We start from the raw sequence: 144,179 nt of genomic DNA, 5'->3' as shown, positions 1-144,179 counted from the left end.
GTCATAACAAGCCAAATGTGATAATTATCTTTTTAAAAACTACTTGGGAAGTATAAGATGTCTTTTGGTGTGTTTAGCTTTAGTATTATGTGACCAAAGAATATTCTTAAGGACAATGCTTACCTGCAACTTAATTATATTCTAGCTAGAGATACAGAAGATGAACAATATACGTTAGTCAAATATGTGCTATTTTGGAATATGATTAATGCTATGAAGAGACACAAAACAGGGAAAATAGAAATGGCAATGTATGTATATGTTCGGAGGATCATAACTTTTAGTAGTGCATTAGTTTCTTGTGATTGCTGTAGCAAATTATCACAGATTTGGTGGCATAAAACAACAGAAATGTCTTCTCCCACAGTTCTGGAGGCCAGAAGTCTGAAATTATAGTATTGGAAAGAGCATGCTTTTCCCAGAGGCTACTGGGGGAGTTGCATTCCTTGCATCTTCCCAGTTACTATCCATATTCAGATGGCTGCATCATTCCAGACTTGCCTCTGTTTTCACTTTGCCTTATCTTCTGTGTCTTCTCTTCTTCTGTATGTCTTAAATCTCAGCCTTTTTCTTATCAATACATTAGTCATTGGATTATGGGCCCACATGGATAGTCAAGGACTACCTCCTTTCAAAATTATTGACTTAATCACATCTGCCAAGAACCTGCTTTCTATTAAGGTAAGAGTCACAGATTCCAGGGATTTGATGTGGATAACTCCTGGGGCCCAATTTTTCAGATTACCACAATGATAAAACCCAAGTGGATTATATAGATTTTGAAATGTAGAAAGTCAATGCTTTAACTGAGGGAAAGAATCAAACTTGAGATACACTATTGTGTGGGATTCTGCAGAAATTATAGTTTGTTCTTTTACTTTTTAGTTAACTGAGAGGTTAGAAATAATTATGGAAAATGTGCATGCCAATGTATATAATACTAACAGTCAAGTTTTTTGGTCACCATTATTAATTATATTTTCCTAGGGGAGCATCTAGCCAGGATCATTAAAACTGCAGAATAGCAGACAGCTTTCAGCCCATACTTTACAACACCATTACATATATTAGGCTAAACCTACTAGAAAGTCTTCAAATATCGATGAAGGTGCAAGGAATTTGAAAAACACTAATATGACAAGGATTTTTTGTTTTATGTTGTAGTTGAGGGTAAAGCACAACACAGAAGGGAGGTGATAGATTACAAATAATTATGTTTAATGAAATTACAATCTGGTTAGTGCTATACTTAAGATAACTATACAATGTGGTTAAGCCTCAAGGACTAGAAGACAATACAAAAGTCAAGTTTTGACAAAGAACACCACATTTAGTGGTGGTGAGGATTGTGGTATGTAATAGAATAACTATAGTAGAGATGGATGAAGAAAAAAAGATGGTAGGATTTGAAAGATTTTGAATCTTCTTCCAGAGATTAGTTGCTGTGCCAAGGCTTTGACCATGCAGGAAAACCTCCTTAAATAAATATAAGTGACAAAACTTTTTAATATGCAAATACAGTTTCAAAAGAGGAATGACTGTAAGCTCCCTGCTGTGCATGAAAATCCTTGTTTCTGATCATCTTTCATATAAATTCCAGACAGTTCCATATTGTTAAATCAGGCCACAGAATTGTGAAGTTTCAGGTAATGTCCACCCCCAAAATTTTGACCATGACAAAGCTGTAATAGGACAAATTAGACATAAAAGCTCTTAAACATCATTTCTAAAACTAACCAATATCTATCAATAACACAATCTGTGACGAGAAAAAGTATCCATATGCAGATTCTCTAGGTCTGACTATCTATCCCTCACCTAAAGCCAGACATCTACAAGGGTAGAGTTTTCAAAAATACCTATGTTTTGATGATCATAGAAAAAGTAAAAAAACAGGAAAATAATAAGTCTAAATTATCTACACAAAAATGTGATAGAATGATCCCAAGGAAGTTTTGTTTAAAGTAGAGGAAGAGCGAGTAAAGCTAGGCAGAAGCAAGCCTCTGAGAATAAGATCTGTAACTTTAGGAAAGAGGAGTTTTGAGAAAAATTTTTATGCTATATGCAATCTATTTCCAGATCAGTGTCCCTCACAGAAAAACACATCATCCCCCATTACACAGACACATTTCATCAACAAGAAATTTCAATAGAGGCCTACAGTGCTTTTGGTAATTATGGAGTCAGATGTATCCTTTTAATATGCAAACATGTAAAATTCATCCTTTTTCTTCCCCTTCTTTTCCTTTCCCCTTTCTTTCTTCTTTCCTTCCTCTCTTCTTTCCTTCCTACTTTTATCACTTCCTTCTTTCTCTCTCCTTCCTCCTTTCCTCTCCTTCCTCCATCTCTCCTTTTCTCTTTTCCCTCCTTCCTTTCTTTTATTTTTTTAATTTTATGTCTTTCTCTCTTTATATAGACCTAAGAATGTTTATTTTTTTTCTTTCATGAATATTCTATAATATATTCTGAGACCTTGTTATTCATACATCTAGATTTACAATTTCTTTTCTAAAATGATGTCAATAGATAATGAAAGTTTCTCATTTTACTTTCTACCTGAGAAAATGATATATTAAAATGATATAAATCTTTTCTCAGTTAATCTGTGTGTTTATATGTAATGTAATATTAGAAGTTGGGTCATGAACTACAAATATTGGCTCAGATGATTAAAAATGAGTGAGAAAATAAAAAAATAATAAGATTTGATCAGATTTATTTTGTATAGAGAGAACTTTGCAAAGGGGACAATGCATAAAAAGAAGCAGAAGAGGCGATGAGAAAAATATTGTGGATCAGCAATGCATTGAGAGTTTATAATTATAGTTTGGAAGAACAATGTTATGAACTAAACTATAAGGGAAAAATAGTGGAAATGTTACAAAGCAAACAAGGCCTCCACCACCTGGCACTTTTACATATGCCCCAACAATTAGTGTTGAAGGAAACAGGCTTTTATTAAAGGGGTTCCAACATCGGAGGGGCTGCGAGCACTCCTGTTAAAAACCCTCCTCTCCCACTAGAACCAGAACTTCCCTTGCTCATCAGAAGGCTACAAGCCAAAACCATACTCAGAAGTTCTCCATATCCTTATCTGTCCTTAGGCCATAGCATAAACCCATCTCCATCTTCTCTGCAATTTGCACTTATGGGTCCCAGAGTTGACATCCTCTTGCAGCAGCTCTCTCCTTCAGATCTGGGGTGTACTGTTTTCAGTCTCCATGTAGTGTTTCAGGAAAATGTGCTATGTTACACTGGATCATATCGATGATATGATCCAGTGTAGGGAGTCTGGGGAGGCATGTCCACAATTTAGCATTCTGGGTCACAGTTCAGTTTCAAGCACCCCTCACCCCTAGTCTGGTTGGCTAGGCAGGTCCCTGCAGCTCCATCAGCTCTGCCGACTCACTGAACTTCTGACTTTTAGACCTCCTCTCTCACTCCAGATGTGCTGGTACCCTCTTCTTTTTTCAGACCTCCTGGCTTAATTTAAATGCTCTGCCTAGAACTACCTGCATTATGTCATATCCATCTCTCCTTATGGCATGTTAGTGTCTGCTATTTTTTTTTTCCATTTCCCAGTGTCTTTTACCTTCTTTTGGCTTCCATCTTTAGTCAGGGCCAAAATTCCCAGTGATGCATGGGCATCAGGGGTAAGCATCTGCCCCTGCCTCTTGTGCAGGTGCTATATGAGCCCCCCCAACCCAAATATATCACAAGCCACTGAATGTTTTCACAGTCATGTGCACTATTCTCCCTAGGCAGTAGCCCTCTTCCCTTAAGGAAGGCACAGCTATTAACTTGCCATTTTTGTGTACCATATCTTAAATGCTATACTGTACACTCATCCCTTCCTCCAGTCAAGGGTTGTGGGGGTTATACTCTGCATCCCATTACAGAAAGAAACGTGTGTATTTGAGGTTGATGTTGCTGTTGACATTTTTAGAAAAATAAACAATGTTTGCTGATAAATTAGATAGGACTTATAAAAAGAGACAAGAGTTTGAGATGCTCTATCATTCAGCTTATATGCATGAATAGATAGAATTGCCATAATCTAAAATAAGAACAAAATAGAAATCATGCATTTAGGAAAGTAATGATTATTTTGAAAATTATAGGAGGTCTGTAAAACCACTCAGAAAACTTATAAAGATTGGGCAAAAGCTCTCAGTTACATAAAATGCTAAAAAAAAACCCCTGCAAAGTTAATTAAAAAGCCCCTTTTCTAATTTGGATTCAAAATATTGTTGACACAGCTTACATATATATTTCTGCTATGTTAAAAGTGGAGTTTTATAACTGATTATAGGCCTATGTTTTTCAACTGATGTGGTTCATTTGTGTATATGTATGTGTGTTCATGTACATGCTACATACTAATGTTTTAGTTTTACTGTTAAACAACATAATGATCTTTTAATATATGCTTATCTTTTAAATACACAAGCCAATTCAAATTTTATTTACTTTTTAAATTAATTTTTCTTCTAAATAGAGTGCACTTTCAAATACAAGTTGTATTAGTTTCCTTTGACTGCTGTAACAAAAATAGCACAAATTTTGTGGGTTAAAACAGCATAGATTTAGTTTCTTGTAGTCCTGCTGGTTAAAAGTCCAACAAAGGTTTCACTGAGCTAAAATCAAAGTGCTGGCAGGGCTGCATTCTCCTCTGGAGGAAAATTCTATGGGAGAACCCATTTCCTTGCCTTTCCCAATCTAGAGAGGTTATGTAAATTCTTTGTCAAGTAACCCCTCATTTGCTCTGTAACAGCATTTCTCTGGCCCTGATTCCACTGTCACTTTTTCTCAGACTCTTCTCTTCTACCTCTTCTGTTTTTCAGATCCTAATCTTGTAATTACATTGGATCTGTCCAGGTAATCCAGAATAGTCTCTTTATCTTAAGGTTGATTGATTGGCAAACATAATTTTATCTGCAACTCTAATTCCCTTTTGCCATGTAAGGTAATATATTTGCGAGTTCTGTGGATTAAGATGTGAACATTTTTAAGAGGTCATTATTATTTCTACCACACATCTCTACTGGGATTTTAATTATTTGTCTGCCTTCTATTATTTTCTAGAAAATAGTGTTAAAACTCATGTTTTTAAAATAGTTTTTAAAATGTTAAACTTCATATTATGTATATTTATAATAAAAAATACACACACAAGAAAATAGGGTTAAACCAACTCACAATTTTCTGTTGTAGGCTGCTTCTAAAATGGTCTCTAAATTATCATATTTAGTTATCCACACTGTTTAGAGACCAAAAATGGTCTCTAAATTATCATATTTAGTTATCATATTTAATTATCAAGGGTATAATACCCTTGAGTATGAGACTCATACCTTGACTATGAGACAAAATCACTGAATTCCTTTTTTTAAATAACATATTTTTTAAATTAATTAATTTATTTTTAGAGAGGGAAGAGGGATAGAGAGAGAGAGAGAGACATCAATGTGTGGTTGCTAGGGGCCATGGCCTGCAACCTAGGCATGTGCCCTGACTGGGAATCAAACCTGCGACACTTTGGTTCACAGCCTGTGCTCAATCCACTGAGCTACGCCAGCCAGGGTCTGAATTGCTTTTAATAGCAGATATGGTGAGATGTCATTTCTGAGACTGCATTATATAGGCTGTGGCTTCTACCTTGGGTGTCCTTGTGTGATATGTTGTTCTTTCTTCACTTGCTTTGAGATCCATCAGGGGTCATGTTGCCACTTTCACTGTGGAGAAGATCATGTGGCAAGAAACTAAAGTTTCTGGCCAAACAGCACAAATACCTGAAGCCTACCACCAGCTACATCAGTTAGCTTGGGAGTGGAACATTCTCCAACTGGTACATCAGATCAGTCTAATAATACTTGATTTTAGTTTTGTGAGAAACTATTTTAATTTCATGAAAGAGTCACTCAAGTAGGTTATGTCTGGATTTCTCACCCATGAAAACTGTGAGATTAAAGAACAAATTTGTTGTTTTAAGCCATTAGGTTTCAATGTTCTTGTTATACAGCAAAAGAGAAATATATTTTTGTGTGTGCATCTGAAAGTAATATGCTGCCTTAACAAGTACCTAAAAACACAGGCATGCTTTAGATCTAGGCAGTGAATAAAAGCTGTAAGAATTTTGAGAAGGGTGTTAGAGAAATCTTAAATTGTATTGTACTAGTAATTGGCAAAAATGCGGATTTCAAGCATACTGCTGTTGAAAGCTCAAAAGGAAATGAATAACATGGTATTAGAAATGAGAAGGAAGATCCTAGTTTTGTAGTGCAGAGAGCTTAACACCACCATTGACTTCAGTGGTGTGAAAAGTAGTAAATTAATTTGTTGCTATAAGAATATTTATAAACAAGGTGTTGAAGGTACAGCCTGATTTACTGAGGAAAATAGGAATTGAGGATAACTTACATTTTTAGACTGTACAACTGAAGGATGAAATTTTATTATTGAAGTGAAAGGTTTAGGGGGCCCAGGTGGAGAGAAAATGTGATGATTATGTGTTTTTCATTAAGCATGAAATATCTATTAGTTACTTAGGTTAAGACAAGAAGTGGCCAGTTTCAAATATTAGTCCAGAGTTTTGAGGTAAGTTTTAGACTGAAAGTTGAGGTTTTATAAAGCAGCAGATAGGTGGCATATGAGATTGGATGAGGTCACTAAGAAAGTGAGTACAGATAAAAAGAAGTCACAACACTTAAATGCAGGGCACTTCAAGTTTTTGAAGTGAGAAAAATAAGCACCAGCTAACAAAGGAGATTGAGAAGGGGCAGTGATTTGAGAAAAGGAAGAAATTAACTCAGTGTAGTGCCCTTGAAACCAAATGAAGTGTTTTAAGAAGGAAGAAGTGACTGGAAATATCAAGCAGTGCTGATAGGTGAAGTAAGATGCTAACTGAGAAGTGGACCTTCAATTTAACAAAGTGAAGGTAATTTGTAAAAATTTGAAAGAACTAGGTTTAAGAGAGAATGATATTGAAGGAATAGAAGAAAAAACATCTGAAGAATTAACTTTTAAAATAGATATAATGGAGGGGAATGGGGTTCACCCTATTTATGTTAATGAAAATACCCAGTGACAAAATATCCAGATGGAGACAGTTAATGATGGGAGGAGAGGGGATAGAGGCTAATGCACAAATTACTTATATAATATGAGGCAAGATTATCTGTTGAGGTGGACAAGGAGATAGGAAAATGTAAACATGTAAATTAATTTGTTGCTATAAGGATATTTATAAACAAGGTTATCTGGTTACAGATAATGGGATAAAATATAATATTTCAGGAGAAATGTGATAAAAACTGGATAATATTGAAATCCTAGATGAAGTTTGAGATCATGAATTATAATGATACCAATATTGAATATTCTCTAATGATGTATATTTTTGGAGGTATAGCCATGAATGTGTCAGGTTGTTGCATTAAGTGCAGGTTATTTATTTATTTATTTATTTATTTATTTATTTATTTTTGTAATGAGAAGGAAAGAGGGCCCAGAGAGCTGAAAAACTTTTTTAGGTAACAATTGTAATGATTTTCTATGATATCTTAACTAAACATTAAAAGAAGTAAAGATAGTAATGAGATGATAGGCAGGTGAATATAGAAGGATCATTAGATTATATGGAATGATTAAGATACAGAATTATTGCAATATAACTTGATAAAATGAGAAGAAAGGCCAGAAGATTTTACCAAAGTCTAGGATTATTGAATTAATGGCTGTAGAGGTGGAGTAAGTGATGACGACTGAGTTCAAGAGGGTGACCATGAGACCAAGTGGAGAAAAAGGTGACTGGAGATGAAAAACTCAAGGAATTCAGAAACCAAGATATTCCAGCATTTTTAATTCTTTGGCAGGATCAAGAATAGAGATGAAGGCTATTATCTGGTTGATAAACTATGTAGGACATGAGGGGGAACTATGATTTAACAGTATAAGAACAGTGAAGGAGAAGAGGTGATTTAAGAGGATAAGTTGAATTTTTAAAGACAAGGACAGCGATTGTTGGCCAAACAGGACTAACGGGAGGGATGCCCAAGTATGTTTAGACCTGCAGTTACTCCATTTCATGGCCCATTGGTATTTCTCAGTATTCATTGCATATTAGGATACATTGGCAAGTTTTAAAATGATACTTAAGTCACACATAATCACCAATGAGTCTGATTTTATTCATTTGAGGTGGAATTCAAGGCAGATAATTCTAATGTACAGTTAGCGGGAGTCCCTTTGTACCTCATGCTGCCATACTTAGATACATTTTCTCCTCAGATACTTTGGGTCACAGAAATATTAGCACAAGGCCATATATTTATTGGATTAAAAGCCAGGTAGGATTAATTCAGCCTATTTCTTCCTCCTAGTTGCCTTTTCCGTAATTCAGGGGTATCCAAACTTTTGACGTCTCTGGGCTACATCGGAAAAAGAGTTGTCTTGGGCCATACATTAAATACATTGTGACACGTAATCAGAAAAGAATCTCATGTTTTAAGTAAATTTACGATTTTGTGTTGGCCGCATTCATAGTCATCTTGGGACACATGCAGCTTGTGGGCTGCAGGTTGGATACCCCTAACATAATTCTTCATGTCCTATCACTAAACCTACTTCCTGTATGTTCCCTCTCTTTCCAATGGAAATCTCTCCAATGGATTTTCAAAGTACTTTATTGACAGTGTCAGACAATGACATGTTTATTGTTTTCTATTTCAAATGCATTTTAAATGCACATACATGTGAATTTAATGAAAATTCATACTGATGATATTACATTCATCTTTGAATTTTCTAAAACCCTTAAGAAGTGCTTAATAAATATTTTCTGAATGAGTAAATACATATGAGTCTAAGTTGCATTTGCCTATGTTACAAGTAATTGACTTTTGAATGTCATTTTATGTATTACTTAATTGTATCAAAATCTAACTTATAGTATCTATTTAGTTTATTTTCAGCTATTATAAAAATGGTAGTTAATAAACTTTTGAATTACATATTATACACTTTATACATTTCAGAGATTTTTAATATATGGGTTTAGATTACAAACAAAATATCTTTTAAATTAATAAGCTACATATAGGTGTTAAGGTCTATAAAAACCTAATAGACCTAAAAACAGTCTTACTGTGAAATTATTTAACTTTTATACTTTGGTTCAATGGTCAAAAGCTAGTTTGTTTCCAGTTTTCTGAGTTAAGTATTTCAAGATAAAGTGAAATATTGAATGTCAGAACTTTGGTCTTTGATGTGCTAAGCTACCAGTGGTGCAGGAAATTTAGGCAATATCAGCAACAAAAAATGAATATTCTGCTTATTTTGTCAATTTCTAATGAAATTTAAAGAAATTTAAAATGTCTTACTTCTGAAACAATTTTTTTGTATTTAGTTTTACTTTGAGCCCAGATATCACTGCAGTTTTTGTATATATAGTTAAGAATGGCACTGTCAGGAAAATATTAAAGATGAAACTAAATTTATTAAATTTTTCTTTTTAACCCTGTTTTCAAAACTGCTTAGAGGCCCTTTGGAAACACTGCTGTTTACAAGATTACCAAATTGGTGGAAAACATTAAAACATTAAAATGTCGAACTGCTATAATGCCTCATAAACACATTCATGAAGAAAGGCAGAGCCAATTAAAAATATAAATTCCTCATGTACTGTAAGTTAAGTTGTTTCAAGTCAACCAGTAAAAATAATAGAGCTGTCAAAACAATATAATTTCTGTGTACAAACCAAAGCTTATAAAATATAATAATACAATGGAGATTTACTGAATAAATACCTAGTCAGGAATGAACTGTTGGGGAAAATACATTTACTTATAGCTCAGTTAGCTCATGGAAATAAGTATGTCTACTTATAAGTTGTAATATTGATAAGTAGAAGAATATAGCTCAGCCATGGCCTTCTATAATTTAAAATATTAGAGGCTTTAGACCTTGCTCAATTAAACGAGTTACCCAAATGTTCACCTTCCACAGATTGATAATCTGGCTATGGACTGGGACTCTTCACTATCTGCAAGCTGATTAATGATCAAGGCATTTAACTTGATAGATCAGGGTCTTTTGCTAAATAAATTAAAGCAAATAGGAGTAACTGAGCAAGCTGTTGGCTGATTTAATAGGCATTTGTCAAATTAATCTCAGTCAGTGGTTGTGAAGAGATGTGTTTCCAATTCCATCTTGTTCATTAGGGGAAAAAGTTTGTTCTTGAGTCCTGAATGGTCACATAACATTCTCTTAGATGATTAAAATATGTAAGATTACACAAAAGTAGAATGTAGGGCTACCTTTTACTCATGTAGAGACCTGTAAACATAAACTCAAATGATATGTACCAATATCTATAATAAGAAATTAGTTGTAGAGTCAAAATAACAAAACCATCCATGCTGATCCTCTGATATATGAGGCAAAGAGGCTCAGGTGCATCTGATTGAGGTAGACACCAACTAAGGATTTTTGGAATGCTTTTTTCTTGAAGCTAAGATTACAGGGACTGCTGAGTGGAAGTAACACCCTTAAGGTGCTCATATCAGCAGAAATATGTAGGAATATTATAATTATTTAGAATAGAGATTATGATAATCAATTATATCAAGAGGATTGTTTCTGGAACAGAGGAAACTTAAGATGGACCCAATGTGACTTGGCAATGAGAAAAGAATATTCATGGATAGAAACAATAAGGTTTATTCTTGAAGCCCAAACATAAATAAGACAATGCCATGAGTAAAAATCTTTATTTGGGCAATTTAGAATGCATAAAGTGATCCAAGGTAGCTACCTTACCAGAATTTTCTACAATTATTAAAATGTGCCAAGATGTGTTTTCATTGCAGCTAAACCTGAATTGTCTTCTATACAGGACATTAATTCATTGATAATATCTCACTTTCCCTTGACCTCATAAAATCAAATAACTCTATTATTCCTACCTCCAGCAAGATGGTGGGGGCCAAGAAACTGGAGTGTTGGAGCTGGAAACTGAGCCACTGCTGGGGAGAGCTACAGATGAAAGCCCAGGAACAGAAGGCTGAGGTTGGCACTATGCTGTTTCTGGGAAGTGTTGCTGGATGCTGGTGAGGAAGGTAAAGGCCCCTGGTGTCCATGTATGCCTCTCTGGGCTTGGACCTGGAGGCTGCTTGTCTGCTTCAGGACCACTCTATTCTCCTGTGTTCTGGGCTCTGGCAGTGGCAAGGCTATGTCCTGCAGAAGAGGAAATGTCTGAGTGGCATTCAGGCTTCTGTCCATGAGGCAAACATCTGGGAGGAATAGTGATGATGACTTTTAACCAAGATGGAGGCATAGGTAAACCTGGCTTGCCTTCCCACACAACCACAGCAAAAATTACAACTAAACTAAAAACAACTATTACCCAGGATTGTCAGAAAATCGAGCTATATGAAAGTCTGACAACCAAGGGATTAAAGAAGTCACATCCATCCAGATGGATAGGAGGGATGGAGATGCAGAAATGTGTGGTGACTCATGGAGACATGGAGATGTGGAATGGGTGGTCCACACCCAAATGCAGCTGCTAAAAATTCAGAGGATTATTGGGAGCAAGGGATCCTAACCCCACACCAGACCAGTCAGCCCAGGGTTCCTTGGGCAGGAAGATAAGTCCACATAACTACTCAATGAAAAATAAATAATGGAGTTTGGGGCAGCAGAAAAAAACTGCAGGATTATCAGATGTCTCCTCTTAAAGGTCCTGTAAAGGACTTAACATTTACATAAACTCACTCTCTATGAGCTCTAGCACTGGGGCAGCAGCTGGAAGGGTACCAGAGGCATAGGGGAAGAAGTCAAAGTATCTGGCTTCAGGGCGAGTGCGAAGGGACAGCCTCCTCCTGTAAAAAACTCCAGAGGCCAGGCAGTAGCATTGACCCTTTTCTGAGCCCTTTCCCACACAGAGCCACAGAGTAAGGACACAATATCTGAGACTCCATCAACCTGGTTTACATGGGTTGCTCTGCTCAGATGATTACCTAAGGCTTTGCCCCAACCAACTTGCCAGTGTGCTTTTTTTCAGCAGGTCATGCTACCAAGACAGGGAGTCGTAGCAGCTCTAACTGATACATTTAAACAAGCACATGGAGGCTGTGAAAATGAGGAGACAAAGAAATATGGCCCAAATGAAAGAACAGAACTAAACTCCAGAAAAAGAACTGAACAAAATGGAGGAAAGCAATGTATCAGATGCAGAGTTCAAAATGCTGGTTATTAGGATGCTCAAGGAACTCATTGGATACTTCAACAGCATTAAAAAGACCCAGGCAGAAATGTAGTTTACAGTAAGTGAAATAAAGAAAAATTTACAGGGAACCAACAGTTGAGTGGATGAAGCCAAAAAAATTGATTCATTTGGAACACAAGGAAGAAAAAAACACTCAATCAGAATAGAAAGGAAAAAAAAATCCAAAAAACCCCAAAGATAAGCTAAGGAGCCTCTGGGACAACTTCAAACATACCAACATTCGAATCATAGGGGTGCTGGAAGGACAAGAAGAAGAGCAAGATATTGAAAACTTATTTGAAAAAATAATGAGAAGATGGAGGCATAGGTGGACGTGCCGTACCTCCATGCACAACCAAGATTAGAACAACAACAACTTAGAGCTAGAATAACACCCAGAACTGATAGAGAATGTGTCTGAATGGAAGTCAGACAGACAAGAAGTTGAAATAGACCCATTCATCCAGACTGGTAGGAGGCTGAGAGGAGGAGCGGGTGCAGGTTGTGGCGCGGAGATCGGGGAGAACTGGGCACGCAAAGAAACTGGGAGCAAGCACATAAGCCTTCCGGGATGCAGCGGTGGACCCTGAGTACACAAGTGGCGGCTGGCAGACCCAGTGAGGTGGCATTGTGGACCAGGGCAGAGTGCGCAACCCAGGATCCCAGAGAAGGGACCAAGATCCCAGGAGAACAGAGCTACCACCATTATTCTCCCCCGCCCCTGCTCCCGCGCCCACCCCTGCCCCCACATACAACGTCACAATCTAGCGACTGGGGTGCCCAGCCCAGGGGAACAGCTAAGGCTCCGCCCCTCACCCCAATAAGAGTGACCAGACCCGAAAAAAAAAAGGAGAGAGAGAGACCTGTGTCCAACAGAAGAACAGATCAGTCCCCCAGGACTCACCTTTTGAGCGACTAAGAAATAGCCAATCTATCAGATGCACAGTTCAAAACACTGGTGATCAGGAAGCTCACAGAATTGGTTGATTTTGGGTACAAATTACATGAAAAAATGCAGGTTACTATAAAAGATGAAGGAAGATGCATGGAGAACCAAAAATGAAGGGAAGGAAACTGGGACTCAAAACAATAGAGTGGACCAGAAGGAAGAAAAAAAAACAAGCAGGAAAGAATGAAGAAATAAGAATTCAAAAAAATGAGAAGCTTAGGAAGCTCCAGGACATCTTTAAACGTTCCAACATCCAAATTATAGGGGTACCAGAAGGGGAAGGGGAAAAGCAACAGATTGAGCATGTATTTGAACAAATAATAAAGGAGAATGTCCCCATTCTGGCAAAGGAAATAGACTTCCAAGAAGTCCAGGAAGCTCAGAGAGCCCGAAAGAATGTGGACCCAAGAAGAAACACACCAAGGCACATCATCATTACATTAGCCAAGGTAAAAATGAAGGAGAGAATCCTAGAAGCAGCAAGAGATAAGGGGACAGTAACCTACAAAGGAGTTTCCATCAGACTGTCAGCTGATTTCTCAAAAGAGACCTTACAGGCAAGAAGGGGCTGGAAAGAAATATTCCAAGTCATGAAAGACAAGGATCTGCATCCCAGATTGCTCTATCCAGCAAAGCTCTCATTTAGAATGGAAAGGCAGATAAAGTGCTTCTCAGAAAAGGTCAAGTTAAAGGAGTTCATCATCACCAAGTCCTTATTTTATGAAATGTTAAAGGGACTTATCTAAGAAAAGAAGATAAAGAAAAAACATGTATAGTAAAAGGACAGCAAACCCACAGTTATTAACAACCACGCCTAAAGCAAAACCAAAAGAAACTAAGCAAACAACTAGAACAGGAACAGAACCACAGAAATGGAGATCACATGGAGGGTTAGCAACAGGGGAGTGGGAGGAGGAGAGATGGGGAAAAGGTACAGAGAATAAGTAGCATAGAATGTAGGTTGAAAATAGATAGGGGGAGGGTAAGAATAGTATGGGTAATGTAGAAGCTAAAGAACTTATAAGTATGACATATGGACATGACTAAAGGGGGGGATATGGGTGGGAGAGGGTGTACAGGGTGGAGGGGAGTGAAGGGGGAAAATGGGACAACTGTAATAGCATAATCAATAAAATAGATTTAAAAAAGACAAAAAAAGGAAAAATAATGAAAGAACACTTCCCTAATTTGGTGAAGAGAATAGACATGCAAGTCCAGGAAGCAAAGAAAGTCCCAAATAAGACCCAAAGAGGACCACACAAAGACATATCACAGCTAAAATGCCAAGTTTAAAGATAGAGAATTTTAAAAGCAACAAGATAAAAGCAGATAGTTACCTACAAAAGAGTTCCCATAAGATTGTCAGCTGGTTTTTCAAAAGAAACTTTTCAGGGTAGAAGGGACTGGCAAGAAATACTCAACGTGATAAAAGGTAGGGATCTACAACCTAGATTACTCTATCCAGCAAAGCTATAATTTAGATTTGAAAGGCAGATAAAGTGCTTCCCAGACAAGGTAAAGCTAAAGGAGTTCATCATTACCAAGCTTTTATTATATGAACTGTTAATGGGATATATTTAAGAAAAAGATCAAAATGTTAAAATGGTAATAAATTCACATCTGTCAACAATTTAATCTAAAAAACAAATTAAGCAAACATGCAGAATGAATCATAGATATGGAAATGATTCGTTCATTTCCATAACTGGAAGGTTATCAGTTGGGAAGGGGAAGGGGGGAACAAGATAAAAGGTACAGGGTTTAAGAAGTACAAATTGGTAGGTCCAGAATAGACAGGGGTGTTAGGAAAAGTATAGGAAATGAGAAGCCAAAGGACTTATATGCATGACCCATGGATGTGAACTAAGGGGAAGATTGCTGGAGGGAGTGGGCAGGGTACCTTGCGGAGGAGGGCAAATTGGGAAAACTTGGGATAACTGTAATACCATAATCAATAAAATATATTTAAAAAATCAACTTTGATTTTAGTCTGAAATATTTTCACCATTTGCCTACAGCCAAAACTCTAACATCATTCTCCTAAAACACATGTAATCCTAAATGTCATGGATCTTCTTTTTTTCACAGGCCACAAATAGCCTTTATTAGTGTTAAAAGAAGAACTGAGGCATATTAAAATTTTTGAGACCAGAATTCAAAATATTTGAATCAGAATCAATTTGAGTCAGGCAGTATTCAATCTAGAAGATGCAAAGGATCTCTGAGGAACAGTACAAAATGAAAGACTTATAGGTAGAAAGACATGGGAATAAAGAAGTTACATCAGGTAAAAAAGTGGGTAGGTTAATACAAGGTTACTTTCTTTTAGGGGATTGCAGGGGTATGTCAGGTAGATTACCAATTGTGCTGAAGAGGCAATTCCTGATTGGTTGGTTTAAGACTCCATTTATGGGAGAACTGAAATTTTAAGTTTCAGTTTGGTGATGTAAGGCTTAGCAGAAGTGACTCCATTTTGAGCCTGTTATTTTTTGTTTCTTTTCTTTTTTTTTAACAATATACCTTTTTGATCAGACTCTCAGACTGAGAGACTCAATCAAAAATTGAAGCAGTAACTGAAAGTTACTGCTTTGGATTTCTCACCATTTTTGTTAAATTTCCATGTGGTACACATAAGTCACTACTTTGGGTTCACATTCTTTAAATTGCCCATTCTCATTTTTCCTTTTCTGATGTTCTGTTCATAGGGAGATCATTTTTTGGTGGTTAGTGGCTACAAGCATTCATTTAAAGCTTTTGTAAGAATGTAGTGCACCAGAGAGACTTATGATTATTATAAGAAGTATAATTCAGAATGTCTGAGTGCACTTTGTGGCCATGGTTCCCAAGACCTAAACCAATCAGAATCAAATAAGTCAAAGAAAGACCCCATTGAATGAGTCACTTTCTTAATCTAACTGGTTTGTTCAGTAATGTGTAGTTGAATCTCAACTTCTCCATAAGTGATAACCCAAGTGCAGCAAGTGGTGTTGGAATAGCACAAAACCTCTTTGTTCAGCTAAAATATACTTCAAGGGCTATTATATTGTCAAATACAAACTTTGGCCAGAGGGTCTGGAGATTTTTGTTAAGCAGTAGATTCTCTAATATCTTCAAGAGTTAAGGAGAGATTTCTGGTGTTAGCCTCATTTACACTTATTCCTAGTCAGGAGAGTAGGGATCTGACAGAGGAAGCAAATTTTGAATCACAAATGCCTCCTGGTAATTCTTGTTGGCTCTATGGCTTGTGACTGAAAACATGACAGCTATGGAAGCCAGTAAATTTAAGGCTCTATAGACTGCACAGGTAATTTTATTCTGGTTACCTTTGTCTTGTGTCTCTTCTTTATGCAGTCTGGATAAAAGATTCCCCAGATTTGAGGTTGTTAACCAGAGATGGGAATGAACTCCCTGGGTTACAGAATCTGAGATGATAGAGAGTACACGGAGTTGGTTTCAGAAAAAATGAGGCATTGGAAATCAGGGAGAAGTTTGTGATGGGTAGAGCTACAGGATCACCAGTATTATGGTAAATCCAGTAGTTGTTTGGAGGTTTGATTACTCGCCTTTTTAATGGCCTGTGATCTGTGAAGGCCAGAGCAAGGCAAAAGGTGAACAGAAGAGTCTTAAAGACCTATGTAATATTTAGGAGTAGCGTGTTCAGAGAGGGAAGAAGGGATAGAAAAAAAATATTCTTAGTCTGAGGTCTTGGGAGGAAGTAGTTTACCTGAATATCAGCTGCATCTTTTCCTCGTCAATTGAATGTTCAGGTCTCTTACATTTACATAGGACCAGATGTCAGGTGTGGCCTTCTTCATTTGTGAAATATTCACCCATGTCTCAACTCATAATTTGACAGCACTGTCAGTGGTCAAGAGTGCTTGGTAGGGTTCTTCTTTTTTTTAGTCTTCACACAAGGATATATTTTTATTGATTTGAGAGAGAGAGAGAGAATGACATCCATGTGAGAAAGAAACATTGTTTAGTTGCCTCCTGTAAGCACCCCAACTAGGGATCAAACCCATAACCTTGGTATGTGCCCTGACCAGGTATCGAACCCTTAACCTTTTGGTAAAGAGTACAGATATTCAATTAACTGAGCTACTGATCAGGGCTTGCTAGGGTTCTTTCCATGAATCTCACTTTTGTAAAAGCATTAGAGCAAAATGATAGCTATCCGTAAATAACAAAAGACTTTAAGATATCGATAGTTAAATATCTCATTTGAGTTTATTTTGATGGAATTGATAAGATAATTTGGTTATTTATGTGATATACAATATTTTAAGATAACTGGAATTGTGACTGATTACATTACACCAGGATATATCAGATGTTAGAAATTTTATACAATATCTAGAACACTTACATTAATAACATACATTCATACAAATATAATCTAAATGGTTTATCATCAATTCTTTGATAATTTTTCCCATACAATTTAACATACCCAATACACTTAATTAGTTTAATATCTCTTTTTCACAAGCTGACAGACAAATCATCTGGGATAATCCAGGGGCCCCCTGGCAAACTGAAAGTTACTGTGAGGTATAAAAAAACAGAACAAAACAAAACAAAACTCCTTTTAGAATTTGAGTTTGGGAAGTTGTTGAATCATCAATAGAGCTGAAAGTTTGACTCAATAAGATCATAGGTCATTATGAAATAATACTTAATTATCTAACTAACCCAAGTGATAATAGAAGATTTTAAAGGCAAATACAGAAGGTTACATAGTTGTAACTAACACATAGCTTTTAAATATTGAGAAGATTCGGCAATCATATTAAGTAATCAAAGACCTGATAAAGACAATATAAGGCCCAATAAATTATTTTGGTAAGATACAAAAGTTTTACTTTCCAGGTATATTATCTAAAGGGTAAAAAAATTAAAAAAAAAAACTAGAAACAAACAAAAATCTTCCACAATAGTCCTAGAAAACTTTGTCCTTTGTCCTTTTAACAGAAAAAAAACTATGGCTCTTCCAGCGAAGAGGGTGAAACATGTAAACACTGTGCTGGCTTCCTTTGACAGCCACATCAGAATTAAACTAAATTATAGGACAACCACCCTTGTGATACCTGGAAACTAGCTGAATAGAAGTCCCGTAACTAAGGTTATAGAAGAGAAGCAACATGGAGACTGGCAGGAGGGCCAGAGATGCATAAGGAGCTGATCCCACACTCACAGATAGCAGCTGAGAACCTGGAAGAATATCTCCACTGTGGTGGTCCACATTGAAGAGTGAGGGGTCCCTGCCCCACAGCAGGCTCCCCAGTCTGGAGCACCAGTGTGGCGGATAGGCATTCCCTCAACAGCTGGCTGTGAACATTAGCAGGGACTCAGACCAAGTGAAAGAGAGGTCTTCTGTAGACCCAGGCATCTCCTGAAAGGCCTCTAGCAAAGACCTACTTGCTCAAAACAAACACTTGCCTTTAGCTCTAGAGAAGGGACAGCAGCTCAGAAAGTGACAAGGATACACAAGGAAGAACTGACTTTTCTGACTTCAGGGCGAGGACTGAAAAAACTAAGGTGCAGGCAAGCACCATTGCTCCCTTGTTGAGCCCTCCCCCCACATACATGGCAGGCTGGACAGACGCAAAATCTGAGTCTCCACAATCTGCCTGGTACCTCTCTTGCCCCAGCCTGGTGATCGTCTGAGGCCCCGCAACACCCAACTCACATACCTAAACTAAACCTCTTTCAAAGGTTAATACACAAAAGCATCCAGCCTGAACTCACATTTCAGACTTACCTAAAATCTCTTAATGGTCCACAAACACCAAACAAAAAGCAGCTGGATTTGGCATTCCTCATATTTCTTGCTAAGTGACCCCAAGGTCAGCAGCACTAGTGGCAGTCAACCTTGTTTCAGTGGACATCTGGGTCATTTCCAAATAAGATACAATACCTAAGCAGTGTACTCAATAATATTGTAACAATTATACATGTGCTTGACAACAAATATATGGTGTCAAGTGGGTGAAAGACTTACTGGGGAGAATCACATTGAAAGTTATATAAATGTCTAAGCACCCTTCTGCACACCTAAAACTAATATAATATTGAATGTCAACTGTAATTAAAAATTTTTTAAATAAAAAACAGAAAAAATTAAATCGTGTACCACTATACTTTTTATATTGAAATGAATACTTTAAAAACTTAATTTTATTCCAATTTTAGTCAGCTTGATCACACATAAAATTTCTTTTTTCATTTTCTTTTTTTTTAAAGAAAGAATCTTTTTTTTAAAGATTTTACTTATTTATTTTTAGAGAGGGAAGGGAGGAAGATAGAGAGAGAGAGAGACATCAATGTGTGGTCGCTGGGGGTCATGGCCTACAACCCAGGCATGTACCCTGACTGGGAATCGAACCTGCAACACCTTGGTTCGCAGCCTGCGCTCAATCCACTGAGCTACACCTCCAGGAAAATTTCTTTTTTGAGACTCATTTTCCACAAGCCTTCTATAACTTTGAAAATATTTATTCAGATTTTTACTTGTTTTTTTTTTCTTTTTTCTCATTCTGGAACAACTGTCATCTTACTTTTCTAACCTACTTTTCTTACAGAGTTTTTTTTTGTTCACTGCTATTATTGCAAGTAGATTTAATTTATATTGATTAAAATTTTTTACACTTAGAAATATTGCTAGAGAAAACTAATATGTAATTTATTGTGGATTGTCTCTTACATGAGAATTCTGTGGACTGGCAGATTTCTAAAAGCATTTTATAATTTCTAGAAGTATAGTCTATTTGTAGTAAGATTTTTAATGTGCCATAAGACATGTTTACTGATTGACCAAAATATCTGTACTCCCTGTGTAGTAAGAACCTAAAGGAGACAAGTTTGTATTCATTTTTTACTGGTGAAGTATCTCTTTTGAAAATGATTTAGATGTTCAGTGACTATCCATTATTTGACTTACCTCAGCATAACTTTATGGTTTCAAGTTACCAAAAAGGTTTGGGAAACTATTTTTAAATATGCATACTGTGAGACAGGGGTGTCAAACTTATTTTCACCAGGGACCACATCAGCCTCACAGTTGCCTTCAAAGGATTGAATGTAATTTTAACTGCCTAGCAGTTAAGGGGTAGTTACATTTATACGGTTCTAAAATTATTTTGGCCCTTTGAAGGCAACTATGAGGCTGACGTGGCCTCTGATGAAAATCAGTTTGACACCCTTGCTGTAAGGCATAAATTTGGTTAAAAAGTTCATAAGCATTTATCTTATTTGAATCTATATAGTTTACTTGTTTTTAATAATTATTTTTAGTCATGAAAGTTTTATAATATATTAATCAGCTAACTATCATCTTAATTTATCTTTCTTATTGACAAATTCTGTAACAGAGATAATATGAGCTATTTGACTCTTAGTAAACCTAGGTAGAATAAACATTATATTTAATGCTCACAATGCTAAAAGCATGCCTGTTTTAATTAAATCAACAAACTAGTTTTGACTTACTAAATATCCTAAATCATGTAAACTTGAAAACAATTTTGGATTAGTGTCTATATTTCTGAGAATATACTTCATTTGTATGATGCCTGTTTGTCCTTAACCAATTAAATGAAGCTCTTTAAAAAATAACTTTAGCAATACCATCTGGAGGTAGGAAAAAAGTCACACATCTATAACATACATACATAGGCATACAGATGTAACAGAAATTATATAGCTGTTTTAAAATTTCAGCAATTAGATAGGTATGATAATGCAAAACTTACTAGTTAAAAAAACTAAAACAAAACACAGAGCAAACAAATAAACCTTCAGTTGGATCCAAATTATGAAGTAAGTAAAAATTAGATATTTAGATGGTGAAGGCATTTTACTAATATTTGTGGAAGATACTTTAAAAATTTTGTGTCTAGATTTCAAAATAGACTCCCAACTTGCCTCCTTCTGAAAAAAAAATATTGTGGTTTTTAGAAAGACAAGGTAGGATACTTACATCTCAAAAGTCACAGAGAAGGAATGTAACCTCCAAGGAAGAATTTTATTCTGTAAATCCATATTTTTTACAGTATCTGCAAGCATTTTGAGATAAAAGGGGGATGGTTGGAGATTGGCAAAAAAGATAGGTGAACTTTGAATTGTTTTTAGACCCACATTTCTATTCTTATAAAAACTTGATTCATAAGACACATATGGTTGTTTTTAATTTTTTAAAGAATTGGGTTGCAACCTGATTGATATCGAGATATTAAGGTGGACACAAACATCCATCTATGTTATCTTCATTTTGCTTCTTTATATCAGTTAGAGTTTTTCAACTAAAATGGAAATCAAAAGATTCCTATTCTCGAGTTAGAGCTGGTTGTCTTTTGAATGTTTTAGTCAATCCTTCCCCAAAGGCTTTAGATGGTTTTTCATTCTCTCTGGGTACACTGTTGTATTTTAGTTTAAGGGAAAAGGCTGTTAAGAAAAGTTTCTATTATGTCCTGCATCTCAGTTTCCAATTTGGCTAACTTTTAACTGCAGAGATACTGTGTGTGTGTGTGTGTGTGTGTGTGTGTGTGTGTGCAGTCAAGTTTTAGCTGGGAAAACAGTAAATATTCCTCACAGTACTGAACAACCTCATGGATTCAAGAGGCATCCCTTAAAAGGGGTACAAAAGATACTATCCCAAAGGTAACCAAAAGAAAGAAAGACTTAAATTGCTCTGAGAACTGACAAGAGTTGGCATGACCCTTATTGTAAATGGGTGCAACCAACATTTCTATTCAGTCATATTTTGGGGTCCCCCAACATGGTGGTTGCCAAGCAAAGTTCTGAGGACACAAAAGAAGACAAAAAAAGGGCAACAGCTGTCCTTAGGAGAGATGGTATTGACTAGAGGTAGGTACCTGATAGCCAATTCATGACTTATAATTCTAAGATAATTATTACAATTGTTTTTGGCCTGGCAATCTGAACTTTAAAAGTAAGGGACAATGTGAAATTTTACTTTCCTCTCTTGACCAGGCACCACAAATAGAGGTCTGAGACAGCTGATTTTGGTAAAACTCCTCACCCTTTGCCAGCTTTTACCAGTTTCCCCAGAATCCTGCCTGCAGGCTGTGAAGCAAATGGGGTATCCCCATGGATGTCATCTGGGGTCACTAGAACCTGTAGAGGAGGAAAAATAACTTTTCCTCCACCCTTTATGGTGAATGCTTGCCTGACACCCCTTTTTTGCTATGACATTTTATAAACAAACGGGTAAGCATATTTTAGGTTAAAATTCTCCACATGGCCGTGGCAATTTAAGTATATCGTTCAGTCCTGAAACAGAATTTGTTTACCTGAGGCCTTACACTGTACCTGCTTCAGTTTCTTAGTTGGACCCAGGTGGACCCCAGACCTGGTTAAGTTTCTAAGTCAAACCCAGTCCAACCCTGGACCCTGTGCAGTTTCTAGTTCAACCCTAGACCCAATTCAGTTTTCTAGTCAGACCTAGTCTGACGCTAGCTGGTTTCCGGACCAAGTTTAGAAAAAAGAATGCTCATAGACTAAACATTCATAATGCAAAAGCTGCAGAGGTAGGATCTGAGAGGGAATTAACTCACACCTCCAGAGACAGCAAGCTCAAGAGATTCAACATGTACCCAGGCTTGGTTGCTCGTTGCTCTTGGAGGATGTTGAGGGTCTCCTTTGGTTTCTTCTTCCGACACTAGAACTGTTAAAAGGTAAACTGAGGCATATTAGAAATTTTAAGAGTTTATTTGAACAAAAATCCACTTGAGTGAGGCAATATCTGATCTAGCAAATGAAAGTTCCAAAGAGCTGTACGAAATGGAAGACTTCTATAAGCAGAAGAGAACAGGGACAACTAGTTTAAGCTAAGCAGAAAATGCGTTGGTTATACCAGAGTTACTTTCTTTTAGGGCGTCCCAGGGGTCTGTCAGACAGATTAGCTAGCTGGTGCTGAGCAGACAATTCTTGGTTGCTTTAAGATTCCTCTTCTGTGAGAGCTGAAACTAATTAAGTTTTATTTGGTGAAGGACAGTATTGATATAAGGGACTCTGTTTAGGTCTGTCATCTTGTTTTTTTGACATTTGGTTAACTAAGGTGAGAATTAAATACTTTTTTCACTCACCTAGACAACATTATTTTTAAAAGTGGTTTAAATGTTTTTATTTTGCAAACATCTTTAATCAATATCTAGAGATTTCAGATTCAGTGGTCATTTAACAAGAAAGATATTTGGAGTGAGAAAAAATCTTAGTGTTATATACATTTTACTTGCTATGAAGTGTCTACTTTGTGCTCTTTTAACATTAATCTGAACTGTATAATAAAGTCAGAGGTGGATATGTTGGCTCTAGAGAAAGTTAAAATGCTGCCTAATTTACCATTTTTCCTCTGCTCAACATCTCCTAATCAGCTTCAAGCTGGGGGTTGAGGGAGTTATTATCGTCTCTGAGACTGAGAAAAGATAGTCCCACTTTCTGTTGTCCATTTCCTGTTAATCTCCTTGTCCGTATTCAGAGTCTGTAGGGAAAAAACTGAATGTGCTGCAGGTGTCTGCAGAGCAAGCTGATCATTGCAGTGAAACGTCCTAAAGGCTGAACACATTTTATCAAGTGTTTCTAATTGGCACCAATATGCCTGCTACAGTCTTTTTGCCCATTTTTCTCCTCCTAAACTTTTGTGAGTTAATTGGGCTTCATGGTACTTACAAAGAAAAGATTACAGGCACCTCCCTTCAGGTCTAAAGATCACCAAACATACCAGAGCTCTGCTTCTTTGACATTCCCTAGAGGGCATCTGGAATAATACTTGTTTTCTGGTAAAATTGCTTGGCAATGTTGCCACTGTGAGATGATTGTTCTTTAATAATATTCTCTGGCTAATGACTGGATGCACATTTTAGCTCTGTGCTCTGGCCTTGTACTAATGGTTCTTTACACTTAATTGCTTTATTTTCTTTCACAGTTCACTGGAAACTTTGTTTCTTTTACTAGTAAGTATTGCTACCCCATTATGCATGCATTCAACAAAATATCTATAAATAAATATAAATAGAATATGAATATGTATATAAATAATATAAATATAAATTCCACTTTCTGCTGAGAACCATCCTAGATCCTGGGCTTACAATGATAAGCAAATGTAGGTCCTATTCTTTTACTCATGGAATTGTCATTAACTAATTACTTAACATTGAAAAATTATCACAATGATATATGGATATGGAAAAATTCACATTGACATGTATGTTTGCATGAACAGATTTTAGCATACTTGAAATACTTTAGAATACATACTTTAGAATACATGAAAGCATTTTTAAGAAAATAATTCTTGAGCTGAATTATTAATGCAGAGGAAAAAATAAGTAGAATGGATGAAGAAAGGGCATGCACAAATGCTCTGTTGAAGGAAGCATGTGTTATTGTTGAATTATTTATTGAAAGCAAGAAAAGAGCTTTGGAGAGTTTGGTAGAAATAAGACCATAAAAAATAAGCCATGGAGGGATTTGTAAGCCACATTGGGAGTTTCTAGGCTTTTTCTTCAATCAGAGTAAATCAGTGAAGAATCTTATGCTGAATTTGACAGACATAATCAGAAGATTGTTCTGCCTACAGCATTGAGAACAGGAGAAAGTAGCTACAGGGCATCAGTTAGAAAGTTATTGTGGTAGTGAAGATTAGAAATAAAGGTAGATTAGAATAGGTTAATGAATGGTTAATGAAAGGTTAATTGCAATAGGTTGACTTGTTGGAAAGAAAGAAACATTTTCAAGAAACGTAAAAAGTAAGATCAGTACACATGGGCTGAATTGGATGTGAGTGTAAAGATTGGGGTGAAGGAAAGGGTAGTGCCAATGATAATGCTTACATTTATGAGCTGTAACATCATTCTTTGGGATGGGGAAACCTGAGAGAACACAAAGTTTTTGAGAAGAAATATTCTCTGCTCTGAATATGTTGAGTATGAGAAACTTTTTAGAAATTTAAGATTAAAAAGAAAAAATTATTGAATATGTAGATTTCTAGTTTAGAGAGAATGTCCAGGACAGACACTGAAAAGCAAGTGTGAACCATCTGCTTACACACGGTAATTAAAGCTATGCTCGTTTGTAGTAGTGATTTACAAGGGTTCATTGAATCCTTGTGACAACCCTATAAGTACCATTATAATCTTCATTTTAAAATAAATGGGAAAATTGAAATGTAAAGCAGTTATGCTCTTTCCAAGACTGCAGCGGTAGGAGTGTCAGAGGTAAGATTTGAACTGAAACTGCTTAACAAAAGCATTCATATTCTTAATTACTTTGCTATGCCACTTGCCATGAATGAGATTGCTTAAGGAAAGAATTTACATTGATTAAGAATCCCATGACTGAGTTTTGAGAAACTCTAGCATTTAAAGGCCAGAAGATGAGTTCCAAAAAAAAAGAAACTTAGAAGGAAAAGCCAGAAAGGTAGGAAGAAAACCAAGAAGGTATGATTCTTGAAAATTAGAGTATTGGAAGAAGTAGAGGATATCAAATATTTCCAATAGATCAGATAAGATCAGATCTAGGGGAAAACCTCACACTTGGATTGAGACACCTATAGTTTATTGGTCACCTTGGTGAGAGCCTTCATCAAAGCACTCACTAGAGGCTGGACCCAATTTGGAAGGCCTTGAGGAGAGAGTGCAAAGGGTGGAAGAGAGAAGACACAATTCTTTCTAAAGAGACACTAGGTTTATAGCTAGAGTAGATGGGGGTGTTTGCCTCGTTTTATTTTAGTAGAAGAGATTGGAATATATTTCAAAGTCTAAGGATCCAGATGACAGTGAGAGGTTGAGCACCAGACACCAAAGAACATATTGTTAATCTGACTTCCAGGACTGTGGACTCTCCTGGGTTTTATCCCATCTCATTCACCACTCCATCTGAGTTTCTCTTCCCAAATTCTTCTTAGCTCTCTGGCTTTTTAAGGGGAAGGTGTCCCAGTGAACAGACCATGAACAGTTCTCTCTCTACATAAAATCCCATGGTGATCTCAACCAATTTTTCTAATATATCTAAAATTGAATTTCTGATTCTTTTCTTCATTATGTTCCACATATTTTTCCTTATATCAGTACATGATTATTTCACCCTTTAAAAATCCTCACCTGAGTATATATGTATATTGATTTTAGATAGAGGGGAAGGGAAAGAAAGAGAGAGAGAGAGAGGGAAACATAAATCAATGTGAGAGAGAAACATCAATGTAAGAAACATGGACCAGTTGCCTCCTGTACAAGCCCCGACAGGGGATCAAACCTGAAACCTTTTGGTGCACAGAACAGTGTTCCAACAAACTGAACCACCTGGTCAGGGCTCACCCTTTCATTTGTTCAGGTCAAAACACTTGGAGTCATTCTTAACTTCTTTCTTTGTTTCCCACCCCTTTTTCAATTAATCAGTAAATCAAATGGTACTAGATTCAAAATACATCCAGGACTGTAACAAGTACACTGATACCATGTTGGCCCAGGTCGAGCTATCTCTTTTTCAACTTGCTACAATAGGCTCAGATATCTCCTACCTGCCTCTGTGTGTTCTCACTTGATTCACTTGGAACAAAGCAGAACAGAGTGATCTTGTTAAAAGGTGAGGCAGGTCCTATTACTACTTTTTTTTGTAAAATTGACATATATTTTACAGAAAGTGCAATGCATCAATCTTAAGTACAGAATGAACTTTAACAAATACACCTAGTTATGTGCAATCCATAACCTCAGGAAAAATTAGATTTTTAAAAATCTTTCATCACCTTTTTCATATGTGGTTTAGTATTCTGATACTGATGTCACAGGAACTTTATGCCGATTTTTGGAGCCCCTCCTCTGAAAATTTCCCTTATCTGTCTTCTCAATGCAGTGAGAATTTTTTCTCTTTTTAGTCTTCTCTACCCCTGTACCACAGAGTGTTTCCAAACAGAAAAAAATGGGGTGAGGGGGCAGATGGTGGAACTCTCTTCACCAGTTTTCCTTCACTCAGTTCTGAACTGCCTATTGTCTGTTACCTGAATACATAATTTCAGACAATAGGCAGCCTATGTTACCTGAATATATAATTTCATATATTTTGTGCCGCTTTATGTTGTTTAGAGAGGGAGGGCTAGATTGGTGTCATTTATCCATTATGACCAGGGATGGAAGATGCTTTACATCATTGTTGACAAAGCCAGGTCACCTCACCACTTTGTAGGCCACATACAGACTCCATATACTTACATATATTTAATTAATTTTTTAAAAATTTCTTTACTTACATTCATACTAACTTTGGCACATGGGCTTCTGGTAAGTAGAATTTATTGCCTATACTTTGAAACATAGGGTATCATCCATGCTTGTCTCATGGCTCTTAGTCATTTGGATAATTGGTTATATGTGCTTGCTTTATCCTTCATACATGAGTATAAACTTTTCAACAACAGAAAGCAGCATACTATAAATATTTATAGGATCAAATTGAATATATCAGAGAACTAAGTAACTAAAAATGAATTTTGATGATTATGATTTTATGGTGAACTGTAAGCCCAGGAGATGAAGCAATCTTTTAATTTTTAATTACTTTTGGGATGCTGTGGTTATCTAATACATATTTATTTATTGACTGACATACAGAACAAGTTTCCATAACAAGGCACCCAAACAGGTGGGTTAAATAACCAGAAGTTTTGCATTTTTGCTGATAGTCTATTTCTGTATTTATAAGTAAATCTTAATCAAATACTCTTCTTCTATAGTGAATTGAGATGAACATGACTCCACTCTTTGAACCAGTGTGTGATGTAATGGGAAGAACAATTATAAAAAGAAACTCTTTGTAGTTCCAATTGTTGCTTTTCTTTTGTCTGGAAGCAAAATTCTGTTTGCCATGGAGAGGCTTGATTGGAAGTTGATAGTATGACCATTTCATAAGGCTTTCTTTAATGGGTTTGGCAATCTTACAAAACCAAATGAAACATGTAAGATAATGAGAAACAGAAGAGAAGGAAATTGATTTTTTGACTGTTGATCCTAACCAGCTACTCAAAAATTTAACAGAGGGGTTTATGGGCCCACCTTCACAATTGACTCTGTAACTCTATTAATAATACAGTATAGGAAAGAAATTAATCAATACTCTGATCTGAAGTACTACAAAATGAGGTATTCTAGAGGTCTGCTGTCATAAAGGTCATGTGGCCTTTACCTCATACTGAACTTTGTAGTATTGGTGTTTAAACTACTGGTCAATTTCTTTAAGGTTTATGCTACTTTATTTCAAAGAGTAACATGCTTGCTTATTTATTTATTTATTTATTTATTTTACAATATTGATCAGACAGTTGCATTGTCATATTAAATGCACTTGCCTCCCATGTTTAAAAGTTGCTAAGAAAATCTTAGATAATAAAACCTGCCAGATTTGCAAATGAAAGCTTTCTTTAAAATAGTATGATTCAGGACATCGTAGAAGAAATAATTATAGAAATATGTATGTTGCTATTGGCTATGCACAAAGTTTTTTTTTCGGTTCTGGTGTGGACATAAATGAATAATAATGAGTTTACACCACCCTAGAAATGCATTTCATTTATAATGCACACAACACCTCAGGTGATTGTCCTTTAAGGAATAGACTAACACACAATTCTCTTGTTTTTAAGGTTGTTCTAGGCTTTCGATCTTAGTAAACTACTCATAATTCTTAAAACACAAGCAGTAATCTGACCTCTAGAGCAATCTGACTCAGAAAGTATACTTTAGCAAAAATTTGTATCATTATGGCTTGATCCCCTGAGTTGCTGCTAAGAATATAGATATGAACTCTTTTTAAAGCTATTTTGATTGCATTTTAATTTCTATCAGTGCAGGATTCTAAAAGGCATTAACTATAGTTGTGTTGTTTTCTAGACAATTGCACAGAAATAGGGTGCTTAATAGGCACTTATATTATTAATGCTATCACAGAACTTATCTAATTATGCCTTTGAAAGGTCAGGAAGTTAATACATACTCACACAACCAAATGCTGGAGGGATCTCCCAAAGGGAAGGGAAAATAAAGAAGCAAATGTGCTTTTCTCAGCATAGGAACCTCATAAACATTGAGTAGCAATTTCTACAAATTGGGGGAAAAAACAAGGAACAGATGTGGAAGTTGAACAAAATGAAGCACCATAAATATGAATCTAGCCAGGTAATTCAGTGGTTTACAGTCCTACAGGTTAGGATGATTCAGGAAGATTTTACAAAATACCTGTGCAGAAATCCAATCTCCACCTTACCTGGTTCTGATTTAATGGGTCACAGTTCAGGTTTGGCATCACAAGGCCTTAAAATCATCCTAGCCTAGGTGATGCTAATGACCCAACAAGTCTGAAAAGCACTGATATAAGTCTCTTTGATGAAAATGCTATCATAATGACTAGAACTGAAAATTACAGAATCATTTTAACTTATTTTAAATGTGTGTGTGTGTGTGTGTGTGTGAGAGAGAGAGATTAGAGCAAGACAGAAAAAAACATGCAATCAGTTTTCCCTTTCCTAGTTACAATATTGGTACTAACTCTGGCATCCTCCTTTTTCCTCATTTTTCTCCTTAGGGAACAGCATGAAAATTTAGGATTTAAATAGCTGGCTCCTATCAATAGATTATAGGGCATCATGCCAAGCCAACCCCAAATTACACAAGATTAGGATTTACTGTGTTTATTATAGCTCCTTAGTTAATTCCTTCTACATGGCAAAGCATTGTAGAAAAAGTATTACTCATAATATTGAGATTTATTTTTTGGTGAGGTAGGTCTACTCTACAGTATGACAAATTAATGGGTAAATTTTTAAAAAAAATTTTATTTGTAGCTTGAGAAAAATTGTACACACAAGATAGGTTGAGATAATGCTGTAATAAAATTTTCCAACTAAAGTTCTTGAAAAATAACATCACCACTTAATTGGGCTGATGGCAGGGGAGAGATTCTGTACATTTATTTCTGTTATACTTAAAAATAAATAAAGAGACTTTTGACTAACATACAACACATCTATTGTTTTCTACAAGCTGGGCTTGCTTATTAATTGTGCTAAATAGTTGAAAATTGTTGCTTGCTGGTCTATGTTATTGACTGTAGCTGCCTTCCTTCCCTATTATACCTCTTAAATGAGCTAATCTTACCTCTAAATAGACAAGAAATGTTTGTTCTGCTTTGTTACCAAGTTTACCTTAAAGGCTCTTGGCAGAGGAGAAAGTGAATGTCATCCAACATTGTGCATTACTTGATCATTATTCGTTTGACATGTTTATATGTCTACCCAGGCATACCAATTAAGAGAGTTCACCTGCTTCTGCTAGCAATTGACTGAGAATGGGCTGCTAAAACCAACCGCAATGCCTAAGGTCATTGTCTAATAAAATAAATTGTCCAATTATAAAGTAAGTTGCAGAAACAATAAGGAAAACATAATAAAAATACTGTAATTAGTGCTGTCTCATTAATAGACTGGCTTTTTCCCACACTGTCTGGACAATAAGATTTAGCTAATCTTTTTGTTTCTTCAGGGTGAAGTCTAGGCAGGATCATTGCTGTGGGAGGGGCTAGCTCATCTCACACCTACACAGTGTGTACTATAACCAGGAGCTCTTCTAAACACTGGACAATTGTTAATGAGCTTAATTCTCACAACCTGAGAATATAGCAACCAGTATTTCCCCATTTGGTAGATGAGGAAACTAAGTTATTGAGACAGGACTTGGAAAACATGATAGTTCAATTATTTTAGAGCCTAAAATGATTTAAGATACACTGTTTTTTCCTTTATTAAACATTTGTTGTTGTAGTAGATTTAATTATGTCCCCCCAAAAGATATGTTCAAGTCCTACAACCTGGTACCTGTGAAGGTGACCTTATGTGGAACAGGATCTTTATGAATGTATTTAAGCTAAGATGAGGTTGTATTGGATCAGAGAGACCCAACATCCCATGACTGGTGTCTTTATATGACAAAAGAGAGGGCCATTTTGAGACAGAGACACAAACACATACGGAGAGAAGATTGCCATGCAAAGACAGAGGCAGAAAGTGGAGTGATGTAGCTATAAACCAAAGAATGCTAGGATTGTGGGCAGCCACCAGAAACGAGGAAGGGGCAAAGAATTCTTCCCTAGAGTCTTTAAAAAGATCATGGCTTCTGTTTACACCTTGATTTTGGTCTTCTAAACCTCCAAAAATTAGAGAAAATAAGTTTCTATTTTTTTAATACACCTGGTTTGTGGCAATGTGTTATAGTAGCTCTAAAAAACAACACAGTGTTGTCATTGTTGTGTGGTGGTGCTTTTTATTTAATTACATGTTTACCAAGATAAGAAATTGCATTGTACATCCATCCTCATTCTTTCCTTTACTCCTGTTTTCTTATCCTTCCCATCTTCCTTCCTCCCTTCTTGTTTTTGATTTTAGAAACATGTGAAATCTAAATTTGCATGCAATTTACTTATTGACTTCATTTCTTAATTTTCAAATGACTCCCTGAAAAAAGTGACTTAACGGATATTTTAGGGGTACTTAGAACATATATAAACCTATAAACTAGCAGAGTAAAGTTGGGTTACAGCTCTCTGAGTGACAATCAGAGCTCCAATAAGGTAAGTGCTATTAGACCAAAAAAATCTTAACATTTCTACTACCCTCATGTCTCTGCTGCTATGAAAAATGTCACTATAGTGCACATCTCTTGACACTGAAGCTCAAAACCTATATAAATAGTCCAACACCATGGCTCTGGGAGTGTTACTAATAGCAACATCACAACTTCATAGCCAAATGCTAGATGGAAAATTATTTCCCTTATTTACAATTTTAACCTATATCCTGAGTTGAGGCTTCACTTAAGAGAGAAAAGAAATTCTCTAAGTTTTGGTCTTCTTTCTGCAGTTCACCTTTACAATTATGAAAGCCAGTTTCTTATTCTCTCTCCTTCTCTTCTTTCTCTATCTCTCTCCCATCTATTCCACTGGTTCTGCTTTTCTGTTGAACTCTGATTGATCATTGTGTTTATTATTAAATAAACTAAACATCTCTATGTGAATGTTCCATGGATACCTCAAGTAAAGTAAGTCAGTATTTAGCATTGCTCCTGGAAAAGGAGCGTGTTTATAAGTATTTGTTGAGTTGGATGTATTAACAAGAACCCCAAACTAGATAATCTTTCTCCCCAGTCCAGTCTTCTCTAGTCTCTTGTCTCATTATTGCTACATTCACGATCAACCAGACTCATGCTTTATATTAGGAAACTTTTTTTCCCTTTCCAGCTGATGACTCAAGCTCCAATGGCTAAATGACTCTTTCTCCCTTTAATCTACTTTTCATCTTCCCTACCTTAGATCAGTTTAGACAATCACTTAAAAATTCAAGTGTTCTTTATTCAAATGCAAACCCAATGAGATTACACTTCACATTTTTTAAACATTAAAATAGTTCACTGTAACTTGTTTGAAGATACAACTTACAGGTAAACTGCATTCTTAGCACAAATTGTGCTTTGCAACTTGGCTCCAAAGAACTGGAGTACCTCTAAGCTGACTTACAAATTCCTCACTCCAGTGGTAAGCTCCAGTTATCTAAACAAATTCCAGTTTCTGAATTTATCTTGCAGTTTCTCATCTCTGCTTTTAGTCATGCTGTTTTCTCTATGGTGAACATTATTCCCAATACCTTAACTGCCTGCTTAATAACTACTCAGCCTTAAGACTCACCTTTAGCTTTGTTTCCTACAGGAAGAATTGCTTACATCTCTTTTCACATGCATTCTATTAGAGCTCCTTCCCTGTTAAGAAGTGTCTTTCCTACCTCTATTATAGTGCTTGTCACACAATTTCCTAATCATCGATTTTCTTATTTGTCTTTGTCTTCCCTATCAAAATGTAAGCACTTTGAAGTTAGGAAATGCATTGACTTCTATTTTGTTTCCAGTGTCAGTCTATCTTACTGTTCGGAATTTAGTTTCAAAGAATATTTTCTGAAGAAATAAAATCTGTACCTTGTAACTCACTCTCTTCTCGTGCTGGCTGTACATCACCTAGTTCATTATTCACTGAGAAACAGAGCCATCACTCCCGCATCTTCCCTTTCATCCTCTACTGAATGTCCCTGACTTCACTTTGTCTCAGTAAAAGTAGTATTTCAGTTCTTTTTCAAGCTAGTGAGTTTCACAATGTGTTTTCTCTATTGCAATGTAAATCTCTTTTCCATTGACTTCCTTCCTGTCAATTTTCAAACATATTGGGTATTCTCCCTCCTAAAATTTAAAATCTCTGACCAATTTTTTTATGTTACTTACACACTTATTTGTTTCTCCTTACTAAGAAAATTATTGAATGATTTGTCTGATGTTATAGTCTCTATTTCCTCTAATCTCCTTCATTTCTCAACCACTTGCAATCTAAACCTCCAGTTGCTTTGATCCTTATGTGAATTGGCATTGCCATAATGCTGAACAAATAAAATCTAATATTTAAAAAAGCACCTGATAATTTTGTTGATTGTTTCTTCATTCTAGTCACTCTCATTTTTTGATTTTGTATTATCACTGCTCTCCTCTAATGAGTTCCTCCTACTCACCCTTCAGAGTTCCTTTCTCTTTTTTTTCTGATTAGCTTTCATTCAGTAATTCACATTCATGTTCATTAATCTGAAGTGTTTATCTTTAACCATACTTTGTTCCTGTTTTCCAGACAATTTTTAACTATCAACAAGGCATTTGCAATGTCATTCATCTAGGAAACTCCAACTTATACACCTAAGACTTAAATTGCTTATGTTCTTGACAAAACCTGCTTTTTTTTTTGGCATGTGTTCTCAGCCTGAGTAATATATAATATATCTCCATCAGGTGATCAATACTGAAGATACCTATGATTTTTTTCTTTTTCACTTCCCCAACTTTCAATTATTAACTGAGTACTCTTATTTCACATCTAAAAGTTAGTTGTTAGTTTATTTTTTTTCCACAGCTCAAGTTAATTCCCCTATTTCTTGCCTGGGCTAGCACAGTAACCTTCTTACTTGATGTCTCATAATAAAGTCTGTATTTCACATTGATTACATGTACTCTCTGAATTTACCGCTATAATTGGACTCACTTGGAAAATATTGTCAGTGTTTAATGTTTGTCCCACCAAACTTTAATCTTCTTTACATTCTTAGGGCACCGTACAAAACCAATTCTTGTAGACATTCAATACCATTTATTAAGTTGTAGTTAATTAGATATGGAGTGTGAAGTTACAAGTTTTGTCTCTAGTTAGTATAACTCTAATGTTTACTTTCTTTCCATTATATCAAAAAAGGAAAGTTGTACCAAAGTGTTAAGACAGAAAATTTTCATGCTCTGTCTGGGAAAGAGTAAATATTTAACCAATTTACAATCTCTTTTATAATTTGAAGTCTTTATAATAATAAAATTTAGAATGGTGACACTGACATTAATAATAATAACAATTTTTAACCCCACATGATGAATACTGAATTTTATAATATGCCATTTAATGTGAAATGCACCTCTCTGTGTTAGGTAGCATTGCATTATCTTGTGGAAGAGACTTCTAGCTAGTCAATAAATCCATTTTCTCTTCTTTCTAGCCACAGAATTAAACAGCACCTCAGAATTCCTTACAGAATTCCATAAGAAATCTGTTCTGACCAATTGAAAGTGAGCAAAAGTGATAGGTGATTGACACATGTAACTTCCACACTTGATTCTACATGCACTTTTCTGCGGGGGAGCAGTATCCAAGTGACATTACTGTTATATATCAAAGATGGGAGAACATTTGTTCTCTCACTCATCAACTAACTTATGTCCCCTACTAGTCCCCGTCACATAATCCTGGGTGACCCAGAGCATTACTTTAAACTTTCACTGAGTAAGAAATAAAAGTATAGCATATAAGTTCAGACATTGAGTAAAGGTTGAAGCCTTAATTTGAACTAATTATTTCCAACTCCAGAGTTCACAACTCACTACTACTACTTTGAGACTGAAGGAAAAGATAAACTAACATAAAATGGAAATTGTTTTCAACATCATATTTAAAGCAAATGAATTCTCTTGTTAAGCTTTTGTAAACTATATAGTTACTCTGAATGAAACAAAGAAATTTTCAGTTTGTCAGAATTTTTCTAATATCTTTACATCCTACTAACTTATTATTCATATATTGGAGTTAATGACATGTCCTCTCTTTAACAGTTTTTTGTACTTGTTAGTTGTTATTGCTAAATGACTACATAAGTGTGTACTAAAATTCCTTTATAAGGAGAAGGTAAACCTAAATCCTTCTTTTTTTCTCTTAATAAATCAGGTTAACTTTATTTGGCACTTAAATTCATAATTTATCCTGCGATCTCTTTGACTATGTTTGTATTCTGACATAAATTTTGCACAAAAAATTTAGGTTCTTAATGGAGAAAAATATTAAAGAAAATGTTTTAAAAACATTATTAAGATTATTATCTTGATAACAGCTAGTAATTTTATTAGCTTCATTGGGACAAATTTCATTTTGATCAGGGTTAGAAACAAATACTCTAGTTAAAAGATACTAGTCATTGATATTAGAAAGATCTAAAACACAGACTAAAATATATTTCAGTTAAGGTAGGCTTTCCTTTCTATTTCACTCTTATTTGATACTCATTTCTTAAAAGGATTATACAGAGGTAAGGTACAATAGAATTACCAGTTTTATTAGTGAATAAAGGACTAAAATAGTTCTTTTGTCTTTTCTTTAATTTTTTTTCAATTACAGTTTACATTCAATATAATTTTATACTACTTCAGGTGTATAGCATAGTAGTTAAACAATCGTATACTTTATAAAGTGTTCCCCCCAGGATATCCAGTATCTACCTGACACCACAAATAGAATGTTACAGTACTATTAACCATATTTCCTATGCTGTACTTTATATCCTCATGACTGTTTTGTAACTATCTAACTGTGCTTCTCAATTCCTTCACCTTTTTCAACCAGTCTCTCACTCCAAATTTCTCTGGCAACCATACATCTGTTCTCTATATCTATGAGTCTGTTTCTGTTTTTTTGTTAATATTGTTCTTTAGGTTTCACATGTAAGTTAAATCATAAGGTATTTGTTTTGTTCTAGCTTATTTCACTTAGCATAATATCCTTTAGGTCCATCCATGCTGCTGCACAAATGGTAAGATTTGATTCTTTTTTTATGGCTGAGTAATATTCCATTTTATATATGTACCACTACATTTTATCAACTAATATAATTATGGGCACTTGACTCACTTCCATATCTTGGCTATTGTAAATAATACTGCAATGAACATAAGTGTGCATATATTTCAAATTAGTGTTTTGGATTTATTTGGATATATACCTAGAAGTAAAGTTTCTGGTTCTTAAGGCAGGTCCACTTTTAATTTTTTGAGATGACTCCATACTGCTTTCTACAATGGCCAAACCAATCTGCATTCCCACCATGAGTGCATAACATTTCCTTTTTCTTCACAAGCTTTCCAATATTAATTTTTGTTGACTTATTGATGATAGCTATTCTGACAAGTGTGAAGTAATATCTCATCGTGGTTTTTAAATTACCTCTCTCTGGTGGCTAGTGAAGTTGGGTATCTACTCATATGTCTATTGGAAATCTGAATGTCCTCTTTGAGGAAGTGTCTATTTAGGCCCTTAATTAGATTATTTACTTTTATGATGTTGAATTGTATAACTTATTTATAAATTTGGGATAGTAATCACTTATCAGATGCACTGTTGGCAAATATGTTTTCTTATTCAGTGAGTTGTCTTTTCAGTTTGTTAATGGTTTCCTTTGCTGTGCCAAAACATTTTAGTTTGATGTTGTCCTATTTGTTTATTGTTTTTTCCCCTTCACTTGAAGAGATATATCAAAAGGACAAATATTACTAAGAGACATGTTTAATATTTCACTGACTATATTGTCAGATTCTAAGTTTTATGGTTCTGATTGGACAATCTGAAAGAAGTGTATAGATTCCTAGAAACATAGTTTTCTAAACCTGAAACAAGAAGAAACAGAAAATCTGAAAAGCCTGATTACAGCTACTAAATCAAAACAGTAATAAAAAAAACAACTGCCAACAATCAAAAATCCTGGACCAGATGGCTTCACAGGTGAATTTTAACAAAAATTCAAAGAACTGACACCTATCTTTTTAAAAGTATTCCAAAAATTCAAGAGCAGTGAAGACACCTAAATTCATTTTATAAGGCCAACATTATCCTAATTTCTACAGATAAAGACACTACAAAGGAAGAAAATTATAGGTCAATATCCTTGGTGAACAAAGATTCTAAAAGTCCTCATCAAAATACTTGCAAACTGGATCCAGTATTACATTAGAAAGGTCTTATACTATGGTCAAGTGGGATTTAATCCAGATGTGCAGGGGTATAATATCTGCAAATCAATAAATATAAAATACCACATTAAAAAATTAAGGATAAAAACCATATGATCATATCAATAGATACAGAAAAAAAAACATTTCATAAAATTGAGCACCCACTTATGATAAAAACTCTCAGCAAAACAGGAATAGAGGAAACATACCTCAACTTAAAAAAATGCCATATATGACAAACCATAGCCACATCATACTCAGTTGACAAGAACCACAAGTGTTTCCCTTAAGATCAGGAATAAGACAGGGAGGGATGTTTGCTTTCACCACAGTGTGGGAACTCCTAGCCACAGAAAACAAACAAGAAGAAGAAATACAAGACTTCCAAATTGGAAAGGAAGATGTAAAGCTGTTCTTTTCAGATTACTTGATACTGTCATCTAAAGATTACACCAGAAAACTACTATAACAGATTAATAAGTAGCAGGATAAAAAATGAATATCCAGAAATCAGTTGCTTTTTTAGACACCAATAATAAACTATCATAAACTAAGAAAAAAATCCCATCCATAATTACATTGAAAAAATAAAAATATCTGGGAATAAACTTAACCAAGGTGGTAAAAAAAAACTTCTACTCAAAAAATTATAAGACACTGAAGAAAAAAATTGAAGAAGATATAAATAAGTGGAAACATATACCATGTTCATGGATAGGAAGAATTATCATCATTAAAATATCCATACTAACAGCAATCTATATATTTAATGCAATTCTTATCAAGATATCAATGACATATTTCACAGAACTAAAACAAATATTTCAAAAATTTATACAGAACTACAAAAGATGCCAAAGAGCCACAACAGTCTTGAGAAAGGAGAACAAAGTTGGAGGAACCACACTACCACATATTGAACTATACTATAAGGCCACAATAATCAAAACAGCATGATACTGATATAAAAACAGACATATAGATTAATGGAACAAAATACAGCACCCAGAAATACATCCACACTATGGTCAATTAATATTTGACAAAAAAAAAAAGACAAAAACATACAATTAGGTAAAGACAGTTTATTCAATAAATGGTGATGGGAAAATTGGACAGATACAAGCAAATAAGTGAAACTAGATCAGATTATTATATTGTACACAAGAATAAACTCAAAATAGATCAGAGACTTAAATGTTAGACTCAAAATTATAAATACCTTGGAAGAAAACACAGGCAGCAAAGTCTCAGACACTTCTCATAGCAATGTTTTATTGAATATAGTTTCTTGGGCTAGGAAAACAGAAAAAAAATGTATAATTTAAACTACATCAAACTAAAATAATTGCATAACAAAGGAAGCCATCAGCAAAATGAAAAGACAACCCACTGACTGAGAGAATATATTCAACTATGATACATCTGATAAGGGGTTAATTTCCAAAATTTATAAAGAACTTATAAAACAACACCAAGGAAACAAACAATATAATTAAAAACTGGGTAAATGATCTGAAGAGACATTTCCCCACAGAAGACATAGAGATGGCCAATAGACATATGAAAATATGTTCACTGTTACTAATCATCAGGAAAAATGTAAATTGAAACTACAATAAGATATCATCTCATACCAGTCAGAATGGCTGTCATAAATAAATCAACAAACAACAAATGTTGGCAAGGATGGGGAGGAAAGGTCACCCTTATCCACTGTTGGTGGGAGTGAAGACTGGTGCAGCCACCGTGGAAAGAAATATGGAATTACATCGAACAATTAAAAATGGAACTGCTTCATGACCCAGCAATCCACTTCTGGAATTTATCTGAAGAAACCCAACATACCAATTCTAAAGAATACATGCACCCTTATATTCACTGAAGCATTATTTACAGTAGCTAAGATTTGAAAACAACCAAATGTCCATCAGTAGATTTGTGGATTTAAAAAAGAAAGCTGTGATACATTTACACAATGGAATACTATTTGACTATAAACGAAGGAAAATCTTATCCTTTGTGACAGCATGAATGGATCTGGAGAGCCTTATGCTAAGTGAAATAAGCCAATCAGAGAAAGATAAGTACCATATGATTTCACTCATATGTAGAATTTAATGAACAAAATGAACTAACAAGCAAAATAAAGCAGATGGAGAGCAGGCTGACAGTTGTCAGAGGGGTGAGGTTGAGGAGTTAATTTCAGGAGGAGGAGTAAAAGATTGAGCAAAAAAGAGAAAAGAAACTCATGGACACAGACAACAGTGTGGTGATTTCGGGGAGCAGAGGGTGGAGGGGAGGTGGGGGAAGGTATGGGGGAATAAATGGTGTTGGGTAGACTTGACTTGGGGTGGTAAGCACACAATGCAGTGTACAGATGATGTGTAGTGGAATTGTGCACCTGAAACCTGTATAACTTTGTTAACCAGTGTTACCCCAATATATAAAAATAAAAATAAAATAACTTTTTAAAAAGTATATATGTAGAATTAATAATGCATTTTAATATTTTATATAACTTTGTGTGATATTTATTTATACAATCTATAGGCAATGCTTTATATGCTTATGGATTTGTAATTACTTTAAATAAATCAAACCCTCATTTTAGGTATTTGCTCCAAAGTTTACAGATATGGTTGAGTAAGGATACCATGTAAACAGAACTATAATTGGTTTATGGGGGGGATCATATTTTGTGCTTTCTTTTATGAATAATTTTGAGAACCTAGAGAGGAGAAACAAAAAGTCTCAAGTAGGTATAATAGTATGTTCAAAGACATGGTGTTCATCTTAAGTCTGGTATGACTGGAGAACCCTAAGATGATCATAATTGCAATGGTAAAGATTTTGAATCAAAAATAATTTGAAAGAGTAACAAGATTGGAGAGTTCACTTAAATCTTATTTGCCACATGGAATCATTTTGACCTTTATCACTGAACATTAATAAGGGGATTAATGGTATGTACTGGTTAGGGGCTGAGGGAAAGGAGTAAGCTGGAGTATGTTGAATTGTCACAGCAACTGAGGCCATACATAATGAGGAAATCAGTAAGATGGAGACTTTATGAAAAGAAAGGGAATTAATATGCAAAAGTGTTTAAAAATAAGTAGTTTACTTTGTGAGTGACAAAGAGGATGAACTGAAGAAAAGTGCTATAGACCTTACTGTTTCAAGTGATAACAAAACCCAGTTACTGATTGTTCATAATTTCTAATGATATGTCATTTGTGGGCATGTCATTCACTGCTTGAGATTTTACACACTTTAAATCAATGAAACTGGCATCAGGATCCCATACTACTGAAGCTCATTGACTATTTCTTCACTAGAATTTGTTTCTCTGTCCACTCATACTGACTGCCATGGTCACTGCCCCTTGATGCTTGACTACCTCCATTTCTCTGTTATTGAATTGTTTACTCTCTTATTCCTCTTCCCCCTCCAAACATCTTTATTTATGTATTCTAGTCCCATGCCTTACATAATAAACATATTAATACATAAATAAGTACCTAAAATGTTTATTCAAAACATTCAACATGCTTTACCATCACAGACACATTAAAAAGAGAGAGACCTTCCCACAAAACCTACATATTTTATACATTTAAAAAGATGAGGCTAAGCAGGGGAGGAAGGTGAGGATGGCTGGGATAGGGAGGAGTATGGGAAGTAAATGCAGACAACTATACTTTAACAGCAATAAAATAATTAAAAATAAAAAAGATGAGGCTATCAATAAGTAGAGTTTTGTTCTTTTTACTGAGATTACTCTGATAAACTAAATTATATGTGTTAAATTCACATGTTATATTGAGGGTATGTATGTAAGAGGCTCTAACTCCTTCCAGTACTTTGAACATGACAATGAGTTGATGGAATTAGTGCATCAATTTTAAGGGGTCTCAAAATTAAAGGGTGAGTTTTAAGCAAATTATTTTTCCTCCCCACCCAAAAATGTCAGAGTTTATACATTTGCTGTTTGATAGGCTAATTCCTAGAATTTTATGGAAGGGGTACTCCCTAAAATCTACTTGTATGTAGAGTGTTGATACAGAGTGTTGGCATACTTTATATAGAGTGTTGAGTCAGCAGTTTTGATCTAGGGGTGAAGAAATACTGAAGCAGATTGTAATTTCATTTGCCCATGGAAGTATTTATTTCATAATTGAACCTTTGTAATTCCTGCTCTATATTTCTCCTAGCAAAAAACCTTTGGTTAGAGGACTTTAATAATTCTTCATAAATTATCCCTGCATTTTAAACTCAGTGAGAAACTTGTATTAATTTTATCAATTGGTAGTGTAATTCTCAGTGTTTTAATATAAATGGCACTTCTTTATTGTTCAATTTAGGTTAGCTTTGGTTAAGTATCTTGCCACCTTCTGAAAAGGTATTACATCCAAACAGAACAGTTTTTCCCCTTTAAAAAGACATTATATTATTTCATTTTGAATCTAGAAGGTTTATAGAAAAAACTATGGAAACAAATTAACTTTTACTTAAAAATTTAAGATATGTAGGAAGTCTGATCTGATGCTGTTCCATAGAGTATTCTGCAATGATGGCGTCACTTTATATCTGTACTGTCCCGTACTGTACCATGCAGCTGTGTGTAACTGTTGATCACTTGAAACGTTGGTAGTGCAACCAAGAGAAGAAACTTTTAATTTTACTACATTTTAATTCTTTTTATTTTGATTGTAATAGTTTGGACAGTGACTGCCATGTCAGACAGTGCAAATATAGCACATTTGATCAACTTTTAAACCTAAATTTATACAGATATTTTTCTAATTAGTATATCTAACATAACTGTCACCACAGTAATTTCTAAAAGTTATTGGAGTTTGATCTATACTACGAAAACTTTCCAATACTTTTTCTTTAATATTTGATGAAGTACCAAAGTTCTATTTTCAAATAAGTGGCTCAAATAATGATGAGCATAGAAAGACACATATAATTATGTTACCAAAATAATTTTCTTCCATAATTGTTTCTTTTATATGATCACTACTTTCAACTTTCAATGATGTTCCTTTTTTAAATGAGTGATAAAGACAACCATTACACTTTCTAGGACCAATTGACTTCTTGCTGAATGCCTGCTTTTAAAAATACATTTTTCAAGTATTTATTTTAAGGCCTTTAATGATGAAGTCTTCACTTGATTAAAATACATGTTTCATTTTTTCATATTTTGAGGGTGACAGGCATAGTTTTATACAGTTAAAATAATTTATAAAGCCTGTCACAAAATCAAGACATTTGTTTTTGTGTAAGAAAATTCTTATAAGAATTATCCCACAGTGCCTTTGAATATACTATTATTTTAAGCATGTTACTAATATTAGTGATTGATGGTATATCTTGGATATAATAAAAATAATTTAAATTTCATTCTTAGAGCTTTTAGACTATGTTTTCTCTTTTTTGTGGTTTATTACAATTCTGTTATAATGCACTATTGCTACCCTAATTTATTCCACTGACAAATTCTAAGTTTTCTGTTTCTAAAAGATAGAAACACAAGGAAAATAAAATATATTTATTGACTCAAAGATAAAAAATATAAGGAATCACTACTTTTAGTCATGTTAAATATATTTATTGGATACAGAATTGCTATTTTTAGTCACATTATATACATACACACATATATATGATTTTGTCTAAAAGAAACATATAAAATTGAATTTGATATTGGAAGAGTTTATATTTGCTATTTTAAATGATACACATTTTCTATTAGAGTGATTTTGTCTCTTTTTAAAAATAAAGGTGGGGGTAAGTGCAGACAACTGTAATTTAACAACAATAAAATAATTAAAAAATAAAAAATAAAAGAAAGTCACAAAAAATTTATATATTTATATTGTACAATATGGTGATTTGACACACATAAACATAGTGAAATTATTACTATAGTAAAGTTGCATACTTTAAGGGAAAATACACAAATATATAAACAATATTATATATGCCTTATTTAGGACACAGATTGGCTGAGAAACATTGAGAAAGTTTGGAAGTAAACTTTGATATAACATGTATAAGCATCATTAGAAATACTGCATCCTGGACTGTGTTACATCATTCTATTTGAGTATTTTCAGGTGGGTTAGTAGGTTCTTTTTACCATTTAAGGCTAAACCTTCCATGTTTCATTCTACAATGACGAATAAAAGAATTGCTCACTACTATAAAATGTCATACTTTTACAAAATTCAATATATTAGCATTAATGAATACAAAGCAGTCATTGATCAAGAAAAGTAAATCATATTAAGTTGGACACATACTTATATTTTAAAATAATTATCTATATTCACAGGTTTATATTAACTTTTTTCCTAATTAAAAACACACAATATGCAATCATAGGGAAAGGTCAGTCTTACTTTTAATTATTTTCCCTATTTAATTAGACATTTATTCTCTGCAGATTGGAGTTTGCAAGATTAAAATGCGTATTATTTGAAAGGTCATGCATTACATCTAAGTGAAGGGCATTATGCACTAGATTATATTTCTAATATAGGTTATACATATATTTGTGTTGCATATGAAAGATGAGAATTGAGAATAAATACACTAAAACCACTGTAAAAATAAACACTTAATGCTTTTTTTGTATTTACTTCCATATGTATATATAAAAGAACTAAATTAAATCAGGAAAAGAGGAAATAGTCAAACTAACCTGAGGATTGATATGATAAAAGACATTTAGCAATACATGTAATAAATATTTAACATATAATATTTTAATTATATATGCTTTAATATATTTTTGTGTATGTGACTTTTAAGACTCCCATCTATGTTGGTTACCTAACTTCACATACTTATAAATTTACTTCCTATATCTGAAATATTTACCACGATGTAAAACATTTGTTCACATGGGCAGAATTTACAGTGTGAAGCGTTATATTTCTCAGTTCAGTTTGATGAACCCTCTCTGGAATCCAGGGTGTTGGATATAGTATACTGTGAAGAGTTTTGTTGGTGATGCATCTTGACTAAAGCATAACTTTTATCTTTTTTCTTAAATGTTAAAACCATCTTATAGACAATACCAATGGGAAGTAACGATTTGAAAACCATGGTTTTTAATGGGTCATGGGAAAAGTGAGTGAATGATAGAGATAAATACCAAAAAAGGCATCTAGAATCTAAAGGATACAGAAGAAAATTTAACTTATTAAAAGTACACATAAGAAGAATAAGGGGAAAGGGGAAAGGTCAACACCTTGGGAGAATAACATTGGATTCAGTTGACTTTGATAAATTGAAGAAGTTATGAAAAGCAAATGGAACTGACATTCAGTAAGGACAAGAGTAGCATAAGTAATTAGGACAAAGGAGTTGCATGAGAAGTAGGAGCAGTAGCATAGCTTGCGGTTTGTGACACTCATAGCATTCTCAAGTAGGAAGGCAAAGTGAAGGTCATTTTACAGAGGAGTATAGAGGAACAGGGAGCCTTCACAATTCATCAGTGAAAGAACTAGGAATCTTGTAACTGTAGACTATGAGCTCAGTAATTTCCCTCAGCATAGTATTGTCCCCAAAGAAATAGGAAATTGTCCAGGATTCATCATAATTGATGTACAGAAGTGACTCTCCACTTGCTAGTATCCAATCTACCAGCAAAACTTCAGTACCCCTACAAATGTATTTTGAATTTCTTTACTTTTCTCATTTCAATACATATTTCTGTACTAGCACAACACACTATTATCCCATATTGCCCTAATACCTTTTTTCCATGTGGCAAACCAAGAGTTTCCTTTACCAGATGAATCATACCATACTACTTAGTTTAGAAAATTTACAGTGGCTTAATGGCATTAGAATGGAGAAAAAAAACCCTCTGAACACTGGTGATGGCTCTAATATAATCTCATTCACTTCTGTCTCTCTTTATTTGTAACACATTTCCTTCTTTCTGTTTCTGGAAACAACTATACTCAGATCTGCCTTATGATAATATGTTTCTATTCCCTAATTTAAAACAATCTTTAAAGGGCATGAAAAATATCCAGTTTGTCTTAGTAGTCTAATAACACCTTTAGAGTTTTACATATTTTGATGAAATTTTTCCAGGTTTGATGTGAAAAAATAATGTACCCCAAAGTGTGTTAAATATTGAAAATCTAAAATATATTTATAAAAAAGCACATTCCCTGTGTAACTAAGCTAATATCTGAATGATTGAGAATAAAGGGCAGTTTCTTTTCCCAATATAAATATATTTGTATTCAAGGTCACATTTTGTTTGAGCTTTGCCACTTTTCACATGAAATTAATTTTTCTCTACTGACTATCATCATAATAATTGGATATACACTTCATGGAAAGCAATTCTCTGCTGTACCAGTCAGATCTCTGCACTTAAATAAAAACTTAACAGAGTAGAATACAGAAGGGAAATGTGTACACCGAAGAGGCGCTGTATGTTGCCCTGACTCTGGGTGAGCACGTTCTGCAGAGTAGTGTTGGGTGCCTTCCATCCCTTTCGTCTGGTGCCAAAGGCAGCAATTATTGGGAACCATTTATTTTTTCTGCTTCATACCATTTCTTTGCTTAAACTTTCAAAGCCCTGGGAGCTGCTCAAATAGTACAGGTCTGCAAAACTCAGCAGTATTCATTATATAACCAAAATAGTTCATTAAACATAAACTGAATGTAGAACAGTGCCTGCCAGCAGCTGTCTGGTCATGCTTTGCCACAGCCAGGTTATTTTAAAGTTGTTGTAAATTAAGTTCTTTTTATGGCAGTATCTTCTGGACTCAGGTGTATTTCAAGAGGGCAGGAAAATAATTAATTTTGGATTCTTATATATTCAGTATACCTGTAAGCATTACTTTCGAACCATTTATTGAAAAAATATTTTTATTATTTTCTACTGGATGGATGAGGAATATCACTATAGTTCTATAATTTACAGCAGTGGATTCAAACAATTTATATGCATTTAAAACATTAAATATATCACTAGTTAATATAATATGATAAATGTTTTTGGTAACTATATTAATATGTTCTACTAGAAGATGTGTTTATGTACAAAAAATAAATGTTAAGTAAAATTGGTGAGTAGGCGAATAAGAAAAAGTTTCAGGTAGAAAACTATTGTGTTTTCTTCTTTTTTTATGTTACAAGAGAGAAAGTACTCTTTTGCTTAGTCTATATTATGCCAGAACATTGCCTAATATTTAAAAAATATGTAGTTTATGATGAAAAATAACTAATATAACTTTTTTACTCAGAATGATTTATGTAATAAATCTTATACTTGTATGCCTGGAGGGGACATTAAATATCACTTAGCAGAATAAATTCCGTTCTATGAAGTCTCAGACTCTCAGTAAAAATAAATACAAAATTGCCTGAATTAAACAGTTTTGGGGTATTTGGAATTAAACCACTGACTTCAGGTTCATCAAATGCATGATTTCACACAATGTTTAATATCATAATGCTCACTGGATCGGTAGTATTTCCTAAATTGATTTGAGTTAGTGCTTGCATTAACATGCTGAGGGAACCAACTTTTTTTTTTTACCCAAATGCAGTTTTTAAAATATTGATAAATTACAAAGCCCTCATTATACAGTAAAGGAAACAGGGTATAAGAAAGCTAAATGGCTTAGCTAAAACCATTGAGGGGTTCCTGCCGGGTCTTTAGTTCTTAGAGCTCTACGCTTTCTACTAAACGACTTTACTTTTTACGAAATGAGATGACCAGCTCAGCATACACACAACCTCTTTCCCAATAAACTTAAATGCCATGCTACTAGGTAGCAAGAAACATCAATGTGAACCAATCACCTTGAGGTTTTGACTTGGACAGCAAAGTGGATATGTGTGCCAACTGCCCTAGGTGTCTGATCAGTTATTTCTCTAGTCACAAACTTTTTATATGTTTAGAAATAATTTTTAGTTGTCACATAAGATGCCTCTTCAAACACACAAAGAAAAAATGCTATTTATTTACAGAGAAGAATTTAACTTCTATGTCAATTTTAGAACTCCTTTTTCTATGTCCTCTATATTTACACAGGCACACCACCTGCATGCACATAAATCTTCTGCACGAAAGTGGGACACATGAGTCTTTCAACAAATGGCACAAGGACATTAAGAGGATTCTACAGGGATGTTCCAGAGGTGCTCTTTCATTCTTCTGAAATACTATTTATTGTTAGTAACCATATACAAGATTGAACTGTCTATATTTTATTGCAAATGCATATATCAGAGTCAAATCCACTAGCTTGAGAGTTTTGTTGGTATTTTATACTGTTCACTTGGAATTAGGAAGATTAAGCATTGTTTTTATATCAACAAAATTATATAGGCTGCTTCAATGAAGTTAAATGCATTTATTTTGTGGATTTATAAAATAATTTCTGGTTAAATGATGATTTCCTAACTACAAGGTAATATTTAAATTATCCTCTTCATTGGTGATATAATAAAATCATTTTAATTTTTCAGTATGATATTGTTCTTTGATAGAAATTAACCTGACACTATTATTATTATTATTATTATTATTATTATTATAGTAGCATTTAAGTTATTATAAAAACCAATGATTTTCTTTATGCAATCATTATAATTACTTTAGTCATAGGCAATTCTTGACTATTTAAATTTTTGTAGTTCTATCAAGATATTTCTGAAAGTGGTATATATGGGTCATGATATCTTATTGACTATAACCTTTTCATTATTGCAATAAATGTTAATTTACTTATCTTTTCATGGGGATTTTCATTTGTTGCTTTAAAATCACAAAAGCAATATATGAAATAAGGTAAAATGATATAAAAGTGTGTAAGGAGAAGGCAAATCTTATCTCTCTTGCTCTCTCCAATTCCAACAACTTTCTATGTTGTATAGATATGGTTCTGTTTTCACAATGCTGGCTGAAAAGGTTGCTGTTTACACACATAGACTTCTTTTCTCCCACTGTGTATTCACACACACATTATTATAGATGAATGGGATCATGTTATACATACCAAGGAGTTTTGAGCAAACTTTATTTTTTATTTTATTTTATTTTTTTATGAAGTATTTGCCCTTTCTCTTCTCTCTAATCAACATCTTTCTAATTGCTCAGGAATAATCCATGTTAATAGATCTTCCATTTTTTCTCTCTATGCTTTATATGTTTTCCTTTCTTTTTTCAAAAGGCTTTGCCTATCAATGAAAAATAATGTGCACATGTGTTTATACATGCACACACATATATACATATGTTTATATTAATTTTATTATTCATGCCCATTTTATATTCTTTTATTAATTTCTGTTAAAATCCACCTTGTTTGGTATTAATATTTTAACACTTGCTTTGTATTTATGTTTACCTAATATCACTTTGTCAATCCATTTATTTTCAAACTTTTAATAAAATCTCAGTATGGTGGCTTTTAACTTTTAATGAAGAATTTAGCATAATAATAACCTATATACTTGATATTACTTCTTCCACCTAAATTTATGTTTATAGTTGATTTTACTTTGATGTTGCCTTTTTCTTTTCCTTATTTTATATGATCTAATGTTGTATGAGCTATAATGCTGTAGCTCTTTTTTTCATTTCTCCATGCCAATTTGGAAATTTTACTCTTCTTTCTCTTTGTTAATGTCTGCTTATCAGTGTACATAATCAAACATGTAATTCTTTAAGCTTATATGAGAATAAAATTTTAATTTTCCTAGCAATAAAATTTTCACTTCATCTTCTTCCCTCTCACCACCCTATAAGACCTTTACAATATTAAAAAAAAATTAAACAGGTTTATTGGCCTACAATTTATATACCAAGAAATACACATATTGAAAGTGTACAGTTTAATAAGACCAGGCACATGAAACACTCATGATGCCATTACCACAATTAAGGTAACGGACATGTAATACCTTCCCAAGTTTGCTTGAGGACTTTTGTTTTTGATTTGTTGTTGTTTTTTTTTTCTGTGAGTGTGGTGATCATGTCTCAACTCTTTCAGTGTTTTACCTCTTTCCTACAAGATAAAAATGTTGGATTGCTTTTCTTCACCTTTCCTGAAATTTTGTTGTCCTACATTTGTACTCTGTCTGAAGCTAGAATTAGATGTTTTTTTTTCTTTTTACTGTCACATGTCTCTTCCATTGCAGAGATCTTTCAGTACTTATGTTAAATATACTCATATAACCTATTTTATACATTTAAAATTAACTCTGAAGTTATAAAAAGGGCCTATTTCTTTGTGGTTTTTAATATCTTCTTTATCTTTGACTACATTGAGATCTCTGTGGTTATTCACTTTGCTGGTTTTTTAAGGGTCACTTATGCTTTTATCAGATGGAATGTGTGGTTGGAATTTTTTCTTTCTGTTTGTAATACAATCTGCTTATGTTTTTAGTCTGGGAATTTTATCAGGAAGTATTTTTAAAATATAGTCAATTATAACTAGAACTCCATGAGCTCTTTCAGTGTATAGGAACAGATCTCCATATCTTTTCCTTCATATTTTTATTTTTAAACTTTAGGGTCTTTTATTTATTTCATATCTTATATCCTTTATCTGTCCTCTGAGCCACAGTTTATAAGTTTTATTTGGTTATTTTAGTATTATTCTTTAATATATTTCTTCTTTTAACATTCTTATTTCCAATTACAGTTGACATACATTATTATACTAGTTTCAGGTATACAGCCCAGTAATTAGATATTACATAACTTACTAAGTGAACATCCTGATAAATCACACACCCGTTTGACACCATATACAGTTATTAGAATATTATTGACTCTATCCCCTTTGCTATACATTTCCATTACCATGAGTATTATGTAACAATCAATTTATAATCTATTTCTTGAACTTAATGTTCTAAACCTTTAATTTGTATTTCAATCTCTGCAACTGATTTCATTTTCATTTAATAAACTTTTTGTTTTTGTAATGTTCATCATTTAATTTGAATGCTATTTAGACCCCTTAGGTGCTTTTAGTACTTTTTGTACAAGTTTTCTGTTGTTTAAAAAAAAAAAAAACTGTGGACGGTGCCTTTTACATATTGTATTTCTTGAAAATTCTGTGGTCTGGGGCCTAACTCCTCTGAGCTACATCACTTATAACACAAGTGGTAGAGTTCCCTTCTTTTTGGAGCTAGCAAATATTAGAAAGTCTGCTGGCAATATCTTATAGAGGTGTCCAAGGGACCTCCCCTGCCTCCCTGCTTTCACTCTTCCACTCCTGGCATTAAAGATATTTAGTTCTTCTTTTATGGTCTCTTCAGTAATGTGGAGCTAGACACAGTTTAATTTTCCTCCTGTGTTCCACAGATCTGTGATGTAAATTCTCCCTAAATTTATTCCCAGTGTCCTTCAGCTTCTCCTCCTGGTCAGAAGGGAGAAAGCAAGTAATATGAGGTCTGTCCTGAAAAAGTCCAACCATTGTTATATAATGAAAATGGTTTGTGCAACATCAATGTAACCTGGCAGCCAAGGGGAGTGGACTGGAACGTGTATGTGCAAACAATGATGATTTCACTGTACTAGTCAATGGGGGTGGTAGACACTGTTGAGTGAGCATTTGTACTGTGTGGTCATTGTATTCAAAATGACAGAGCTAGTACAGCAATAGTCTGCATCAAATTTTGCATTAAGCTTGAAATTCCTCCATGGAAACTATTCATATGATTCAGAACACTGTAGCTATGGGCAACAGGTGATTGGCAGCTTCATCATGACAATGTGCTTGCTCATGCATCATGTCTCTTATAGAGATTTTTAGTTAAACATCAAATCACCAATGTGACTCAGGTCCCTACAATTCAGATTTGGCACCCCATGACTTCTGAATTTTCTTAAAATTAAAGTCATCTTTCAATGGGAAAAGATTTCAGATTATCATTGACATTCAGGCAAATGTAATGGGGCAGCTGATGATGATTGGAAGAACTCTGTGAGTTTCCAAAGTGCCTACTTTGAAGGGGACTGAGGTCCTATGGTCCTGAGGTACATTGTCCTATGTACAATTTTTCTTGTATCTTGTATTTCCTTCAATAAATGTCTCTATATTTTCATATTACATGGCTGGATACTTTCTGGACAGACCTTAACTATTTCTGCATTAGGATTCAAAACAGGATTTGAAGCTTAACTCATATATTTTTGCATCACTTGCCATCCAGGCTCAGCCTTACCTTGGCTTGAAATAGACAAATTACCTGAAATTGGCAGTAGGAGGATGCTAATATTATTTCAAACTTCTTTTAAAGTATTCTATCACTTCAATAGATAGTACACACATATACATACACATTTATTATTTGATTATGAAGAAATTCTCATTAACTTTCCTTTATGTGAAATATCTAACATATTTTGCTTTCTATGCCATTACATTTTTTGTGTGATTCCTAAAGAACATTAGTTGTTTTTATTTTACTCATATTATTACTATAATGAAGATTTTTTTAAAAAGATTGTTTGCTTGGAGAAAATGTATATAACTGCTCTCATTTTCATTCATTCAAATCAATCTTCTTTTTTTATGATGCTATTGTTTTTCATGTGTGATAAAAATATACTTTTTAAAATTTTATTTTATTATTATTTTTTATGGTTGTTCAACTACAGATGTCTCCACTTTCCCCTACTGCTCTCCCCTATCCCACCCCCTCTCACAACTCACACTCAATTCTACTCCCCTTTTAGCTTTGTCCATGGACCTTTTATGCCTGTTCCTTGACCACCCTTCCCCTTCTTTCTCAGTTAGCTTCCTCCCCCCTTCCCTCTGGTTACTGTAAGTTTGCTCTTTATTTCAATGTCTCTGGTTATGTTTTGCATACTTGGTTTTGTTGGTTAGGTTACACTCATAGGTGAGACCATATGGTACTTGTCTTTCACTGCCTGGCTTATTTCACTTAGCATAATGCTCTCCAGATCCATCCAAGGTGTCTCGAAGGGTAGGAGTTCCTTCTTTCTATCTGATGTGTAGTATTCCATTGTGTAAATGTACTAGTTTTCTGATCCATTCGTTTACTGATGGGCACTTAGGTTGCTTCCAACACCTGGCTATTGTAAATTGTGCTGCTATAAACATTGAGGTGCATAGATTCTTTTGAATTGGTGATTCAGGATTCTTAGGGTATGACCCCATCAGTGTAGTTGTTGGGTCAATGGCATTTCCACTTTTAGTTTTTTGAGGAAATTCTATACTGTTTTCCCCAGTGACTGCACTGTCTTCATTCCCACCAACAGTGTACTAGGGTTTCCTTTTCTCCACAACCCCACCAGCATTTGTTTGTTGATTTGTTAATGATGGCCATTCTGACTGGTGTGAAGTAGTATCTCATTGTGGTTTTAATGTTCATCTCTCTGATGGCTAGTGATGCTGAGCATTCTTTCATATGTCTCTGGGCCCTCTGTATGTTCTCCTTGGAGAAGTGTCTGTTCAGGTCCTTTGCACATTTTTTTAATTCGATTATTTGTTTTCCTCGAATGGAGTCATGCTAGTTCTTTACATATTTTGGAGACCAAACCTTTGTCTGGGATATGGCAAATATATTTTCCCATACAGTTGGTTATCTTTTCATTTTGCAGGTGTTTTCTTTAACTGTGCAAAAGCTTTTTAATTTGATGATGTTCCATTTGTTTATTTTTTCCTTTATATCACTTGCTCTAGGGGAGGTATTGGTGAAAATATTGCTTCATTTATATCTGACTATCTGAGATTTTCCTGCCTATTTTCTCCTCTAGGTCTTTTATAGTGTTGCAACTTATATTTAAATCTTTTATCCATCCTGAGTTTATTTTTGTGTGCGGTGTAAATTGGTGGTTGTGTTTCATTTTTTTTTCATGTAGCTGACCAGATCACCCAACACCATTTATTGACAAGGCTATTTTTACTCCATTTTATATTTCTGTCACCTTTGTCAAATATTAACTGACCATAGAGAGTTGGGTTTATTTCTGGGCTTTCTATTCTGTTCCATTGATCAATGTGTCTGTTCTTATGCCAGTACCAGACTGTTTTGATTACAGTGGCTTTGTAATATAGTTTGATATCAGGTATTTTGATCCCTCCTACTTTGTCATTTCTCAAAATTGCTGAGGCTAATTGGGGTTATGGTTTCATATAAATTTTTGAAATGTTTGTCTTATATTTGTGAAACATGTCATAGCTATTTTAATAGGGATTGCATTGAATCTACAAATTGCTTTGATAGTATGGATATTTTGATGATGTTAATTCTTCCAGTCCATGAACATGGTATATGCTTCCATTCATTTGTGTCTTCCTTAATTTCTTTACTCAGTGATGTGTAGTTTTTGTAGTACATGTCCTTTACCTTCTTGGATAGGTTTATTCCTAGGTATTTTATTTTTCCTGTTGCTATATCAAATGGGATTTTTTCCTGATTTCTGTTTCTGTTATTTCATTGTTGGTGTACAAAAATGCCTTCAATTTCTGAATATTGACTTTTTATACCACCATTTTGTCTAATTCACTTATTAGGTCTAGTAGTTTTTTAGTGGAGTCTATAGCATTTTCTATGCACATTATCATGTCATCTGCAAACAATGACAATTGTACTTCTTCCTTTCCAATTTGGACAGCTTTTATTTATTTTTTCTTGTCTGATTGTTGTGGCTAGCACTTTTAATACTCTGTTGAATGGAAATAGTAAAAGCAGACATCCTTGTCTTCTTCCTGATTTTAGTGGGAAAGCTTTTAATTTTTGCCCCTTGAGTATGATGTTGGCTGTAAGTTTCTTGTATGTGGCCTTTATTATATTGAGCTATGCTCCCTCTATTCTATTTTGCTGAGTGCTTTTATCATAAATGGGTGCTGTACCTTATCAAATGTTTTTTTTCTGTATCTGTTGATATGATCATGTGATTTTGTCTTTCCTTTTGCTCATGCAATGTATTACATTTATTGATTTGCAAATACTGTACTATCCTTGCATCCCTGCGATGAATTTCACTTGATCACAGACTGTGATTTTTTTTACTTTTTTCTAATGATTGTTCAAGTGCAATTGTCTCCTTTCCACCCCCACTACTCCCCCAACCCTATCCATCCCCACTTCCCACCCTTGATCCCAGCCCCAGTTGGTTTTGTCCATGTGTCCTTTATAGATGTTCCTGAAAACTGTTCCCCCTTTTCCCCCTATTGCTGGATGTGGTTCATCAATATTTTGTTGAGGATTTTAGCATCTATGTTCATCAGCTATATTGGCTTGCAGTTTCTTTCCTTGTTGTGTCTTTATCTGATTTTGGGATTAAGATGATGCTGGCCTCAAAAAAAGAGTTGGGGCATCTTCCCTGTTTGGGGATTTTTTTTGAATAGCCTCAGAAGCACTGGGCTTAGCTCTTCTTTAAATGTTTTGTAACATTCTCCTGTGAAACTGTCCAGTCCAGGGCTTTTGTGTACTGGGAGTTTTTTGATTACTGCTTCAATTTTACCAGCTGTTATTGGTGTGTTCAGGCTTTCTGCTTCCTCTTGATTCGGTTTTGGAAAATTGTATTTTTTTAGAAGTTTGTCCACTTCACTCAGATTTTCAAATTTCTTGGCATATAGTTATTCATAGTAATTTCTTACAATCCTTTGTATTTCTGTAGTATCAGTTGTAATCTCTCCTCCTTCATTTCCAATTTTATATATTTGGGTTCTCTTTCTTTTTTTTAATTGATGAGTGTGGTTAGGGGCTTGTTGATTTTGTTTATCTTTTCAGAGAACCAACTCCTGGATTTATTGATCCTCTAAACTGGATTTTTTTTTTTTGTCTCCATGTCATTTAACTCTGCTTTGATCTTGGTTATTTCCTTCCTTCTAATTGTTTTGGGCTTTGTTTTTTGTTGTTCCTCTGGTCATGTAGATGAAGGGTTAGTTGGTATATTTGAAATATTTCTATCTTTTTTAGGTAGGCCTATATTGTTTTAAACTTCCCTCTAAGGGCTGCCTTAGCTGTGTCCCATAGGTATTGGACTGTTGTGTGTTCGTTTTCACTTGTTCTCAGAAAATTTTTTATTTCTTCCTTGATCACATTCTTAACCTCTTCATTGTTTATTAATATGCTATTCAATCTGTTTGTGTGTTTTTTACTTGAGGTTGGTTTCTATTTTCAGAGCCTGAGAAAATGCTTGATATGATTTGAATTTTCTTGATTTATTGAGCCTTGTTTTGTCCCCTATCATGTGGTCTATCTTTGAAAATGTTCTTTAGTGCATTTGAAAAAGAATGTGTATTTTGCTTCTCTAGAATGAATGGTTGTATATATATATATATATATCAGTTAAGTTCATTTGATCTAATGTATCATTCAGTTACACATTATCCTTCTTGATATTTTGTTTGCAAGATCTGTCTATTGTTGACAGTGGGGTGCTAAAATCCCCTGGTATAAGTGTGTTGCTATCTATATCTTTCTTGAAGTCCTCCAAGATTTCACTTATATATTTGTGTGCTCCTATGTTGGTTGCATATATGTTTATAATGTTTATGTCTTCTTGATGGATTCTTCCATTGAATATTATGAAGTGTCCTTCTGCATCTTTTCAAGGCCTTTGTTTTGAAATCTAGTTTGTCTGATATATGTATGGCTACTACAACTTTTCTCCTGTCTATTTTCTTGGAATATTTTTTCTAACCCTTAACTTTCAGTCTGTGTAGGTCTTTTGTTCTGAGGTAGATCTCTTGTAGACAGTATATGGGCAGGTCATGTTTCTTATCCATTCAGCTACCCAAAGCCTTTAATTGGAGTACTTAAGGTATTAATAGGTGCTTATTCACTTTTCCACCTTTGTACCTGTGTTCCTATCTCATTGTTTTCCTTCCCTTCTTAAAGCAGTCTCTTTAGCATCTCTGGTAGTGCTGGTTTGGTGGAGGCGTATTCTTTGAGCCTTCTTTGGTCTACGAAATTCCTTATTTTGCCTTTCATTTTAATTGAGAGCCTTGCTGGATAGAGTAATCTTGGTTGCAGGACTTTGCTTTTAATTACTTGGAATATTTCTTACCATTCTCTTCTGACTTGTGTTGTTTCTGTTGAGATTTCAGCTGCAAGCCTTATCAGGCTCCTTATCAGAGCTCCTTTGTATGTTACTCCCTGTTTTCCCTTGGTGTCTTTAAATTCTTTGTCTTTAAAAGTTAGCATTTTAATTATGGTATGTCTTGGAATAGGCCTATTTGGCTTTATCTTGATTGGGACCCTCTGTGCTTCCTGAACTTGTGTGGCTTTTTCCTTCTCCAGGTTAGGGGAGTTTTCTGTCATTATTTTTTTCAAACAGGTTTTCTATACCTTGATTCTTTTCTTCTCTTTCTGGTAGTCATATGATTTGAATTTTGTTGTGTTTCCTCTTGTCCTGTATTTCCCTTAAGCTATCTTCATATTTTTTAGTCTTCTTTTTTGTGTGTGTGACTGCTCTCCCTGAATATTTCTTTCTACCTTCTCTTCCAGTTCACTAATTTGGTTCTGTGCTTAATCCAGCCTGCTTGTAATTCCTTCTAGTGTATTTTTTAATTTCATATATTGCAGTCTTCTTTTCTTCCTGGTTCTTGTTTATAGTTTCTATTTCCTTTTCCATCCTGTTGTAGTTCCCACTAAGCTCCTTGTAGTTGTCTGTGAGTTCCTTGAGTATCCTTATAACCATCCTTTTGAATTCTACATCTGGTAGTTTGCTTGCCTCCATTTCATTTAGTTCTTTTATGGGGCAGTCTTCTATTCTTTTTGATTGTGGGTTGTTTCTTTGTCTCCCCATTTAGTTGACTTTTTTGTTTGTTTCTGTGCTTCCCAATACTCTGCTTTGCCAGCTGTCTTCATAGGGTGAAAATCTGTGGTAGGGGTCCTGTGCTGTCTCTTTGATCTCCTTGTCTGGATGCTTAAGAGCTGCCCTTTCTTCTGTTTGGGTGGTCTCTCTTATTGTACTTGGGCTTTACCTGTTGGTGGCTCCTTTGTTAGTGGGTTTTCCCCTTCAATGAGTTTATTGGTGTTCACAACTCCCACCTTGTCTTGTATACTTTTGTACAGGTGTTGGTTGACAAAGCAGTGTTAACAGACCATCAAACCTATGCCAGCAAAATTAACCCCCTAGCACATTAAGAGTCTTCTCTACAGCAATTGAACTAAAATTAATGAAGGTGATGAGAGATTGTGGATATTATAAGAAACAACAAAGGGAACATGAGATGACTAAAAGAGGGGAAATTTTTTAGTGGTAAGAGGGAGGAGGATTGATAAAAGTTGGGGTAGAACTGAGGCAAAGAAAGAGAGAGAGCAAAATTTACAATGTAAGTAAAATACAAAAGGGCAATGAGAACAATGGGTAAAAAGAGGGAAGAGTGTACTCTGAAGTTTGAAGTAAAATTTAAAAGGTACTGGACAAATGGAGAAAATTGCAGAAAACCACAGCAAGGTTGATAGCATGACAGCTGAATGCAGTTTAATAAAGGTGGGATGGGAATAAGAATATTGCAGATAAGCAAAATGTTAATATGAGATGTCTATGGTAAAGAAAAATGATTTTGAGAGGTTGGGGGAAGCAAACTAACAATAGCAAGGAGTAAAGCCCAAGTTGAGATAGGAGGGAAAAAGAGGGGAAGAGAGAAACCAATGAAATAAAATTTCTCCATCAACTGATCAGGGGTAGGAGCAAGGCAAAATGGAGTAAGAGAGCAGGAGAGTATTCTATGGGATTTAAAGTACAAATGAGTAGTGAACAAATAAGAGTTCCTTTGGTGAAGCACAACAATAACTGTGTTATTTTAACCAATTAGTCACTGTTTATAAAAAGCAAAAAAGAAATAAGACTTACTAGTGGGGAAAAAGAATGTGAGCTGACTTGAGAGAGAAGAACGCTTATGTGAGGTTAGATGGAGGAGAAATAGTGAGAGTAAGGAATAGAATCTTGGTGTGGTGTGTGAGAGAAAGTAAAGTTAGCCACAACAGTAATAAAGCTCAGGAAGGTGGTGAAATGGATTAAGACCAAAGAAGGGTCCTGTGTGAGATTTGGAATAACAACAGTATGATAAGAAATATATAATCTGAATAAAAAGAATAAAAATTAAAAGACCAAGAGTGGTGTGTTATTTGGAATATGAGTGAAGTAAAAGAAGAAAAATTAAAATTCAATATGAAAGGGAGAATGAAAAAAATGTATCAAACAATAAAAACAAACAAAAAAACAAATAAATGGAAAGAAGAGAAATTAAAAGAAACATGCAAGTTCTAAATGAGAGCAAAGTGAAATTTGTCTGAGCTGTTGGTGTTCACCTTTTGACTTCTTTCTGGATCCATCTCTGGTTTTTTCATAGCTCCAAGTATTATTGTCTTACTCTTGAAAAAAAATAAAAGCCTCCTGCTGATTTTAAAGCTGCCAAGGTGGTTTTGCACATCTTCCTGGATCCTGCAGGCAAAGGGGTAAGGGGTGCTGGGTTCTGTTTATTTCCTTTCCTGTGGTTCTGCAAGGATGGGGCCTCAGTCTGGGCTACGATGATCACAGATGCCCAATTTCCAGCCCACATCCTCAAAGCACTGTGAAGCCTGCACTGTTCACTCTGTGCATTTGTGCTAGGCCACCACCATAATCCACCTTGTTTTGCAACCCTTTGATCAGTCCATGAAGTGCACTGATTTGGAGCAAATCATGCCCACCCTCCTCCCTCTTCACTGTCCCAGCTGCTGTGCTCACGAGGTCCCTACACAGCATCTCAGTTTCCCTTTTGAAAATAGTCCCCTTGGATGCTGCTGCTGTTCTTAACCAGCTTTTTACACAATTCAACTCTCTGTCCCATCCAGTCTATCTGGGACATGGCCAGTCACGGCCCATTTCTTCTCCCAGCTCCAGGGGACACTTGGTTCCTTAAATTCTATGGTACTGTCCCAGCTGGAAACTTATCATCCCAGCTGCTGGCTGTGTGTCACTTGCCCCTTTTTTATCCCCCCAGTGACTTTATGTGTCTAGGTATCTCCTAGTGCAGGTCTGGGACTTCCCCTCTCTGAGAGGGGAGGGAGCTGCTGCTATTTTTGACCCTGCTCTCTTCCAATGCTCCTGCAGTGCAGTGGTCTCTGGCACAAGGCTTGGAGACCTTCCCATTGGCCTACAAAATCTCCTTACTGTCTGTTTGGAAGCATCTTGTGCACACTTTGGCTTCCAAACTTTGTATCATCTGGGACTCTGTTGGCAGTTCACTCTGTTCTTCAGAAGATCAGCTGGTGTCCCGGTGGGGTACATGAGCAAGTAGGCTCAGCTCCCACCCACATCACCACCATCTTCCTCCTAAGATGCTTTTTTCCCCTTAACTTTTTCATGACTACGAAAGCCTTGATATATTTATATGGGTTAATCTATCTTCATAGATAATGTATTACTGAAATAGGATTTGTCTTATTAAAGATAGATTTGTGGTCCAAGTAAAACTTAAACTATGATCTCTACTTTGCCTTGCAAATCAAAAGGTTACTTAACTATTCTTGACTAAACGTTTGCCCTTTATCATGTAAATTTACTCTCTCTCAGAAGAGTTAATCAGCCATAAGTACCATTTTTGAAGGTTATGAGCTGAAAATAAACCTAGTTATTTTTCACAAGACAACAAATGGCTTGAGAAATTTGTGACTCTTATTGCATATGAGAAATTATTTTTAGAACCATGTACTAGGAATAGCTTTGCTTCTCTGAAAGTTGAAATAAGCATTTTTTTTTAGCTCATAGTATTTTTGTGTCTATTTGCTCAACAAGGAGCTAATATCCAAAGTATGGGTCAATTCTAGCAACCATGTTGGCCTTTAGGTTTTGCACTTTGTTTACTATGACTCCTCCCATCCTAACACACTTTTCCCCTTGTCAATTTGGACTTTGATGTCATAGTTCAGTTTATATTTTTCCTGATGTTGGGTTTCTCATATGTTGTGGAATTAAATGAGATATAAAAAGCCAACTAAATAGAGAAGTATTTATTAAAAAGCCAAAAATAAACATAAAATATGTTTAAAAATGTTTTACCTATAAGTTATACTTTATCTATATACATCCGTTAAGCAAAATTTCAATAATATATTAAGAATTGCAAGGTTTTAGAATAGGTAACAAACATTTCTTTAGTCCTTAGTCACTCTCTGCTAGGAGATTGCTGGTTAGATGTCTGTCAGGAAAAGGATGCAGAGACTTGTGTGATGATGTAGATAAAGTCTAAGTTCAGCGTGTTAGTGTTACTGGGAAATTACTGCCAAACACAAAAATAAAAAAAAAATAATTGACAATGCTTGCATTGTTTCTGCTGTGATTATTCTTCCCTATTGGGAAACACAGTCATAGGTTCATATATTTCTTACAATATGCCCATATAATAGGGGTGTTGTAAGAAGATAAATGAGATAAATTATATTCTTTTAGGTTTTATACATCTCAATAGTAGGTAATTTTATCTTCATATATTCTGAACTACTCTTGATTATCCCTTACAGTTGAGTAAGGATGATATTTCTAAATTTAAATTTAAATTATGTAATTTTTCTGCTTAAAATGATCTATAGTATATTCTTATATATTGCTTAAAATCCAGACATCTTTGCATAGTATGAAGTCTTCCATTTCTGGGTACTTGCTACTTATCTAGTTTAATTTTCTGAAACTCTCTCAGGCAATCATAAATTATGTGCCATTCCAATACACAACACATTTTATTTTACTTTAGAAAAGAAATGTAAATTTTATCTTCCAGAAGTGTTCTTCTTTGCTATATAACCTGGTATACTCATATTTAGCTCCTAGGGACAGACTTTCTGAATTTCACAGAAAATTTTAATTGTCTGTGCTTTTTTGTTATCATAGCTCTACATACATGTTGGGTAATGGTTGGTGAAACAAACTTGTATCACTTCACCCCTATACGATTACAAGAGAGCTTCAGTCTCCTTGCCTTCTATAACTTCAAGGTTGCTGTAGACATAACTGTATTGCATAAAGTTTTTAGCTACCTTGAATATGGATACAGATAAAACAAATATTCTCTGAATACTTCTAGAAAAGACAGCTGACATGGACCCTGGTTCGTGGGGTCCGTGGTGTTATGGATGAGATGGGACAAATTCACACAGACTACTGAGTCCTGTGGAGAAAAAGGGATGGCACCGTGACCACTCACTCAAGGAGAGAGTGCCTTGGAGCACCTCAACCACTCTCTTAAGAAGACAGGGCACCAACCCTTGCCTTGACAAGCTTTTATTGCTTTTCTGGGCACATTACATTGAAGACGGTCCTCATTTATCATGCACAGGTTCGCTGCAGGTGATTACCTTTTACAGATAACAAAGAAAAGAATCTTGCTAATTACTTCAAAGAGAAGGATGCTGCAGACAGAGGGGAAAAATGGTTGAACCAGTTACACTCCATACTTGGGAGGTTTATTTAGCACAGACTTTAGGAAGTTACAGTAAGCACTTGTGCCTCAATCCAGGGTGAGGGAGTTTTAGCAAAAGCAAGTCTCATAGCAGCCTAGGTATAATGCAGGCCTGATTCCCCATGGGAAAACCTCTCCAGGGGCGTGGGTCCTATGTACTGGACCTCGCTTTCCACTGGCTTTCCCAAGTGGGAGCTGGGCCCATGCTACACAGAACAGTCTCCTATAGACAGCCTTGATTAGAAGAGTGTTGGGGGAAGAGAAGGAACTTGACAGTGAGAGAATGGGTTAGAACATATCCTCCATGCACATAACATTATATAACAAGTTAAGGTACATTAAAAATGATCGCTATGGCTATGCCCACAGAAGGAACAGAAAATTAAAAAAACAAGGAAATTATAAAATCAGTATAATCAGAATTAGAGGGAATAGCAATTGAGATGGACATTTTTAATTTATTTCTTTTCTCTCTCTCTCTTTTTCTTCCTTTGTATAATATACCTGAAATATACCTCTGTAAACATGCAATGACATGGAAACAACAATAATAAATGCCATGGACTGTAACAAGTTTGAATCTAAAAATACTCATTTTTTTCTGCATGCAGAGATGATCCTACCCAAGAAAATGCAACAAGTGAGAGGCTCAGCTATGACAACTCATTACTTTGTATTAAAATTAATAGTTTGCTTCTCCCCTTATATAATTTCCTGAAAGAATGTATCTTGATTATTAACTTTTACATCCTTAGAATCTTATGTAATACTGAAATGTTTCTTTAAATATATTTTATTGACTATGCTATTACAGTTGTCCCATTTTCCTCCCTTTATTCCCCTCCACCCTGTGCACCCCCTCCCACCCACATTCCCACCCTTTAGTTCATGTCCATGAGTCATATATACAAGTTCTTTGGTTTCTCCACTTCCTATACTATTCTCCCCCTGTCTATCTTCCACCTACCATTTATGCTACTTATTCTCTGTACCTTTCTCCCCTCTCTCACCCTCCCACTCCCCAGCTGATAACCCTCCATGTGACCTCCATTTCTGTGATTCTGTTCCTGTTCTAGTTGTTTGCTTAGTTTGTTTTAGGTTCAGTTGTTAATAACTGTGAGTTTGTTGTCATTTTACTGTTTATATTTTTTATCTTCTTTTTCTTAGATAAGTCCCTTTAACATGTCATATAATAAAGGCTTGGTGATGATGAACTCTTTTAATTTGACCTTGTCTGAGAAGCACTTTATTTGCCCTCCCATTCTAAATGATAGCTTTGCTGGATAGAGTAATCTTGGATGTAAGTCCTTGCCTTTCATGACTTCAAATACTTTTTTCCAGACCCTTCTTGCCTGCAAGGTTTGTTTTGAGAAATCAGCTGATAGTCTTATGGGAACTACTTTGTAGGTAACTGTCTCCTTTTCTCTTGATGCTTTTAAGATTCTCTGAATATCTTTAATCTTGGGTAATATAATTATGATGTGCCTGTGAGTTCCTTCTTGGGTCCAACTTCTTTGGAATTTTCTGAGCTTCCTGGACTTCCTGGAAGTCTATTTCCTTTGCCAGATTGGGGAAGTTCTCCATTATTTGTTCAAAGAAGTTTTCAATTCTTTGCTCTTCTTCTTCTCCTTCTGGCACCCCTATGATTTGGATGTTGGGGCATTTAAAGATGTCCTGGAGGTTCTTAAGCCTCTCTTCATTTTTTTGAATTCTTATTTTCTTCATTCTGTTCTGGTTGAATGTTTATTTCTTCCTTCTGGTCCACACCATTGATTTGAGTCACGGTTTCCTTCCCATCACTGTTGGTTCCCTATACATTTCCCTTTATTTCACCTAGGATAGCCTTGATTTTTTCACCTAGTTTGCAACCATATTCAACCAATTCTGTGAGCATCCTGATTACTAGTGTTTTGAACTGTGCATCTGATAGATTGGCTGTTTGTTGCTCGGTTGTATGTTTTCCTAGAGCTTTGATCTGTTTTTTCATTCGGGCCATTTTTTTTTGTCTTGGCACACTTGTTACATATAAGGAGCAGAGCCTTAGGTGATCACTAGGGCAGGGCACCCTACATCACTGTGTTGTGATATTGTATGTGTAGGAGGTGTCCAAGAGGGAACAGTGTCACTTGCTCTACTCTCTGCCAGTTTTCAGTCACTTCTCCTGCTACCCACAAGCAAATTGGGCCCTTCTGGTGCTGATTCCCAGGTGGGTGGGTTTGCGTATGTTCTAAGACCCTGTAGATCTCTCCAAGGAACTCTCCTGTGAGCCTGGGAGTTTCTCCTGCTGCCTCAGCCCCCACAGGTATTTTCAATCAGAGGTTTGAGGCTTTATTTTCCCTCACTGAAACCCTGGGTTGTGAGGTTTGTCTTGCTCCCCAGTTGTTCCTCCCAGTTTATCTGCATGCGAATGTCGGACCACCCAGTCCACAGTCCTCCACTTATCCGGGTCCTCCAGCTGCTGCCTTGCCCTGAGTTCTCCTCGCCTGGCTGCCCATCTCCACCCTTCCTACCGGTTTGGATTAATGTTTCTTCTTTAACTCCTTGGTTGTTGGACTTTCATACAGTTCAATTTTTTTTGTCTGTTTGGTTGTTTTTTTGTTTGTTTTTAAATTTGTTGTCATCCTTCTTTTGGTTGTGCAAAGAGGCACAGTGTGTCTACCTATGCCTCCATCTTGGCTGGAAGTTGTAATATTGAAATGTTGAGTAAATGTTTGAATGACTGAGGGAATAAATACACAAACAAATAATTTAATAAATACATTGGAATGGTAATTATTTCTACCAGTGGAGGAAAAAATAGTATTTGCTAAAAATTGAAGCACTAGAGAGTATGTGACTGCTAGTTTGTACTGCAGAAGAAATGTGGATCCCATTCAGAAAGGCAGAAATAAGCATAGCAAAGAATAATCACTAAGATGAGATAAGGAATATTGTATTATCAAGAAATGGATACTTCTTCATAAATTCAAATGGTATTTAGAACTGCAACACTTGATACAAAACTGCTATTGAAAACTCATCATCTTATCTGCAAGTAAAAATTCAAATTCAGGTATGTGGTGCTAGGTTGATAATTTAGTTGCATTATATTAAGAGAGATGCATGAGCAAAGTATTTTTCCTTGTCATACACATAAGCTACTTCTACTAACAGCACATGGAAAATAAAAATGTTTTTAGTTATTGACTGCATTAATTTATCTGTAGAACCTCAGAAAAATTTGACTTTTGCTAAGTAGATCATCATTTTTCAATGATATCTATTGTGTATGTGAATTCAGACCTCTTATTTAAAGTATTAATTTGGATGAATGAAGTGATGATGCTAAATATGGTAAACACTTAAACTTCTTTGATTAAGCCCATTTTTTTATTACCATGATATTAACTTTTTGCAAAAATGGCATCCTTCCCAGTTAGTGCTTTTAAAAAAAAATCCATATTCAAGTAATTTCCTCACTATTTCACAACTCTAAATATTGCAGGTCCTTTAACCTAATCTCACATCCTGACTGTATTTATATGTTAAGTAGGATAATGCTGAGACTGCAGTGGTAACCACCACAGAAAATGACATGCCAGCCCCTAGGATATAAGTTCAGGACAGAGCGGGCCTGCACACTTGTTCACCACTCACATATCAGTAAATGTTGCTTATTTCTTAAAGATTCTCTAATTAAAACAAAATTAGCATTTTATAAAAGTTTTCACAGTAAGTATTCCTTAAGTAAAAAAAATCAGAGAAGTGGGTCTCCCAATGTCTGGGGATGCATATTAGAAGTACATCTTTTTGTAATAAATTATATGATTCTGAAAGTACTTACAATAAAATGAATTTCTGTCAAAAATATAAATAAAGTAGTTTTCATCCTCAGATGAAATAATGTCTTAAATAATATTGTTTTTCTAAATTTAATAAAAATAAAGAGTAGTAGAATTTTGCTTCATTATTTATTACAAACTCTTCTTTTGGTTGGAATATGTTTTAAAAGAAAGGCATTGGTTTCTAATTTCTTAAAATATTTACTATCAAATATATAAACATATATAATAGTAGAGAAACTATTCAATGAACATACATATAATCATAATTTAATAACTTAATATTTGTACTTACTTTGTTACATTTTCTCTGATATATTTATACATAAAGATATGGCATTTTACCCATAAATATGAACATTTCCTATATTGCCACAATACTATTCAAAAAAGTTAAAAATAATTCCCTAAAGTGATATACCATCCTGTCCAAATTCAGATATTACAAATTGTGCCTCAAATATCTTTTATAGCTGTTTTATTTTAAAGTGTTTTATTAAGACCTGTATGCAAACAAAGACACTTTCCTTTTGTTATGTCTCTTAAATTCCTTTTAATCTAGAGCAGTCCTATAGAGCATTTTAGAATAATACTTATTGAAATATTGTAAGTGGAATACTTCAGGATGGCACTTCTACCCTAAAGTGCTTTGGGTGGTTGAAGGTTGTAGCAGTGGCGGGTGGGTGATCACGGCTCAGACATTCTTGGTATAGAAGCCTTGTTGTGCCATGTAGTTAACTGCCAGCCTCCAGTTGCTGTTCAGTATTCATCTCAATTCTCACTCAGTAACTTTAGTCTCCCCTAGTTATTCCCAGCCAATTTCTTACATAATTAATTCTGTCTTGGTGACTTTTGGAGGTCCTGACTGATTTAAGAAAAAAGTGGGTAGTACAGGGAATGTAGAAAATTTTCATCACACTCATCTTGATATTCAGCAAGAATTGAAAGAATATATATATATTCTTACAATATATGCATTCTAAGCAAATATACATATTATTTTATTTTCCATTTTATTATATATAATGCTTTCCATTTTTATTGCCATGAGACACTGGAGTGATGGATAATAGTTTAGTAAATTATTCTCAAATGTGACTTATGATCTCCCCTTGCCAAGGGATTTTATGTATATTTTCACCCCCACTATTACAAACCTCTGATAATCAGTAAGTAATTATAAATAAAAAATTGAATGGCATTTGCCACTATTAAGAGAATGCTATATCTAATTGTTGAATTGGGGTTCTGTTTATTTTCCCATTAGCAGTGTAATAATACATCTATGAGAATGAAATTATATAAAGTTATTAGTTAAGCTTCGATTTTTTTACAGAAGGACAAAATGTGGGAGATTCAGATGAGCTTTTGTTTCCTTATGGGATTCGTTTGTTCATTTGCTTACTCATTTGTTCATTGAGTTTGTATTGAATTCTGGACTGGGAAAGATTTTCAGTTTTTGATATCTGCCCCAATCTTCAAGTTGTAACATGGAATAAATAGGCTTAAAAAATACTCTAATAGAAAAGGGATTTTGTTTAAAGTGCTAGATAGAGGAATGAACAAACATTGGAAACTCAGAAGAAGGTCATAGGAGGTATAGCTAGGGAGGCTGGAAGAAATATCCATCTTTGCTGTTGAGCTGTGCTCTTGTCTGAATGCCTCCAGACACCCATGGCCCCTGTAAATAGGTGCACCCTGGATTGTGCAGCAACCAATCTAATCAAATACAAATCTAGGATTGAATTATGGTGGATACATTGTTGAATAGTGTAGTGAACACATATGGCAATTTGCTCCTAAGAAGGCATTATGTTTTTCACAATTATTCCTTGTTACATATTGGCTAAAGTTTCAAAAATAAAAGCAGTACTTAGACAAAGAAAGTCCTACTTTTGAAAAGCATTGTATCTTTATATAAAAAGTGACATTGGTTAGACCATCTACAGATTTCCCCAAATTTAATGTACTGTTCTGATGTAACACTAAGGTCAGGCCTGTTCAGTCAGTGCACAAGACATGGCTGTTATTTGGTGTTCATTTCTACCAGAACCTTAAGCATTTTGCCTAGGAAACACAATAGCGTGCAAAGATTTGGCATTGTATTTATGAACCAATTAATCAAGGGAGAACATCTTACTCCAGGCAATTAGTTTTGACAATGGAACAGTAAAAGGCTCTAATTAATGGCTTTTTCTAATTATTCTTTCCTATGTGGACATTAACTGGTGTTTAGGCATTAATTGTACCATCAACATGATTGCCTATCAGTAAGGAGAGCATTTTGCAGTTTAATTATGTATTTCAGGCACTCATATTTTGTGGCTTTCATTATCACTTTAATGAAACTTTAAGTCTTGAAAAGGACTAAGCAGTTCGGAATAACAGGTCTCTTCTGACCTCTTCCTTCCCTGTTCATTTTAAATAGTCATCTTCATTCAACCACCCCTTGTCTCACACCACTCCTGAAAACACATAAAAAACGCTGTGGGATCATAGTGCAGAGCTATTAGCCCCATTTGGTGATTTAAATTTATCTTTTAATAAACTTAAAAGTTTAAAGTTTAGTCAGACTAGCCACATTTTCAGTGCCCAGTAGCCATATGTGATCAGTATCTAGCTACTGTATAAGAAGTACAGGTACAGAGTCTTTCAATTATCTTAGAAAGTTCTACAAGTAGGCACAGCTTATAGAAAAAGCTCCATGAAGGCTGGGTTTTTGTCTATTTTGTTCGCTGATCTATCCCTCATCAGGCACAGAGTAGGGGCTCGAAAACTATTTGTTGATTGATTAAATGATTACCCTCTTCCCCTTATGTACTTAGTTGCTTTTGAATTGCACCTAGAGACACAAACTTCAGGAATACCTAGAGACAATTAAGAAACACTCTTTGACAGGGATTAAAATGAGCAATAGAAGCACTCACTTGAGCCCTCCTCTGTAAAGTACCAGTGAGAGTATGCTATTTGTGTTTGATAAACAAGTACTTCCAGAAGAAGAAAGCATGCATTACTTTACCAGTATAACATATTCATTAGAGGGAAAGAGCACAAAATATTGGCTATGAAAAAAAGCAGCAGAGATTTTTTTATTTAACTGAATCAAAGAATAATGACTGTTTTTCCCTTTTTGGAAACGTATTTGAAATAAAATTTGTACAAATTTAAGGTGTACATGTTAATTTGATACATTTATTTATTGTTAATGATGGTCATTATAGCAATATTTATTACCTTTATAATGTTACATAAATATTTTATGTAACACTTATTTTATCACATCTTGGAAACATTCTTGAGAAAATAAACTTCTGAAAAACAAATCCTAACATACATACAGCAAATAAATACTAAAATGGTAGAAGCTAAACATGTTTATAATGGCATTTAGTTGATTTTGATTTTCAAAAGACTAGAAAATAAATATAACAATGAAGCAAAATGAAAACAAAGTAAATTTCAAATATTGAAGACAAGATTTCTAAAATGACAAATAAGGGTTATCTAAAGAAAGCTAGTAGTTCTCTTGTTCCAATTAATGTTTGAGAATGTGATCAGCAATTTTATAATATTGTCTTTTAAAGCAAAATAACTTAGAAACAGTATGCTCTCAATCAATTGATCAATACGATCATAAAATTGTGTAATATTGGCAGGTAATAGATTAATATGTAAAACCATATCTAACTTTGACTGGTGTCACTCAGTTGTTTGAACATCATTCCACAGAGTAAAAGTTCACTGGTCTGATTCCTGGTCAGGGCACACGTCTGGGTTACACGTTTGTTCCTAGTCAGGATACACGCACAAGAGGCAACTGAATGATGTTTCTCTCTCACGTTGATGTCTTTCTCCCTCATTTTCTCCCTCTTTTCTTTTCTCTCTAAAAATAAAAGAAATATTTTTAAAAATCTAAACACTAACCAGACTAAATTTAAATGTTCTGCAATTCAAAAATGGGGTCCCATAGATATGGTTTAAGGAAATATTTAGCTTTGACTTAATATCAGAGTGTAGTTGCCCAAAGTTAAGAAGCAAGATTTGATACTATTATTACAAAGGGTCTGAGCTTAGAAGGGGGCCGCACCAGAAACATATATTGTCCCTGAGTCCTCTGGTTAGACTGCTTCCATTTCTCTTTAACTCCATCAAACAGTTACTGAACATATACTTGGTTCCAGACACTGTGCTATGTTCTGGGGACCCAACATTGCACAAGCTGAGCTTAATGACCTTTGTCCTCTAGGAACTTAGAGTCTTATTGAGGAAGACAGGTACAATATATTCTTAAGATAAGCAAGGTGATTTGATTGATGGTATGATTAAGATAACGAGAGCCCATTGCTTATATAAAATATTTAACAATGTTTCAGAGTTTACTTAATTATTTCTGAGCACTAACTTTTCACATTGAACAATCTGATTTATAATGGGGTCAAGGTGCTATTTATTAAACGTGAGATTGAGAAATTAAGATCAGGTCCCAAACGTTTTTATGTGAATATTTTGAGAATAATAAAAAGGTTTGCATAAATCCACAAGATGGAGTTATATTTGTCAATCAAATATTAAATGTTATAATGAAAAAATAATTTCCAAAGGTCTGCTAATTTTTAATATTAAAAATATTCACACAGGCTGAGAATTCTTGTTCTGAATAGAAAACGTTAGAAGTTAGGCTTAGTTTTATTGTTTTTTAATTTAATGTGAAATATCTTATGCTGTAGTTGGTTTAAGTAAATCTTTAGTTTTTAGCATGTTTGGTCAATGCAGCATAACTGGAAAATTCATTTATAATCTAAGAATGTCCCATTGGGTTTTGAGATAAGCAGAAACCTGGAAAGTTCACATTGTACTCCATAGTGTTGCCTTTTTAAAGCTCTCCCCAATTAATAAACCCAGCATTTAGCTTTAGGAGTGTACTAATGTTCTAACACATTAAGGGTGAGCTACCTACTCTGATTAAATTAAGAAGTGACCTAAACCCTTTCCCAAGTTTGGGTCTAACCATTTGGGAAGAGTTATTTCACTGTTAAAAATTGGCTGATTTTAGCCAATGCCAGTGCAGAGAATCTCTGGAGGTGCCATTTTATTTCTAGAGGTGAGCTAGGTGGACTAGAAAAGTTTAGAATCACAAGGGTTGATGCTTTACAACAAAAGAAAATCTGAAAAATTTTTGAATAATTCTAGAACAAATTTTACTTTTCACCTGAATTATACCAACAATTACATGTGATACCTCAATAGCCAAATATAGCAAAATTTTCAGTTTTTTCCTAGATAATTAGAAAGTTTAGACAAAGGTTTTTTGTAATTAAGTTACTCAAATAACATGTAGAAGAAATTTCGGCCTCTATTGTCTTGACTAATTCAAAATATCTGTGACTAAGAAAACTCAGTGAATAAGAGGAGATTAAATATCCTGATTTCTGTATCATATAGTAGAAATTTGATTTGCATTTTAGAATTGTCTAATATCCAGTCAATTACATCAGTTTTATACCCTACTTTGTATAGAGTTTTCTGAAAATTCTAGTTCCTATGAATCAAGTATTTTAGAAAAAAGGGGATATTATTCATGTATGTTTTCTCACACAGAGCCCACATTTTCCAGATTGCTTCATTCAAAGTACATGTAAGAAATTTATGAAGTATTCTAAACCTCTCTGTCTTTATTATCCAAATATACACTATTACACAGCCCAAATCAGGTGGGTTTAGATCACAGGATACATTTCAAGCTAGTGACTATAGGAAGAAAATTCAATATTAGATGTTTGGGTTAGAAGTGATGTCATTTAAATTTCCTTCCCTCTTTTCACTATCCCCAAAGAGTCACAAATGCCTTACTAGAACCATTTTGCTATCTACTTGATAATTATTTGCCTTTACAATTAAATAATTACTGATTTGTATTTCTTTTCCATAGAGCTTCAACATATATTCATTGTGATGGAGATCTGTTTAATCTCCAGCAGGTCCTTCCTACCCAATACATTGTGAACTCTATTATATAAGAATCTTTTAATGTAATCTACTTCATTTCACTTTACTTCAAATCAGTTCAACAAACTACTTGTTAAGTGCCTATTGAGTGCCAGCTATTCACATAAATCACAATGGCCTTATAACACCAGCAATTTGCTATTATAAGAAGTCAGAAAACATTCACCAAATGAATATATTTAACTGAGGTCATTAATAAAGCAAATATTTTAAATAATAAATTGTGTTTATATTAGCTATCTTGAACATCATTATTTTTCACTGTTTTATAGTGTAGCAGCAACAGTAAATTGGTCAAATGGCTGCACCCACAAGGTCACATTGTCTTGTTTTCCCTAACTGTGAAACTACTTAAATCAGCTCCTTTTATGCCAGATAGAGACTCTTTCCAGCAGAAGCCTACAAGTTTGTGTCCCTCCTTTCTTCAAAGTTCCCAGGCATATATGGATAAATGTGTATGGCCTTCAGTTCAGTTCTACTTGGGCACAGACAGCATTCAACCCCAACCCTAATTATCTTTCCTTTCAGAGAAGCTAAGTCAAAGTAGAGAGAGGTAGGAATCTGGAGGTGTTTAGGGAGAAAGCAGCTCTGCCCTCATAAGTGAGCCTTTGCCTTCATTTGTTTTTGTGGTTTTAAAATGCAGCTTTCTTGTGGCTCAACCAGATGAATGATTAACATTTGGTCCACCAGATCTGTATGTTGGAGATCAAGATCCTCATTGCTGACACCATTTATTTAAGCTTTGAAGTCACAATCGCCACAAGCACATTGCAATATTGTTGGAACTATGGAACATGGTGAGTGATATTGTGAAGACATCTCTTCTTTGCTTGGTGCAGAGAAGAGAAAACAGCAATAAGAAACTCTTTGGGCAGCTATTTCAATCCTTCCTTCCACTTTTTGTCCTCTGATCTTTATTCACTGGAAAGTAGCACAATGAGTGAATTGCCTCTTAGCTTCCTCACCCACAACTTAGACAAGAAAATTCACAACCAGATTATGGGGCGTCTGCTCTTATACCTGAACCAGCCAGAAAAGCCCTCATCTTTCCTTTCCCAGAAAACCGTGCTTCTTTTCATTCTGTCCTTATTTCAGAACTGTCAAGAACTATGAAGATACTAATATTTTACTCAGTGTACAAGCTAACAAGCTAGAACATTCTAATTTTATCATTGCTGGAAGAAGACCCTCAACACTTTTTGGTTAAGGATAAGGACTTTCTGTCTCAAAGTGAGCAAACAACATGTACATCTACATTTTTCTGTCACCTTCTCTCTGAGTTTGGCAAAGGTGACACAATTGACTTAGGTACTTGTATCTTTAATAGCTTGTGTTACAGAGCAGGTGTCCCGAGCTTTGGAAACCTAAATCTTTTATCATGGCCTAAACCTGTCCAGGCTTATTGGTCATTATATTGTATTTTCTCATATCTCTTATTTAGGAAGAAAGGAAAATATTGCTTCCAGTTCAGAAAAATAAATTAATGTATATGAGGAAAAGTCTTATTAGAATATAAAATATTTACAATGGCACCTATAAGTTAGGCAACTTTCTATCAGGTAATAGGATCTATATACCTATCTCAATGTTCATATGTATTAAAATGATGAAAATTTTATGAATCATAGTATAATTGAATAATCTGTCTTTTTGTCATTATTGGTATTATACAGATTATACCATTTGTCAAATAATTATACCTGTGGCACAATAACTATTACTACTAAGATTAACAGTTGTCTATGCAATTAATCTGACATAGGTTGTAGGACTGAAAATCAAATATAGCAAAAATTTTATATAAAATCTTAATTTAACAAACAGTGAAAATGAAATTGTTGAAATACCAACTTGGTTTCTATGTTCTTATATCATATTTATGACTAGATTATGTTTTTAATATTTTTAAAAATATTTATTTACTTTTTAGAGAGAGGGGAAATGGGAAAGAAAGAAGAGAGAGAAACATCAATGTGCAAGATACACCAATTGGTTGCCTCTCCCAAGTCCCCACTGGCCCGCAACCCAGTGCCCTGACTGGGAATCAAAGCTGTGACCTTCCAGTTCACAGGATGGCATTCAATCCATTAAGCCACAACAACCAAGGTAAAAATAAAATATTTGTAAAAAAATGTTTTATGCTTTTCCATTGCTCTATTTATAGAAAACATTTTTCTTGTTTAAGACATATTTATTTATTCAATAATATGAAACATAAACATAATTTGTTTTCAGGATTTTGTTTTTGTAACTGGAATTATGACATATATTATAATTTTGAAGAACACTGAATAAATAGTTCTCCTTGAAAAATATAAAATAAACTCATTCTCAAATTAATCTGAGCCAAATGTTAATTTTAAGAGCAAAAATTGTGTATGATATGCCCTTTTGGAATAGATTAATGCAGTTATATAATTGAAATTTTGAATCATAAGAAAAAGAAAATCTATTAATGTCTACTTCTACAACTAAATAATTTCAGTGGATTAGTATGTGTTTATATTTTAAGGCAACCTCTAGAAAAGATACCCTGAGAACAAAGATTCAATTCTGATTTTGTGAGGTTAAAATATATATTCTACTTATATGATACAAATCTGATAAGTCCATATATAATTCAGGAACTGTCCCCCCTAAACATCTGGTTTGAGACAAAAAGATATGGGATGCCATGGCTTCCTTGATTGTGGAGGAAATATTTAAATAAGAAAATTGCTTCCCACAAAGCTGCTTTCTAGATTTCCTCAAGACCTAAGGTTTCTCACTCTCACCTCCACTCTCTCTTTTTCTCTTTCCAGCTCTTTTCTCTACTGACCTCTTCATTGTCATTGTACCAAACATGTTCTTTCTGTGTTTCATCCCTTGTGTTTCATTTCAGGCATAAGCCCATAAAACAGTAAAAAGAGAAATATTTTCTCCAGGTTGCCCAGTTAAAATCCCAGGGATATCTGTGATTGCACTGACTTTAGTTGTGTAAAGTCAATGATGGTCAGGAAAGTAGAACATGTGGATTGAAAGAACAGACCCCAGTATGTTCCTCTGGTGAATGCAAGAGGAGACTATGCCATTTAAGCCACAGAGAGTGAGAGCTGGGAATACATGATTTCTTGAAGAAAGTATAGGTTCATGACAAGATGAAAGGGAAATGATGCTGCACTTAACAAAAACTCAAACATTCACTCAAATTTGTTCCTAAAACATAAAGTTTAACATATAAGAAAGTAGAAAATACTTTATTGATGGGAGACACTATATGAGAAAATGTAGATACAGCAATTCCTTTGGTACGTTTAGGTGACAATGAATATTAAAATCAAACTGAATCTAAGAATTTCTTTATTGGAAACAAGGATTAGAGTGGTAGAAATTAGGTCAGAGTGACTTTAAGGAAGTCATGAAAAGCTTTATTTTAGTATCATAGGGAAGTTTCTGAACTTTTTTGTGTATAAAAATAAAAACAAAGATATTAATATCAATTGTGCATGGGAAGGGAAAACTTTCCTTCTTCACTCCTAGGTTCCATAGCTGGATCTATGAAATAAACTGACACAGGCAGATTAACCAGAGGAAAAAAATATAGACATCTACTAAATTTTAATGCTACAGGCATGGGACATCACAGGGTGAAAAATATCAATAGCAAAAAACAGTGAGATTCAAGAGCTTGTATAACTGTCTCAGTGTGGAAAGGGGAGGGAATGTGAGTGATTTAGGGAAACACAGATGATTTTTAGGAAAAATAAATGGACCCTTAAAAGAATATTGGGCAGTATGATACTTTGTGATGAAGTTGGTCTGGATGTAGTATTGACTTCTAGTTTTCTCTCCTGTGATGCGTCAATCTTCTCTGCTTAATAAAATTCCATGGGAGCTGATTTATGACAATTGAGTTTCTTTTGGAAGGTCCTTTTCTAGGCAGATAAGAGAGTTCAGAGAAAGATTCTTCTTGTATTTGTTGTCTTTCATGTATCCAAATAATCAGTACACCAAAGCAGCATATTGTGGGGTGGCATACTCTGAATACCTTCAGTTGACAGTAAAAAATAACATAGAAAATGTACAAAATGAAACCTCTGCTTTTCTTACATAGATATGTAAATGTCTATGTGATTCCAGACCAGGTAGTAATAGGTAAATATTTGACATATCCATGGCTAAGAAAATAATAACCATAAATGTATTCATTTCTAGTGTTACTATATTTAATAAATTGAAATGGCCTCAAGGCACTACGACTAATGCATTAACTTTTCTCCTCCCACTATAATTTTCTCTAGGGAAAGCTTCCATTCTTAGTTTAAAATAAGATAGAGTTTCACAAAATGCTTATGCAATTATAAAATTGTTTTTTTCAGGACTACAAACAATGAAATAGTTCAGTAACATCTGAACTCAGGAGTAAGTAGGAGACAGTAGCATGATATTTTTCTACAAAACTTTGAGCCAAAAAAATAAGTGACCTGTTATAAAATGTTTTAAAATTGTGAGGATGCTAAATGGGTAACACTCTGCAGGGTGAATATTTATGTGTATGTATGATGTTAATGAGATATATCAGACACACACACACACACAAATCTGATGGTGTTAGAAATTCTAAAGGTGAGCTTATGAGCTGAAGGTTTAGGGTGATGATTGATAGAAAAATGTTGCACTGGAACAGTTGCATCACAATATGATATAGCAGATACCATATACCACACCCCTGTATTATGGGCACCTGAATATAATATAAATTTTAAATTATAAATACAATTGCATACATTGGTACAGCAGAGATCATACACCGTACCCTGTACCTGTTCTTAGATTGTGGATCCCTCAATATAATATAAATTTCAAATTACAAATAAAATATATTAACAACTAAAAGTGCTACTGTCTCTTATTCATTACTGACCATGCTCTGGATCAGAGACAGATTTCTACTTAATTATTATACAATGAATAATAAGTGCTTCAGCCCTCATTATCCCAGACCTATCCCCTCAGTGACATGATGAAGCCAGCTGGGAAAATCTCGCACACAGGTGACCAGGCATTTAATTGATGAAAGATAAAAACATTGGATTTTTGTAGGCTATATATATATATATATATATATATATATATATATACACACACACACACACACACACACACACACACATACACTTACATATATACACATAAAATATATACATATATGTACACATATATACATACATATAAACATTTTTCCAAGGACCAGATAAATGCCTGCTCTCTCCAGTTTTTTATACAGGGGTAGACAAAAATAGGTTTAGAGTTGTGAGTATGGGAAACAGAGAGTTTATTCTTATATTATCATTTACTGTGTACTGTATATATTATTTATTTGTATTATAACTATAAACCTACTTTTGCCCACCACTGTGGTCTAGAGTTATCTTTCAGGTTTGTACTTACTTATTTTGAAATGTAAATACTTAGGAAGACAACATTCCTGTCTCTTGGCACTTGAGACCTTAATCTAAGGACATAGTCTGGACTAATATTAATGGACTATTTCAGGGATAAGAAAATGCTTGTTTCTTTTCACATCAGAGCAATTACATACATAAATAATGACAGTAATGGCATGGAAGGAATTGAATTTTAGGAAAACAAAAACAAAATATTATATTGGTCTGTTTTATAATTTTCCTTGACCTTAACTGCGGCTTTATATGAAATACATACCTTGTAAGTCAGAGAATTTGTTAGTCTACACTTATTTTTGGAGAAAGTCTAAAAGTTTTTTTATATTTTCTGGATAAGTAAAGAGATTTTTGACAATGGTTATCTGATTACTTTCTTATCTTATAAGCAACCCCTGGACACTAAATTTAAGAGCTAAGAAAAGAAGAAATGTGGAGATTTGGTAATATGAAGTAGTACATTTGATTTTATTGGAAAGAAGAAAATAGTTTAATAAACTCTTTTGTATTAATATTTACAATCAAATTAAAAATAACTTTACATTATATACACTTTATTTATATGTACTTTAAATACATTACTTTTTTGGAGGGGAATTTGTTATAACAATTTGGTTTCTATTATCATTTTCCCAGCTGTTTCATGAAAGAATCTAAAATACCATCTCAATGTCTGGATTTTGGCCTTTAATGCTGTAATGCTATTCTTCTGTAGAAGAACCAGTATCTTAGTGGGATGACTGATTCCATATTTGAGATAGAAATAGTAAAAGTGATCCTTGCCAGGAAAAAAAAAAGTTTTTTGTGAGCACTGGAGATGGTATTAAGTGGGATCAGACAGATGTTGCAACTTACAGGGAAGAAAACTAGAGGACAAGAGGAACAAATTGAACATTAAAACAAAATAAAACTCTCACTTTTGAGTTAGGTATAGTTAGTCTTGGCACGAAAATGTTTTCTCTGACAACTACTAGGGAAGCCTGGATAAGTTCCCAAAATTCTATATTTAAAGTGTCTAAGAGCAATAGAAGCAGTGGATGGGCTAAAATGGACAGAAACTCTAGAGAAAGGAAAATTGTTCATATGTCAGCCAACAAGTGGCAGGCACTGCTTTTACCTGTAAACATTTGCTGGCGCTGAACAGAGGCTGCAGGTATGACCTTGGACAAGGCCAAAGTTGTCTGCTGGGTCAAGTGCTAAGTCACCTAAAGTTTTAGTGGTAATATAGATCACTAAAGTGACAAAATCTGAGACTTGAGGGCCTTGAATGTATGGTCAGTTTCTGTACCAAACATTTTCTGAATCTGACAAGGTGAGTGAAATGATGTAATGTCCCAGGGTGATTAGAAACAAAAAGCCCACCCTGGAGGAAGGAACGTGAGGACAAGAGAAGCTAAATAATACAGCATTAAAAGAAGAGTGCACAAGTATGCACTTTTCTCCTGTGCATACTTGTTTTTAGGCTATTTAGGGCCGAAGAGCTGAGGAGAGATCCTGGTAAAAAACAAAAAACAAAAACAAAAACAAAAAAAACAAAGCTGAGGGACAGAGAACAAAAAAGGCATTTGGGTTCTTATATGGGGCTAAAGTGGAATAACAGAAACTTCAAACACATGTCTATTCTTTACTTCAAGGCATTTACCAAATTTTGAAGCAGCGTGGGAGAAAATATTAAAGAGCTGATCTAAAAATCTCTGAAGGGCAAGACTCAATAGTGTTCACTCTTGTAGTGATTAGGTGATAAAGACCCATACGATCTTAATTCATATACTAGACTTGCAAGGTAATTACTTTATAAGGTATATAAAAGTTTAACTACTATGCTGTACACTTGAAACTGTTATAATATTATATGTCAACTATAACTGAATATTCGAAACAAAAGCCCTCCAAAGAAAGTAATCCCTTGGGAACATAGTATGCCAGAAATTGATGGGTCTTACCAATATAGAGCCTTGCCCTAACTCATCAGTAAATCTAAAGAGGAATATTTCATAATGATAAAGAGTTCAATTAAAAAGGAAGATATCAGGATGCTCAATATGTACATTATGAAACTATTATGTCATCTACAAAGATTTGCAAAATTGTAATATGAAACAGTGTCCAGTAGATTATTCTAGGGCCTAAAATATTTAAGCAGAAAATAGTATTCAATTAGAACTGAATGTCATGTATTTTCCTAATGCCTCAGAGTATTCTGAATTTTCAGCCAGTTTTTGGTTTTGTAGCCAAAGTGGCAGTAATCCTAAAGGCCAATTTACAGGGTGATACTGAGAAAACAAGGCTATAAGACACCATGACTTTTATAAAAGTACCTGTAAGCACAGTGACTTGGGAAGTTAAGAAGTAAGCATTTGTTGAACTACTAAGGAACATCAATACATTGTTTTGAGAGAAGAATCAGAGAGTTTGAAGAAAGGAAAAGGGGCATTTTAGCTATGTTGTCATGTGATGTGCTCTTTCTGATAAAGTGTAGCTGGTCTGGAACCATGAATAGGGGAACTTCATGGGATCAGTGAGAAAGCCAGAATTGAGAAACTTAAACCAGGTTTGGGAGCAAAATATGTAAGGGGGTGTTAAAGGATTGAATCCAGAAAATAGAGTGAAAAGAAGAGGTAGTCATGATTCTTGAGAAAAAACATTCTCATAGAAACTCAATAACCAGTTATTTTAGGTAAAAATAAGGAATTAGTTTAAGAATAAGGTGATCGGTAAGTGTTATAGCTACAGAGGGGTCTTGCTCAGTTGACTTTTCACTAAAGAAAGGGAAATATATAGCTATTCTTAGAAGGGTTTGATTTGATATCAGTGCTGAAAGACCTGAAGTTTCATTATGGCTCTACTCAAAATAGTGTTTCCTGGAAGATGGGTGACAAGCAGTTCAATTCAGTTTGCCAGTGTCTAATTACAGTCAAAGTCCAGTGGCTCCAGTGGTTCTGTGGTCCAGTTGGGAGAATATATATTAGTTTCTGACTATATAATTGGGATTGACATATCAGCACACATACAATAAATATGCCATAGTATATATAGATATCTATAGATATATAGATATCTATATAGATATCTATAGATATACACTCATGTTATTGTTATTTTACAGAAAAAGAATAAGGCACAGAGAAGCTACATAATTTTACACACCTAGTAAGTGGCAGAGCTGAGCTCTGAATGCAGGCTGTCAGCCTGGAAGTCTGAGTAGTCACCTTTACGAAGCTACCAATTCTGAAAGTATAATAGAGTATCCGCTTTTGGGTTCACCAAATTGAGGAGTAAGCCTTGAACTTAAACCGGAAACATCCATTTCATCTCAGTTGTAATGTGTATTATATAGTAAAATAAATAAATAATATCACAAAGTAAATCATTCTGCTTTATAAAATTGCAGTGATTTTTTTTTTCATTATTCAACACACCGTGTGATCCTGGCAAGTTTATTGTGCTGCAATTTGAGTGCCAACCTCGTCTTGAAGAAAATTCGCTTTTGCAAAATAGAAAGTTTAAAGCAGTCACATTGCAAACCCTCCAGCAGAAAGGAGTAAAATGCTATTACATTTCATTTGTAATTTCTCTTTGGATCTGTTCTTCTGGAAAAGATAAAATTGAGCCAAATAGTTTTCACTGCATTAGAGGTCATAGAAAATAATCTTTTTCTTATGGGCAATGCTCCATAGAGACAGCACCCAATGGCATCCACTTAAATGGCTGGAAAGACTGAGCTGAGTTTGCATGGCCACCCTTGTATTTGCCACATTGCACCCCTGATGAAGAGAAACTACTTTATGACTCTTCCAACATTATACTCAGAAATGAAGTAAGGAATCATCAGTTGGCATCATCCTTTCTGGTTTTCTAAGGTAAAAAACATGTTTTAATTAAGCCATGGCAGGGAGAAAAGCCTTTCTTCAAGATATCTGTGGGACAGGGGAACTGAGGTCATACTTTTTGCTCCCTTGATCTAACACTTAAAGTTGAACAAAAAATTCATTTTGCTCGTGGTTTATTATAGTATTTACTAGATTTTGAACTATATATGTATGAATTACCTAATTTTGTTTATATAATTCATTTTTATCCCAACAGTCTCCAATCCTTAAGGAGAAAATAATGATGTTTCTAAAATCATCGTGTAGAAATTGTTAAAATGGGTTCATTCGTTTATTTAATAAATATTAAGCTATGATAATATGTTAAACATTACATTCAGAATTAAAGATGAAAAATGAATTATAAATAGTAATAACCTTAATAAACATCCAGGCCAGTAGTGAAGGCAAACCCTGAACAAATACATTAAAAGATGTTTAAGAAATGATTTAATAAGATTGTGTACAAGGATCAAGGCAGTACAGAAGAAGGAATGATTAACTATCTCTCTTTATCCTCTTTCTGTCCTGATCAGACTTTTGTAACTTTATTAAAAAGTTGTAGAGAATATGCTAACACTTGTACTAAGTATACTATATAAAATATCTATTTAGTCCTCATGACAAACTCAGAAGATAAATTCTATTATAATTTCCATTTAAATATCAAGGAAGACATAGAAGGATTACTAATTAGATAACTAGTCAAATTCACAAAGCTAGTCACCGAGATAAGCAGGACCTGGACTTGTCAATTTCAAAACAATAACTGGATAATATCTGATGTTATAACTATGAGTCAGTATCAGAACACATTCAGATGTTGCATGGTAACCTTTTATAAAATATTATATTTATTTGTATTTATTTATTTATTTTTAGAGAGGGGGAAGGGAAGGAGAAAGAGAGGGAGAGAAATATCAATGTGTGATTGCCTCTCTCATGCTCCTTACTGGGGACCTGGGCAGCAACCCAAGCACGTAACCTGACTGGGAATCAAATTGGTGACCTTTTGTTTCACAGCCTGTGCTCAATCTACTGAGCTACACCAGCCTGGGCCGTGGTAACCTTTTTGAAAAAGTTGTTTAACATAACTGATTTTTATCTCTTGTGGATTACTTCTATATCAACACCCATATACTCAATTTCCTTTCTGATTTGTGAACCCAATTACTTGAACATCATAGTACTTCAGTTAGAGAGGAGTATGAATTATATAAAAAAAGAAATGTGAGATAAGAATGAAAAAGATAGCTACTAACTAAGTAGAAAAGGGTCAGTTTGTAAACCACCTTAAATATCAGGGTAAGGACCAGGGGCCATTGGGAAATTTGATTGAAACTATTCACTTGCTTATATTTCTCAGGACATGGTTATAGAATAAATGTTATTAGTTTTTTCTTGAACTATGTAACTTGCTTTCTACTTTAATTTCTTGCATTTAATTTTCAATCTTCCAGTTTTAAAATTCTGCTCTGATTGTTATGTTCTACTCACAAAGCATAAGTGTCTCCACATAGCCTACAGAATAAAGTCCATATAGCTTATCCAGGAATTCACTGACCTCAACCTAAAATCTTAAAAGCCCTTGCCCTACAGTGTTGAGATTTTATAGTTGCTGTAATAGCCTTCCATGTGCATTTATACTTTAGTCAGTCTGCTTTCTGACATGACCTGCATTTTTTAAATTTTGGTATTTCTTAGATCTCCATGGTCTCTATCCACATACTTTTATAGGAAATATTTTCCTATCTTATAGTGCCTACTTCAAATTGTAATTTATTATGCTTGTTCTCATCTTCAATGAAAATTAAATTCTCTAATACATCTTTTCTGATCTTGTTGTGATTGAATTATTCTATCTAAAAATTAGTTTGCAAAATATTGGGTTACATGAACTATAATAGTGTTTTTTTCTGACAAATATTTTAGAGGCTTTTATATAATAGTGTAAATGTCTCTTGAAATATACCATCTAATAATTTTCAAAAATTTTTAACTAAAAAACTGGTATGTGTGTATGTAAACCTATTTATATCTTCTAGGATTATTCATTCACAGAATACTTTTTGGGAGGAATATCATAATTTGGCACTGCATTTATTACATTTATTATTTTCAATTATGTAACAATTATTTATTAATATATATTTCTTCCTTTACTGGATTTTCAGTATTTGTGGGGGAAAAGCTTATCTTACTTATACTTATTTACCTCTAAGAGCTTGGTAAAGTTTTATAGCATGTGGTATATTTTGTAAAAGGATAGTTGAATTGAATAAAATTTCCTCTATATTCGTATGGCTTTTAGGAAGGTTATTCTTTACTAATGAATACCTTATGTTAAATACTTTTGCATTTGCATCATAGATCATATATATTCCTTATGCAAAGGCTTAATTTTATATTTTAGTACTATTTTTACATAAAAATAAATAACTAATAGAATATTTTCTTTGTATCCTAATTTTTTTAACAACAAGAGAATTTTATCTATCTAGAATGTCAAATAGTCTGGGATGATTAGATAGTTCTTTAAAGTATCTTTATTTCCTTATAATCTCCAACAATATTTTATAGTTCAGTCATTAAGAACATATTTTCATTCACACAATAATGAGCTATTTTTGTGTAAATATTAAAACTTAATGAGGATTGTTTTATCTATAAAGTAACACTGAAGTAGATTTAAGATACTTGGGCAAATTAACTGAATTGAAACAGATCTCAACAATTTTTTTGGTCAGATTTCTAGTTTGTAACATTGCCTGTCCTCTAAAAAAGTGGTTCTCAACTGAGGGTTATTTGACCTTGGGGGCATTTGGCTATGTGTGGAGACACTTTTGTTTATTTCAACTGGGGGAGATATACTACTGTATCTAATAGTAAAGGCCAGGGATGTGATAAATGTCCTAAAATACACAGGATAATGCCTCTTTCCAATAAAGAATTATCAAGCCCATAGTTTCAATGGTTGAGAAAGCAGGCTGTAATTCATCACAATTATCTTAAATGTTTGTGTGTATTGAAATCTGTTTTGAGTTATTTTGAAAATGTTTATTATTCTTCATTATTCAGACATATTTTGACAGGTGGTACTCAATTTCTGGATCATATACATGAGAATATAAGAAAAATTTATTAATAGCAATCAAAGGCAATTTACCAAGAGAATATTGAAATGCAAGTTTCAGGAGTCCTCATTAAAAACCAGTTCCATGTGAGGTATTGCTACAGATCTGGTATTATTATTATGATTAGTAACAATTACAGTATTGCAACAATGTGATGACTTAGCAGCAGTCATTTAAGACCAATATCACACTCCACTCTGATTTTCCCTCTGTCATGGTTACTCTTATGGTCATTGGAATGACTATAGCTGTCACCTTTTTAATTTTGTGATTGTATATGATTTATTTTATTATTAACTTAAATATCTACTTTTATACTTAATATAGAAGCAGTTGTCAGTACTCTTCTGTATTCTTTGCCTCTGAAATTGACCCTGGAGCTCAACTAGGGCTCTGTTGACCAGTATATATATTTTCATGGTTGCCACTTCAAGCCCATTCTTTCCTGAGGACTTCCTCTGGCTGCATGATTGTTCATAGCTCATTTCACAGGTATAGACACAGAGAAGGCCAGAAATGTCAGAGAATTACTACCCCAATAAACAACCTTAAAACATGGTAGAATAGGAGTGGTATAGACCACAGTTTCCTTCCCCTTCAACGTGGCATCTGGGTTATAATCTAAAATGGATACCAGAAGACCCACAGCAAAGTTAAGGTTCATATGGTCAAAGTAGTGGCTGTATTAGTTATGAACCTTATTGTCTTTCTCCCTTTTTCATATAATAAACTCACTTCCTCACTGTGTCTAGAGAATCATTTCCCACATAAATGAATTACACTAATTTTATCTTCCTCAAGTGTATTTTTGAAAAAACCCAAACTAATATATAAGTAAACTCAAGATGGCTAGAAAACTTAAATATAAGTTGTGACACCATATAAGTCCTACAGGGAAACATAGGCAGTAAAGTGTAAGATATCATACATAGCAATATATTCACCAATATATATATCTCCTAGGACAAGGGATATTAAAGGGAGAATAAATGAATAGGAATACATCAAGTTAAAATGCTTCTGCACAGCTACAGAAAATGTTAGCAAAATGAAAAGGAAACCAATCTTATGGGAAAACTCCAAAATATATAAAGAATTCATATGATGCAATACCAGGAAGACAAACAATTCAATTGAAAAATGGGCAATGGACCTGAACAGACACTTATCCAAGGAGGATATACAGAATGCACATAGACATATGAAAGGACGCTCAGCATCACTAGCCATCATAAAGATGCAAATTAAAACCACAGTGAGATATCACTTCATACCAGTCAGAATGGCCATCATAAACAAAGCAACAAACAACAGATGCTGGTGAGTTTGTGGGGGAAAAGGGAACCCCGGTACACTGATGGTGGGTAAGCAGAAGGGTGCAGCCACTCTGGAAAACAGTGGAATTTCCTCAAAAACTAAAGATGGAACTGCCTTTTGACCTGGCAATTCTACTGCTGGGATTATATTCTAAGAATCTGAAACACTAATTCAAAAGAACCTATGCACCCCAATGTTCCTAGCCACACAATTTACAATAGCTAAGTGCTGGAAGCAACCTAAGTACCCTTCAGTAAATGAGTGGATCAAAAACCTGGTACATTTACACAATGGAATACTATGCAGCAGAAAGAAAGAAGGAGCTCCTACCCTTTGTGACAGCATGGATGGAACTAGAGAGCATTATGCTAAGTGAAATAAGGTAGAGAAAGACAAATACCATAAATTTAACCTATAAGTGGAACCTAATGAACAAAACAAACAAATGAACAAAATAAAACCAGAGACATGAAAATAAAGAACAAACGGACAGTAACCAGAGTGGTGCGAGAGTGAGATAACGGGAAAGAAGGGGAAGGGTCTAGCAAGGAACATGTATAAAGCACCCAAGGTAATGGACAACAGGGTAGGGACTGACTGAGGGAGTGGCGCTGGGGGACAGGGTTGGAGAGCAGGGGTGGGCAAAGCAGGGAAGAGCAATGGGGGAAAAATTGGAACAACTGTAATTGAACAACAGTAAAATAAAGAAAAGAAAAATAGAGAGCACCCCCCACAAGAAAAAAACATAGCAGATGGTTGCAGTAAGAGAAATTCTAGAAGCCTCCAAGGTCTAATATTCCATTAGGAATATAAATAGCACTTACAAAGCTTAAAACAAAAGGATTTCACCATAATATTAAAGGAAAAAATACTCCACAAAATAGCACCAAATCAATTAATAAAAGGTATGACTCTAATGAAAAAATCCAAATCCTTAAAATTCAATAATAATATAATGGGTTCATTAACAAAGATACCTAGATTTGTATTTGCAAATTTATATTGTTTTTCTTTAAAAGGATTTTCTGTGTAGTGTAACCTTCAAGCAACCTGGATCGTTCCTTCAAGGTGGCAAACTTATTTTGAAAAAAGAACACCCTTTGCTAATTCTGAAAGCTCCCTAATCAACACAGGCCAGTAGGGTAACCAGGGGAACAACTTTTAGACTCCCATAATTTTCTTTACAAAATGTTGAAAACTTTTTTAAAAGATTTTATTTATTTATTTTTAGAGAGAGAAGGGAGGGAGATAGAGAGAGAGAGATTAATGTACAGTTGCTGGGGGTCATGGCCTGCAACCCAGGAATGTACCTGTGACACTAAGGAATCGAACCTGTGACACTTTGGTTTGCAGCCCGTGCTCAATCCACTGAGCTACGCCAGCCAGGGCTTGAAAACTTTTTTTGATGTCATGGGATATTATGTCTAAAAAACCCCTTTACCTTTATATTAAGAGAAATATTGATATTTTAAAACTCTGCCTCCATCATTGCACAGTAACAGAGCATAAGGGCTGAAGCAGTGAGCTTGGCTATTTGGACCTGATTCACTCAACTCTCATGTCTCTAAAGCTACTACTGTTTAGTTAGAAAAATTAAACTAACAAACCAAACAAAAAACAGTAAGTAAAGGTTAATTTGTGTTGCATTCTCTTAAAGAAAAGCAAGACTCCTATAAATAAAAGCAAGCCAAAATTGGATGAGCATGTCTTCAATGGCTCACAGGATTGGTTAATGGGATATGTGGAGCCTTTCCTTTCTGCGTCAGCTATCTGAATCCAGCCCAGGTCTGTTGAATCCAAAAAAAAGTTATTTTTATTTCACAGCTGATTTATACACTCTGTGGAATATGTCTGGTTTCAATCCAGGTTTTGGAAGACAGGCGTCTGCAGCCTAGCACTCCCCCTCACACAGAGCAGTAATTGGCTCCCTTGTTAGTGGGCTCCACAGAAGGCTAGGATTAAGTGAACATTGAAACTGAATGGCACTTACTGTGGCTGAGTCAGTAGCTTCAATCCACTGGCCAGACAGGACTGAGAGCAGAGCAGTATTTTCCTTTTCCTGCCTTGCTCTGTGTGGATTGAAGCGGAAATTCAGAATATGAGACGCCAGCTTGCTGTTTGTCCAGGGCACTTAAAATATTTGAAAAGAAAAGGATTTCAAAGGAGCTTATCAAAAATTGCTTTTGGCATGGAACTCCGCTTGACATGTTTCAATATAAAAGTAAAATGCCATGGTCAAGTTATAACCCCTGAATACACAAGTTCATCATCACGATGCCTGCAAAGCCCACACTGAAACAGTTCTCCTTCAAGCACAGGAGTGAAAAGTGGCACTATATCCAATTTCCTTCTGGTTTCATGATAGGCAATAGAGTGGTCATTTTTGAACACTTAATAAATTAAGAGGTAAAAAATGGATTTTCACTTTTCATAATTTTACTTAGGATATTTTTGAAGTGTGAATTATTAGTTTGTCTTAATAAAAAACTACTAACTGAAACTAATCTCCCTAATGAGGTTCATTTGTCCTTCGACAAAGCAATAAGTAGTTTTCTCAAGAAAAGCTTAACTAATAGTGTGGTCAGTGCCTTATAATTAATTTTCTTCCCCACTGCTTGTGAGCATGAAAACAAACAGTAAATTTTTCATCTGTTCTTCTTTTTAGAACAAGTGTTTAGCAGAGATATGCTTGATTAATGGATTTAATTTGTTCCTTTCTTCTGTAGTCAGTTTTCATATTACATTGGTTATCAGAGAACAGGACAATAATGTGGGCATTCTCATTGCACTCCACTCCATCAGTGTCAGCGCTGCCTTCTAGCTCCAGGTCTGCATCTTTAACCTTTGTCGTCCTGCAGAATCTTTCATCAATCTGTGTTATAGTCACCTTGGGAAGAAAAGGCAGAAGCACTCGGTCAGCACTTACAGGTTGTAAAGTGTGTCATTATTCCTAACAAAATGCTGTCAGCGGTGCACCTTTCATTTCCAACCGAAATATGATTTGTGAGATCAGCAACCCAACTGTTAACAGAGAAAAATAGAAGGTACCAGTCAGATCACTACAAGGCCCTCTATAAAAACCAATATAAAATGCTTAAATGCTTCCCTGCATGTGGAGCACTTTCAAATGACTGGGGCTAGTTTTGCAAATTGAACGTTATTGTCAGATAATGAGAGTATCTATGTAGAAGTCAAAGAACATCATACAAATACACTAGCAGACTTATTAATACCATTTCTTAGTAGGGACAAATCTCTATTGTTCAAATTCGTAGTTCATGTGACATTTCAGTGTGACTGAAAAAGCCATAAACCTCTAGCCTGAAGGGTTTTTATTGTTTTCTAAATCCTATGCATAATATATGCTTTATAGAAAAATTAAAATACTTAAGAAACTTAAAAGGATGTCTTCTTGGAAATTTTTCATTCTAACCTAAAATTTAAAGCTAAATATATGTTTAGGTATTTTTGTGTATAAAATGTACTTATATGTTATATAATTTTACCAAGGATGAAGTTCTAAATTAATATATTTAAAATGCAGAAAATATATGCTAAATATGTTTGTAGTTTGAAGAAACTCTTACAAACTTTTGAATACTGAATTTGATGCTTTAAATTAGTCCTTTTTCTATATAATTGAAGTTCTCTTTAAAATCGGGTGGATTTTATTATACTCTTAGTGTACTACTGTCAGTATTATTGAATATTTCTGCTGTAGTGTTATTTGCAAACATTTCCAATTAATCTGCAGAGAAAATTCTGAAGCAATACATTTTAAAGTAATTTGTAATGTTATTCCCAACGATATTTTCTTAACCTCTTTTGGAAAATAAAAATACAAACTGAAATAAAATGCTTGATACTTAAGAAAATTTTCACTGCTTTTGAGTTATTAGACTAGTCATTCATTTTTGTGAGACTAGTACAATCATAACCTCTTAGGCATGCAAATGTGAAGCTCTGTTATATTATTTCACAAGGAACAACAGATTGGTGGCTCCTCACTGTGCACTCATTTCCTCAGTCGTCCTTATTCTGACAAGCAGTATGTGCAACAATCTAGACTTCCAGCCCCATATTGCCCTGCACACCACATCTTTCCTCTTATTGTATACAGATGGAACATTCCGGTCATCCTTAACTTCTTACTGTTCTCTCTGCTCCCTGAGTATTGTTATGATTCATTCTGTCTATCTAATCTTTGCCTGGCTAGTGCCTACTCATCTACCTTCCCACCTTTCTGCTATCTCCACCTATGTTCACAGCTCCTACCTAACTTAATAGCTCAGGTAAAAGTCCCTTTACTCATTGAAGTCTTTACACATTATCCCAGTTGGATTTAAATTATTTCTTCTTTTTGGTTTTATGATACTCTGTTTCCATTCTTCTAACATGTTATTCATAGTATGACTTGAAATATAGTTGTGAACATAAGCATCTGTCTTTATCACTGAATTATAAGGTCTTAAAGTCTCAACTATATGTTTTTCTACTCTACTTACCTTCACCCTTCCTCATAAGCAGAGCGAAAATGCCTTGCAGAGAGTAGAGCTCAGTAAAGTATGTTGGGTGAATACACATATGACCTGTCATAAATTACAAATAACTTTTGCTCTTTACAAATCACAAATATATTTTACCAGCTATTCATATAATGCTAAGATAAAAGTCATTCCACATAAAATAAGAAGCAATTCATTTAAGAATTTAGGTCATAATATCTTATCTGTTATATGAAACAATATATTTAATTATTGGAAGTATGGTAAATTTTCCTTAGTGTATCTAAAATTAAATCTAAGAATTGTCCCAAGAAGAAGTTAAGAAATCATTTTTCTAAAGAAAATAATATAGATATAAAAGCTTTCTGCTATATTAGATTTCAATACATAATTTTTTCTAAAATAAATTTATGTAGCAAAATATTAGTTCAATAAAGTTGCCTACAATTTTGGATTTCTCAAATTATTTCATGCCATAATTCCTTTTACCCTCATCCCTCAGGTAAATGTTACCAGGCCCTTAGATTTAATGTATAGTAATAAAATCGGCCTCAGGGGAAAAAAATGCTACTAGGCCCTATCCACATGTAATTAAATAAATTTATAAAAGATTGTTCATGCAGCTCAAAAAAAGAAAGAAAAAGCAATAAATAAATAAATAAATAAAACAGTCAATAAAGCAACATATGTTCATTTTAACTTCTGCTACTAAAAATAGGAACTTTGATAGTGGATAAGACAAACAACTTCAGGGAAAATTATTAGTAATTGGAAGAGGTCTTTAATAAGAACTATTTGATTTAAATCAAAGAAGTCTATGAAACTCTTCCCACTGTAAGTCAATATATATTTAGTAGGTAGCTATCTTCTTGTTCTTCTGATTAGTTGTTTTTGTTTCCTTATGTTCCATATCATTGCTTTGATTCTCAGCTTCATTCACTCTACTGTTGAAAAAAAAAAAGAATCCAAAAAAAAAAAAAAGAGGATAGCATGAAGAGCCCCTGGGACAACTTGAAGTATACCAACATTCACATCATAAGGGTGACAAAAGGAGAAGAGGAAGAGCAAGAAATTGGAAATCTATTTAAAAAATGCTGAAAGAAAACTTCCCTAATTTGGTGAAGAAACTATACATGCAAGTCTGGAAAGCACAGAGAGTACTAAACAAGAAGAAAGCAAACAGGTCCACACAAAGACACATTATAATTTGTGTCAAGTGTTACAGATAAAGAGAATCATAAAAGCAGCAGGAGAAAAGCAGTTAATTACCTACAGGGGAGTTCCCATAAGACTATCAGCTGATTTATCAAAAGAAATTTTGCAGACTAGAAGGGATTGGCAAAAAATATTCAAAGTTATGAAAAGCAAGGACCAACAGCCAAGGTTCCTCTATGCAGCAAAGCTATCATTTAGAATTGAAGGGCAAATACTGAGATTCCCAGACAAGAGAAAACTGAAGGAGTTCATCATCACCAAACCATTATTATATGAAATGTTAGAGGGACTTATTTAAGAAAAAGAAGATGGAAATTATGAATAATAAAATGGCAATAAACTCATACCTCTGAATAATTGAATAAAAAAAAACTAAACAAAGAAGAACAGAGACAGAATCATATATAAAAAGAGCATTTTGATGGTTGCCAGATGATAGAAGAGTGTGGGGGAAAGGGTGAAGAGGTGAGGGGATTAAGAAGTACAAATTGGTAGTCACAGAACAGCTATGGGGATATAAAGTACAGTATGGGAAGTAGAGTAACCGAATAATTTACACACATAACCCATGGACATGAATAGTCTACGGCCGTACCACCCTGAATGCACCCAACCTCGTTTGAAATTTTGTAGCAGAAAAGTTTGCTCCATTCAGTATTATTATTATGCAAAGTCTTGTTAACCTAGCCTTAAATAAAAGTGCATGAAGAAGAAAATCTGCAGTTTACAATTAAATCTACCAAACCAAGTTGACTTTGGACAACCGGTAATCCAGATTGTGCAGCTTTCCTCTTGTCTTCTGACATTGGCCCTCAGTGCTCATGCTTCTTGAGCAGCAGACACAACAGACACAGAGCCATCAAAGCAATAAAGACTGTGAAAACACAGCTTAGAACAAAAAGAAACTGGATGAAATCTGTTTCAAAGGCAAAAAATAGTGTATGAAAATACAATTTTGCTTCCAATATAAATAATAATTTATAGTAAAATAACCAAAACTTAGTATATTAGAGCCATGGCTTTTTAAACATTATTTGTTTATAATGATGACTCTTAGACTGCCTGTAGTAACAAGATCCAGCAAATAACTTTTTCACAGTAGGAACTAGAGAGAACTTTTCTTAATTTAAATTTTATTATTTATATACATAATTCTTATAATTATTATGTTAAAGTAGAACTTTCTAAAAGTTAAACACTATTCTCATACAATACAAAATGAACATATGTCAAATATTTTTCTTAATGAGGTAACTACAAAGAGTTTTAAATCAGTAAAATAAAGATTTGAATCACAGAAATTTACATTCTTTACCAGAAAAATTAATGTGCATCACCATGACTAACAACAATTTCATTACTATAAAAAGGAAATAATTATATTGCTTTCAGTTTTCTGCAAGTAAACTTCTATCTCTTCAGAATTATAAAATAAAATAGCTTAGTCAAAGACATGTAAAGTTACACCTTCTAAATTATCAGGAAAGCCTAGAGTTCACTAAGCAACACCAATCATTTAATTAAAAGAAAATCCATTAATCTCTTTTGCTTATTTCCAAGATTTTCACTTTTTCTGATTATTTTTTATATCCTCAAATTTCCTGATTATTCTTAAGTATCAAATTAATCACACTTTCATTTTCACTTATAACTCATATTTTAATTCTTGGGGTGATAACATTGCTTTCTTCCCTTTTCAAAGGACACTTTATACTTATAATTAGTTCCTTTCCTAGTTATTCCAGGCTAAAGTGTCTGAGTAAGATTTTTCACATATTACATAAGTGAAAATCACTCAGACTCAGAAGTTTACCGTAAGTGACCCTTTTATGAATGATGACAACTTTGAAATAAATGACATTAAAATGTTCTTAAACTCCAGAGAGAGGGAGGCATAGTTATAAGTTCAGAGATAAGGGCATGCACTAGGGAGACAAATAATTTAGATTCCTTTGAATTCTCAAAGGGTTTAAACTTCTACTTTGAAAATCAGTACTATAAAAGATCGTCATCAGACTTTTAATTGAAGACACCTTAATGTCCAGGTTAAGCTATAGAAGCTAAATATTTCTTTGTTGTCTGCATTTTAACAGATAAAAAAAGAAATAAAAGAACACAACACTGTATTTCTTAGAGACCTTCTCAGGCTGCTGCAACAGACATTTGATCATTAAGTCTGGTATAAGAAAGAGCAACACCTTTTAGGACAAAAGAAAGTTTTGTTTGGAATGGTTACTTGACTGTTTAACTTCAGGTAGTCCTTAATACCATACAAACATGCCAATGTGGTATTTGTGGAGTTGTCTTAAAATAAATGGAATAAGCAAAAAAAAAAAGAGTCAGAATACTAATAGGGCTTTGCAAAATAGTAGTGGATATATAGCTAGGCTCCTTTACAAAGATACATAAATCTAGGACAAAAGAGAAATTGTTATGAAATAATGCCTGGGCTATTAGACTTTGAGTTTGAATTAATTAGTAGTACTGAGAATACTACTGAGGATAAAGTGCATTTAATGCTGCCTCTCAGTGAAATGGACTGGATTTAATAAGCTATGGAGAAGATCAGCATTCTTCTAATTTTATCAATAGTTCATAACGTATGCAAGCTTTAGCAAATAGCATGAATAAAGGAGAAATATAACTGTAAATAAATTAAAAATACAGCATTTAAAATCTATTATTGTAATTTATATTTTGACTGTTGGTGTAACCTGTGTATTAATACCTAGTTGTATCCTTTATTAGCCCTATCAATTGCAGTAGATATTTAAGAATTTAGTCATGTCATTTTTTATATCCAGTAATTAAAAGGACATAATAAGTGAAGGAATAATATCATAAGAGAGTCCAGGAATACTATACAAATCTTTTTATCCACTCAAATGTCATCAGTCTAAAATTTTCATAGCCTTAAGGTACATATAAATTTAAGGGATATAATACTATCATGGTGATTAGTCAAAAATGAATATTTCCATATGATATAAAGTATCAATATCTTCTATAAGCTTAGGAGAAACCAGACATCTGTTTAGTAGATCTAGAGTATATGCTGATTAATTCTGAACACTTTTATAAACACCAATCATAATAAATAAGTATATTATTTTAACATGTCTGCCTGCGTTTTTCACCACCTGTTAAAATGTTGGATATAAGACATAACCCTCAAAGATTAACATTTAGTGAGCTTGTAAATAGGTAGGGAGTAACTACCTATTGAGAAGAAGTAATTAAACAGTAAACGAAGGATTAAAATGTCTCCAGCTCTAGAGAGTAAAGATAACTCAGGTATCAGCCGAGACCTTAGATGAAGTTGACAATTCCTCTTGAAAGCACTACCTACTTTTTGGATACAGTTTATATTAGTAATTTGGTCTGCCAGAAAAAAATAGAGGAAAAAAATCTCATATGTGCCCAAATAAAAGGAAAGGATCAACTTCTAAAACTTGAGAATTGCTTTTCATTTCAGTTTCTGAATATGTGTTTCTATTGTATGAGGACAGTATCTCAATTACTTTGTGGTTAACAGAGATGTATTGGGACTACGAATTAACTTAAAATGTTTTTAATTTTCAACTCTTAATACAACTAATTTTTTACAAGAATTAAGAACAAAGACACTTAGTTTAGACTGATACATTCCTGACTCTGACCTCATAAATTCAAGTGTGGGTTTGTGGATTGCTGCAAAAATTTTTCTTGTAAATTTCTTAAAGTAGTAAAGGAAATGGTTAAGTTTTAGGTGTCAGAAATAACAAGTCTTTGTACTTGAAAAAAAAAGAAAAAGAGGATTCAAAATGCTTTGTCAATAACAAATTAGGAGTAAAGATGATACGATTAAGAGCATTGTGTTTCATGGCCCACAAGAAATCTCAGTGATCACAAACACAGGGATTCAAATGCATTTTAGGTAAACATGAATACATTTAAAATATTTTAAAAATACTGATTGATACTGGTATTTAAGAAGTAAATTTAAAAATTAAAAAATATTATCCAAAATTATTTTTATTTTATAAGGATTGTATGAGTTTTCAAATGATGGTTTTTATTTTTCATGCTATTAGTCATCTCACATTCCTTTTCCCTTTTTTATTTTTGCATTTCTTTTATTGTTGTATGGGTACAGTTGTCTTCATTTTCCTCCCCCACACATCGCCACCTTGCACTCTCAATCCTCCACCCCTTTGGCTTTACTATGGGTCCTTTACACATGTCCCCTGACAACCCTTCCCCTTCTTTCCCCCAGTATCGCCCTTCCTCTTCCCCTCTGGTTACTGTCACTTTATTCTTTCTTTCAATGTTTCTGTTTATATTTTGCTTGCTTGTATGTTTTGTTGATTAGGATCCATTTATAGGTAAGATCATAGGGTATTTATCTTTCACCACCTGGCTTATTTCACTTGGCATAATGCTCTCCAGTTCCATCCATGCTGTAGTGAAGGATAGGAATTCCTTTTTCTTTCTGCTGCATAGTATTCCATTGTGTAAATGTACCTGGTTTTTGATCCACTCATTTACTGATGGGCACTTAGGTTGCTCTTAGCATTTGACTATTGTAAATTGTGTGGCTAGGAACATTGGGGTGCATAGGTTCTTTTGAACTGCTGTTTCAGATTCTTATGTATAATCCAAGCAGTAGAATTGCCAGGTGAAAAGGCAGTTCCATCTTTAGTTTTTGAGGCAATTCCATACCATTTTCCACATTGGCCACACAATTCTGCTTACCCACCAACAAGGTACTAGGGTTCCCCTTTCTCCACAACCTCACCAGCACTTATTGCTTGTTGATTCAGATATGATGGCCATTCTGACTGGTGTGAAGTAGTGTCTCTTTGTGGTTTTAATTTGCATCTTTCTGATGGCTAGTGATGTGGAGTGGCCTCTCATATGTCTCTGGGTCCTCTGTATGTCCTCCTTGGAGAAATGTCTGTTCAGGTCCCTTCCCAATTTTTAATTGGATAGTTTGTCTTCCTGGAGTGGAGTTGTGTGACTCTTTTGTATATTTTAGAGATCAGACCCTTTCTTGTCCAAGGTATCATTGGCAAATATATTTTCCCACATGGTTGGTTTCCTTTTAATTTTGTTGATGTTTTCTTTAGCTGTGCAGAAGCTTTTTAATTTGATAAAGTCCCATTTGTTTATTCTTTCCTTTATGTCCCTTGCTCTAGGGCACATATCTATGAAAATATTGCCAGGTGGAATATCTAAAATTATCCTGCTTATGTTCTTGTCTAGGACTTTTTATGTCATTGCAACTTATATTTAAGCCTTTTATCCATCTTGAGTTTATTTTTGTGTATGGTATAAGTTGGTGGGAGAGGTTCATTTTTTTGCATGTAGCTGTCCAGATCAACCAACACCATTTGTTGAAGAGGATATTTTTACTCCATTTTATGTTTCTGCCACATTTGTCACATATTAATCAACCATATAGACATGGTCTCTGTGGGTTTCTATGGGTCTCTATGAGTCTCTTATTGGGTTTATTTCTGGGCTCTCTATTCTGTTTCATTGATCTATGTGTCTATTCTTATGCCAGTATCAGACTGGTTTGATTACAGTAGCCTTGTAATATAGTTTGATATCACAGGTATTGGGATTCCTCCTACTTTGTTCTTCTTTTTGAAAATGGCTGCAGCTATTTGGGGTTGTTTATTGTTCCATATACCTTTTTAAAATGTTTGTTCTATGTCTGTGAAGTATGTCCTTGGTATTTTAATAGAGATTGCATTGATCCATAAGTTGCTTTAGATAGTATGGACATTTTGATGATATTAACCTTCCAAACCATGAACATGGCATATGCTTCCATTTATTTGTGTTTTCTTTATTTTTCTATTCAGTGTTGTGCAGTTTTCATAGTACATGTCCTTTACCTTCTTGGTTAGGTTTATTCCTAGGTACTTTATTTTTCTTGTTGCTATATCAAATGGGATTTTCCCCCTCATTTCTGTTTCTGATATTTTGTTGTTGGTGTACAAAAATACCTTCGATATCTGAATATTGACTTTGTATCCTGCTATTTTGCAAAATTCACTTATTAGGTCGAGTTGTTTTTTGGTGGAGTCTATAGTGTCTTCTATGTACTTTTCCATGTCATTTGCAAACAATGACAGTTTTACCTTTCTTCCTTCTAATTTGAATGCCTTTTATTTCTTTTTCTTGTCTGATTACTGTGGCTAAGACTTGCCATACTTTGTTGAATAGAAGTGGTAAAAACAGATATCCTTTTCTTGTTTCTGATCTTAGTGAGAAAGCCTTTAGTTGTTTTCCCTTAGAGTATGATGTTGGCTGTAGGTTTCTCACATATTTCCTTTATTATGTGGATGTATGGTCCCTCTACTCCCACTTTGATAACTGTTTATATTATAAATGGGTAGTATACCTTATTGAATGCTCTTTCTGGATCTATTGATATGATCATGGGATTTTTGTCTTTCCTTTTGTTTATATGATGCATTATGTTCATTGATTTGTGAATATTGTGCCATGTTTGCATCCCTGAGATGAATCCCACTTGATCATGGTGTATGATATTTTTTGATGTATTGCTGGATTTAGTTTACCAATATTTTGTTGAGAATTTTAGCATCTATGTTCATCAGTGATATCAATCTGTAATTTTCTTTCTTTGTTGTATCTTTATCTGGCTTTGGGATTGGGATGACTCTGGCCTCATAAAAAGAATTTGGGAGTCTTATCTCTTCTTGAATTTTTTGCAATAGTCCATGGAGGATAGGGCTTAGCTCTTCCTTAAATGTTTTGTAAAATTATCCTGTGAAACTATCTAGTCCAGGGTTTTTGTGTGATGGAAGTTTTTTGATTACTGCATCAGTTTCACTAGCTGTTTTCAGATTGTTCATGCTTTCTTCTTCTTGATTCAGTTTTAGGAGATTGTATTTTTCTAGAAATTTGTCCATTTCACTTAAGTTTTTAAATTTCTTGGTATATAGTCATTCATAGTACTTTCTTATAATCCTTTGTATTTCTGTGGTATCAGCTATAATTTCTCTTGTTTCATTTCTGATTTTATTTGTTTGAGTCCACTCCTTTTTTTTCTTGATGAGTCTGGTTAAAGGCTTGTCAATTTTGTTTATCTTTTCAAAGAACCATCTCCTGGATTTATTGATCCTTCAAACTGTTCTTTTAATCTTTATGTCATTTAATTCTGCTCTGATCTTGATTATTTCCTTCTTTCTACTCAATCTGGGATTTGTTTCTTGTTCCACAGTTCTTTTAGATGTAGGCTTAGGTTGTTTATTTGAAATGTTTCTATCTTTTTTAGATAAACCTATGTCACTATGGACTTCCTTCTCAGGACTGTGTTTGTTGTGTGCCATAGATTTTGGACTGTTGTGTGTTCATTTTCATTTGTTTCCAGAAACTCTTTGATTTCTTCCTTGATTTCATTATTAACCCATTCATTGTTTAATAGTATGCTATTCAATCTCCATAAATTTGATTGTTTTTTAGTTTTTTCCTTGAGGTTTGTTTCTAGTGTCAAGTCCTGGTGGTCTGAGAAAACAGTTGATTATGATTTCATTTTTCTTGAATTTGTTGAGGTTTGTTTTGTGTCCTATCATGGGTCTATCTTTGAGGATGTTCCATGTGCATTTGAAAAGAATGTGTATTTTGTGTCTTTATGATAAAAGTTTATATATAGTATATATAACCGATATATAAATATATCTATATATCTATATCTATATCTATCTAAGTATAAGCAGGAGATCTGTACTGTGATTGTTATTTCAAATTCCTTCTTGAGGCAGATAGGTAACATAAACATGTAATCTGACTACATCTGACTACATCTCAGGTATAGGGAAAGATAGGCTTATATATCAAGTGTATAAATAGCCTGTCTTAAAATATTCTAATAAAAACTCTTAAAGAACGATGTAAACCAAACCAAACACATCTGCAAAGGCAAGAAACCCCTGATCTACCTTAACCAGAGATGTGCCGCTTGACTGTTGGAAATTGCTCTCCCACAGTTTATTCTTCCCCATACAAACATGACATAATGTTCACCCTCTTCTGACAAAGTCTCCCAGAAATACTATGGATTTGGAGCTGAAGTGAACAGGCCTAGCAATTTTATATCAGGTGTACAGATTGAATGGTACAAAGAATGTATGTGGGGAAAATAATAGGAAGGCTGCTTACTGAGAGCTCCTGATTGTCATCCAAATTTTTCCCTTTTTCTTTCCTTCTCTTTTTTTAATAGATCAAGTTCAGACTGGTTTAAGATAACTTGGAATTAAAAACAAAACATTATTCTTTAATCCATCAACTACACGATATTAAGTGATGATTGCTACCTGAAATTTAGTGCTGACATGTACTAAATTATGGAAATTAGCATAGTCGAGAGACATGTATATCTGCCTCTCAGGCTATTACTTTAAGGAGTCCTTTCTGTATCAAAAAACACAATTAGGAGAAACAAAGAAAATATCACACTCCCCACATTGATTATTTATGCCTAAAAAGAACGAAACTAAACAAACTCAATAACGAAATATGTAGTAAAATACAATATTCCTGTTCTCTCTACTAGATTCTGAATGTAGAGATTGCCATGTATAAGGTATAGTTAAGATATAGTATAAATTCAGATGTAAAAACAATCCAGTGAACATATGAATTTTGAGCATAAGTAAAATACAATTCAATTAGAATTAACATATTTTTTAAAATCTCCAAGGAACAATGAACCAGTCTGGTCTCAGACTTAAACACACAATATCAGAAGCCAGGAGAGAACAGAGGAACCAGAGGTTTGGAGTGTACAAAGACATACTCCTAATGTATTATATTCATCTAATTCATTGGTCATAATGAAAAAGGGCTAAACCCTGGCTGGCATGACTCGATTGGTTAGAGCATCATTCTGTACACTGGTTCAAATCTCTGTCAGGGCACACACCTATGTTGTGGGTTTGATCCTTGGTCAGGGCACTTATGGGATACAACCAATTGTTTCTCTCTCATGCTGATGTTTCTCCCCACTCCTCTCTCTCTCTCTCTCTCTCTAAAATCAATGAAAAAAAAATGTCCTCAGTTGAGGATTAAAAGAAAAGAAGAAAGAACAAGCTTAGATATTCAAGAACATGTTCCACATCAGTCAGAATCTCAACATGTTTAAGAAACCATACCTCTTATCTCTAAAGACCCCATTCTTGTGTGCAAGGTTGCTCTCCTTTTCTCTGGGAAATACATATTTCTCCACTACTAAGTTATTCTAGATACAATAGAACTTACAAGAGTACACTTCAAATAGTAAAAAATATTCTAGGGTTGAAAAAGTCTTGGCACCTGAAATGTGGTATACTCTGGGTCCTTTTATCAACATATTTAATTTTTTTCTCATCATCTGGCAGATAACAGCAGAAATCCCCATTCTTTCCTAAAGATAAAATCTAATTGAAATGAAAAGTAAAATGTAAAACAACAATAAGAGGAGAAAATATATTGTAATTATTCCATAACTTGTCACCTCTATGTAGAGGTGACAAGTTAACAGAGTTACTAATTTGCACTTTTATGAGAAGCAAATATCCTGCCTTTCTCTTCTCTTGAATGTTGCAATTTTTAGGAAAAAAATGCATGACTACTGCATGGAAAAAAATTTCATCATGAGTTTATATTGCTAAAAGGGAGAGATGTAGATGCTACAAGGGTAGATAATATGAGAATTAAATACCTAAAAACTCAGAAGGAAACCAGCATAGTCGGGAGACATGGCAGCATGATCAAAAACATTCTCCACATAAGAAGTCAATTTCCTGGCCCCCAAAGAGCATGGCCATGAGATACAACCTTGTGGATCACAGTCTGAGACATTAAGATGATTTCAGGCCATCTGGATGCTCTACTGTTCCGGCTATTCCAACTCACATGCATTATGCAGATGAAATTCAGCACATAGATGGATCTGATTTTATGCCAGGAACCACTTCAGCTGGTCCAGGTATACCTTCCAATCTTGTGCTTATGAGGCATGTGTTAGGACTACAGAGTACCATGGAGTACAGTGCACACAGATGTAAAGTCAGTCTGTGTTTATCACTCTCAGCTTCCATTGGCTAACAAAGGATCCAACCACATTTCTGAACTTCATCCAGGAACTAGATGAAAAGTTCTGTTTCCCAGACATTTTGGAATCATACTTACAGGCCCACAGAGCAGCCACAAGTCTTATCCTATAGCCCTTTTGTTTGTCTAGAAATAATGATTAAAAAAATCCATAACTAATCTTAATGACCAATTAACAAGCCATAGAAAATCCTACTTGATTCATGACAAAATGGTGATTTTGAAGAATATTTAAAGTAGAAATATTCTTATGTTATAATTTTAGGTGAAAAATATAATCCCATATTTAGTTGTATGTATTATGTATTCTTCCTCAGTATGTGTCTAAATGCTTTAGTTTACTAATTAGCCTCTTTTAATATTGATAATCTTTTTAGAAATTTTGTGCATTACATTATTTTTTTGTAAAAAAAATAAAATATGTGTTATTGAAAATTTAGCTCTCAGGATATGATGGAACAAGAAATTTGGGGTCTAAAATGGTATTAACCTATTTTATTTACTTAATGAATTAAACAGAACTACACAGTACAGTTAAAATTAAAAGGAAATTCACTAGTCATTTTTATGATTACTACATACTCATGATAATTAAATATTTTAGTTACTTAGACTAAATTGTCTTCATAAACAACTTTGCAAAGGACTTTCAACATAATAGTGCTAAACAGTTTATGATTCTTCATCTATAGTAATTAAAATGAAGCATTTGGAGGAATAAATAGAAGTATTGCTTAATTCTCCATATCAGCATGTTAGTAAATCTCAATGTTTGCAACAATTTGTGTGTAAACTGTCTGTGATTTCTAGTTGATCACACCTCAAAATTATAAAAAAAAATCACTTTAAAGTACAGTACAGGTTTAGACTGCACCAATAACTATGCTGTATACTAGTCATTATTAAGAATGTTTACATTGTATGCTAAAGTAGCCAGAAGAGACTTTTGCAGATGGACTTCAATCCAAGTAACAAATTTTAGGGTAAAACTGACATAATCAAAACAGAGATCATAAGAAGAAGGGGAAATAATAGATATTCTGGATTTTATTTAAGAGAAATAGTTGAGAAAATGATAGTTTATTACAGAAATAAGAAGACACAGAAGCAAAGAAAACAGACTTGCCAAGTGTAAGAAAGAGATGTCTTATTCTCTATTGTCCTGAAGCTAGAAATTATAAGAATTCAGATTTTAGGTGGACACACTCAAGAATTGTCTTTGCTCTCCTCCTCACTGGTACAGTCTACCCTGTGAAGCTGGGTGTTCCCACTCACTGGATGCATTAAAATTTAAGCTGGTGATCTATTTTCTCAAGATATAATGTACAAAATTATTGCACTTGTTCCAGGAATAGACTAGAAACTGTCAAGGTTTCTTTGACTACAGATTTTATGAGAATTTGGGGGTTATGTTAATGAATATTCTTTAGAATATCTGGAGGAAAATCTAAATTTCAGATTTAAAACAGTTTTTGAATGTTAATAACCATGTTCTAGAGTGTGAAGTCAAACGGTGGTAGGGAGTTAGACAGGCATGGGCAGAGTAGGAACAATAGGCCAGATACAGAGTGTCACCAGGGCAGAGAGCCCCAGGTGCCTAGCAATGGGCCAAACTACAAGTCCTTGCATGGCTACTCCCTTAAACATTAGCCCCTGAAAGATGATGTCTAGGCCTCAGATGCGTGGCTCTAAGCCCAGAGAAGCAGTAAAATCAGATGAAATGCCTCAATGGCTGACATTGGGATGAGCTACATCGACTAATGACCCCCTGGCATTGACCAATCAGTGGAGACCTCAACCCTAAAAGGACACACTGGGAAAGCTGATGAATATTCTATTGAGATCCTCCCCAGAGACCTCCAGATAAAAGCCCTCAGGAAAGAGACTGTGCAGCCCTTTCTATAGAGCATCTGAGCCTTTCCCCACCTGATCTTCCCTCAGGGTGAACTCTTTCTCTCTCTTTTTCCAGAGTATACCTGTGCCTCTCTTCCCTCTTTTCAAGGTGCATATCTCTCTCCCTCTTTCTTCTAAACTCCAAGGGCAATTCTGCTACCTCTGTAACTTTCTAAATAAACTTTTTCTTATAGTTTGAGTCTTGGCTTAGAATTCTTAGCCAGAACTCAAGAAGTGAGTATGCTTAACCATGGTCTAACACCTGGTGCAATTTTTCCACTTCCAACAATACTATTTTATAAATTCTCAAAGAACCATGCTAATGAAAAGAAATATAAGAAAGTATGATCATGTTCTTTATAGCACAAGCCAGGACAAACTCAAACCAGTTTAACCTCAAAAGAAATTTATAAAGTCACTTAACAACAACGACTTGGAATTGAGGTAGGTTGATTTAGATATCACTATATCCAAATGGTCAAATTATATTTTGAGAAACCTTTCTTCTTGATACATGTATCCCCTCACTCTCCTTATTTTACAGTGGGTCTTCCATCTGTTGTGCTTCTTTTTCTTGCAAGTGCTCTTCAAATGTGTGTGTGTGTGTGTGTGTGTGTGTGTGTGTGTGTATGAGTGTGTGTGTATATATAGAGAGAGAAAGAGAGAGAAAAGAGAGAGAGAGAGAGAGAGAAAGAGAGAGAGAGAGAATGACCATAGGTATATTCAGCCATATGTAGTTCTTGACTTTCTGATCTCAGAATAAAATAAAGCTATACTGTCTCTAGCACTTAGAGAGATCATAAAATAATATTTTATTGGGCTTTTTGATTGTATTCTTAGAATGATCCTTGTGGTCCAGAAAGTATATCTAGAGCAAATCCATGCTCTTGTGGTGGAAGACTCAAAAAATTGAAAGGGGAAATCATGTCAAATAAGAAATATTGTGAAAAAGAATATAAGGATATAATGAATATCTAGTACATATACAATTTAATAGGTTTTGTAAAGTATATTCTAATAGAGATAGCCAACAACACTATTATCTTTCTTACTTCTTTCTTTTTTTAACACCTGATCAAATGACTAGGCCCAAATCCCAGATTTGAAATGGAAACATCTCTGTGTAAATAGAAAAATAACTTAAAAGAAACTTAAACTATTAACCAAACATGGAAAACATTATACACTACTTGCTATGTTGTACACAGTTTTACTATATATAGTTTGTCAATATACTCATGCAGTGACCATAAAGCAATTTAAATTTTTGTTATTTGACTACTCATTAATCTAACATTTTTAAATACCAGCTACATGTCAGACAGTGTTGCAGGAATAGATAACTAAAACATGCTTCCTATAATAATAGAACTCAATTGTAATGGAAATAGCCAAATATGTAACTAGAATATATATTCTATATTTTAATTTCACATCTATATATAATATTTAATATTGTGATTAATATATTTGGATTTTGTCCATTGTTCCTGGCACATAGCTCCTAAAACTTTTGAATTTCATGGGGATTAAAAGAGCAATGAAGGTATATTTTTTTAGGTTAATAAAGTGAATTTTATAAAACACCTAAGAATAGGGGCAGGTTGTTAGAGGAACCAACCATGGTATTAATGGGTTGAAACTTTGAATCCCAGCTTCTGACCTCCCAATAGGGAAGGTGGACTAGAAAATGAATTTAATTACCAGTGGCAAATGATTTTATTGATCATGATCCTAATGAAGCCTCCACCACCCTCCCCCACACAAATAAATAGGGTTTAGAGAACTTCCACTTTGGTGAGCAAGTAAAGGTGCTCAGAGAGAGCTGGAAACTCCACACCCCTTCCCATATACCTCGCCCCATCATGCATCTCTTCCATCTGGCTGTTCCAGAATTGTATCCTTTTATACTATATTGGTAATGTAATGAGTAGAATGTTGTCTGAGTTGTGTGACCTGTTCTAGCAAATTAATTGAAACCAAGGAGAGTTGTCTTTGGAAACTCTGGTTGATCAGACATAAAGGTGATAATCTGGACTTGCAGTTGGCATCTGAAGAGAGGTTCAGAGGAGAGTCTTATAGGACTGAGCCCTTAAGCTGTGGAATCTGATGCTATCTCCAGTGCCAGATTTGAGTCAAATTATAGGACACCTAGTTCATGTCAAATAATTACTTGGTAATGTGGGGACCCTCCTACACACAAACATACATACGTCAGAATTGGTGTAAGAATTAGACATGTACGTGTTTTAAAGGATGTTAATAAGGCCTCTGGGAGCCCTGCAAAGGGAGCTGTAACAGTGACCAAGGGGTTGGGGAGACTTCTCTAAAATGGTGACATTTTGAGCTGGGCTGTAGCTGGACCTTAGCAAGTGTGTAGAAGTTGTGTGGACAAAAGTGTGTAGAAAGAGTGCTTCATAAAAAATAACATAAAGCAAACTATAAAAGATATAAAAGTAACCAAGGTTTTGGCAATAGGCTAAAGCAATGTGGCAACATTATGGGGTGGGTACATGGTAATGCAGTCAATGACCACATATGTGTTTTTATTGTTGTTGTTCTTGTCTACTTTACATATTTTCAAGTCCTCATATTACTTTAAGTGAAGTTTTTATCTATAATTTAGTAATATTCTATTTAATACAATTTAAGTTTTCATATTACAAGTTATGATTGTGTAGGCTCTGCTCAATGGAAAATTAGAAAAATAAAAGTAATTTATCTCTGTGTCATGCTGTGGAAAACCAGTGCCTTTATGCTACCATAAAACAGTCTGCGAACAGAATTCCAGGGCTTTCTTTCTTCTGCATTTCTTCTCTTTCTGGCATTACTTGTTTTTCTTTCTTATCCAAACCTCTAATGAACTCTTATTTCTTACTTGAAGTTTGTCTTAACTAGGTATACAAGGAAATAATCAGACTAATGAACTCTAAGATATCTGTTTCTTTTTCTTTTCAACAATAATTGTTTTTTAAAATTGTTTTATTGTTGTTCAAGTACAGTTGTCTGCATTACCCCCACCATTCACCCCTCCACCCCAGCCATTCCCATGTCCCTCACCTGTTTCCACCCTACCTTGGTTTTGTCCATGAGTCTTTTGTAGTTGTTTCTGAAAACCCTTCTCCCCTCACCCCCCATTATCCTCTCCCACCACCCCTCTGGTTACTGTCAGTTTGTTATTTATTTCAATGTCTCTGGTTATGTTTTGTTTGCTTGTTTGTTTTATTGATTAGGTTCCACTTAAAGGTGAGATCATACAGTAAATGAATGGGTCAAAAAACTATGGTATATTTACACAATGGAATACTATGCATCAGAAAGAAAGAAGAAGCTCCTACCCTTTGTGACAGCATGGAATGAACTGGAGAGCATTAGGCTAAGTGAAATAATAATTGTTTTTTATTATATTTTAACCATTACTATTTATCCTCCTTATACTCTCTCCCCCATCCATGATCACCACTCTGTTTTCCATGTCCATGAGTCTTTTCTTCTTTTTTTTACTCAAGCCCTCCACTCTCTAATCCCTCTGCCAAAGCTATTATCCTACTCTCTATTTATGAGTCTGTTTCTATTTTGCTTGTTAGTTCAATTTTTCATTAGATTCCACATATGAGTAAATATGATATTTGTCTTTCTCTAACTGACTTATTTCACTTAGCATAATGTTCTCCAGGCCCATTCATGCTGTTGCAGAGGGCAAAATTTTCTTCTTTTTATTGATGTGTAGTAGTCCATTATGTAAATGTCCCATAGATATTTTATCCACTTATCTACTGATGGATCCTTGGGCTGTTTCCATATCTTGGTGATTATAAATAATGCTGCAATGAATATTGGGGTGCTTATATTCTTTCAAATTAGTATCTTGGGTTTCTTCGGGTATATTACTAGATGTGGGAGAGCTAGGTAAAATGGTAGATCTATTTGTAATTTTTTGAGGTATTTCCATACTGCTTTCCACAGTGGCTGCACCAATCTGCATTCCAACCAACAGTGCAAAAGTGTTCCCCTTTCTCCACATCTTTGCTAGCACTTGTTTATTGTTGATATAGACTTCTTTTGTTATCATCCTTGGTGTAGTAAGAAATTATAAAGCACTCACTATTTTAACAGAAAATTTAATAAAGGAATTGTATAAATAGCTATTGGTAAATTGAATGGTCAAAAAGAGAAGAAAAGGGATACCTCTTTGGAGTAACACAGAGGCATTAATTACAAAAAATACCACTGTGAAGTCTTACAGACCAAGAAGAAGACGTTGGGATAGTTAGAATCTAGAAGTGTGGAGGTGCAGCTCTCTGCAGCTACAGCTGACTTTCAAAAAACCTTGCTGTTGGTAGCATCTCAGGTTGTGTGATAAGGCTGGTTAATTTTATGTGTCTGCTTAACTGGGCTAAGAAATATCCAAAAGCTGGTAAAAATTTATTTGTGAGTATGTATGTGATGATGTTTTATAAGAGAATAGCATTTAAATGCGTGCAGTAAGTGTAGAAAATCTACTCTTACCAATGTGGGTGAGCATCATCCAATCCAGAGTGCTTGAATAAAACAAGTAGTTAAAGGACAGGTAAATTCTCTTCCTATCTTCTCCTGCCTTTTTACATCAGTGATCCTGGTATTCAGGCACTTGGATTCTGATTCTTATTATAGTAGAAGGCCCAAGTTCTTAGGCCTTCTGTCTTGGACTGGTACTTAACACCAGTGGCCTCCATAAGCCCTCAGACTTGTACTGAATTATAACACCAGCTTTTCTGTTTCTTCTCCAGCTTGCAGAGGGTTGATTGTGGGATTTCTTGGTCTCCATATGATCACATGAGCCAATTCCAATAATAAATTAATAATATATATGCATATTCCATTGGTTCTGTTTCTTTGGGGAACTCTGGCTAATACAGGATGCAAATGGAAAATTGAAGTCAACTGCTGTTACACCACCTGCTGCTATCAAGGTGAAGAATCTTTGCTGACACAATGCTAATAGAAATAGGGAGTAAGGCATGGAGAAAGCAATCATTATGTCCCTCAGCAGATGTCTAGTTTCCTTCAGTTCCCCATATTTGTAAAATCTAACAAGGAAATCTCTAGCAAAGGAGAAATGTGCATTTATAGAGTCTCAGCCCTAGCATCATAAAGTAGAGTACAGAATTGTGGACCTGAAACTGAAAAATACCTGAATAATCATCTTACTTTTCAGCTTGTTGAATATCTCCCCTAGTTTTCAAATAAAAGAAAAATTTTCATCACTACAAGAGAGGACACTTTCAAGATTATTGCATATTATGCAAACTGCAAGTGAAACTAGATCTTTCACTAATTTTAAATTCTTATAGACTTCCATCTCTAAGTATGTTTACCACTTTACTTACATGCTTTATAGTTTCATTCTAGAGGTAGTTCACTGTGGTAGAAAAAATCAGGAACTACAAGGTCATTGGAGTTATGCAGCAAGGTCACATCTCTTACCTATTTTCACCCCATTTTCTTCCTCCATTATCCTAGAGTTTAGATAATATTCATTAATCTATTTACTTGTTTAATAAATATTTATTGAGCTCCTAATGTAGGTAAGGCCTGTGCCATATTTTGAGATACTAAAACAATATAAAAAATTGGATAACATAAAGATGCCTTAAGGGACTTAAAGAACGAGTAAGAAAAAAATTTGGAAGTGTCAAAAGGTGTACTCAAAAGACTTGCCCAAGGTATTAAATTCATTCCATAAATGATAAAATAAAATAAATCTAATTGTCCAACTCACGTTTATGTTTGCATAAAGCCCATAACCAAAGCTTACAATTTTTAGTTAAATATAAGCCTTGTACTTATTCTGCTGGAGATACAAACAAATATTGCAAATATATGTTTAAAATATTTGATATTTTATATTAAATATTAAATATTTAATATTTATTGTATTTTTTCATTACCATTTAGTTCCTTTATACTCCCTCCCCCTGCAATTACCACGCTGTTATACATGTCCATTAGTTTTTTTCCTTTTTGCTTAATCCCTCCACCCCTAATCTCCCCCTACTAGCTGTTTAAAATATGTTTAACACATTATTTTATTTTTTTACTGAGAAATGCAGTGCAAAAGAAGTACAAATTGTTATGATATTGTGGAAAACAAAGTAAAATGAATGCATAAAAATGTTTAGCATATTGGAATAGCTTCACATTTTGCTGGTCCTCAAATTTCTAAAATTATGCATAAATATACATAAATATATGTAACCAAAGCTATAATAATCAAATACTAATGTCCATGAATGACCTATGAACTAGGATTATAGTAGAAATAACAGATCCCTTAGAATAAGTTTTCACTAATATTTCTATCTGCAAGCTCTAATAACCCATTGTCTTGCTCCATTCCACCTCTCTTTTGTAGTCAGGATCTTTTTTGTGGTTGTGATAGATGATGATAGTATTGAAAAATATTTCTCACTACTTTCATTTGGTCTTGGTCATATGAGTTACTTGGCCACGTGAGTTTGGTCAATAGCATAGTGAATATCCATGGCCCATGAGCTATATACCCTAATCATAAGAATTGAGAGACTCTGTTAGTTTTCAACAGTACTCTGTTCCTGTGCCTGTCTCATGAGAAGGAAACATCATTCAGTTTGGGACCAATAAAGAAGGAGACAGAACTCCCTACAGGTCGGGATAGAGCTACAGCACTAGACCTAGACCTAGACCTAGACCTGCTGACAGGTAATAGAAATAAAAGACAATATACAACTGAAGTATAGCCAGACTATCTATAAAAACCCCACTCTGGCCCAAAATCTGCAGCAAACAGCCCAGGAAACCAATCACTACCTCTGTGGCAATCAGCCCCAATAGCCAGGACTTGATTCATAACCGATAGATTCACAAATTTTCCTCCCATTTCCAATTTAGAGACAATCAGAGGAAGCCAGACATGTTGCCCTAACTAACCATGTAGGATGCTCCACTCCAAGCTAGCCTCCTTCAGCTTCCTCCTTTGCCTATAACCAAACACGAATAAGAGTGCCTGTCTCCTTTTCTACAAGAAGTTCTCAATAAATAGTTTTGCTTATTCTCATTTGAATGGTCTTTGTTTATGTCCATAGAAGTTGGAAATAAACATGAGCCACAGAGATTTCAAACTTTTTTCTCTCAGTATACACAGTATTAGGGATTGCTGACTATTATAGCAATACATGACTATGAAGGAGATTATTTAAAGAAAACAAAACATTTGGCCACAAGAATTTGAGACAGTTTTCTTGGCCACATAATACTCATAAATCAAGTAATGTCATAGTCTATGTCAAAGACAATAAAAAAGCTTCAAAAAATTTTATAGGCCAACATACTGCAATGTTTTACCAGACTCTCTCACTGTCATCCCTCTTCCATCTAATCCCATAACAAAGGCAAAGAGAGAATTCCTAGAGGTTGTCATTTGTTTTTGTTTTCTGTCCACCCTGACTTCTACTATACATATGGTACTCAGCACAACCTTGAAATTTGTTCGAAATGAACATTCTCAACCCCACACTGGACTTACTATAGAATCAAAACTAGTAATGTATGCATTAACAAGCTTATATGGTGATTCAGAAGCAGGCTAACATTTGGATATAGAATATGAAATTAATTGATTTATGGTGCTATGTGGCCAGGAAAACTATCTCAAATTCCTTTTAATATTATTATAATACATGGTAACTTTTATTTATTTTTTATTTGTATTTTTATTGTTGTTCTATTACAGATATCCCAATTTCCCCACATTGGTCTCCCCTGCTCCCCAGTCCCCCACTCCCATGTTGTCCCTACTCTGTTGTCCATGTCTATGGGTCATTCATACATGTTTTTTAACTGGGCCCTTCCCCTTCTTTCCTCCCTTATCCCCCTTCCCTGTAGTCATTGTCAGTTTGTTCTTTGTCCATGCCGAATATTCTGTTTCCTTTAGGTAATTTTCTTCATCTATTGTTGTTATAATAGCATTCCTGAGTATCACTGAGTTATATGTACTGTCACTCAAAAACTATTGTGCTTTGAAATTGTAATTGCTATTTTCATAGAAATGCTGCTGACTCTTAAGAGAGGATAGTAGCATATTCTAATTTCCAGACATTTTCTGATCTACAAAAGTGTTTGAATTCAGAACACTTCTAGTCAGTGCTTTTCAAGTGGAGCACTACTGATATATGGCAGCATCTCTCTGTTGCATGTGACTACCTTGCAATGAGGGGAAATTAGGATGCTTGCTTCAGTGCACTAAATACCAGCGCAGCTCTCCAGTCACTCATTGTGCCATGCAAAAGTCTCCCTCAGGTACTCTTGGAATTCACCTTTGAAGGCATGTGTGTGAAGTGCCTGTTGAGAACTATTGCTTTTGGGTCCTCTGTGATTTTTTTAAACTTTGTTGTAATGGATGCCATCTGGAAGCAGTTAAGATAAAATTATAGGCCACTCTATATTCTTCCTTCCTCCTTTACCACCTTTCTGCTACTAATCTAGATTTCATCACTTGAGTCTCAATTCAGCAGGCTTTTAACTAGCTCCTTCCAAGCTCCTTTTCAAGTTTTTCTTTCCTCCAAGTAAGCTTGTATACTCCTGCCAGACCACTACCAAACAGTGCTTTTATTAGATAACCAGTTTTAATGTACCACCACCAATCTTATCAACTCTACGATTTGGATTCCATGCAAAATTATAAACTGGACATTTCTACTCTTAACAAATTAATATCAGTCAGGCCTAGCTGGTGTAGTTCAGTGGATTGAGTGTGGGCTGTGAACCAAAGGGTCGCTGGTTTGATTCCCAGTCAGGGCACATGCCTGGGTTGCAGGCCAAGTGCCCAGTATGGGGTGCATGAGAGGCAACCACACATTGACGTTTCTCTCTCTTTCTTTCTCCTTCTCTTCCCCTCTCTCTAAAAATGAATAAATAAAACCTTAAAAAATAAAAATAAAAAAGAAGTTTATTTTAAAAAGTTAATATCAGCCAGTATTCAAAACAAATGCTCTACTTCTCTCTTGCAGCTCACTCCCCTGTGTGAATATTCTCTTGCTCTAGATCTGTGCTCATATTGTTATTACCAAAGTTGTCATTTTCTCATCCATTCCTGGTATTTAAATATTATGCAACTTTAAATATCTTACTTAACCTCTACATTTACAATGGGGCCTTACCTTATTTTTCTTGTTTTCTTTGGTTTCCTGTTATCTGAACTTCTGTGCAATTGTTGTGTATATCACTTAATGTAAAACTTTCCTATATTTAGTACCATCAGGGTATATACTTCCATAAATCAATGTTATGTAAGCTTCTATTTTAAATAAATTTATAATATTTGTACAGTTACTATCTTGTTCAGGATATCTAAACAAGACAGACCAGTTGAAGTACTACGATAATGATCAAGGGATGTTCAATAAGAAAGACAAATGAGAAGGCTTGACAAACTTCATTGTGTGTTTGAGAAACAAAAGAATGATCAAAGGTAAATCTAAAATTAGGTGATTTTAAGGACAATCATGCTTGTATTAGTCAAGATCTTCACTGAAACAGAAACAATAGGAGATATTGATAGACATAGATATACCTGATAAACATATTTATGTGTATTTATATAGATAAAAGTATTGATGTAAAACTTTCAATACATAGAGATACATATATGATAGATAGATGAATAGATATAATTCAAAAAATTGGCTTAGAGGTTGACCAGTTTCAAGATTGATAGTCAATAAGATATAGATGCAGGAAAGCTAGTGGTGTAGTTCTCACTGAAATGTGAAGGCCTGAGAACCAGGAGAGATGGTGGTATAAGTTCTAGTCCAAGGGCAGGAGAAGACTAATGTTCCACCTCAGTCAAGCAAAGAAAGTTCCCTCTTATTCAGTCTTTTTATTTGATTCAAGTGTTAAATTAACTGGACAGGGCCTCCCACCTTAAGGAAGGCAACTGTTTACTCAGTTTACTGATTTAAATGTTAATCTCATCCAGTATTACTCCAGAGACACACTCAGACCAAATGGTTTAGTCAAGTTAACACATAAAATTAACCATCACAGTGTCATTAAATAAATTTGAATTTACAAGAAATTGCAGCTCTTAAAAAGAAAATGATGAGCCAAAATTGAAATGTTAATAGACTATTCATGTAGAATTCTATGGTGACCAATAGAAAATGTAGCCTTAGACCTAGATATTAAAAAATAGTGAAATGAAACATAGAAAAGCATAGTGAGAAGGGGATAAAGTTGACCAAATTAATAAGGGAAAAGTAGAGGTTGCTAAAATAAATTATCACAGAATGTGAAAACAAAGAAGAGAATGATTCTCTAAAATAATAACAGAGTCAATTCTCCTTATGCACTGATTCTGTATTTACAAATTTTCCTCCTTACAATTCATTTTATAACTCCAAAATCAACACTTGAGGCACTTTCAAAACCATTCATGGATGTGTGAAAAATTTAAGTTGTCAAATGTGCATATTATCAGCTGCAATTGAATGAGCTGATGTCCTGTTTCTTGTTTCTGCTCTCACAGCATAAACAAGTATCATTTTGGGGGTCTATTCACTACCATGCTTTTTTTCAAATTTTTGTGTTTTGGTTGGTGATTTCACTGTTTAAAATGGTCCGCAAGCATACTGCTTAAGAGCTGTCTAGTGTTCCGTAGCACAAATACATTGTGATGTATTTTGGGTGGGGGTGGGAATGTGTCTTAAATAAGACTCTTTTAAGCATGGGTTAAATAGTACTATTGTTCATGAGTTCAATGTTAATGAAACAATGTAAATTAAATGACCTGTCTCTGAAACTAGGTAATATATTGGCTATTTGACAAAAAGTTGACCACAGACTTTCAGGAATTAACCCTGTGTTTCCCTTAGAAACAATTGTTCAGTATTTGCTAATTTGGTGTTTGCGATACTCTTACAAAACATAGCTGTCATCAATAATGAGAATTGACATATGTGATATATTTGTTACCACAATATTCCAGTCGTTTTAATGCTAAAGAGAGAAAAAAAAACGATGATATGTTTTGAAACAGATAACTGTTAAAAATTGTATTTTGCACTGGGTCAAAAATCAGTTAATTAATGAAGTCTTATAAATATTTTTTTAAAAAATTCCTTGCAAACATTTCTCAAAATGGTTTAAGGTAAATTCATTGGAAATATATTTTAACATCTGTAGTTACCTTGAATTTAAAATTTTCCCCTTATTGATTAGTCCAAACCCTCTTATTATAGTTGTCTAATAGTGATAGAATCCTTGACCTGGTGCCTACTGGTGAGTGCCCCTTCTTGCTTTTTTACTAGGAAATAAAAATGATGCTAATGGGAATTCAAAACATTCAAAGATTTTAACTTTAGTTTTAAATTTTGCTTTTGAATTGGTTAGGTTTAAATGATATCATGTAAATATATGAACTTATTCATTCAGTGACGTTCTGCTAGGTGCCCAAGAACTTCTTTTAGCAAATGTAAACCTGGGGTACTGGGGCTTATACTATTTGTGTACCCTTTTGGATGAAACTAAACTAATTTAAAATGAATAACGTGTACATTAGTGTAGAACCTTGGAAGAACCTGTTGCATTTTGGGGAATCTGAAACTTAAGTTTCACTAGGTTCACAGTAAATCCTCTGCCTTTAGTAGGATCAACAACACGAATCATAAAGTCAAACATAAGTTTGTGAACAAATTACCACAAACTGAGTACCTTAACACTACTGAGATTTATTCTCTCATAGTTATTCTCTCATAGGAAGCTGAAAGTCTGAAATTAAGGTATAGACAGGGTTGGTTCCTTCCAGAGGTTTTCAAGAAGAACCTGTTCCACTCCTTACCTGTAGCCTCTGGTGTTGCCAGGATTCCTAGGCATTCTGTGATTTGTCAATACATCACTCCAGTTTCTGTTGTCATCATCACATGGCCTTCTTCTCTGTGTGTATCTCTATGTGTCCCCTCCTTTTATAACAGTCATTTGATTTAGGACCCACTGTATCCAGTATGACTACATACTGGGTTATATCTGCAAAGACCCTGTTTCCACATAAGGTCACATTCTGGGGTCCAGGTAGACCTGAAGGGGCACTATTCAACTCATGTTATCTAGTCACTGGTAACTATAGCAAATGAAGGAGCAACTACAAATGGAAATGTGATAGAACTCAAGTAAAGCATTAAGGAATAATACATGTGACTTAGGGCAGGTAGTATACAATATAAGAAAAAAATGCAAGAATTAATTGTGCACTGAAAGATGAGGCAACATTTCTAGACTAGGCACCAGGTACAATCAGGATCTTCCTTATATGTCCCCTTTTGGGGTGTAAAATTTGGTTATAGCACTTTGAGTTTAAGTGCATTTTGTTTTCCACACTATGTATATGATATGATATGAGATGAGATGAGATGAGATGAGATGAGATGATATTGATTGTATTATATTGTATTAAAATGCAAGCCTTTTTGACTACCACAAGGAAATCAGATATTATTTTGAAATTTAAATAAATAATATAAACTGATACTGAGGCAGTTTAAAGAAAACAGGAATTTTGACAGTTTTTTGTAGAATTTTAAAAGTCTGCCTAAAAGATGCTGCAGAGCTTAGTCAAATTAAATATATGATACAGTTTGAATCTATGTAAAAATTTCAAATTTTTAATAGAATCTCTGAAAAAGTATTTCCATGGAAAATAAAGTCATAATTTTCTAATATTTTCTTGGGTATACAGAAATATTTCACTGGCCTTATGTATTCTCTTCTCAGAAATCACCCAAAAATATGAAAATACTTCAAATTTAAAATTTGGATAAATTCAATCTATCAATGTAATAAATATATTTCCATATGGCTTGTGACCACCTGCTTGTAGGAAAAAAGAACGGGGTGAAGCTAAGAACTAATGGTTGTTCCTGTGAAACAAAGTAACAGAGAATGAATGGGTGGCCACGCTGCAATCTAATGTGCACTTGTGTGTGTGTGGGTACACAGCATGTATGCATGTTTCATCTCTTGGTGTTCTGGAGGTCACATACACTCCTTGGAATTGTTTTTGAGGAGAAAATAATGTGCACATTACTTAGATATTTTAGTTAAAACAAATAGTTCAGTTAGATTCAGTTACAACATTATTTTAAAATGTTCCACTATCTGTTACAATGAAATCGGAGAAAGAATTTCATTTGACATTGTGGAGAGTTGCAATTCATTTTTGCATAAACAAATACAAAGACAAATTGCTTCAGTGAGTAGTGCAACTGCCTGCTGTATTTCTTTTTGTTTTTTTTTCTGTGATTTTCTTTTGCTCCTATTGTGGCAAATAGTTTTCATGGCCAACCCCTGGAGTGGGCTACTTAAATTATTGATATGTGGTAAGTGGCTTTATTGAGTAATAACGTTATTCCATTAACATGTCTCAGCACGAAAAAGCAGTTTAACAAATGCTTCTGATTATAAATTATAATAACACATATCTTAGAAGCTAAAGCCTGAAAATGAACGCTACACATTATATCTATCATGCCCCTCATTCTCTCATTGATATCAAAGAATTGTGTCATCTATTTTGCTTAAAACCTGTGGTATTTATAAACCAAAGGAGGGGAAAATGCCAATGAAATATGTGTACAAAGCATTTTTATAATGTTTTTAGGTTTAGATGTTTTATGAAAGGTTAATGGTTTGTTACTATCTAGATAGTTGTAGACATTAAAAAGTACATTTGAGTATCAAAGATTCAAAAGCAAAACTCACATTGTAAAATGAAAATAAGGAGAGCCACTGTATAGTTTTCTTTTCTTTCTCTTTTAAATGATGGAAAGATTTATTTTAAGGGATGTATAATTTTACTGAAGAAAATCTAAGTGATTAAAGAATAATAAGCATCTATTTGAAGGAGAAAAAAGACGCAGCCCGGGAGACACAGTTTCAGGTAAGAACCTAAGCTGTGTTCCATCAAGACAAAGGGGGGCTTCCTTTTATAGTGAAAGTTCCCTCCATCTTTTTCAACCACGTCCATTTAATGTAAATAAGATATCCAAATTGTATAGTTCTGATTGGAACTCAGTCCATTGTTAAAAATGCAAAAACCAGTGTTTCCCTGCAGTTGTTTACCTCGATGGTATAAACGACCAAGCAGGCATAGTGCAGGCATTCCAGGAGCCTGAAAATCTGAAGTTATACCATGCACCGTAGTTTCAACCGTGAGCCAGCAGTTTAAAGTGAAAGAGTTTATTAGTGAAGCAGTGGGACCTAGAGAAGGCTACTCCACAGGAAGAGGAACCCCTACTTAGTAGGATTTACTACTTCTTTTATCAAGGCCTATTTCCTAAGGAGGAAGAATATTTAGAATTTTTATGAGAATGGGGTGGGGACTTCTTGAAAGAACCTGGTCAGACACTTTGTGTCTTTCTATGGGCTTTCTGTTTTTGATCATGGCAGCAGGGGTGTAACAGGGTGCAGCCAAGAGGGGGACCTTAAATAGGAATTTGGAATGGGGTCCAGAACTCAAGGTGTTCAGGAAATACTAGGATGTCCTCACCAACTGCCCCCCAGGTGTGGGTTGGGGGAAGAAACATATGGAGCAGGGCCATTGAGAGCTGTTTTGTATAGCAACAGCTTTGTAGCTAACCTCTGGTGTGGTCATTTAACATATCTATAACCTTTAACTGGTTGCATAGGTATGTTAAATAGCTGTAGCCAAGCTCTGAGCCAGGGGAATGGAAGTAAATTCCCCACCAAGACATAACTGGAGGGCAGTTCCTCTGAGTTAGAGCACCTGTGTGGGAGCTTGGAGAAGATTGGTTCCATGACAAGGGGCCAGGCCTGCCCAGACTCATGATGGAAGCCCAGTGAAGCTGGAGGAGATGAGTGTTGGCAGGTGTAACTGATTGTAGGAGGAGTCTGAAATGGGGCTGCAGAGGAAGGTTGGAGCAGGGATTTAAACCCAGACTCAGTAGCCATTATAAGGAAAACCATGTGGCTTTGGCAGTGCAGAGATGATTACAGCCATTGAGGGGAGAACCACTTGGTCTTTAGCAGAGTGGGGATTCCCTCAGCCCCATGAGAAAATCACCATGTGGCTTTAGCAGAGAACTGCCACTCGGCTTTGGCCGAGTGGCGACCCCACTCCTTGCAGCCTTGAGGAGGGAGAATCACTCAGCTTTGGCAGAATGGAGACTCCTGCAGCCATTGTGCGGAGAGGACCACGTGGCTGGAGCAGAGGAGAGAGAACCTCGAGGTTTTGCCAGAGTGGGTACCTCTGCAGCTTTAGAAGGAGGAACTACCACCCAGCTTTAGCAGAGATCCTGGAGACACAGCTGACTGTGCTGGGACAGATTACTGGGAAGAACTGGGGGCTGCCTGAGCCATGGACTTCGATTTCTTTTCATGAGATACGGTACCCCAGACTGGGCAAAGGGGGAAGGAAGGACTGTGTGTGCTTGTGTGTGTTTTAAGGGACTTTTGGATTTTGATAAAGACAATTAGGTCATTACTTTAAGTTTGTATAGAATTAAATAAACATTTCCTTTCCTTTTCATGAATCTCTGGCATTGAGAGATGTTCTTCCTCTGGCAGTGGACATAACGAACCTGGGGGGGGGGGTTCCTTTCAGGTAACAGAATATTGCCCTTTGCCCGCCCCCACCCCGTGTTCAGTAACAGGGATGTATCACTTTGAATGCTAATGTACTATATTGAGAGTATAATGAGAATAGGAATTACTGCAAGGTGAAATTAGTTGCCATGTTCCATGGAGCTGATATTCTGCAGGTTCTGAGCCATAAATCCCTGGGGACTGGTATTACTATCTTCTTGATACTCCTTGTAGCCTGTATAGGTTACAGCCCTTTTGTCACATACCCTGTCTCACAGGAAGCAGGGAGTTCAACCTGAAGTTCTTCATAGTATAAAGAGTACATGAGGAGCCCTATCAGCAAATAACTGCTAAGGCTCTTACTACTTACTAAATTTGGACCCTTGGTTGACCATGGGGAGTGCATCTCAGTGGATAAATTCATTCTTGGGGTTCACATCAAATGAATCTTTCTTCTCAGGTCCACAGATCCAATCATATTCAGATAAACACACACACACACACACACACACACACACACACACACATTAAAGAAGCAAATTTTAGTAGGATTTCGAGATTTCATTAAAAGGGCATTTTGACTAAGACATTGAAACGGAATATTCATAGGAATTTACAATGAATCTTAGAATAAGTTGAGATTTAGGAGCTATAGAGAATTAAAAGAAAATTTCAGTGGCTGACTGCTATCAGGTATGTGCTTCCTGTCCACTTGCCCTTCTATTTGTCTACAACAAGGTCAATGGGCTATATACACAAGGTAATCTCCCTGCTATAAAGACAATTGAACATAAAAACAATTGAGGGAATCCTTGCTTTATATTATTTAATTACTAGGGATAATGCATGTGTAAGCTATATAGAAGATATGCATCAAAGGAAAAAATAGGAAAAATACAGTATTTTCAACAGTAACTACCAAGAAAGTGAAAGATCAGGATGACTATGTTTCCTCACATTCATAAAAAGAGAGATTTTGATGTTATCTACAACTCATTATACATTTAATTGTATTTGAGAGAGGAGATGTTCAGCTATGTGGTAAAATAAATTCTACAGCATACCTTAGTTTTTAATCTTGACTTGTCATTTAAAATCTTGACTCCCTCAATCCTCATTTTTCTTGAAGTCTGAAAAAAAGTAGCTCTGGCATTGCCTTCACTTCCTGAAAGTTGTTAATTTTTAGGTGTAAGAGGAAAATTGGCAGATAGTACCTATGAGTAAAATTTAAAAAAATACAGTAAAGGGTGGCAGAGTATGCCTACTCAACATATGAGGAATGCCTAGAAAGTATCCAGCCATGTAATATGAAAAACAGAGACATTTATTAAAGAACATACAAGATATAAGAAATATTGAACATAGGACAATGACACCTCAGTCCCCTTCAAAGTGGGCACTTTGGGGCCTCACACAGTTCTCCCAATTGCCGTTAGTTGCCCTGTCTCATTTTCCTGAATCTCATCGAGAGTCTAAAATCTATTCCCTTTCAAAGATGATTTTAGTTTTGGGAAGAGCCAGAAGTCACAAGGCACCAAATCTGGATTCTTTTGGGGCTGAGTCACCTGGGTGATTTGATGTTTCTGTTGAAAAACACTGCACAGGATATGATCCATGAGCGGGCACATTGTTGTGATGAAGCTGCCAATCACCAGTTGCCCATAGCTGTGGCCTTCTGAATCATCCGAATAGTTTCCGTGGAGGAATGTTCATCTTAATGCAAAATTTGATGCAGGTTCCTTGTTCTACTTACTCAGTCATTTTGAATGTGATGACCACACAGTACACATGCTCACTCAAGGGGCATCTACCACCCCCACTGAATTGTACAGTGAAGTCATCATTGTTCATATATGCACATTCCAGTCCACTCTCCTTGGCTGTCAGGCTTTATCAATGTCACACAAACCATTCCCCTTATATTAACAATGGCTGGACTTTTTCTAGACAGACTGCCTTATGCTTCTTTGTTTTAAAGATTATTTTGAAGAAGAGCAGGAAAATAAGAAGCTCTGAAAACTGTATAAATTACTGTTTGGTAAGGGAAATTTACATTTATACAGTAGATCTCCATTTGTAAGGATGTCTTTCTTTTTTTTTTAAAGATTTTATTTATTTATTTTTAGAGAGGGAAGGGGGGGAGAGAGAGAGAGAGAGAGAGAGAGAGAGAGAGAGAGAGAGAGAGAGAAACATCAATGTGCGGTTGCTGGGGGTTATGGCCTGCAACCCAGGAATGTACGCTGGCTGGGAATCGAACCTGGGACACTTTAGTTCCCAGCCCGCGCTCAATCCACTGAGCTACGCCAGCCAGGGCTAGGATGTCTTTCTTTTTATGTTAGAAAGACCAAGCAATTGTAAATCACAAGAAAAATCTTCTCCATGGGGAAGCCCCACTTAAATCAGCATAGCCAACTTTACTTTTACCTTACTAGGAAAACCTTACTTTTCCTGGTAATCTCCCCACAACTGGTCTACCCACTCCTTTCTTTTGTCTTTAGCTGATAATGGTATTTAAGCTAGTGCTTAGTCTGCCTCAGAGGGTTCCTCATTTCCCTGGGTATCTCCCATATATACATGAAGTGTACATGTTTATAAACTTCTATTTTTCCTCTTGTTAATCTTTTATTACCAGGGATCTTAGCCAAGAATTTAGAAGGACAAAGGGAAAAGTATTTTTCCTCCCCTATAGTAACAAGGTAACACAGCAGGTAGAAAGCTCTTCTCTGAGAAAATTAACAGAACTTATGAAAAAATACCTCTTAATGTGTGAAACATAGAAGGAATAATAACCTGTTAAATAGTTTTAGAAAAGACAAATATAAGGATGTGCTGTATATTGAAAAAAAGTCTGTAAAGTCATGGAACCTGAATTTAAAGGTAAAATCTAAAAGAAAATAAAGGGATCACTCCATACTTTATATAAATTATGGGATGTTGAGATGGCAGAGAAATTAAAACAACACACCTCATAATTTACTGTATCATTTGTCTTGTGATAATGTTCAGATGCAAAGACTAGATCAATATTAAGGGATAAGTTAAGAAAAATCACTAAAAATTTCTAGCCATTCAAAAAATTTCAACTCCTCAAAACAAGTTTACTACAACTTAAGGTATTGGAAAAAACTGCTGATATAATAAAAAAAGTAAATAATTGCTTAACTATGAAATTCAAAAATTTAAAGGTCAAGTTGATACAGTAGGTAGTGAAGCATGAGCAAAGTAGGACCAGGTACAAAGGGCACCAGGGTGAAGAGCTCAGGGTTAGCAACAAACAAAACAGGGAGGAAATTACTGTAGTGTGGACCTCACCCATAGGATGACCTTTCCTCCCATAGCATATTGCTAGTAATGCAGTTGGTCATGTAGTTCAGACACCCCTTGATCTGTCCTCCCCTGGCATATTGCTTGTCATGCCATAGACCACCCCAGAGGGGAACAATGGGACCAGAGAAGAGCCTCATACAACTCCCACATAAACCCTTGCATGACCACTCCCTTAAACGCTAAGCCCTCAAGACAATGAAGTTCTGATTGTATTAGGTAATCTTAGGAACAAAGCCTCTGCTCTGTTGACCACAGAAACAGAGTTTTGGGCAAACTAGAGATAATATCTAGGTCTTAATTCTGTTTCAGCTCCAGACTCAGAGAAGCAGCAAGGTCATATGGGGCAATGCCATGGCTAGCATCAGGATAAGATGTGATGACTAATGATCCTATGCCCTAGCGCTAACTAGTCAGTAGAGACCACAACCCTGAAATAACTCACCTGGAAAGTTGATTAATATTCTATTGAAATCCTCCCCTGAGACCTCCCCTAAAATCTCTACATATTGAGAACTGATAAAACCCCTTAAGATGAAGTACCTAGTGCACACTCCCTCTCTCTTTAACTTTGTTCATTCTCAAGATTGCTAGACCATCCAAGGTCTTTCATGGCTCCATATAATTTTTTTGAATATTTGTTTTAGTTCTGTAAAATATGCCATGAGTATCTTGATAGAAATCACATGGAAGCTATAGATTGTTTTAGATAGTCTGAACATTTTAATGATGTTAATTCCTTGTATTCATGAACATGGGATATGCTTCCACTTATTTGCATCTCATTCAATTCTTTTATTTGGTGCCTTATAATTTTTGTATTACAGATCTTTTACATTCTTAGTTGAGTTTATTTCATGGTATTTTAAAGCAATTGTTAATGGGATTATTTTATTAGTTTCCCTTTTAGATAGTTCATTATTGGTGTATAAAAATGAAACTGATCTCTGGATACTTATTTTGTATGCTACTCCTTTATTGAATTGTTTGTCAGTTCTAGAAGTTTTCTGGCAGATTCTATAGTATTCTCTATATAAGTACAATATCATGTCATTGATAATGACAGTTTATTTCTTCCTTTCCAATTAAGATACCTTCCTAATTTGGATTGCTGTATGTAAGACTTCCAGCAATACATTGAATAATAGTGGAGAGAGTGGACATCCCTGTTTTGTTCCTGATCACAAAACTAAGAAGTTTTTGCACAACAAAAGAAACCATCTATAAAGGGAAAAGACAATCTACTGAGTAAGAAAAGATATTTGCCAATAATATATGTGATAAAGGGTTAACACTTAATATTTGTAAAGAACTTACAAAACTCAACATAAAAACATCCAGTTAAAAAAGGGGCAAAGAACCTCATAAACAGACACTTCTCTAAAGAAGATGTACAAGTGATCAATAGGCATATGAAAATATGTTCAATGTCACTAATTATCAGGGAAATAAAAAAATTAAAACTACAGTGAGATATCACCTCACATATGTCATAATAGCTTTTATCAATAAATCAACAAACAACAAATGTTGGCAAGGATGTAGAAAAAAGGAAGGCCTCATGAACTGTTGCTGAGTGTACAGATTGGTATAGCCACTGTGGAAAGCAATATGAAGTTATTTCATAAAATTTAAAATGGAATGCCTTATGACCCAGCACTTCCACTTCTGGGAATTTATTAGAAGAAACCCAAAGCACTAATTCTAAAGAATATATGCACCCCTATGTTTATTGCAGTATTATTTATAGCCAACATCTGGAAACAGCCCAAAGCCCATCAAGTAGATGAGTGGACCAAAAAGGCGTGGTACTTGTGCACAATTACTCAGACATAAAATGGAAGGAAATACCACCCTTTGCAACTGCATGGATGGAGCTGGAGAGTATTATGCTAAATGAAAAAAGCCAGTTGGAGAAAGACGTAGGATTTCACTTATACATGGAACTAATGAACAAAATAAACTAACAAATAGATACAGACTCATAGATACAGAGAACAGACTGATAGATGCCAGAAGGGATAGGTTTGGGGGCTGAGTAAAATGGTGAAGGAATTAAACAAACAAACAAACAAAAAAGAACTCATAGACACAGACAGCAGTATGTTGATTATGAGGAGTAAAGGAGCATAGAGGGAGGTGGAAAAGGGTAAAGGAGGATTAATGGTGAGGGAGGGAGACGACTTAGGATGGTGAAGACAATACAATATACAAATGAGGTAATATAGAATTGTGCATCTGAAACATATGATTTTATTAATCAATGTCATCTCAATAAATCAGATTAAAAACCTAGAAATAATTAATTTAATTTGCTTTAAAATCTTTTTGTAAATGAGTGTTTATGGACTCTTTTTATTACTGAAGTACTGCAAAGTTAGGTCCATGGACATGTATCATTAAGCCCACTGCTTAAATGCAAACAAGAGCTAGAATGCACTTCTCCTGATTATCACCTTCCTGTTTTTAGGTGACATTATAACCATAGAATTAAAAATAGAATAACCACCCTAGCACAGTGCCTGTCTTCCAAATACTGCTTTTCAATATTATAAGAAACTCTAGATTTAGCATTTGTTATGCCTGGGATATGTATGAGCTGCTTTATATACAGTAGAACTAAAACCTCATGAAATCTCTGAAATTTAAGTATTATTAACTTTATTTCATAAAACAAGAAAATGATGTTCTTAGTGATTAGCCTACTAGCCTAATACCACATGGTTAGTATGTATTCAAGTTGGGATTCTTCATGTATTATAATGGTAATCTGTTCATACTTTCTAATATTATGCTATTACTTTATTTTATTTGAGAAATGTAATTCCTCTATCAGTATATCAGCCAGCAATTCATGTGTTTTGTGTTTAAAGTATACTGTAGATAAAAAAAAAACCTGCTTCTAAAATTTTGTATGCATATGACTCTCCTGGAAATGTCATTGAAATTCAGATTCTGACTCAAATGTAGCCTGAAATTCCATAATTCTAACACACTCCCAAGTGACGCTGATGTTGTTGGTCTATGAACCGTGCTTTAAGTAGCTAACCATTAGCAGTGCTGTAATATCCTGGCCTGTGGTCTGGAAATCATCAGTCTTCTGCAATGAGATAAGAAACTTGTATAAGCACATAAATCAATGTCTACCTTTCTTTCATAGAGAAAGTTGTTAGGAAAAATCTGACGGGTTAACTGAATGGTGTGCTTAATGATGTGATGACTTAGAGTCTGACCCAAGTTCCTTACCTTACATAAGACATGCAATGGGTAACAACAAATTCACTAACAAGAAACTTTCAGAAGCACATGTGTTGTGTGTTGAGAGAGTGTTGGGGAAAGTCATGAAGAGCATATGACAGATGGCTTAACATGATTGCTAGAGCAGGAAGATCAGAGGCTCCTCACCCTTTCCCCTGTGCCTGGAATGTGTGCTGATGTAACCAAGGAAGAAAACTATTGCTTAACTATGAGATTCATAGATAATTAGGCCTCTGAATGCTACCTGTGAACCTAAGTATTATTTATAACACAGTTTCTAAGGAAATAATATTATCATTTAGTATTATGAATTAGCCACAAAATTCAGAAGGAATTAGATTGTAAGAGGAGATAGACAAGAGAGGAATGATCACTAGGATACAACATGAATTCAGTAAGTACTATGCAGGGCAAAAGAAACTTGTTTACATTTTTTGGTGGCTGTTTCGGAAAAGAGTAATGGAATTAGCATGATATCAATACTACTTTATTTTTCTTTTAGTTCTTGATAAAAGTACTTTCATCAATATTATTATATGTGTGGTATTTAACACAATTCTGATTATGAGGCAAGTAATACACCATTAATCTTTCAAGATTGAGTTCCTCAGATGGTAAGGGACTTGCCTAAATTTACACACTTAACATTACTGACACTAAATTTGCTGTCCTGTAAATCTCGTGTTCAGAAAACCACTGACAAAATCATAATTACTACTTTTGGACAAGATGAAAAGTGTTGTGTTAGAATATAAAACAAATAGGTGAATTTGTAGATTTTCAAATATATTTTCCAAATTATGTTGATTGATGTCAACCTTGGTAAAGTTTTATAGTGACATTAGGGTTTGTTCTGGATTTATACTTTTAAATATGTAATAGTGAGTGAAATAAAGATATAGAAGTTGTGATTATCAATTATGCTAAGCTGAGATTGACATTAGTCTGAATATCACACTTCATAGTTAAAATTCTGCCAGACTGAAATAAGAAGTCAAATGCAGCAGGATAAAATTTTACATGCAGATAAAATTCTGCATTAGGTTCAAATGTACCAGTATATTTAAATAGAACATACTAATAATTTTCAAACATCTGAAGTATATGCATATTTATGTAAAAGAGAAGTTCAAGTAGTTTGTGTAGATCTCTACAACAGAAAGAAAAGAATGAACAAAAGATCAGGTAGTTTGTCTAAGAACATGAGAGAACTTTCTGACAGGATGGGAACTAACATAGTTAGATACTTTGCCCATATAGGGGATAGGTAATCTGCCATATTATTATAATTGATCCTTATAGCACTTCTAGCAAGAAGATACAGTAAAGCCATGCTATAGCTAGGAAACTGAGATTACATAGGTTAATCTTTTGTACAATAAAATTTCAAATATAAAACATGAGGTAGACTCAAGTTTGGGACTCGAGTCTGCTTGCTTCCATTGTACAAGACATAATTAAAAAACTAACAAATTCTTTATCAAGGAAATTACTCAAACATAGTCAAGGAACTATTTGTCAGCAATTTTTCCAGAAAAAAATTCCTTAAATGGGTTAAGTGAGGTAGATTAATTTTAAATTTTCAAATTTTCTTTTATTTGTTGAACTTGCTGATGCAATAATCTCTTTTCTAGGATCTGTTTCCTTCTCAATCACATGATGCTCATGCAAATTACAAGTTTTACTATAATATGACCTGTTCCCTAGCCACTTTTTTGCTCACAGCCTCTTCTGAGCCGGTTTTCTGGCCAACGATTGTGGAGGGCATTAGCCCTATAACGGGCAATAAATCTTTCTATGAGATTTCTAAACTTGGAGCTAGAGTATGTTATTCTACTTATAGATTATTAAACTACAGAAGTCTTAAGTACAAAAACTGGTAAAAAACCATGTTTTCATTCCAGTTAGAGGAAGCTAGTCTAAAGTTAAATAAAGCAGAGATGAGAAAGGAAGTGTCCTGATAGCATTTGCATATGAGTCTTTGCATATGAGTCACAAAATGGATTTACCTTATAATTTAATTCTTTCAAAAAAGTGTTATCTGTGAAAAGTGTTATGAGAATTAAAGCTTGGTATTTATCTCACCACCAATTTTTCTTGTGAAAATGAGTTTCCTGTTCATATCATTATTTAATTTTCCCAATAAATTTCCCTTAGTAATAATGTCATAGGAATATGAGAAATCTAAGTTACCAGTAAGATGTACATAACTTGACTCTGTGTGTCAAACCAGAATTTTAATTTCTACTTCCTATACTACTCTAGAAAATTAAAGTTTTTATTAAAGTTATAACTGCAACTAAAAGGGTCTTAAATTAGGCCATTTAAATCTATATTCCCCACAATTTATGCTGGGTTCTCAACAGTAACTGTGTGGTAAATGTATTTAATAGTTATGTTATATAAAGCTCATTAAAAATTTAGGATTCTAATATAGTCTATACTCCATTTCACTCTCAGTATCTCTTCATATTCAGAAGTCAATTAAATGACAATAAAAGTTTCCATTGTATCTACAACCATTAACCTTTTATCAATGGCTTCTAAAAAAAAGAGCCGTGTATCACATTAGCCAATTATTTGATAAGAAGGCTCTGTGATATTTTTATTCAATAACCTTCTATAACCATCATTCTTTAATACATGTGTAGATTGACATTTGGTATACACATATTATGCCAATAGACTTGTACTTTCCTACCACCTTGCTTTCTAAAAACAAATGTTGCTATATCAGTCTGAATGTTGAAGTTTTACAGATTTAGTGAAAAGAACTTTTAAGTGAATATTACATTATATTAGGAAACACAAAGTCATTATCTTTTAAGGTTTAATAGAATACAATATGTTATTGTAAAAAAAATTAAAGATAACACAACCATTTTCCTGAGCCAAAGTAAAGTACAGAAATTAATCTTGTGATTGTCTTTCACATACCTGAAAACCATGAAAGATATAACTCCTTTGCAGGGAAAAGTTAAAATGTGTTTTTATTATTCCTTACTTTTAAAAAAATATTTTATTTATTTATTTTTAGATAGGGAAGGGAGAGAGATAGATAGAGAGAGGGAGAGAGAGAGAGAGAAACATCAGTGTGCAGTTGTTGGAGGTCATGGCCTACAACCCAGGCATGTACCCTTGTCACAGGTGTGCACAGGTAACCAGGTTCTTAGCGATCGAGGACAAAGAATTGAACCGAACACACAAAGTTTATAGCATAAAGAAAGAGGGAAGATTTATTTAGTGATAGTACACTCCACAGGACATGGTGTTACAGAACAGAACAAGGGGGACCTGGGACAATATACTATTATTGAAAGAAGGCCCCGGGTCCGTTATGTCCACTGCCAGAAGAAAGACGTCTCTCAATGCCAGAGATTCGTGAAAAGGAAAGGAAATGTTTATTTAATGCTATACAGACTTCAAGTAGTGACCTAATGTCTTCATCAAAAATCCCAAAGTCCCTTAAAACACCCACAAACACAGTCACAGTCCTTCCTTCCTTCCCCCTTTGCCCAGTCCAGAGTACTGTATCTCAGGAAAGGAAAACGAAGTCCATGGCTCAGACAGTCCTCTGGTTCTTAGTTAGTCCTCCATCTCGACTGGGAGACCTCCCTGGGTTCCCAGCACCCTCGGTTGAGTCGCCGGGATCTCTGCTAAAACCAGGTGGTGGTTCCCCTTCTAAAGCTGTGGGGGTCCCCACTCTGTCCAGGCCGCTTGGTTCTCTCTCCCAGGGCCACGGGAGTCTCCACTCTGTCAAGGCCGCGTGGTTCTCCTTCCTCAGGGCTGCGGGAAGGGGAGAGTCCCCACTCTGTCCAGGCCGCGTGGTTCTCTCCTAATGGCCACCAAGTCTGGGTTTTTTAAATCCCCACGGCCAATCTTCCTCTGCAGCCTCATTTCCGACTCCTCCCACACTCGGCTTCACATGCCAGAACTCGTATCCTTCCAGGTTTACTGGGCTGCCATCATGAGTCTGGGCAGGTGTGGCCCCATGTCCTGGAGCCAATCTTCTCTGAGCTCCCACGCAGGCACTGTAACTTGGGGGATCTGCCCCCAGTCACGTGTTGGTGGGGAAGTTACTTCCATTCCCCTGGCTCAGAGATGATCACAGCTATTTAACATATCCATGCAACCAGCCAAAGGCTATAGATATGTTAAATGACCACGCTAGAGGGTAGCTGCAAGGCTGTTGGTATGCAAAACAGCTCCCAATGGCCTTGCTCCATTTGTCCCTTCCCCCAACCCACACCCTGGGTGGGGGGATGGAGACATCTTAAAATCTCCTGGACACCTTAAGTTCCAGACCCTATTTCAAATGCCCATTTGGGGTCCTCCCTCTTGGCTGCACCCTGTAACAATGGGAGTGGGCCAACTCTGAGCAGAGAAGGAACACGTGGGCTGGGGGGATTCTATTTTTATAGGGCAGAAGTTCCCTGGCTAGTCTTTGGCGGGCTTTTCCTGCGCAGGTACAAGGAGTTGGATTTCAAAGCTACTGCACATGTGTGGTTTCCCATGATTTTCTTGATTGGCTACTGGAGAAGGGAGTCCCACAATGTTATCTCATTATAATGCTATTATAATGAATTAGGGGTAGTGCTCAGGTGCATTCCATGATTCAGAGTTATCCCAGAAAGCAGGAACAACCTGTCTTAGGGGGTCTTTTTCATGTATAGATGTTTTCTACCTCAGCCCTGAGGGGCCTCTGGAGTTTCCTTCCTGACTATCTCCTGCCTCACCCTGACTAGGAATTGAACCTGTGACACTTTGGTTCACAGCCTGCGCTCAATCCACTGAGCTACGCCAGCCAGGGTTTATTATTCTTTACTTTTTATAAATTATTGCACATCTATGTTCTGAGAAATGAAACAAAATAACAATAATAGGTATTTAAATATGTTTCTAAATATTAATATATGTGTGTACATATATACAATTATCAATAAAAACTATTTACTATTTTGAAAAGTTCACTGAAAATATGCACTTAAAATAATCAGTAACATGTTTTCCTTCTGATGATATCACTACTTTTTCTTGGTGCTTTTCTAGTTCTTTCATTTCTGATAGTAATGGGGATATGAGGATGAGAACTGATATGTTAACAAGCAAATCAAAATCTAAACTAATTCAACTTTTTGTTTTTAGAATAAGTAAATGTGATATTCAAATTTAAAGATGTGAAAAAGAGTGTTTCTTTTTATAAAATTCAAAATTCTTTATTTTTGATATCTGATTGTATTCAAGTTTTCTTATAATCCTGTGAACTATACACTGATACTGAATAAAGTCTCCTTGTATCTCTGTATTTACTTATCTATTTACTCTTAAGTAAGTGTGAATCTATTTCTATGACTTATCAACAATTTTTAATTGATAAAAAGCTTTGAAGAGCATACTTCAACTATTGAAAAGTGAATTAATTGTATTTTAATTGTGAGTCTGCTACTCAAACTGAATGTTTGTATTTCCCCAAATTTACGTCTTTAAGCCTAATACTGAATTTGATGATATTTGGAGATAGAGCCCTCATGGATGGGACTAGTGTCCTTATAAAAAAGACACCAGAAAACTCTCTTCACTCCATACAATATGGGGATAAAACCTGAGGTCAACAGTCTGCAACCTGGAAGAGGGCTCTTACCAGAATCCAGCTACACTGGCTCCTTGTCATGGACCTCTAACCCCCAGAACTGTAAGAAATAAACTTCTGTTGGCTATAAGCTACCCGGTTTATAGTGTTTTGTTATAAAAACCTGAACTAATGAAAGCAAGGTTACACATATTTTCCACATTTTAATAATACATGTAAATTATGTATAATGATATTAGAATAAGGTTCTCTTTCACTATTTAAAAATAAAATAATGAATTTCCAGGAATCTTTATGAAAATTTTCTGATGATATGAAAGATATAAGAAATTGTAGCACAGAGGATATATCTGTGGTAACTCTTTATTTAGACTTGAAAAGTATTTTATTTTTAATTATAATAATATTAATTATATGTTTTGAAAATCTAAGGAGGGGAATTTATGTGTTTATAATATAATTCTAATTTATATTTATTTCTTTTCTCTAATTTTATTGAGGTATAATCAACATACAATGTTGTATTAGTTTTAGGTATAAAACATAATGATCTGATATACAGAAGGACCCCCCAAAACCCTGGAATTTATTTATAAAAAATTGTGCATTCATTCTTTCATGTTTAAACTTCAGTCACCTTCAAAGAACTCTCCATTTGATGCAACACACCTAATGAGGCTTCTTTTCCACTGCTCAAAACATTTTCAAGCTTGTCAATTTTGGTGCTTTTTAGTGCTGTTTTTTGTTTCACCTTTTCCACATCAGCAAAATGTTTCCTTTTGAAGACTTTTTTAATCAGGGAAACAAACAAAAGCCCCTTGGGGCAAGATCAGATGAATAGGCAGGGTTATATACAGCATGGGGGTCATGCAGATTTGGGCCAAAAACTGCTGAACACTCAGCGTGGTGTGGGCAGGTGCACTTGTAAACCACCCATTGTGAAATAGGCAAACACAATGAAAGTCTTCAAAAAAAATTCACTAAAGCCAAACACAGCCTCTCCCAACAGACACCAGCTGGTACACTGATACAGATGAGTTTCTAGAACATTCACCTAGTGGGGGAAGCCCGTGCTACAGGGGCCTGCCCTCTAGAAGATAATTACTTTTTGGAGGGACCCTCCTCATGTGAACAAATTGTAAAGTGATTATCACATTGGTACATCCATCACCTCATGTGGTTATAATTTTTTTCATGGGATGAGAACTTTTAAGATCTATTTTCTTTGCAACTTTTAAATATCCAATAGTGCATTAATTATAGTCACCACATTATACATAACATCTCCAGAACTTATAACTAGAATTGTGTGCATTTTAACCAATTTCACCCATTATTCCTCATCCTATCCCCAATTCTGCATGTGCCAGCCACTCATCTGCTTACTGTACGTATGAATTCATTTTTTAAATAATCAACATATAGGTGATATCATACAGTATTTGTCTTTCTCCATTTGAATTACTTCATTTAGCACAATGACCTCAAGTTCTATTTATGTTTTGCAAGTGGCAGAATGTCCTTCATTTTATGGCTAAATAATATTCCATTATATATATATCTCACCTATAATTATATGCATATATTATGGTATATATTTTCTGTATCCATTTATCTATTCACAACACTTTCATTGTTTCTATGTGCTGGCTATTGCATATAATGCTATAATGAACACGGGAGTGCAGATACCTTTTTGATCTTCTTGGGGTAGTGATTTCATCTCCTTTGGATATCTTCAGAAATGGAAGTGCTGGATGGAATCACTATTTTTAATTTTTTGAGAAACCTGTTTTCTATAGTGGCTGTGTTACAGGGTGCAGCCAAGAGGGGGGCCCCAAATAGGGATTTGAAATGGGGTCCAGAACTCAAGGTATCTAGGATATATTAGGATGTCCCCCCGCCCCCACCCCCACTCCCGCACAGGTGTAGGTTGGGGGAAGGGACAAATGGAGCAGGGCCATTGAGAGCTGTTTTGCATAGCAACAGCCTTGCAGCTAACCTCTGACATGGTCATTTAACATATCTATAACCTTTAACTGGTTGCATAGATATATTAAATAGCTGTGGCCATGCTCTGAGCCAGGGAGATGGAAGTAACTTCCCTACCAAGATGTAACTGGGGGCAGGTCCCCCAAGTTACAGCACCTGTGTGGGAGCTTGGAGAAGATTGGATCCATGACATGGGGCTGTTGTGGAAAATCCACCCACACGCGGGGAGATAATGAAGCACAAACTTTGTTACCTGGGAGCCCAGAGCGGGTGGTTAACATCCAAATCCTCTGAGCATCGATCCTCACTCTCCTGGGGTTTAAATAGTCCCGGGCTTCCTACCTACGTGGCGAAGCAAGGTTACAGAAGCTGAATGCGGAAGTTAGGTCCAGCTACCTTATATGGGAGACAAAGAGAAAACTCAGGAGGAATTTGCAAAGCTACAGAGCACAGGAGCTTACCATGGGAGTCTGTATACAACCTTGAGTAACTGGCCGTTGCTTTGGTTACGACTTGTCAGCTTCTACAGTCCTGTGTGAAATTTTGCAAGTGTTACAGTTACAGAGCATAAGAAACTTTTGGAGTTTTCTTTTCCTGCCATAGGGCCACCCCTGCCCAGACTCACTATGGCAGCCCAGTAAAGCTGGAAGGATGTGACAGTGCTGGCAAGTATAGCCAATTGTGGGAGGAGTTGGAAATGGGGATGCAGAGGAAGATCGGTGCAGGGATTTAAACTGGGATGTGGCAGCCACAGAGAGGACGGCAGCCATTAAGGAGGGAGGACCACAGCCAGTGCAGGAGAGAACCACTCGGTCTTTAGTAGAGTGGGGACTCCCACAGCCATTGTGTAGAAAGGACTATGGGGCTGTGGTAATAGAAAGGACAGCCATGCAGCGTTGCCAGAGTGGGGACCCCCACAACTTTAGGAGGGGGAACCACCACCCAGCTTTAGCAGAGATCCCGGTGACACAGCTGATGGTGCCGGGAACTGAGGGAAGCCTACCAGCTGAGATAGATTACTGGGAAGAACTGGGGGCTACCTGAGACATGGACTTCTATTTCTTTTCGTGAAATATAGTACCCCAGACTGGACAGAGAGGGGAAGGAAGGACTGTGTGTGTTTGTGGGTGTTTTAAGGGACTTTGGGATTTTGATGAAGACATTAGGTCATTACTTTAAGTTTGTATAGAATTAAATACACATTTCCTTTCCTTTTCATGAATCTTGGGCATTGAGAGACATCTTTCCTATAAGGCGGCAGACATAACGAACCTGGGGGGTTCCTTTCGGTAATAGTATATTGCCCTCGACCCCCTCCTTGGCCCCTTGTGTTCTGTAACAGCAGTACCAATTAACACTCCCACTAACAGTGTGCAAGTGTTCTATTTTATCCACATTGTCACCAGCATTTCTCTCTTGTGTTTTTAATAATAGCTATTCTAACAAGTGTGAGGTTATATTTCACTGTGGTTTAGACTTACATGTGACTAATAATTGGTGAGGGTGAGAACTTTTTATGTACCTCTTGGCCACTAGTATACATTTGTTGAAAAAATGTTGGTCTGGTTCTCTGCCAATTTTTAAAATATTTTATTTATTTATTTATTTATTTTTTGAGAGAAGAGAAAGAGGGAAACATTGATCAGATCCTTCTTACACACCCCCAGATGGGGACCTGGCCCACAACCCAGGCATGAGCCTTGACCAGGAATTAAACCAGGGACATTTCAGTTTGCAGGCTAGTGCTCAGTCCACTTGCTCAGTCCTCTGAGCAACACTGGCCAGAGCTCTCTGCCAATTTTTTAATTGGATTATTTGTTTCTTTGTGATTGAGCTGTGTGTGTTCCTTGTATATTTTGGTTATTAACCCTTTATCAGACGTGTGGTTTGCAAGTATTTTCTCTCATCCCATAGGTTGTCTTTTTATTTTGTTAATCATTTCTTTTACTGTACAGAACTTTTCACTTTGATATAGTCTCACTTGTTTATTTTTTTGTCTTGTTTGTGCTTTAAATGGCATATACAAAAAAATTATTGCCAAGACCTCTGTCAAGAGGCTTTTTCTTTGTGTTCTTTTCTAGTAGTTTTATGGTTTTAGGTCTTACATTTAAATCTTTAATCCATTTAGAGTTCATTTCTTTTATGTGTAATGTAACAGGTCTAGTTTTATTCTTTTGCATGTGACTATCCCAATTTTTCCAGTACCATTTATGGATTTAAGAAAATGTATTTCCTCCATTAAGTATTCCTGGCTTGCCTGTCAAATAGTTTAGTTGACTGTATATTCATGGGTTTATTTTTGACTCTCAATTTTGTTCCATTGGTCTTTGTGTCTGTTTTTTATGCCAGTATTGTTATATTTTGATTACTATAGCTTTGTAATGTATTTTGAAATCAGGAATTGCGTTGTTTCTAGTTTTGTTCCTCTTTCTCAAAGCTGATTTAACTCATTCCAGTCTTTTGTGGTTCCACACAAATTTTAAATTTCTTTTTCTGCAAAAAAATGACACTGGAGTCAATAGGGATTGCATTGATTGTACAGATGGCTTTGGGTAATATGGACATTTTAACAGTTTTAATTATTTAAATCCATGAGTATATAATATCTTTCCATTTATTTATGTCTTATTCAATTTCTTTCATCAATGCTTTATAGTTTTTAGTGAAGAGTTTTTTCACTTCAATGCTTAAATTTTTTCCTTAGTATTTCATTGTTTTTTATACTATTGTAAATGGCATTATCTTATTCACTTTTTTCAAGTAATTCACTGATAGTATAAAGAAATGCTCCCTGTTTTTGTATATTGACTGTGTATCTTGCAATTTTTCCCTTTTTTTGGAGTGTATTTAATAGGATTTTGTTTTGTTTTGGTGGAGTCTTTAGGATTTTCTATGTATAAATTTATTCTGTAGATTGTCTAGGTTAACCAGGAGTATACTTGCATTCTTAAGAAATAGCATGTTGAAGTTTTTTATTGAAGTAATTTAAATATTAAGTAATATTTAGTATCTATTGTCTACCACGAGGGAGTTAGCAAAATGAATTATCATAAAGTGGAAGTTATATACCTGTAAAAATAATAAAGAATGTATGTATTAATCTATATACTATAATTGAATGAAGAAAGCAAGGTGAGAAATGTGTGGTATTTTGCTACTTCTTATATAATAAGGAAGATTAGAGCATACATCTTTTGTCACTTTTGTAAAATATATAACATCAAGAAATAAAGAGAAAACAGTAATGATTATTAGTTTTGTATTTGTAGGTTAGATGGAGGTAGAAAAGAAATACATTTTTCACTGCATTTACATAAATATATACAATGTGTAACAAAAATGTACACATGTTGTAGTATAAATACATACATGTAAATGAACACATATATATCATATATATATATATATACACTTCACACTTCACATATATGCAATGCTTAAATAAAAATTTCTTGGGTTAAATGAAAATTAGCTATTCACTCTGGGTCTAAATAACTACTTGTACACAAAAGTAATATCTGTGTAGCCATTCTGGCATTCTCTGTCCAAGTGGTTAACAATTTAGCTTTGTTCTCTACATTTTCTTGATCTAATGCCAGTGTTTTGACACTGGTTCTTGATAATGAAGAGATTGCCATGGGCTGGATCCATAAATGTCTGTATAAAGCAGAATATTTTAGACTCATTCCAGAACATTAGGGAAAAATCCATCTGCACCACAGGAAGCATAGACATCTATATTTGCCAATTCTGAATAGCCCCAGATTTTTCCCAGTGTTCACAATGTTTTTGTACAGTTCATTAGCCATTTATATAAATATTTAAGCTGGGCTTTTAAGGCTTGCTTAAACAGGGGCACACAGCCTTTGATAATAATTTATTTTTATAATAAATTATAATCATTTTCAAACATAAGAAACTAGCCCTCTCTACTTTTGCTTTGAGAAGGAAAATCATATATATTCATTATATCTGAAATTTGAGAAAGGGATCCCAAATAATGATGTTCTATAATGCAACCACAATGATGCATTTGACACTTAGAGAATAGCAATGCCAAGATCTCATAGGAATGTCCCTAGAGCAATATACAATATTCAATAGCATGCCCAGGTCATTATATAATTTTTTCTTCTGACAGAGTTTGATATAAAAATTTTCTATTATAGTAGATGCTCTTCAGTGATTGCTGTCATTACAATAATACCTAATATAATAGGCTATTTTATTATCCACAAAACATTCTCATCCATATTATATCATTTGTTCCTTGTACAGGTTAATAGTATTTTAAAGAACATAAAACTAAGCTAAGAAATGGCTATTTCTTGTTAAAATCCAAAAATCTGTTAAACACAGATACATAGGTAACTTAGATTTTGTGGTGTCTTATTTTATATATTCTTCATTAGATTTGCTCATGTCTTTAAAAAATTACACATTTTAAAATGTTCTAAATGTCTCACTGAGGTATTAGATCTTTCACTAGGATGGCAGGTGCCTTAAAGTGTAATCACTGATGTTATTGTACAAGGGAAATTTTTATACTTATTACATTTTGGAATGAGAGTATTAATATTTGATGATGATGGTGATGTTCATTGTGAAGGAAACTGCATTCCTGCTCTATAGTAGACCATTATGTAATTACCTCAAAAATTTTTCATGGTCCCTGAACCTAGTCTGTTGCAATTGTATATCTTTAGAAATTCTGTATATCTTCCCATTTTCTACCTTAATTGTAGCCAAGTGAATCTTGACAAGGAAGTGCCCTCCCCCACCAAAAGCAGCAGAGCCCACCTCAGGGAAGGAGTTTATGTTATGTCTCCATGGATCTATTTGGTAAAAGCTATGCACTGGTAACTTTGGTGTAGAGTTTCTAAGTGGAAATTATTATCACAGATACATTATTCCATCCCCACCATTGTACATTCATTGTTACTGAGGACAGAGGATGCATGTATTAGCTTCAGGTCAGTGGAGTATGAGATGTCATCTGCCATCCTGATACAGGCATATACACAAGAAACAAACTTCATGGGCTTTGAGCTGGTTTGATAACTGAGTGAAATTTTAGGCCTGGCTTCTTGTGAAGAAACTGAATTTTTTAGTATATAGAACTCAGATTATCTTTTGTTAGTTAGTTTGCCAAAGAGGTAGTCTATCAAAATGTTAAAGCTACTTACATAGAAACAGAAACCTGTATTATCAGGTATGAGGTGTTCTCAAACACACACACACACACACTCACACACACACACACACACACACGTTCCCAGACAACCTTGAAAATAATTATAGCAATGTGACTATGTTCTGATAAAAAAGATTTAAGGAAAAATTGGTAGTAGAAACTTCCAGATAATCACTTTATCATTCTCCACCTATGGTAATCTTGCTGTAATATGAACACAATGAATAGAACATTAAAGTCTCGGACAATGAAGTTATTGTAAATACAAGTTAGACAATAAAGGTGGCTAGATTGAGAGAAGGACTGGACATCTCCAATAATGGAGATGCAATATCAATTCTGCTACCGCTAGACAAGCATATTGTGAGGATACTACTGCTGTTTCCAGTCATGATATGATATCCAACTGATTCAAGAAAGATTGGTGCATTTTGTTAGCTCACTAGCCAATCGCTAGAATACCATATCCTTCTTTTTCTTTTTTATTTTGACTTTCCTACTAGCTAAACTCAGTTGAGTATTGAGACAGAAAAAATATGTCAGTAGCAAATAAAAGTAAAAAAAAATCAAGAAAACATTATTTGGATTTGAGACAAAAAGTGGAAAATACTTCTTAATGAACAAAGCAAAATGCAAATATAACTAAGTGAATTACATGGTGACTAGGTGCCAGAACATCCAGGTGCAAATAGTGAAGTGTATATTTTGAGGAAAGAAAACATATGAGATAGCAGAAAATTTTTGCTGATGTGACAAATGGATAAATAACAATTCCTATTTTATGAGTTGTGAGATTTAAACAAAATAATACATATAAAGTGGTCAACAAATTAACTAGCATTTAATTAATAACACTTTGATAAATATTATTCATTAACCAAAGAATGGCATTAATCTTAAAATGTCTAGGAGTTTCAAATTTACATCCATATTAATAGGGAAAATATACTAATCTTAATATTTTGGGTTAAATAATAAATTCCTAACAATAGGCACAAATTTAACAGTTACTAAGATGAAAAATATTATTACTATGCAGATGTTAAGTATTTTATTTTCAGCATTTCCTCTAATAGAGAATGGGGGAAATTCTCTGAAAATAGGTATAAACATTTTCAACAACAACAATAGAGAATGGGGGAAGTTCTCTGAAAATAGGTATAAACATTTTCAAAGGGAAGAAAGTGAACAAGTTTTTACTTATCTGACAGTAATATGTCCTATATTATAGTTAAATATTTCTATTTTTACTTTATAAATAATTAAAAGATCAGTTAAGCCCTGGCCAGGTGGCTTGGTTGGTTTAAGTGTCATCCTACACACCAAAATTGTTGCAGGTTCAATCCCTGGTCAGGGTACACACCTAGGATAGGATGTATGTTCCATCTCTGATTGGGGAGCATGCTGGAGGCAACTGATTGATGTATCTCTTTTACATTTCTCTCTCTCTCTCTCTCTCTCTCTCTCTCTCTCTCTCTCTCTCTCTCCTCTCCCCCTCTTCTATCTCTAAAATTAACAAATATATCCTTGGGTGAGGATTAAAAAACAAAATTAGTTAAAATTACTAAAATATGCTAAAGTATTTATATGAATTCAATATATGACAAAGTTGGCCTTTCAAATTTCTGGAAAAGTATGGTGATTTTAGAAATTATTGTTAGCATAATCAGCCATCACTGGAAAGTAAAAAAGAAAAGAAAAGCAAAGAAAAAATGTGTGTGTGTGTGTGTGTGTGTAGGAAATGTCTATAAATGGAATAGGTATGTATGTTTTAAAAGTAAAATGATAGGGGAAGTTGGGGGGCTTAGTGAGGGGTTGAGGGATTAAACAAAATAAAGAGAGAGAAAAAAAGCCTCATGGACACAGACAACAGTGATAATTTCCGGAAAGAAGGGAGTCTGGGGTAGGTATAGAAGGGGAAAAAGTGTGAACAAAGCAGACTTGACTTGGGGTGGTGAGCACACAATACAGTGTATAGATGATGTGTTGTGGAATTGTGCACCTGAAACCTGTATAATTTTGTTCACCAGTGTCAACCCAATCAATTCAATAAAAAGGGAAAAAAAGAAAAACAAGAAAAATTAAATGTTGAATTAAAATAAAAATAAAATTACAAATATTTTAAAATTAATATAGAATCTTGTTTTATATTCAGAAAGGTTACCTTGTTAAACATGTGAGAAGAGCCACAAGTCATAAGTGAATAGTATTTGTTACATGAAAATGAAAAATAGATCACACGAAATTCCATCATAAACAAAGTATAGGAGAAAAATAGACTGAGAAATTGTTTAAGACAACTGTATTAAAGAATAATATTCCAAGCTGATAAATAACTGAAATAAAAGGGGCAAATAGTCCTTACATAGAAAATTGAGCACCTTTCTTTAAAGGTTTTTGCCCTAGGAGACAAGCCATAATTTGGCATTCTCCAGTGAAAGAGGCTGGTGCCTGTCACCTTAGATGAGGCCTGTCTAGCTACAGTTCTCCCACAGATCACAGAGCTTCAAATAGCTTACTGGTGCCTCACTACTGCATAAAGAATGATGGTCAAATCAACAGACATTCCAGGAAACCCTGCCACATAAAAGGCAGAATAAACTTTTTTCCTGTGAAAATTCAGTAGCAATGGAGAATTTCAAAAGAAATGTAGTCAATGTCTGCTAAAATCTAACAGAAGATTTAACATTCATGGAAAAGAAAGTACTATAAAAAAGAAACTTTCTTTAAAAAAAAGCACAAAATTTTTGAACTTAACAGGTAATCTAAAAAATCAATAGAAAGACCAGAAGATAAAACATTGAGAAAAATCTTTCAGAATATATGTATCTGTAATATAAACAAATGGAAATCCAGAGACAATAGAGAAAAAAGTAGACAGCACTCCAGTAAAACACAAATTAATAAGAACTTCTGAAAAGCCATAGAGAAATGCTGTTGGGAAATTATCAAGTAAAAATACATAGGGGAATTTATTCAAAAAAAAATTTTTAAATGAGTTTTTAGATTACAAGATCCCCTTAGTTCTCAACCCAATGTATCAAAACAAATAAATGCAAAAATATACAAAAGTTTATACTTGTAAAATTTCAAAAACTTAGAGATTAAAAGATTATAAAATGAAAAAGGATTTGTGAGTGAGCAATAAAGAGAGAGAGACTTTCAACATAAATCTTATCCTTACTTATTTTATATTATTTCTGAGGTGAAGATTTATAGTTATACAAAGTCCCATTTTAAATATTTTACTGGCTTGTCTATTGTCAATTAAATATTGTTGCTTTCACTCCACACTAGATTGTTTTACAAGCAGAAATCTGGATTAGATGCTCTCAGTGAGGGGTTATTTCCTGACTTTAGAAAGAGAGAGTGAAGTTAACAGGCAGATATAAGAAAATGGAGCATGAGTTTTGCTATTGATTCTGTGTCAATTGCTCCCACATCCTGCAGGCAGCTCTTGCCTCTCAGGTCAGAAAGCCACATCAGTTTTTATTATGAACTAGGTAGGCTCTACCATTTCTCTGTTCTTGAACACCTAGATTGCTTTCAGTGCTCCTGATGGAGTCCTATTTAGTACACAGGCATAGGAAGATTAAAGATGAAAGAAAGGAAGAGAGCAGAGAGGTGTACACCTCAAAATCTCTCTATATAAAGAACACAAGGAAATATGTGGGAGAGTATACATCCAACGGTTAATATTGATTACTCTGGAAAGATGAAACTAGAATGGGGTAAAAATAATAAAGAAATAGAGTGAAGACGATAAAGAAAATAATGTTTTCTTTGTGCATATTTACACTGCATAACTTACTGCAAAAAACATGAATCAATCTTTTAATTAGGTAATGCAAAATTCAAATGTGACTAAAAATATTTCCCCTACAACCCCTTAGAAGGATGACATAACCCCTTTTCCTTCATGTTTCTCTTTCATCTTCAATTCATTCTCTAGTTTCTTCTACTTTCAGAATTGAGCAGAGTATGCGGTTAATTTGTACAACAGCAGTGTTCCTAATGACCTTTCTATAAGGGAGTGATGAACTCTGGATTAAAGTAACATCTAGGTATATATGTTTTGGAGGAAGTTGGTGGTGGAAGTGTTTGTTGCTGGTGAAAATGGGATTTTGTGGTGACTTGAAAAAGGAATTTCAAAGAGCACACATGTGGGAGAAGTTTAAATGTAGTGGCAAGATTTACTGGCGTGAAAGGAAATAATATACTCTTGGGGATGTAGATTGTGGGCAAGCTCCAATAGCAATTGCTCCTAGATCCCTGATAACCTTCCATTATAGTTTCTTGGTTTTCAGGGACAAGCAGGCTTTCTTTCAAACTTTCCAACCTACTTCCTGAGTTTCCCTGGGCTTGTGCTGGGACCTACCACTAATCAATTCCTTTCCTGGACTTTCTGTGATTCTGTGCTTTTATCCAATCTGATTATTTTCCTAAACTAGACTCAATCCCTTTATGTCACCATTTTGGCTCCCATAACACAGGCCTCAAAGTTTTGCTTCATCCTCTGGTTTCTACTGTGCATGGGCTTACCTCCTCCTATGCTAGCTTGGCTTCTACTGCATATGCACCTAGCAAAGAAACTTCCCTGCTGCTTTTATTCTTCCCTTGGCAATCACGAGTAATGACTAATAACTGATTTTTCCTGCCTGTTTGGGGGATTATGTTCCCTGGGCAGAAGATGAAAAGGTACCCTAGGAAGCCTGTGAATGCTTCTGTTTCCTATTAAATCAGGCTTATTGTCCAGTTTAGCTTTCTAGTAGATTATGCTTAATATATGATTCACCTCCTTAGTTTATTGGGCTTAAGAGCTGATTATCTTTGCTCCCTTTCTTTATTAATAACTAGATAGCTATCTATACTAACAGGAGCTATGGGAAGCAGGTTGAAGTTATTCAACACACTTAAGCTATCTAATGCAACTTTGCTCAGGAAGCTTCAACCAGAAGCTATATGAATTTCAATACACTGCAGGCATTTTCTTTGCTTTGGATCTGCAGTGAGACATGGAGACAGAAACAAAGACAAGAACAGGACACAGTGTCTTGTTTCTGCATGTTGAAAACATTGCCATGATGGACTTCACTGCAATGTCAGTCAGCTTGTAAGGTTTTGAATATTTGAAGTGTTATACAATACTATAGGAAATGTTAGTTGCTCTGATAAGTTTTAATGAAATTATTTCCTCACAGGTGTATTTTTTTTGTTATTATGAATGAATGTGTTGACACAAGGTGTGATAGGAGCAGTAGCTGTGTCTCTGCTTGTGCTGGCAGCACATTATGTTCACATCATGTTTTTGAATTTCATTTACAGATAAGCGCTGTGAGTAATTGTAACATGAAGTGGTAATCTACTGCTGATATATGTAAATAGAGAAACTGAAATTAGAAACATCATTCAATTGATATTTTAGACTGTTGTAGGAGGCTGGGCTTCTAAATGCACAAAAAATACCCTCTTGAAAACATTTTACACTCAAGTCATTGTATGAAATTCTATCTTTAATAAATGGAAAGAGTTTCTACTGAAATTGATTAACATATTATTGTAGGTATATATTTTTAAATTTTGACACAAAAAATTATTAGCCTACTAAACAGATGGTTTATGTTCCTAATTTACATATGCATTAGTATATCATATTTTATTGAAATTTGGCTAAAAAACAATTGCAATATATTTTGGTGCTCTCCTGATCACATGTTATAATAAAAAATTCATGATAAATTTAATTAAATGTAAACATTTTTATAAAGAGGTTTTTAAATGTTAACATTAAGTATGTAGAGAGTTTTTTTTAAAATAGAACTTTATAAATATAGGTCATCTGG

This window comes from Phyllostomus hastatus, unplaced genomic scaffold (genome assembly GCF_019186645.2).
Source record: "Phyllostomus hastatus isolate PE091 unplaced genomic scaffold, TTU_PhHast_1.1 phas_contig_86, whole genome shotgun sequence".
NCBI lineage: Eukaryota > Metazoa > Chordata > Mammalia > Chiroptera > Phyllostomidae > Phyllostomus > Phyllostomus hastatus.
The sequence above is the reverse complement of the archived record's forward strand: the minus strand, read 5'-3'. Positions refer to the sequence as shown.